This window comes from Trachurus japonicus, chromosome 22 (assembly GCF_045865225.1).
Source record: "Trachurus japonicus isolate A0001 chromosome 22, Traja_1.0".
NCBI lineage: Eukaryota > Metazoa > Chordata > Actinopteri > Carangiformes > Carangidae > Trachurus > Trachurus japonicus.
Genome location: NC_140928.1, coordinates 12217416 through 12359357, shown reverse-complemented (window position 1 = coordinate 12359357; position 141942 = coordinate 12217416). Strand labels below are relative to the sequence as shown.

Sequence of the window (141942 nt, the reverse complement as noted above, 5' to 3'; positions counted from 1 at the left end):
GAAATAACCAACAAAGGAATCAATCAGGAAAAAAGTTTCAGTTGCAGTCTTCCATTGCTTCTCGAGATGAATTATGTTACACTAAAGACAAAAAGGCCCTGTTGTTGCTAGCCAAAACAAGTAAACTGTGATTTTGAGTGACAGTTGTTAGGGATTTGGTCATTCTCACCCTTTCTCAACTTTTCTTTAAACTGGTGTAGTGTAAGTGTGTGTGTGTGTGTGTCTTTACGTGCTTGCCTTCACATGCACGTTTAAGTACATGTGCTCAGTCACAAATCTGCAGTTGCTCGCTCCGTTCAGGCTGTTAACACCCCTGGTGTCTGTCAGTGGTGTTAGAAGAAAAACAATGAAGGCCTCTCAAAGAAAGCTTAATAACAGTAATTGCTGCCTGAGTGATTAGAAAGAGTATCAGATATTTCCATCTTGACAACTGTTCCCAACGTGTACAGGAATGGAGGGTCGGGGGTATGGAGTGTGTGTGTGTGTGTGTGTGTGTGTGTGTGTGTAGTGGGGTTACACACTGACTATGTGATTAAATCCCTTCGAAAGTCGTTTCTCTCACCAAGCGTCGGGACTGGAGTGGAAATTTCCACTTGTCGGAGAAACAACCTGTGGGTTTAAAATTTGGTGTCAAGTGCCAGTGTCGCTGTGTGGACGGAATGCTTCTTTTGTGGGCGAGTCTCTGGTGTAATTTTGGGCAGGGCAGGGTGTCCCTGCAGTAGTCCTTTCTTCCTCGGGCCCTGTGCAGTTTCATTAGATACGGCTAATGAAAAGATGGCTGCTGGACGGCCCGGCCCCCCGACGCTCCTCTGGCCTGTATTTAGAGCCCCCGCCTCGCATCTCCCACTGAACAGGTGTGCTGGCCGGCCCTCCAGCGCTACACACCAACTCACTGAAAACACTTTTCATCCTCATCTCGCCTTTAACGGGCCACAGAGCATTATTTTCACAAGTTCATTTTACAACATTAGTTTTATTACAAAGCAGCTTCTTTACTCCTGTTAAACCTTTTTCCTTTTATAACTTTGTTTACACAACACAGGTGCCTGCTTCTTATTTTGTTCCTCATATCGATACCAAGACATCCCGGCTGGTGATATGAAATGAAACAGGTTTGTTTATGTATAGCTTCCTTTTGATAACACTTATGCCGAAAATATGATGTATACCTGGAGCTTTTGGGGTTTTCTCAACAGTTTTTGTATTTTTGTCCTGCACAATATTCAAATGCTGCCTTTCATGGAGCTTCCTATTTATTTCTTTTGCAATTTCTTATGTATATATCCTTATACTCCCACTCTGAAAGACTATTCTGTATACCACTTGAACGTATTCAGTCATTTTAAGCTGTTTATCACTTTGAGCTGTTTGGATAAATCACCATCCCTCTGCATATTGGTAAGTACGACAAAACATGATCTTATTTAATTCAGTTTGTGCTTTTGGAGTCAGTGTGAAGCCAAGAGTGTAAGCATTTACTTTTCCATGATGCCTGCATATACACAACCTACTTATACAAAGTTGAGGATAAATTGAAATTTCTGGAAGTTTGTTTTATGTGTGAACAGTTATTGCCCTGCAGCCAGTTTGTATTTTTTGTTTTTGCCTTGTTGTAAAAACAAGTGGCAACATAAAGTGTCACATATTCTTCTCACATCCTCGTCTTTATTTAAACACATGGCAGGAAATTAAAGACAGCAAGTGGAGCGAGTATCACTCAGTTCATTTAACAATCTCCACTGCTCTGAAGCTTCTGGCAAACTGAGACGTTGTAAAAAAAAAGAAAAAGAAAAAAGCCTCCTGTAATTAGACAAAGCTGTTTATGCACAACTGCTCCATCCCATTCTGCCCCATTCCCTCCCCTATGAAGCACAAATTTGCCTTTCAGCGCAATAATAGCGGACTATACAGTATGGTGTCGTCTGGTGAAAGCCCATTGTTTTGCCTTGGTTAGTTACAGAAGCCTGTTTCGGCTACTGGCTGCGTCTCCCTTTCAGGTGCATATTTATCTGCGAGGAGAACTGGTGTTTGGCTGGAGAGTGGCCGGAGTTAGATCTCAGTGTTTATTTGCTAACAGACTCTCTCTGTGTTCATACGCTGACCCTTTGTGCGGCTCACTGAGAGGCAGGTGGATTGTGCCTCGGGGTTTGTGAGCTACAGTTTGAAAGCAACAACGTGAAACCGGAGATGTAACACGACCCTGAGGCAATTAGGCCCACAATGAGGACGTTTTTTTCGCATTCGCCCCTTTTGTGTTGCTAAATACTATTTAAGAGCGAATAAAATGAGGAACCTTGGGTGTTTTGGCAGAGAGGCAGAGGAAAATTTACAATCAGGTAGCAAATAAGCAACAGCACAAGTTATTGTGTCTGAACGATAGCTGCTTGTTGTACATTAGTTGTGGGAGTTGCTCTTACGCTGCCTTTCCTTTGAAGTTGCCCTTACTTGTTGTCCTGCATTTCTTTTTTTGAAGTGAGTGTATATAGGCAGGGAGGGGATTTGGGTGGGGTGGAGGACTCCATTTTGGGGCAGATTTTAGACCTTTTCCAGCACGGGGAAGGTGCAAGGAGGAGGGTTGGAGCAGCAAGACCCTGCAGCTCTTTCCCTCTTCCCTCCCCCCCCCCTCCCTCCCGTTGCTATATACCCTTCCCTGAATGGAGTGTGTCTACCGGATCTGCCCAGGATGAAATGTCATATCTTGGACTGATCCTTATCTCTTAATCGCTTCCTTTGTCTCCCATGATTCCCCAGACCCTCCCTGACTTCCCTCCTCGGACACGGCCCTTTGATGTGTCAGCCGCAGTTAGGGACGCTGGGGGTGGGATATTTGTGGTGTGTGCATACATGTGTGTGTGTGTGTGTGTGTGTGTGTTTTAAAGTGGCTGTCTGGTTCTGCTCCGAGCTAACGAGGGCCTCAGAGGTTATCTAGATTCGATGGTGGAGGAGACTGGTGGAAAGGCTTGGTGCTGGTGGTGCTCTGTGTCTCTTGTGGCTTTACAAAGTTAGATGCAAAGTGATGGGGTGTGTGTCATTGTATGCATTTGTGCATGTTTGCGGAGGTTTCTGTGTGTGTCTGTTTGTGTGACTCTACCCGGGCTAAAATTCGATGATGACACGTCAGCCTCACAAACTTTCTCTGGGGCTACCAGCAGATGTTTGCATGGTTCACAGACAGTCAAATGTGAAACAAATGTTGGAATTATCACAGAAAGAGGGTACAAAGAATGAGAAACATCAAAACAGGCACACGGGGCAAATCGGAAAAAAAAGAGAAAAAGCTCAGACCTGGTATCATACAGACTAGTGGAAAATGTGCATGAGCTACATACATATATATCTACCGAGTCAGTTCACAGCGCTGCTATCCAGGTGTCTTGGTCCTGGCAGGATTCAACAGTGATCTAGCCTGTGAACATTAAAGCTTTTAAACAGAAGAGACACACCAGATAATGTCAAGATGTCACCAGATGAGCTGATCTCAACACAGAAAAAGTTCCTGAAAACAAACTTAGACCAGGTCCAGGAGTTGTTTTGTGCCGTGGTTATCATTAGCCGTAAGCTAACACCACTCCTGTTTTTGCTTTAATGTCAGATGTGTTGGCTGTGGCCTTGTTAACTCTCTTCAATTAGTCTACAGTATATTCGCCTTCAGCGAGCAGCAGCAAGAATTTAAAATAGGGATGCTGCTGATTGCACGGATACAGATGGTTTCCTATTTTTTCACTGCTTCAAGTTTGCCTGCAACATATTCACTGCAGTGATGAAGCTCCTATATTTATATGCAGCTTTAAATAATTTAACAAAAGACAAGCTGGAGTGGCCAGAGGTTTGATCTAACACACAGACAGTTGGTGTAATATCCCTGCATCCACCACAATAATGAATTTTCCACATTCATGTAAACTGATCTGTAATAGTTAAAGCTCTGCAGTATTTTTGTAAACTCAAAGTACACAGAAACGAGCGAGAGGAGGGGAAGATTAAAGGAAAATTACACATATAAGATATTTCTAATTATGCAGTACAGTTGTGTGTCACTTGTATAGAGAGGCACTTAAGAAATGTATCCAACTTGCAACTCCCATAAAAGATCAAACATTTGTGCGTTAAATTTAAAACACTTTGTAATCTTGCAATTATTTGTGCACTGCACATTTTCATGCTGCTCAGCTTGAATCAGCCAAATGTGTTGAATGTAAATAAAAAAGGAATGGTGGAATGAAGTGGAAAAACTTCGGCTCAGACCTTTTGGGTTGCATTTGGAGGATGGCTGCTTGTTCATCATCAAAAATGTGTGTGTGCGCATGTGTGTGTGTGTGTGTGAGCAAACTAGACGGACTGTGAGAAAGAGAGAGGAACACGTGGCTTGCTTGAAAAGCCTCCTATCTCCCAGTGTATCTTCAAACAGATATATGTTGTCATATCTTTGACCATGTGACTGTAGGAGTTGAAAATGTCTGCGTGTATCCCCAACACAGCTCATTGTCGTCTAGTTGGCTCATTTTGCCGATCCAACATCCGGAGGCTCTTTCTTTTGGTCCCTAAAGGAATCTCGGGCTGAAGCCATGAGGGGGTGATGGGGGCACATTGTCTGCACCCTCTGGTGGCAGGATGCAACAGCACAACCTGCCCCTTTGTGTGTGTGTGTATCCGTGTGCACACAAAGGGTGTTTGTGCGTCTGACGTGTTAATCTGGACACAGTAAAGCAACACGCTTCCTCAGGTGAGAGCACAATACTGTATGTTTGTGTGGGGAGGCCACCCAGCATCACTTGCATATCCTGACAAAGATAGGAGACCTGGATTACAATTAGAGGGGTTTTTGCTTCGGCCAAAGGCAACATTGTTCATTTGAGTGAAAGAGCGGGGGCCCTCCATGGGTCCAGAACCACCTGGAGATGGAGGAGGGTGGAGGCAAGTGGAAAGCAGAGGGAAGAATAACAGCATGTCTGACACAAAATGTCACCGTTAGAATATATTCATCAACATGTGACAGTGAGGCCGGTATTATTGCCTTTGTACGCGGGCCTGGCTTTTTCAACCTCTGGTCTGGTTGTCAAATAACGGAGCGGCATTGTTTCAGCCATCGCTGTATCTGTGTGTATTTGCACATCCAAGCTGGTGTAGAAAGAAAATAAAGCCAGCGCTTTCCCCCAGATTTAGGTCGAAGCATGAATAAACTCTGACACTCCCTCCTTTGCCAGTGATTGTCAAGAGGCTGTTTGTTGCTCTTGGCACGAACATACACAACTGTATTAGCTGTGGACGTCGGGGCATTCAGGAGTGAGATCATTAACATATGGCCAAGGCAGTTAAAGCCTGCAGCCATAAGCCCTGGGGGATAGCCTGGCTGTGTAAGTGAATACTGATCATATACTTCAGATATTATTACCTCTCCCTGTGTGGAAAAATCTCGTTCACTAAGTATTTAAACCAGAAACTGAGCTGGTGATAGACAAGCAAACAAACCAGGCAGTGTGCATTTGTATTATTAGGAGTTTTTCCTGAGAATAAAAAGATTTTTCGGGCTCGATTCCAAAGACCAAAACTTCTGATTGTTGCTTTAATGATTAGATTCCAGTGCCTGGATTTCTGCTGATATGAAGGACTTTGGCCATAATGACTTTTATCCACACTGTATCTGTCTTTGATCATAAACTCATAAACATATCATGAAATGTTGCAAGTATGCCTTCTCTAGTTCTCCACAGTTCCTCTTGTGTAGCATTTTGTCACTCGGTGAGTGACTGGCTGAGCCTGGTAAAGACATGGTGGGGAGGAAAAACTGTGAAAATGTTCAATTAAACATTTCAGCCAGCAATAAAACAGGAGAGGAAGAGTCACGGCAAACAAACAGAGCTGTTGCCTTGGTAATGGACAAAGCCCCTGCTGAGGTGATGGACGCGCAGTCGGAAGAAGAGTATCAAAACGAGCTATAAATAAACGACCACTAGAGGAATGAGTCGTGGTTACTTGACAGACGTGAACTGTACTGAGAGGAAACCTTCTTTTTGTTTTGGTTGCTGTGTCCTGCAAAAGGACGAGGAAGAGGTGAAAGAAGAAAAGCCTCCTAATGAAGACCAGAGAAAGGTCTGTTCTGTTGGATACAGTGAGGGGGTTTCCAAAACACTTGAATCAATTTGTCCTTTACGTTTGGGAGAGGAGGATGCACACACTACACATGGTGCCTGAGGTTCACACATGTGACTCCTGCCACATGTTTGCCTTCGTGCTAGCTGCATCGCTAGCTAGCCGAGATCGTTTGATCATAAGAGAAGGTGGAGACGGCAGACGGAGGTTTCAGGTGATACGGTGAGTTTGTCCTCAAAGGGACAGGTACAAAACATGGGGACAGGATAATGACAGTATAAAGACAGATACATGACTAAGGCACTTTGACTGGTCAACACGTGGTGTGTGTGTATGTCTGTATTTGTGTGTGTGTGTGAGGCTCGCGGCCACAGCCGTGCCCGGAAAGGCTTGGAGCACAACCAGTCATTAGGAAGTCAGGCCGTCTGGAGTGCATTATGGGCTGGGTACTGTAACTCTTACAAGCACAGGCTGCTATCAAATCAGGGATGAGTGCAAGAAGAGGGGAATGAAAGACTAAGACAAAAAAGACGGAAAAAATCATACTATCTGTGACAAATAGCAGGTATATGTGACAGTGACAGCTTGCTTTAGCTCATGCAAAAGTGAACATTTTGCAAATTACAGAAAAGTAAATGATTGTGGTAAGGAAAAACGGCCCTGCATGCTGCAGGTACTCAAACCAGGATGAAACTCATTTAAAGAGCTGCATGTGGCTGCAAGGAAGAAACGAATGTAATGGATGATGAGTTAATGGAAGCTGGTAGGAAAAAACGGAGGGAAGCTGAAGAGCAGGGAGCCCGATGTAAGACAGATATCCGCAAAAAAGGGGGGCACATGGATGAACAGCTGGAGAGTGATTGATGTATAGATGACCGGATGGATGATAGGATGTTGCTTCAGCAGGAGGACAGAGAGACAATACCCAGGATGAATCAGTGCTGTCATATTAGCCACAGCTGGAGTTTTGACTGCAGCTCTCAACAAAGTGACAGGCTTCGGTACTTTATGTCAAATTAGTGTTTGCAGCGGTTCTGTATAGCTTTCATCAGCTGGACGGGAAAAAAGGAAAAGGAGAAGAAAAGGACGCATGATGTACCATACGGGCTAAAGACGGTGAGGTTAAGTGAAAGGAATGAAAGACATAAGGAAGGAAGACCTGAGTGAGACGGTTTCGCTGACATAAACTCAAGTAAATACTGCAGGCTTTGTTGGAAGGACCAGCCGGCAACCTCAAAATTAGTGCTAACCAAAGGTCTTGGCTAAGTTGATAAACAGTACTCAACAAGCCAACCAGTAAATATATGCACAGGGCCGACCTGCAGTCAGGCTTTTCTTATTCAATGGCTGTACGAAGACACATTGTAATGCATGATCACAGTGCATAGCAAGGATAGCCTTCTGCTAGTCTGAGTAGTTTGCCTTTCTTGCACCAAATAACTATTTGGCAGCTGTTTCTAAATCACAGCTTGTCATGTCTTTATCACAATAAGACATTACGTATATAAGAGGAACTTAATTATCACTGATATCAGTGGTGGAAATTACGGCTTACTGATTAATCTAATTTTCATCGCAATGTCAACATGAACTATAAACACTTCACAAAGGTTGCCTGAAATGCAATGAGCAAGTTTTATATACAGGCACCATGCCATCACACTCATATACTTCATACCTGTAACCTGAGCTACACTGCTAGACGTAACATAATGTAACAACACGCTAGACTTACGTCGAGTCCCTTTGGATACCACCCCTGAAACGCGTCCATGTGGCATCGATATTGGTCCTGGCACAACGTTTTCGGAAAAAGACAGGAACTGTATGGTTAATATGCACACCTGAATATCAAGTCATATTGTGATATTGATATTGAACAGTGTCATTGCACATCGCTAAGGGTTAGGGTTACGTCTACGTGTTCCCACACTACACATCGATCGATCCGCAGACCACTCACGTGCCGATCTGAGCGATGCGAACGGATCACAGTGCACCACTACACATCGCATATTGATATTTTGCTGATATCATGCAGGCCTAGTGGAAATGCAACTTTAGACTGCGTGCCGATGGGTGGGCTTTGTACATGTATATAGGGGCAGGAGGCTGTGGTAGAAAGTCCAGTGGGGTCAGCTGCACAAGTTGAGGTAGTGACCATTAACAAATCCTGCAGTTACAGAGAGTAAAGTAAAGTTGCCAGGATAATATCTATTGTTTTAGCTCCATTTTTGGTTTCCACCAACTCCTGAGGGAATCATCTGGCTCTTTATCTGCTAAACACTCCACTATGTTCACCAGTTAGTTGCTAACTATATCTGTCTGCTACACAAAAACTCAAATAGCCTAACGCAAATAGTGTAGATACAGAGACAGTTTTTCTACAAAGATTTGAGATCATACTACGTCCATGGAAATATGTAGATGAGTTGGTAATGTGCAGAAGCTATAACCAGCCAAAAAGACTAGCTGGGAACTGCTGCTTTCAAACTCAAAGGGCGATTTAGAGAAGGCACAATGGATATGCAACACAGCGGACTTGTTTCCAAACTGAATGAATCCATATAAAAGACTGCGTCATACTTATTCATCCAACACAAGAAGTAAACTTCCAAACACCACAGCTGGGAGGTCACAGTTCAAAACCATGGCCATCCCACTAGGCAAACCTTTTTCAGATCAACCTTTGTGTCCTTTCTTCATTGGTCTCTGTCCACAGTTAAAATAGTGTTGCTTTTTGGGTCTGAAAAAAGTCATATGAGTCATCGCTGTGCATCATTCAACCACAAAAATACAAACAGATTTTGTTGCTCGGTGAGTTTGGTGAGGAGGCGGTGAGGAGATTTGCAGAGATCCAAGGCCTTGCAGAAGGGTAGCCAATTGTCAGATTGTGTTGTAGCTACTTAGTTCAAAGAGCACTTTTGATTTATAAATTCAATCTTTGCATTTCTACTCCGTAGTTAAAACTTATGAGACAATAAGAGCTGGAGGCTGCCATTTAAGGCATTGTCTTTGAAATCTTAACTTCATCCTGCTCTTCTGTTTTTTGATTTAGAGGCCGAAGAGGAAAGAAATTGCCTGGCAAACGTCTGGCCTTCATGTTACAGCAGTCGACATATTGAAACACCTGTTTTGATTTATTGTGTTTGGGTAGTTGGCAGTGGATGGATTCCAGCACCCAGCTTCTTGCACATGCACTGCCAGGAAGACACACACACACACATCACACACAATACACACACACATCTACAACACGATTCTGCCTTATGCACTCACACAGTTGCACAAATTCAGTCACACACATGCAAATAAACATCAAGAGTACATATTTGTACGCCCTGACACACACATGCACATATACATACACACGCACACACACCGTACTCTGTACAAGTTTTACAAATGACTTGGTTGAAAGATCAATCATGAGAGCAGACTTTCTGGAAGTCTGTGTTAATGCCTTTCGTTTCTGAACCTCCCCCCGCTGTGCACAGGTGCACTGGCACACAGAAGAAGAAACAAGAGAGCAAGATGGGAGGGAGGGAACAGCGCAGTCCAGCAGGGAAAAGAATAGTGGAAGGGAGAGAACCATACGTCAGTCTGCCCTGAGTTCACCTTTGACACGGTCCCACCTGTCAGCATGGGCCCGGATCGAGCCCCCTTTCCTCTGTTCTCCAGTGCATAAAACGCAGACGGCAGCAAATTCACTGCGCAGCCCTTTTCGTGCTGTGCCAAAGCTCCTCTCTCCGCCAGCCTGCATCTTTCTATCTGGTGTACAGACTAGAGCTAAAGAGGAGCAAATAGATACGCCATCTGGCAGTTGTCTGGCCTTAGCTGTCTGTGGGACACATGATGGATTCTATCGGGAAAAGACGCCAAAACACAAAATGGCTGAGGTCAGTAAGTTTAGGAAATCCCAAAAGTGCGAAACGGCTGCAGATTTTTGTTGTTTAAATGTTAGAGAAAGTTCTTGTGATGTGGATTTGGATGTTATACAAGTTGGTATTTCATATTACATTGGTAGTATCACGTTTCTTGTTTTTCCCGTAGCCTTTGATTGCAGCTCCACCAGCTGGTATCAGCTCCGCCCGTTCTGGCGGTTCAGGGTTGTCGTCACGTTGACGCATGTATACGCTGCTCTAATTAGACGGTTGGGGGACCCAGACGGCCATTCGCCAAGGCCAGACGGGGCTCTTCCCTTTCCTGTGTGTCAGAGTATGACATCACAGTCTGGGTGCCAGGACACCGTATCATTGACATGATCAGGCAGGGACCTGCTGTGTTTGGGGAGTGACTGGGCCGACCTCAGAGTCCTGTCACAGCCCCGGTCCACCACGCAGACCGGGCTGAGGAGGAAGGAGCCCATGTGCCAAGGAAGCGTGGGCTGTGCCACTTCAATCCTGGAATTCTTATCATGTTGACTTTTCAAAAGGGATGCACCACACTGCGGTTCAGTCTGCAGCTGGGACAACAAAGTGATGAATGGAGTGGCTAGTGAGGAAGGGATATGCCCACACACTCACCTCCTCCCTCTCTCTCTTTCCCTTTACGCCCTCAATCAATTCACACACACACACACACACACACACACATATGTACATACACTGGCCTCAAAGCTGTGGGGCTCTGCAGAGCCACTCTCCAGGGCCGTGGCCATAAAACAAAAGCACTTGTAACATGAAAGAATTCCTGCAATTTACAAGAGGAAGTGGAACATCTGAGAGACGATGTTTGAATTCTCAGTGTGCTCTTCTGGGCGAAGTGTCAAAGCTGGGGTGGTTGATGCTGCGTCTGCTGCTGCTGCCTGTTTCCCCCTCTCTTCCACCTCGACCATAGCCGCCACCCCACAAGCCAAACCACCCTCTGCTCTGCTCTATCCCACCACCCTTGTGCACGTCTTTCAAATGGTGAATGTACTTCCTGGTCCCCATTACGCCGCCATGTCTCAGTGACCAGTGAGACCTCAGTAAAACATGTCCACCCTCCGTGCAGGCACCCACTGCGCGCTGCTCAGGGGCCATCAAGGGCCTCGCTTTGAACCTGGCAGCTCCGGGGGAATATTCCTGCCTTGAAAGGTTTATTTGGTTATCTCTCCAAATGTCCTGAGGTGAAATATACTGTTAAGTAAACCTGGCTGATACAAACCAGTTGTAGGCATGCAATAGTAAACAGATTGTAACCGCTCATGAAATGGTGGCTGCCTGCATCGGAGCAGTGTGCTGCACACTGTCGGCCTCCACCCTGCAACGTCAGAAACAGCAGGTTTTTCTCATAATGCACAAGAACTTTAGATTAGCTTTTGCCTCGAGGCAACATGAGGTTTGAACTTTTGCAGGTTTTTGTGTCATATTACTTTCCCCTGCTTCATTGTACTTTTATAGCTGGAGTTAATAGATATTGCACAATTCCTTAAATTTTATAGAAACAAGGGATTTGTTCATGAAACACGTGCAAAGGTACCACCATTCTTTGCAAAACAGAGTGTAATGAGTGTGACCTGCATGTGTACGTGTGTATGCGTGTGTTTGTGTGTGTGTTTGCAGTTTTCCAGAATTTGGTCTGCATTCATGTGGATAATTATAACTTTATGGAGATTTTTTTCCCTCCCTTCCTTACGACCACATCTGCAGCAGAGGCAAATAGTAGAGGAAGGGTGGAGGCCAAACTTTCTGGTTCTCCCTCTTTCTCCTCTCTCTGTCTCTTTCTCTTTCTCTCTGCCTCCGCTTTCTCCCTCTCTTTCTCCTTTTTTTTTCTCTTCCCCTCCTTCCTTCTGTCGCTCATCTTCCTCCCTGGCCCGGACCACCTACGTTAGGAGCCTTGGGTGGACCCAGAACCATTGCTATCAGCGCAAGTGTACTCAAACGTCCCATAATGACTTCCACTTAGAGCCAGTCCATAAACACTCTCAGATGCACAGAGACACACTCTCAAGGCTCGGGCAGGCCGGCTGCATGCTTTTCTCCTCCGCAGAGGCTGCAGTCACTTAGCTAGTTTCCTTAATTCCTTTCTTAATAGGAATCTGTTTGTTTGTTTATGCATTGGTTCAGTGCTGTTTATTTGGCTGCCCGTTTTATGAGATTTAGCAAAGTCTTTCGAGCCACCCTAGGAGCTGTGCTAACCTCGTGTGTGTGGCAACATTCACATATTAAACTTGAAGCTTTTTACTGTAACTCCTTGAGTTTTCCGGCAGTGGTTAGACCTGCGGTGAGGATACCTCCATGAAGATTTGCCCATCGGAACGACTTCATGAGTTTTGTACGATCTCCAAAGCTACGAGTCCCACGCCCGTGGGTGATGATGTCACGCAATGTTGTGGAATTATGTTTTGCGTTATGCTAAATACCATAAAACTCATGTACACTGCGAGGGTGGAGCTGACATATTCCTTTAACTCATTGAATGACCTCAAGCTAATTTAAGACTGTGATTGGTTAAGTGCATCCCTGAAGAGGATTTTGTGTGATTACAAATGTCAGTTTGTTCTGCGTTATTTGTTTGTGTTCTCACTGATGTCACTTTTAATCTGAGGGAACATTGAAACGAAATATGACAAGGAGATTGACAAACACGTTTTGACAACATGGAACCAGCACTTCAACAACGAGTCGCTTCTTTGACAGGGCGATAAAAAGGTTGTTCTGGCCCAATTAAACGCTGAGATCTCAGATGTCCAGACGATATCCCCCCCAAAAACAACTGACGGCCTCTATTGCCTATCTGTAATTTTCATGGTAAACTTAAAATGAAGTTATGGGTTTACACAGACTTAAAGTCAGTAGCAGTAAATGTGAAGAGAAAAGAGCGCTCAGCAAGTCAGGTCACAGATCGACGTGCTGCTTCAACGTTGACCGACACTGTTTGCCATAATTGTGCACTTAGTGTTGAGGAGTTGTCAGTGGATGGATTCCAGGGTTCTTGCACGATTAACCGTCAGGTACGTTTTCTTGTTGGTCTGTTGTAACTCTCTCTGCTTTTTTCTTTTTTTCTTTTCTTTTTTTTTACAACCCCTGATTAAACAATGTCATAAATCTGAGAGATGAAGGCCAAATGAGGAAAACTTGATGCAACTCATATTAAACCAGAAATATACGAGAGCTATATTTTTTGTTATTGACAATAAATAGTACTATGAAAAGACCAAAAACAACAATGTGTGTGTCCGTGTCTGTGTTGTCAGACTTCCTATGACGATAAGTGGCTCTGGTTCAAACTGAAGACATCAATCCTAAGAAACTAAACAGTGTAATAGTTCATTTGTTACTTTCAACAGCAAAGTCATTATTTACAAAGTATTTACAGCAGCAAGACGATGTATAGGGTCCATGTTTGAGGGGATCAGGTGCAGCTTATTATTGTTACTTTGCCTATGCACAATCACCTTTTTTGCCTAGTATGTATACACATAGTACGTACATGGAATTTGACTTTCTTGTTCCAAGAGCAATTTTCATGAAAGATGGAAAGACATATAAACAAGGGCAGCGAAGCAGATTGGAGATATAACATAAAACTAAACATCCGACTGTATAGATGTATATAACAAGGACAACAATATAAAATATCTACATCCAAGTCAAGCTGTTTGTTTAAAATGTAAACAAGAGTAGTGCAAGACTGCAGAGTTTAAATAGTCCTGGAATAAATACTGAAAATATATTAACATGGATGTAATAGATCACTTTATAAAGCATTAGGCAGTTTTAAACAACATGCATGTGTGTCTATGTACAATATAGATTTGTTTTTGATAGTTGTAATTATGATATGTAGGCTACATGTTAAGGCAGCATGTATATTTAAAATATTTGTCATCATTTACGGGTATAATAATAATTCAGTGTTGCAGGATCAAAGGTTATAGGAAATACAGAAGAACTTTGGTTTGGTTTTGTAAAACGATTCATCTCCAATATGAAATATATAGAACATCAGCAGACACATCCTTCAGTCCGTTACCACTTCAGCAAACAAAATCTCTGATCATGACAGAGGAATGTCAAGAAAGTCCAGTGACACCATCTGTATCGCAACACCTGGAGTTTATCTACCTGCGAGATAAACACAAATACTCACACATCCTTCTGCACAAAACTCCTAAACACATCACACACTCCCCGTTGTCAGAGATTAGGCGGACTATCTCCTGCCTGCTCTGACAGGATAAGAGAGATAGGGCTTTGGAAATGACATTTTTGCCAGCAGACTGTAAAGACCTTTACGTGACAACAGAGCATCTCCTGAAGGTTGGAGAGCGAGGGCGGCAGAGAAAGGAGAAGATTGAGATCAGACTCACAGCTGCTCTGCTCCCATCTTCTATCAATGTTGACATTTCAGTGTGTTTTATATCATGTCAGAATGTGGTTTTGAAAATGTGCCACTGACATTGTGGTCCTGAAGTTGAGCTGTGGAAAACAGATCTGAATGTTTTTTTTGGCTGTTTAGGATTTCCAAACCAAACATGAATAGACCCTGATATTCTATATAAATGACAAGCATGTGCATGCGCTCATGTTCACACACAAATCCAGAAACGAATCAAAGACAGTAAGATAAAAACATCCAACAGCTTCTTTCATCTGGTTTGTTTAGAATTTTTCCATCTCGTGTTTATCCCTTCAGCAAAACTATGCATCTTGTTTTGCAATCAGCTTTTGCCTTTAATCTGTTTGGGACATTGTCTCCCCTTCTATCAGTACACAGGTGAGTTATCGCAGCAGCCCTGCATCCTGCCAAGCGTGGGGTTTCACAGCTCAAGGGCCACTATCTGGACTCGTACTGAACAGCTATCTTCACATGTGGGCCAGAGGGCGGACATGTCCACAGCTCACAAGATCAGACGCAGCACTGAGCCGTGCCTTGATATGCCTCCTCTAAGGCGATGTTGCAAACCTCAAGAGATTACAGATGGGCAGATTCTAGATATCAAACATGCAATGAGGCAGGTGGGCATTACTTTGAGTTCGAGGCGACAGGGAGGGAGGGAAAATGAAAATGAGATGTTTTGCTTTGAAGCAGATCTTTATTTGGGTTTTCAAACACCTTGGTTTTTTCTCAGTAACTGAGAAGATGCTGTTGCTTAATGCCCTGTTTAAACCTCCAAACTAGGAATTCAAAAAATCTTGTGGAGACCAAACACTAACAGATAAAATCACTGAACTTGAGCATGTTAATCGGAAAATTACAAGCCAGGTTTAAGTGTTTAACAAACAGTAAATATAACAAACTGTGTGGTTTGATATGTCAGCGTACTTTCCCTCTTTCACCATGTTTTCCGTCTCTTTTTACCGTCAACTGCCAACATGACAAAAACTAAATGGAGACACTGACCTTGACAGTCCACTTCTCTAATGTTGGTCTTAGGCCTTCAGCTACACCTTGAGGCCTTCTCCAGTTTGCCATGGAGATGGTTACTTATAACATGGGATGTCAGTCATCTGATTAGAAATCCAACCTCTGTCTTCTGAGGAAGTCGAGGAGATATGACTGAAAACTTATTCACAAACCAAGTAATTTGGGTCATGAGATGGCATTTTCCTTTTATCAAAATGGGAGTGAGTTTTCTCTCAATGGATTGCTTCTCACACTGACTCTGGATCTGTTTTAATCCAATGAATGTGTCATGGATCCGGCATGATATTTACAAAAACCTGTCTTCGTTTAAAAACAGCTTGCTCCCGTGACACCGGTTACTACACTGGCTTGTAGCAGTAGTTTCCCTCTTCGGGTCATGCAGAGTTCCTCACAAGGTGAGTCAATTACAATTGTGAGTTTGTGACTCATGTTATGGGTCCTTTTTCTCTGTGAGTCACCTACAACAGCCACTGCATTTCCCGCAACACAAAACGACTTTCTTGTGTGTTTTTTTTTTTCTACATAGGCCTAACCACTGTTTGGACAGAATAGCTCCTTAATTGACCTCTCTTTGATGTTTGTAGTTAAAGGTTTTGTCTGTGTAGTGTCACTCAGCAGGCAACATGAACTAATGACAATCCCTCTCTCTCTCAGTGCTCATGAGGTGAAGCCACAGGCACAAAGTCACAACATTAATTGGAGAACTCCACGGCCTGCGAGTTAGTAAGCCAAGTGAGTAAGTAAACAGTCATTCAGGCCACATCCACACCGAGGTCGATAAATCTGGGAACCTCGTTTTCATTGAGAAAATTATCTCCCTCCAAACCAGTATTTTCGAGTTGGGTTTTTTTAAGACGTTCTTTGAACTACTTGAATGGCTGAATTCTTTTTTTTTTTTTACTGTGGGTTCAATCAAGGAAAGCACTGCAGCCATTGTGGTTCTGTCAGACAGCAAGTGGTTAACAATGTGTCTGCAGCATGGCAACACAGACATGGTGCTCTGTTTGTACGCAGCTTCACCAGCTCACAGCTCCATCTGATCTGATCTTCCTCACAGCTGCCTTAACTCTGTATCATCTGCTACAGGTTGCTACAACATACCTACTCTAATCTGACAAAGTATAATAATAGCAATATGATACGAGTCGCCTAGAAAGTTTCATTGTTAATCCATCCAGATGGGATGACTCTTGCATCGCAGCTATTTTTGTATAATTCAGGCGACTCAGATACCAATAAAATTCGCAGTGGCTACATGAAACGAGTTAAACCATCATCAGCTCAGACAGAAGCAAAAAATAGCATGATAAATTTAGTATAGCCGCAGTGGGTGGTTTCTGGACCTGCTGCTATTATTACATCGGAAACAAGTGGTGGACAAGTGAGTTAAAAACTATGATAGCAGAAAAATAATGTTACATTTCTTGTTACTTTTACTTTTATTGAGCTGCTATCTCTAATGAAAGTAGCTTATAACTCCACATCCAAGAAGCAGGCACACTGAAATGAGTGTCACATCCTAGCTTAGCCTTGGTGACGACAGAAGTCCTAACCTCAGAAGCATTATTACACATCCCCCCACTCTACCAAAAGATTTGCGTCCTGCATGTGTGTGCATCCTTGGTGCGAGCATTTGCCATATCTGCCAGCCAAGGACACACAACATTTAAATTAGACATATTTTTGAGTCACATTTCTTGTGTTATCAGGCACGTTGCTATGGACAGACATTATATCTGATACAGAGCTAAAACGTTGGTCCCTAGAGGAGATTATAAGAACAGTTTTAAAATAAAAAAAACAACATTCTGCAGCAACAGTGGCCACACATTGACTGAATGAAAGCACCTTTATCTGGACAGGAGCAGAATGACATGGAGCATTCATGCTGTTTGGTGTCAGCAGATTACAAATCACCTGATAAACCACTTCTTTGTTTCACTATTGCATAATACAGTTTACGTGTTCTCACTGACATATCTTTCAGCTGATTAAGCACAAAATAGTAATGCGATCTCCGCTACAGAGGAGCACAGTGTACCTCCTCGCTGGTGTTGCAGAAAGTCTTGTGTATTGGGTGTGAAAATGGAAAATATGACTTATTAATTATCAGCCAGGTTACAGAGGACATGGCCTGAGTCATTCATACTCGTACCCTCACACTCTCATTGCAGCTCTATCTCTCGGGTGCTGAGAGCAGAGGTTTTGGTTCCATCATCACAGGCTGAGTGGCTGCAGACAGGAAGAACCGGCCCATCTGCTCAAGTAGTTTTGCTGCTGGTGCTGACTACGGAGGATGGGAGTGTTTTTGAGTACTGTTTTTGTTATTTAACATTAATAGCAGACCTATTTTCAATTCAGTGCAGGTCGGTGTGTGCTTTATTGACATGATAAAATGGACAATGCAACACACACACTCATACACACACACCGGGGGTGGACACAAAATCACGACCACCTGTACAATAATGCATTCCACCACAATGACCCCCTCTGTGAAGCTTATGATGTTGATACTCGGTCTCTATGGTAACTTTTGAGGCCCACGTCTGCTGTTGTAGTGGATTATAAAATATGTATATTCTTTATGCGTGTACACAGATCTGTATGATATGTGTGTGTAGTAGCTCCAAAGCCTCCCTAAACTCAATACAGTAATCATAAATGCATCTGAGTAGAATACACTCACTCAAGAAAAGTATATTTCAGAGCAGCCACGCTACATACCCCAGCACCACAATGGACACACATACACACTCAACACACATACATAAACTTCAAAGGAAGCAGAAATTATAGCCTGCATACTAACTGGGGCCTGGCATACTCTCCTTGGCTCTCTCCTTGGCTCTCCTTCATCTGAAATAAATACACCCGCAAATACAAAACAGGCAAATACAAAAAACCAATGAAACACATGTTTTTCTTGCAGTCCAAAGCCATTGTTTTTCCTTTCATTTCTGAGGCACAGGGTTGTATTTTTAAAGATTCAGGTGAATTCTCGGTCCGACTGTTGCACACACGATCCCTTTATCTAATGAGAACGCCAGCTTCATGAATACACACTTCTTGTGTTTTTTATTTACGAGGGTAGCGATGTTGCGCACATAAAAATATTCACGCTCGTATATCATTCAGATTCATTAATGTTGTGCTTGGATAAATGCTAAGATACCCACATGTGTGGATGAGAAGATGTCCTTTCCTCACGTTTTATTTTCCTGGAGCTTAACCATCTGAGATTAGCGACACGCACAGTGCCAGTCCTGCATGTAGGAGCCCAGATAACAGCCTGTGAAAGTTCAAAATGTTAACAGCTCCGCTCTCAGCCTGTATTCCCATCACTCTGCTACAAGCCGTTACAATCTCGTTTCGGTTCTTAAAATTTGATGGAGTGATGGTTTCACTGTGGGTCTTCTCAGATAGGAGGCAAATATGGGCATCATATTTCCAAGGACTGTCACAATATATTTCTCCCTGGAGGCAAAGTTAAACAAAACCATTCCAGAGATTCTTGGGCTCTGAGTATTATCTGCTGCTTGGACCACCGTCCATGAGTGCAAAAAAAAAGAAAGAAAAGGAGGCAACCTGCAATCTTTTAAAGATGGGGTCTGAACATTTGAGCATTTGGAGCTGCACAAAATGTTTTTGACGTGTCAAGCAAAAGCCCTTAACAACTTAGAGTACGGTATGTTTTTTAGTGCCGCGGCTTTATAAAGTACATCTGCTTTCTTTGTTTAGAGAGAAATGTTCTCTCTCATCTTTTTCTTCCGCTATAAATCAGAGACCACAATGGCACAGTGAATAAAAGTCAGGGACAGCGCAGCTCTGTTGTACATCTCGCTGGCAAAAAGCAGCGTCTGTGTTTATGCTTTCATACATTTGTTTGTGCTGACTGCCTTGTCTGTCTGTCCGTCTGTCTGTCAGCGTCAGCTATTCATCATGTAAGATGTCTTTATTTTCAAAACACTTGGCATGCGTGTTTCAGGAAGTACACACTGAAGAGGGATGAAGGGGGAATAGCATGCCCTTGTTAGTATAAATGATTAAAATCATCCTGCTTGTTAACTAAATGTTTTAGGGAAATTGTGGTGGATATCATCAATTTACCCTCCGTCATTCTTCCTCTCTGACTTTGAACACTTTGCCCGTTGCCTGATTGGTATTAAAACTGTGGAAAGATTGGGTAAGCTATTATTTTGATAGTCCCCCCCTCCTCTCTCCCTCTCTCTCTCTCACACACACACACATGCATACACAATGCTGTTTTCAGTATAGTTTCTCTTACAACTATTTTCAATAACCAAGTCTGTTCCAAACACACACACATACGCACACAAAGAGCCAGCTGGATGAGGCCCACCCCGCAGCCTGATCTTGTTAGTGGTGCGGTGCAGAGTGCAGCCACACCTCAGAAAGAAACAGAACGAAAAGATGGGACAGAGGGAAAGAAAGCAGCGCTCTGGGTTCGACCCCTCGTCTCTCTCATATTATATTGAGGCGTGGACCGTGGCTCTGCGGTCGTTTCGCCTGCCTGATGCCCCCCCTCCCCTCTCCCCTCGCCTCCCCTCATTCATTCTGCCATGTGTGTGGGCACAAACAGAAGTACGCTTGGACGCGTCTAGGTTGCTGGCCGATCATATCATGTCTTAATCGGTCAACGCAGGCTATCCATAGATGGCCCCAGAGCAGTCTCCTATCCTACCTATTAAATAGCTTGTTTGCTGCTTTTCCAAGACAATACGAATGTTTTCTGATGCAGCAGCGCTATCGGAAGGACGTCACAACAAAAGCAGTTTATATAACTGGTGCACTAAGTATTTATAAAGAGCCTTTTCTGATCTGCCACTCCTATGGTCATGGTTTGATGACAGAAAAATCAGGCACACGATTAAAAGAAACTGACATGAACCACGATGTCTTCAGCATCATAAACATAATGTGCGCTGTTGGCACATGATGCATCTTTTAGCACTGTGTCTTTCAAGGAGGGCCACACAATGCTTTCATCTTGTGTCAGCATATTATAGGCCACCATCCTATGAAGAAGCAGCTCTATCAGACTGTTTCATAAAGTCTAACATCCCAGCCACCGTACATTGACCTCCTCTGTCTGTGTGGCCAGTCCAGCGCCTGAGCTACAGGTGTTCAGTGACTCACTGACTCTGATGCAATGTTTCACTGCGGCATGTGTTGTTTCAACAGACACATGCCATTGGACACCTGTAGCACTTAAAGCTTTTACAATCTGGGTTTTATATTTTGTAACTCTGGATATTACTTCTGTTATGATAACACTATAGTCACCAAAGTAATTGCTTGGATCTCAAAGCTAAGAATATATCAAACAGGGTGCAGCGCAAGTGCACAGAACACTATCCATGAGTGTTTTTTTTTCATCTTCACACAGGATCTGGAGCTCGGATAGACTGACCATCAGGGTCTTGGTCACCTCTGTTGCCAAGGCCCTTCTTCCCCCTGCTGCTCAGCTTGGCCAGGCAGCCAGCTCTTGGAGAGTCCGGGTTTTTTCCAAAATGTAAGAATTATGGAGGCCACTGCGCTCTGTGCCTCCCCATAATCCTGTCTCTGAGCTATGCAGGCAGCGAAACGCATCATCACCTGTGAGACTGTATGAAGACAGGTGTGTGGCTTTCCAAATCATGTCCAATCAGTTAGACATGATCTCTTTAATTTACAAACATTCCCAAAATCCTGTCTTCATGAGATAGCAAGTATACACTGATGATGGAATAAATGTTTTTTTGTTTTTTTTTGTATAAGGTTGCAACATAACAAATTGTGAAAATATTGAAGGGGCCTGAACACTTTGTGAGTGCATGGTAAGTGCTTGGGGAAAAAAACAACAAATGCTTTTTCTGGAGAGGACAGTCTCAAGGCACACGTGTAACTACAATTTACAGAAATCTGATTTAGATTAGGCTGCACTAATGCATGCAGGTTACAGTGGAACGGAGCAGAGCAACATATTGCCTGGGAGGGGGTAGAGAGTAATAGAGGTAGTGTGTGTGTGCATGTGTGTGTGTGTGTGTGTGTGTGTAGGGGGGTGGGGGTGGGCTGAGCTCACAGCTGGGAGAATGGTGTGCTAACCCTGCCAAAGCCTCAGCACATGACTCCCACCACTTGTCAAAATCACCATGTGTGCAATAATGTGATTACAGTCTGGTTACTATTATGATTTAAAACAACAGCTTGTGCGGAATGGAAGAAACGCACTGCCCCGCAGAATGTGTGTGTGTGTGTGTGTGTGTGTGTGTGTGTGTGTGTGTGTGTGTGTGTGTGTGTGTGTGTGTGTGTGTGAGGGTAAGAGAGGGGCTGGAGGGAGGGAGGGAGAGGGGGTAACAAGAGTAGGGAGGGAGCGTGTTGGATTCGTGCCCCGGCTTTCTCCCTTCTTTCTCCCATCTATGCCCTGCAGGGGGACGCTGGGTGGGGGTTTCAGGGTGACTGTCTGGGTCTTGTCATGGATTTACAAGTTGGGGGAACACTTTATGTCATTTTCTCCCCCTATGCAGCCCCTTACACCATCCACAGCCCCCCTCCTTTCTTTCATTCCAGGTTACACAATCACTGCACTGCACACAAGGGGTTGTCATCACAGGTGCAGCCGAGATTGGCCAGGATAAAGGAACGCTTCCAGCTCAAGATGTTTTTCCCCTCTCTTTTCTTTTTTCCTTCAACCAGCTCCTTCCCTCTCCTTTCTTGTTTTCCCCTTTCTTCTAATATCCTCTAATTCCATGTTTTACTCATATTTGTTGCCCACTTTTTCACTTGTTTCCACCACACTGACCCATTTCCTCCCAAACACATCTTGTCAAGGCAGGCTCTTTTCTTTTTAAAAGGGGGGAAAACAAGTCACTATTACCACCACACCACACAGGGTTTGTCTTTTGCCTTGATGAACGCAGGATCCCATCCTTCTCCGACTGCCCAGTCCAGCCAGGAACCCAGCCCAGTCTCTCACTCATACATGCCTCTCGTCGGTGCCTGCCCTTTGGCTCACTCCTGAGGAGCGGTTAGGCGGCCAGCAAAGCAAAGGTGTGAGATCACCAATTTGCCAATATTCTGAATATGTGTCTGTTTGTAATTACGCAGGAAGGGTCTTTCAGCTTCTCAGCCACAGAGAATGGTGAACCTCCTTTTTGGTGGTACAGCCTTGGCCGCAGGGCCGAATGGAAAAGAGAGAGGGAGGGATGGAGGAAGGGAGGCTCCGAGGGAGGAGTGTAAACTGTAACCAGGCAGCCCAGCATGTTAGAAGCTGGACCCGATCCACACAATGCCAGCCGGGCATGAAGGCAGCTCTAACGATTCCCTCCTAGGCATCTGGAAGTGGGAGAGAGGGAGAGAATGAGTGAGGCCCACAATGCCACCCATCTCGGAGCTCAGCTAAGGAAAACAAACGCCAGCGGTCACAGAGAGGGGATTTCCGGTTAGAGTCACCTAATACCTCCCTGGAATCTCAGTGGTTTGGAGTCCAGAGCTGTGGAAGAGCTCAGGCTGGTATAAGCCACACAGCAGAGATGTAATTCTACTTTTAAGTTTCACCTCTCTGTGTTAAACTCTGATGGCTTAGCATCAGGCTCCACATCACTCTGTCTGCCGGCTTAGCTCAGATGAAGGAAATAACAGTGGATTTCACTGACAAGAATAGAAAGATCAAGTGAAGTTATCCAGTTTTACAAACCAGCAAAATCCCCAACCATATGACTTCCCCCACTGCTCGCTTTAATTCATATTTTTCCCATGATTGATCTTCATTTATAACAAGTTTGGGCTTTCATTTCTTTTATAAACTTAAAGCCGGACACAAGAATTTAAAGCAGGCACTTGGCACAGCCTCTGCTCCTGAGACTGGGACGTGGTGTGAACGAGATCAGGTGCAAGATCTCAGACCTCAACCGCATTGACAGGATGTGTTTGATGTGTGTAACAACCGAGCTAACCAGGTGGCGTAAGCAGAACTGTTCAGTAACCCTGGTAGCGAGGCCCCTTATCCAAGGCCTTGCCTTAATTCTTTCACCAAGTCCTTTCTCACAACAGATGTTATTAGACAGACAAAACCCAGACTCCTAATAGAAATAGTTTCAAAAACTCCCTGATGGCTTTTTAGGAGGAGAACCGATTGTGAGGCATGTGTAAGGTCGTGTGTGCTATGGGTTTTGGTCCAATCGGTTTTATGGCCTCTTTTGTGTCTTGCGATGAAACATCTGTGCACATTTGTGGACAGGCTACACAGTTGAGAGCACTGGGTGCATACATGTCTCATGTGTACTAGGTGCGGCCCAAGCTGTTTACATCTTGGACGCAGTCTGTGCTTTCACCAGAGTGGTACATGTCCTATGAGCTCTCCAGCCTCTCTAGTTTCTCCAAGCACTTCAGTCAGGGGTTTATGTGTTCCAGGGACCCTGTGATGAGACAGCTGTACGAGAGAGAGTGTGGACATTTACAAAAAAAAAAAAAGTGCACGTATGGGCAGGCCGCCTTGGAGCAGCTCATAGCCCACGTGACCCTTTGCCCCGACGCTGCAGGACGGTGTGAATGAGTAAGGTCACCATACGCTGCAGCCTGATGGGAGTTGAGGCATCTGTCTGAGCCGTGATGAATTGCAAGCACCTGCACTACTCACGAAAACCACTGAGATTGAGAGATGGAGAGAGGAGGGGAAAGAGAATGAGTGTCCAGCTCTGAAATTGGCAACAAGAGACCTCACCTGCTACAAGGCAAGGAACAATACAATACAAAAAAAACACAAACCTTCCCTCCTGCCTCAACTCCCCCCAAACAACAACTATCGCACACACAAACACACATGAAAACACACACTCATACACACACATTCTAGCTCAACCTGCTGTATTTGAGATGTTTGTCTTGCTAATGTGCAGTACCTCGGGGAGAATCAGACTTAATGCAAGGAGACCGCAAACTCTGCGCTCTGTGGTCTTAATAAGGACTAACCACTTGCCGAGCTTGGCCGGAGCTGCGTCGGGAGTCAGAGGGGAGAAAACCAGAGAGAGGGAGAGAGAGGGAGAGTGTGAATGAGTGATGATGAAGAGAGAGAGCAAAGCGTGCAGGACGGAGGAAGAGAGAGTATGAGATGGAGGGAGAGAGAGTAAGGTCGGGGATTGTTTTACAAACAGAATTCCTTTAATTAATCACCCTGTTTGAACAGCTGGCCTACTCAAGACAGGTCGTAACGGGATCTCTACATGGAAGTGCGGATTACAGACGCGGATTCGGCAGAAAAATATTAGCTGTCAAACGCTGCAGCCGAGAGGTGCAGAAGAAGGCCCCTGTTTCCTGGTGCTGAGAGAGCCGCGGACGGAGGGGGTTGCTTAACATGGCTCCCCGAGGACCGAGGCTGCACAAGGCAGCGCTGGGGCCTGAGGAGGAGGGGGCGCACCTCGGGCCAGGGGGCAGCCCCAAAGGCCAGCAGCGGTCCCACAGGGCCCGGCCCGGTGCGGCAGTCTGGGAAAAGGGGGTTCAAATTTAGGGTCAGGCTCTGATATGGGACTGGAAACTTGGAGACCCCCATGTTAGCATTCATGTACAGGCTGCACATAAACAAGCGAGAGCAGCTGTCAAGAGAGTATGCAGCGTCCTAGTGGTACGTGTTTATTATCGATGTCCCTGTAGAGGGATTGATATCACGGTTAAGAATGTGGCTGTGAAATAGTTGGCTACCTACTCTTTGTAAATAAATACATTCTCTATGTAGGTCACGTTGGAGGTCATTGGCATTCTGAGGGGAATTACATTTATTCACAAAAATTCATCACTAAAGGTTTTACATCATTTGAGTTTACTGTGGGACTCCGTCATTGCTTCACAGGCCTAAGGGTTCAGTTGCCACAGGATTTATTGCAGCAACATAACAGGCAAAAATCAATTCATCATCGAGAGTCACTAGAACTTTTTTGTTAGCATATGATGTTGAAACAGGTGATTTGTCTGCCAAAATTAATATTGTATGGGAAAAATATGTTCCTCTGTTTAAAGTTAGCATTTTTTGTCACAAATTTGAAAATTTAAGGCTAACGCACAGCCATGGGTGTTTCGGACACAGGGTACGCGGGGGAAACATTTTTAACATCTAAACGCATCACGAGCAGGCGGCGCTAAGGCGGCAAACAAACACCGCTGTCGTGTGTGATCAGAGACGGTTTAGAAAATATTGTATTGACTATCTTTGGGTCAGATCTGGGCAGTGAAACATGTTCTGCAAACCAGCCAAGAGGCAAAAGACTTTAGACAGTTTTTTCCAAACAAACCGTGTAAGTTGAGTAATGCTGTTGAATGTAGATAATGTTTAGCTAAAAGATGATAAATATATGTCAATTTAGTTAGTTGAGCTATAGTTAAGGTAGAGGTGGTAGTAGTAATTAGTTACATTTACTCAGAGTAACATTACTATTTTGGCTACTCTAAGATAGATTACTCACTTCTGGGTAGAAAATAAGTATATAAATGTATTTGTGTTCCTTTCACTGTTATTTTTGTAAAGATATAATTTATTTTGTGGTAGTTAAAGTTTAAAGTAGGCTACATGAATTTGCTGATTAATTTTGGACATCTGTGCTGCCTTAGTTGATGATAAAACAAATGATAAATAAAATAGCTACATCTTAATGTTGATATGTTTACTGGTGTGTCAATTTCACTTGTCACTTCTTGCCATTAAATTAAATTATGTAGCTTATTACCCTGTTACCTTGTCACTTCCATTCAATTTTGCTCAGAGAAGTAAAGTCCAACAGTAGCTTGTCATGGTCAGTCGGCTCCATCGCTCCTCCACCACAAAACTGTCACTACTTGATGTAAATGTAGGCTAAGTTACCTACCGGTAATCAACTTCCACCACAAGTAGGCTACTTCAGCACACATTGATTTCAATTAGTCAACCAGGTAAAACTCCCAAATTCAGGGTCCTTATCAACAATGAAATAAAAACAAAGCCACACACAACCCTATGAAAATAAAATACTATAATAAACAAATACGACATATTAACTGTAGGCTACTGATGTCAAAATACACTGTCCAAGTTATGACTGGCAACTCCAACTCTGTTATCCAACAGTGGGTTTGTGATGTTTAACCTGCTAGTGACCAGCTCACATTTGTGTCATGGGATACCATACAACAAGCACAAAGATGCATTTGTCAATATTGACATGACATAGGCTACTGTTGATTAATTCAGATTCACCAGCATCATAAATCAGCAATTGCTCCTACCTTTGAAGACTTCATGACCTCACAGCCGATGCATTTCTCCATTCGTTAGTCCACCATTAGTTTAGTCCGTGTGGGTCCGACAAAGTCCAAAGGCTTTTTAATGAAAAATATTCCAGGTTATGAACATCTTCTGTGAATTAGGCCAGTGCAGACTGTGGAGCAAAGTCTTTTCCAGCGCACTTCTCTCCATTTCGCTCCGCCATTTCTTCTAATGGCTTTCTTCTAACGTCTCGGCAGATAGTATGCTAGTTTTTCTGCTCCAGTCTAGTTAGGGAAGGTGCACTGGGTCGTTATCTTCATATCCAAACTCGGACTATAGGTGAAATTTGTCACGCCATATTGCCACAACCGTTCGTTTACACACCTGTAGGCTATAAAAAAAAAAAACCGGGAACGAGAGCAGAGCCCGGTGTGTCCTGATTGGTCGATTCGTGGAGGGGGGCTACGGTGGCCCTGAGGGCTCATAAATCTGCGCGTCCTAAGAAAAGGTATGCAAACAGGTAACACTGAGAAACGTAGCCTAACTACCAAAGACGGTTTTATTTTGTAACTACTCAAAACTCAGACTCAGAACTCAGAAATCAAATAGGCTACACAAAAAGTTTCACAAAGATGCACTATTAGTTTGACGTTTTTGATCAAAATGACTAGGTGTAGCCAGAGCGATAGATATAACTATATCTATCGCTCTGGATGTAGCCAATATACTATAGCCTAAAAGGTGCAAAAGAACTATTAAAAAAAACAAAAGATGACACAAATGACTAACTAGAATCTGCATGAGAAATGCAAAGAAGTAATTTAGTGCAGTATATACAATAACCATAAAGAAGAAAGAGTGTTGTACATGAAAGCATTCCCCTGACAACTGTGTTTATTCTTTATGAAAATAGACCATCTCCACCTCCTCTGTTTCTCTGCTTTTTTCTTCTTCTTCTTCAGTATTCCTTCTGTCTTTGTCTCAATATCTCATTCTGTCCACTCAGTCCATGAGGAGAAAAGGGAGTAATGTTGGCTCAGGTGCTCGATTGTCAGAACACTCATTTAGACCGTAGCTATTTACGTGTAGGATAGGGAGAAAAGAAATGTTCACCGACCACACACACACACACAAACCACACATATGCACATAACCAAGAAGTATCACCCTAATTGTGTAAACAGCAATATTGCTCACAGACCTTCCACCACTCCTCCACTCCCCTTTCTCTCATGGCCATGATGTAATTACCAAGGCACTTAATTAGTCATTGAGAGACTTGGAGAGGACAACGCTACAAAATGACATTTACCACTTCACGAGGCTTCACCAGAATTTTATCTGCTCTTATTTAATGGCCACCAATCATAACCACAATCATTATCGAAAACCACAGCCAAAGTCATTTGGAAATACTATAGCATTTGACTGTAAGGCAGTTCACTGAGCTACACACCCGAAACCTGCCTGGACAGTGATGTTAGGGAGGAAAAAAAGCGTCTTTAAACATCTGTTGGGCTTTCCTTTGAGAGCCCCATAAAGTTTCACCTCAGAGTTTTGTGGTGATTTTCTGGGTTTCTCTGTGTATCCCTATAGGGAGGCGGCAGCTTGTTCAGTGAACCGTGTTCAGTTCAAAGCAAAGAGAGGAGTTTGAGGAGTGTTGAGGACGATGATGTATAGCAGACTGGACCACCGGGGTCATGGCTTTGGTGTACCCCTTCTTTCTCTCTCTTTCTCCGCTTCTGTGTGTGTGTGAGTGTGTTAATGTGTGTGTGTATAGCATCAGCAAACCCCTCAAAACTGACATACATACATTCTTATCTCACCAGCAGTTGACTCCCAGACCACGATTTCTGGTCCTATAGAAAAAGTTAACCTTGGATTTGACAAGTGCACGTTTATGCACAGCCAGGTGTGTTAGTGCAAGTGCACACACAATAGGCCTACTTAACCTGAACTTAATGTGCTCCATTTGTGTGTGTGTGTGTGTGTGTGTGTGTGTGTGTGTGTGTGTGTGTGTGTGTGTGTGTGTGTGTGTGAGAGAGAGAGAGAGAGAGAAAGGGCACATCTTCTCATAACTCAAAACAATCATTAATGGTGTTACGTAGTGGTGGAATTGGCTTTTGTATCAGCCTGGTCATTATTTCAGTTGTTGTATTATACTTTAATTGTGGCAATACTAATAACACAGTCATGTGGATAATCTGAAAAATGTTATTATTGTACAATAAGACAAAATAAGCGGACACAAATCTTATTACAATATTGATGACATCCACCATGACATCATATTTGTTGTAAATATTGAGTGAGAAAAACAGGAGCATGTTTGACAAAACAGGGTTAACAGACAATAAGGAGATCATGGAAGAAAACTGAAACTAATGACATCATGGGCCATGGGGGTTATTTTTTTTTTGACTTGGAAACTCCCCTCTGTCACATAAGATATTATTCACCTGTTTTCACTGGCTGAGTAATACTCCTCATGACTAGTAAACTGAAGTTGATGTGTACAATTGGCAGAGAGCCTCTTTCAGGAAGCTGTACTTCAACTTGACCAAAACAGAAACTTGGTGTCATGTGAAACTTTGTGTATACTCACTGTGGCTTTGTTCATTTATTTACACTGTGCACCAATGGGGATGCATTAAGATTAAAGAGACTAGGGTAATGTACTGGAAAAAAGCAGCGACCAAAACTCAGAGCGGAACAACAACACAGAGTGAGAAAAGATCAGATTCAGGATGTGAGGTCTGTCAACTTAAATCAAAGCAGGACATAAGACTCTTTATTTATCACGGGATGTTTGCACAAAGATGCACCAAAAGAGGAATAGATATGCTGTTTTTCTGTGAAGTTGAAAACCACTGCAGCATTTCGAGTTTTCTCAGTTCCAAATGTGTCTTTTTTTTGGTGCTTTGCAGCAAGTAAACAACCATTTGGAGGAATATTAACCTTGCGGTAAGATCTCAATGCAATTGCAACATCATCACACTCAATTCCTGCGATGCTTTCATGAGATGTGGTGCTTTTGTTGTGCCGTCCTCTATGTGCAGAGTCTTGTGTCTGCTTGTTCTCATGTTTTGTGACTACGTAAGTTATTGACTTGTTTGCATACTGTTGGAGCAGGGCCTATTTTCCCATATGAGAAAGAGTCAGGTCATGTATCCACATCTGTCGACCGTCCACTATGTGCTCATCACACAGGCACTCGGATGATACTCTGTGTTTTTGTGTTCATATTTGTATTATATTTTGTGGATTAGCAAAGTTTCTGGGTGTGTTTGTATCCATCACTCAGAGAGTATGTGTGTTGAACGTATTTGCGCATCTGTAAACTTCCCCACCCTATTCCTTTCTTTCTCCTTCTAAGCGGTTGTTTGTGTGTGTCTGCTCTTAATGAATACAGCCACAGGATAAACAGCCGCATGATAAAACAATTACAGTGGGGCACATATGTGATGCATAGGGGAGAGAAGAAGCAGTGGAGTGGGGAGAGAAGAAAGAGACTGAGAAAGTGCAGAAGAGAAATAAACAAAGCGATGGGAAAAGAGAGGACCAGAGAGTAAAAAGGTGTGAGAAAAAGCTGAGATTGGGGAGGGAGATGCAGGTCACTTCAGTGGCTTGTCCGGGAGACTCAAGCGCTCCCACGTCCCTCTGCTCTCTCCTTTGGACGACCCTGCTCCCCTCTGTCTGCATTGGGAGAAAGGAAACGGACGAAGGATTTACTGTTGGGTCCTGACTTGTACACATTCCTGGTGTTGTTTTTCTCCCCTCGGCCCCTCGGCCATACCAAAGGCCTCTAAAACAACAGGCTGTCAGGTTGTGACAGCTGGCTTCAAACAGCTCCTACAGCAGCCCTGCACCCAGGTTCCCAGCCTCACCGTAGAGCTGTGTGTGTGTTTGTATCTGTGTGTGTGTGTCCGGATGGTTATATGCATGTGTGTGTGTGTGTGTGTGTGTGTGTGTGTGTGTGTGTGGAAGGGGGTGTGGCTAAATGTTTGTTTGGTCTGTACATGTGGATGTATAGCTGCTTGTGTCGGTGTCTGTGTATCTATCACTTTGAGATAAGTAGGACTTCAGTCGCTGAGACTTAACATTTAAACCCTTTGGTGTGTGCGTGTGAGTGTCACATCCTCAGACACACACACACACACACACACACACACACACACACACACCCCTCCTTATTCGCAGCAATGAGCACAGGTGGCAGAGTGGCTTTGAAGCGCTGCAAGCCTTCTTATAATTCCCCTGGCCATCCAGGTGTGTGTGGGCTGGCCCGTCTGTCTCAGCCAGAGAAGGCCCTTTTTGTCTGAGCTTTGTCAACCAGAAGAGCACCATTGATCCCCACGACTCCCCCCTACACCTCCACCCACCCCACCACCCCACACTCGTCCTCAGAGTGCTACCACACCTCTCCGAGATACTCCCCAGCTTTCAGATGTGGGAGCTGCGAGAAACCGAAGCTGTCTGGAGAATGGAGGGAGTTTGTGAAGGAGGGTTGATGGCGTGGTGCAGGAGGTCTCTGGGCGGGGATAAGGGCTCCTGTAGGTGAGCGGGAGCAGCCCCTCTTAGCACTAATGGGATAATTGTTTGCACTCCACAGGTGCTCACCATCCAAATGAGGTCACAGCTCAAGTGTGGCTCTTCAGAAGTGGAGGAAGGTTGGAATTTTTTCGTCTGAGGACTGGAAAACGAGAAAATACAAACACACACATGCAACCAAGCTCAAACAATGGACTGACAGTGATGATCAGACCAACTAACAAAAAGATGCAACCAGCATCTTTAGAAACTAGATTTCAAACTTGACATAAAACTTTAAGCTGGCTAAACTTTAATAGAGATGAGATCAGGTGATAAGCAGCTATTACTTTCACAATTTGGTCTTTCTCTCAAATCTTGAGATAATGTATTTCATTATTTGGAGAAATAAAATTTAATTAAACTGAAAGCCTTGATAAACACACATTTTACAATACAACTACTGTATTTGTGTGGATGGACACCTACTGTACAGTGTGTTCTGGCAATGCCAATACAAGCCACATAGATACACAAAAACACAGATGACAGACAAGAACATCACAAGATAAACCCCCTCCACTGGTGTTATTGTTCTGGACCTTTTATGGGCTCATGCAGGTATTTTCTTTACGATATTTCCTGTGCTTTTGATTCATTGTGTCCAACTTCCACTGAGTCCTGAGGGAAGTTCCTTGGTATCGCTTTCTTCCCATCCAGGTATTAGTCACATCTTTCTGTTTCTTTTACTCAACATAAGGGTTTAAATAAAGGTTTTAAAGAAAAGAGGGCTGGTCGACCACAGCAATTCCCAGAAGGGTTGTTTTTCTGAACACACCGGATGTTTGCTTTTCCCATCTTAATCAATTCTTCATCAGTAGGAGGTAGTTCCAATGAAAACCTCTGTCACAATGAAATTTGGGAACACCACAGATAGAGACCAAGTGTTCACTGTACACTGTAAATCTCAGAGACAGCTCACATAAAAGCAAAACTACATGTAACGTTAAATGCCACTGTTTTGTTTAGTCACCAGGAACCAACCCTCTATTCACAAAAAGTTTCAGGGAGGAACCTACTTGATTGAGAACAGTCAATTTTGACTGGAGCTTTCAACTGCATCAGATGGTCTTCGTTATGAAAACTTTCCATTATTAAAGCTGGATGAATCTTAGAGGTGTTTCTTTTTATGTCTTTATATTCTTTTAAGGGGTGGGTTGGATCATTTCAAAGTTTAGCCAGAGCCAGTCTATTGACTCAATATTAGAAATTCTCTGGTTTAGCTAACTCATGCTGGTATCTACAAGATTAAGCACCCCAGCTTAAAATCGTCCAGAATGAATTATTACAGTAAAGTCAGGATTAAATTACTTAATTCTTAAAAGTTTTCAGAATAATTGTCAGTTCAACAACTGAGGAAACTCTACCTGGTGATAAAGCCCATCTGATTTCATCAAAAGCACAAAAAAACAACATGTCAGTGGTATCTGAGTAGAGTATTATCAGTCCAAAAAAGCAACATTTATAAGATTTTTTTTCCATCTTAAAATACTCAGGATTTTTCCTGTCCAAACCGTACTTGTTCTCACTGTCCCTCTGACCCCAGGGTTTGTCTGTGTGCGTCCACCTTATGTGCTTTCAGGTTTGTCTCTTACTGGCCATTAAGCTGTGAGTGATTTTATGGCTGTTTTGCACTACTCTGTTCTCACAAAGGAAAATCATATATTAACTTTCTCTCCATGTCTGTAGGGAGGTTGAAGTCCCAGGTCGGCCACAGATCAACGTTGCCCAGAGCGGGATGGGATTTTGTGTCACTCTCATCGACACTCCAGCGGGGCAGTTAAAGTTAACACAGGAAAATCCACCTCTTAAGTGTTTTTTGCAGTGATTGTACATTAAATTGTGTTTATAGCACTGGAGTGCACTTTGGAAACTATAATGTGGAATTTAAAACAATCCTCTGGGCCCGTCTCTTGTCCGCACAGTGCTTTAGGCTCGATGCCACAGTGCAGACTGAAGTCACAATGGGAGACATCACAAAGTCATGGCCTGTAAATGTTAGCTTTAGTTTCTTTTACATCAACAGTTTACCCATCTCTAATTGGAACATGGCCCCCCTCCCTCCCCTTTCTATCTAAACACACAGACCTGCACGCGCGCGCACACATTCGGATGTACTCACACGGCCAGGCATGCACGTACACATCCAGTGGAATTATGGGAACATCTGGAGGAGCTCATCCAATGCACAGACAAACGTTTCCTGGAGAGCACCAAAAGAACCATCAGAGCGGCTTCAAACAGCCCGCCACTTCTAACACAAACACCCACACACATACACACACACACACGCATACACATCGCTTGGCTGCAGAGGTAAAGGCAAGATCAGTTGAGCGGAGGGAACAAAGAGCGTCTTTTTGCACTCAATGGTATTGCATCACTTAGGGTTAACTCTCCGAGCACAAGGGCTGGCTTTCTTCTTCTCCACCAGTGTCTCGTCCACACATCCTCATCTATGTGCCGCACTGCCAGGGTCCCAGGTCCATCAGGACACAGAGAAAGCCAAAGGGGCAGAGGGGAGCTTCTCGTGGAACAATTTCAGCATGTTGGGGTCAGGCTGTCTGGCCTCTGACAAGCTCATACTACACCCAGGGCGCAGTGGGCAGGGAAACACCTACACTGCATGTGGACGTGTGATTCACATTATAGATGAGATGATGTGGGTGTTTCAAAGTCCTGCAGACGCAGCTAGCTACTGGCAAATCTACAGAGGGAGAAGAAAAAGAAAAGAATTTCAAAACAACAGTGAAAAAACATTGATGAATGACACGACAACTTAAGATGTAGACAATGTCCATGCTAATGGAGACAAATCTGAAATCTGTTGTTTTCGGACCACCAAAAGCGCCGTCCACAGTGAAGGAATTTGAAAATGTCACCAGAAAAAAAAAAAAAAAGCTTTTAAAAACTTTTTTTGTGAGATAAATGTTCCAAAAACACAGATGTTTTGTACTTTTCTACTTCACTCTTGCACAGCACAGGTGTTGTTTTTCACTTATTTTTTCGATGTCTGTTTTTTATTTGATTTAAGGATTAAATTGAGATTTGAAATGTCAAGTTTGTTTTTTTAGCTGAAATTTTAGCAATGTTTGTACATTCAGCACCACTTAAACTGCCATTAAAGTACTTAAATCAAGTCACTATGAGTCATTAATAAGGTTCAAGGGAATTGTCTGGAAATTTAAGTTTTGACTCTTCATAAATCTTAAATTGCCTTTAAGAATCTGGTTGAAACATGTGATTTTATCTGGTCTATGCTATATTTTAAAAAATCATTTCTTAATAATAAGGTGACTTTTAACAGCTAATTGTGCCTTTCTACTCTTCTTCCTCCATCTCGGTTTCTCTGTCAGACACTGCAGAAAAACACAGTTTATCATTATCACCCCCTCTCACCTGAGACCTCACCTCTTGCCTCCCCTCTCGCTCTACTTCCTGACACCCCCTCCCTCCCGCCCTCCCGGCCTTTTCACCCTTCCTCTCCCCTGCCACTACCCATCCCTTCACACATTCTCTCCTCCCCTCCCTCCCCCTCCTCACCTACCTACCACCTAGTGAGCACATTTCCTTACTCCCTCCCTGCCAACAAAGGGGAAAAAAAGCTTTTACTCATTAGTGGATGACCCTTGCCCCTAGGCCACATTTTAAGAGGCTCTACTTGACTCCTGACATGGCCGTCAGCAATCAAAACATGTGCGTTCAGTGCATATAGACCTGGAAAAGCAGAGGGTGAGGCGGGGGGAGGCGGTGTGTATTGATGCTTGGGCTCGATGTGTGTGTGACAGCAGTCTGACAGGAGACAGACAGGTTCACTAACTACTGCACAACCTCTGTGGTGGTTCCTCTGTGTCCTCGGTGATGGTTACCCGCTACGGAGAAGATGGATCGCTCGCTCTCCGTCTCTCTCTCACTTCTCATGTGGCTCATTTGCAGGAGCCCCATTAGCTTCATCACCAATGTGTTTGTTTACTCATAGGAGAAGGTGAAGGGTTTAGGCATGGCATGTCAAGAGTCCATGTGTAATGGCGTTGATGCTTTTCTAATTGCTCGCAGAGGTTGGATGTGGTAAGCTTGTTTAAGATCTAATGTGTTTGTGTTTCTAATTTCACAGACACGCATGCGCTTTTTATCTCACTCTTGGCATCTCTCCCCTCACCACATACACATGCACACATCCTGCTTGAAATTAAATAAAATATATAGAGTTACAATTACCTATTGATTATCTTTTAAAAAACAACAACAACAACAACAACAGAAAAACAGCAACAGTTTCGACCTGAATTTGTGAGCTAACCCCAGGCTCTCTCCCAGGTCAGTCTTTTAATGAGAAAGCTGACAGCATATTCCCTAAGGCAGGGTGCTGCTACTGTAGTAATAGCCCTTCATTGCTGACAGATTCATGCACACTTCTCTTTTGATGTGGCTCTCTCCTTCTGCCTCGACCTCGGCTCGTCTGCTTTTGGAAAGTTTGAGCCGAGCTTTTCAAAGGACAGCAACCAAGCAATTAAGTTCCTCTTTAACCTGTTTTACTGTGTGGTAATGTGACATACCTCTGGGTGTCTCTGACACTAATATAGACATGTCTGCTCCCGACTTGTCTGCCATTGTTGCTGTTGCAAGAAACATATAGTGTCATCAATGAGTCCATCTTTTATATTTGAAGCGGACACACAAAGAGAACAAAAAAATAACAACTGACACGGCCTGAGGGGCTGTGGAAAAATTATGAGGGGAGGACAGGGAGTGAAAGGGGAGGGCTCCTTCTTTTTGTGGCTGCAATAATTGTTTGTGTAGCAGCTCTTTATTCAGGATTATGTTGTGTTTCCTATAAATATATATTACTGCTGTCAAAGGTCTAAAGAAAATACTAAACTTAAGTATATAAAGAGGCTTTTTCCAAAATGAAACACAAGCCTTCAGTCATTTTCATACAGTCCCTCAGCTGGCTGGGGTTGGAAGCTGGGAGTCAGGGCTGAAGGTCAGGGTCGCTGTTCGGCCCTGATGGGACCAAAGCTGGATCAGAAGAGGGGTGGGGGGTGGGTGGGGTTGTCTGGCCTGGGGCCTGTCTTCACCAGTCCACCACCCAACCCCTTGTATTTGGACAGGGCTTATTTTCAGCCTCTGCATCGATGTTTAGCACGAAAGCCTGCAGTATCCAAGCACCGAACGGCAACTGTGACATGTGGCCACCAGACCCCGTTAGACCTTTTTCTTCCTCCCTCCTCCTTTGTAACCCCCCCCCCAACCCAACCACCCACCCTCTCCCCTTCCACTGCTCCTGCTGTTCCTCTGAAAACATTGTGTCCCATGGCATGAGCAAACATGTTTGGCCATCTTTCCTGTGAACCTGTAGAATGGCAGGACCCCCCTCTCTGCAAAGCCCATAAGACATCCCCACCGCCTCTCAGTGTAACTCAGAACTGGTGAGACAACAAACCTTGAAGTTGGCTTTCTGTGACCTTTTAAAGGTATTTTAATGGCCCTATCTCCCCACTATTGAAATATTTGGTGGGGCAGGGTAATTTTATCTCTGTGAAGTGGAAAACAGCTAATCCTGCTTGAGCAGGCTACCCTCTAGTGTTTAAAGTCATTATGGCTTTGAAAGCCTCCCCTGCTCACTAACAAGGATTAATCAGGGCCTAATCATAGAGCTGTGTTTTCACACCAAAGCTGTATCTCGGAAATGACTTTCTGAACATTGCAACCTGCTGAAAACCACAAATGATTCAATTATCAAACAGTTTCTCCAATGGCCATTTCTGCTTGCAGTTACGGGTATTAATTAACCGCACATTAATTTGGTTTTTATGAAGTCTTTCAGATCCAGATGCAGAGACATAGATGAGGCCACAGCTGCACAACTTTAGCTATTCCTATTTAGGAGGTCTGTGCATGAGCTTCAGTTCTCTTTCATCCTCCAACTGGGTGCAAAAATGTTGGCCAGATGATTGCTTTCAAAACATGGCTATTTACTTAGATCCAAAATAGCCATCTTGCAGAGACTGAGCTGCTATTGCGAAATGATTTTTTTTTTTTTATGGAGATGACCACTTTCGCCTTTGCCCCAGAGTCAGTGCAGAGAGGGGTATGTATGTATGATGTAGTGAATAATCTGAGGGAGTAAAGTTCATGCACAACATCAACATCATGTATGTACACCATATACTTTATATATAAGCTGACAAAAAAGAAATGAGAAGTCAAAGAAAGTAGAATGTGATGGCTCATAAAAGAGATTAAAAAACTCACATTTTGAGTGTAATTAAGGGAAACTGATGCTTTTTGGGTTAGGGTTTGAGGTTTCAGTTCTGCAGATGAAAAAGCTGTAAATTTGACATAAAGGTATTTCTTATGGTGAGGAACCCACACAGGCTGACTTGTGAATTAATTAACGCTTCACAGTTTCCCTCTGCTCGGCACAGTTTGTTATCCAGAATCTCCAAATCCACTCTTTTCCTTCTAGTTGCTGCAGCTTAGTGGTATACTGGTGGCTGTGGTGAAACACTGAGCAGCTAAAACCAGATATTGTGTTTTGTTTTGTTTTGTTTTTGTCCTTGGATTTGTTGGAAAGTTACCACATCAGAAAAGATAGGGAATACTCCCCTCTCCATGCCTGATGTTTGAGTAAATAAACAGCTTTTTGCCACCATCACAACTTCATAAAGTGATATGAGATCATTATGACGTGTTTTCAGTTTGTTCTGCTTCCATCAAATGACCAAAATAAAAATAAAAAAGGCGGTGTCTGTAGAGAATGAAATGTCATAAGGAGAAATCGGCCTGTTCGCTGCTTTGTGTTTGCCTTGGTCACTCTCCCATGGACACTGGATGGTTGTGTCACACCATCAAGCTTCCACTCTCAAACCAGGTGATGACAGCATTATTGTAGCAGGGTCCCTGTAGGTTTAAGGTCAGTGTGTTAAAACATTATATAGGCCCTTACGGTCGAGATGTGAGTAACAACTCTTTTCACCTGCCCCGCTCGCTCGCCACAGTCTCTGGAACAAGCAAGACTCCCATGGATGTGTGAGGTCTTTTGTCAAGCTCTTCATTTGTCTCCCTCGCCGCTGATAGTGGAATACAGTAAATATTTGAGAGAGTTATTGCCCGGATTGGATTAATTACATGCAGTCTTGAGTTTCTGCAATGCATCTTTTGTTCCCGGAGAAGTCACACAACATTAACAAGCTGTCAAACTGTGAACTGACATGGTTTGTCTCAGTGACTTGTTGTTGGTTTGCCTGAGATTCTGTGTGTGTGCGTGTGTGTGTGTGAATGTGCCTCCGTGGAAGCAACATTCAAAACACTCACACTCTCAAACCTGTGAATTTGCAGAAAGCTGTGCATGTATGTGTCTAAGGTAAGGTGGAATAAGCGAGGGAGAAGGTGACAGGTAAACAGCATGAGAGAAAGCAAAGGGGGAGTAATGGAGCTTGACTAAACCAAGCGCTTATACATAAATTGACATGTGCAATTAGGGAGATGTACACAGTCCCCCTGGTCTGTTTAAGATCTGGAATAGTTTGCTAACAGCTTCAAGATGCCCTGTTTTGGCTTTGGTTTCAAATCTAAATCGGGTTTGACCTTGTTGAATAATGGTGCTGGTGAAATTCTCTCTGTACTCTTTGGCCGAGCTCCAGATCCACACCATACATGACGGCGAACACTGAACAAGGTTCGGCCTCACTGGAATCTGATGAATTGTGACCTGAACTTGAATTCCTCACGCTGGATTTTGCAAGGCGGTCAAAAAACACTTTTGGTTTTGGTTTCCTGTTTATATGGTGTATAACTGTGGAGGGGGGGGGGGCATTAAAACTGGAGGAGCTGAGGGTTTAGCTGGCATACTAGACCTGGAACCTGTCAGAATGAAATGCTTTGGTTAGTTCTTGCTTTTTTCCCTCCACTTTATTTTTTCTTTCTGCTTTTTGTTTTGACTTGTGACCTCTGCGTCCACTGAGCCGATATAGACACCGTCCAATCTTTATTAGTGGCTTTTAGCACTTTACACAGTGAGGATTGGCAGACGGCACCTACAAAGTGGCATCCAACGGGTTAAAGACAGCTGCCAACATCTGTAGCTGTGGTTAGCTTTTAATTGTGAGGCCCAGCAAGTAAGCAAGCAGCATGGTGGAGAGGGGGCTGGCAGGGCCGCATATTTCAGCCCAGCGTTCACAGAGCAGCTTTCCGGCCTGGCCATGTGGACTCAATGATGGCGTCCAGGGGTGTGCTGTGCTCCTATGAAATATTAAATCTGCTCGGCCCCCAAGTGCAGACAGACCACCTGCAAGCAAGCGTGGCGTGCGGCGAGCCCGGAGATCAGATGTCCCTCAGAACACACATGCACAAACACACACATGTATGCACCAGAAAAAACACATAATCGCCAATGTCCCCATGCAGGATAAACCTGTAGGCCTGCACATGCTTACACTAATGGACATAAACACATACAGCGAAAAAACACTGTGAACATGGAAACACTCAAACTGATGTGGGAGGGGAAACCTGTGCAAGAAAAATGCATTTCCTGCTTGTTCTACAGAGCATTTCTGCAGACTGCAGAGTGATTTTCACCCAACATGTTTTTGTCTGCAGTTCCTCTCTGATACATGTTATACTCCTTCTTGAAACAATCAGCAAAAGCAGAGAGAAGCTACGATGAAGAGGAGGAACAAAAGAAAGAAAGAAGGAAAAAAAAAGTTCACAGAAGAAAGAGCCACCAGTCCAAAAAGAAACTTTAGCCTCCTTCGAAAAGGAGCCAAGAGGACAACGGGTGCTTGTCGACTGCCGTCCCCTTCAGGGCCTCGTTCATTTACACGTTGTGCAGTCGATCCTCGGCCTCCCCTCTGCTCCCCTGAGGCATCCCTGCCTGCCCAGATGTGCAGCTGTTTATGTGGAGCAGCAATATAAGCAGCTGGCCTGCACATCTGCAGAGTGAACAGATGGGGTCGCCATTTTCTGGATTCAAGATAATTCCATTTCAGCCACAACAGGTTCACTTTATTTACTTAATGTCTCAGTGTTTGACCATTTAAATGACACTGTACGTAATTATGATGGTATCATGATTGTTTTGTGGTGTAAGTGGTGTTTTTCAGGATGTTTTTTGGGAGACGTTGTGGGCTCTTTGGATTTTTTGATGAACCTCTGTTTGTGATGTTGTGGGGAATATATGTAAATAAACCACAAAACAGAATAAACTTTGTACATTCAATGTCATTTCAGGCAGGAAAACAAAAAGATCCATACATTGCATTCAATCAGAGAGATCAACAGGCTCCATTTACATTAGAAATACACAATGTAACACAAGTCAAATTTGTTAATTTAGCGATAGTTAAAGAAAATACTATCAAATAATTGTAGTTTAAATTGGTTAATGTCTCCATAAATGTTAGTCTAACAAGCTCATGTAGAGCCCTGTGCGTCTCATGGCCATTATAAAGACACGAGTGACATCCTGTGGTCGTTTTGTGTCAATGATTCTTTCAAAAATAAATGTTTCTTGCTTTCTTCCCTGTTATTTGTTCAGTCCTTGTTAGGGGGTGCCAAACTCTGGCACAACTGCACATGAGATTTACAAGGTTGCAGTAAAAATATAGAATAGAATACAGAATAAAGATATTTATATGTCCCTCAGGTTTTTATCATGAGAAACGTCTCTGTTATTTTTTTATTTTTTATTTTTTACATATTATGGACCAGTAGTAGCAGTTCATGCCATGTTGACAAGTTCTTCCAAAACAGCAGCAGCTCGTGACATCACCACGTCATGATGTGACGATGGCACTGGCTGAGTCACATCCAGTGCTGCTCCACAACAAAACACCTCTGACACATCATGCATACATATTATCAGTGCTCCTGCAGAAAACAACCTCCAACTTTGTATGATATACTGCTAAATACTACTGATTTCAGCCCCTGAACACCAACAACTGAGTGAAGCATTCACATCCAACGTCAGCAGAGACACATTTTGTTGCAGAGTGGGAAGTGCGGGCTCTCAGTCTCTTTATATTTGAACACGAGGATGAGTTTTAATACACTGGCTCATCAGCTGTCTGCTGCTGGTTAAGAGGGTTTATGGAAACTCTGTGTGGATTATTTCAGAATCAGACACACGGCATGTTTATTTCCTCACTGCTCTATGCCAGGCATGATGTGCGCCATCTGTTCTCACCAACAGCTTCTAATACATTTATTTATCTGATTCACAGAGGCAGTCAGCTGCGTTGTGAAGCGTTGTTAAAGCCACAAAGAGAGTGGTAGAGAGTGGAGAGTGGTAGAGAGGTAAAAAAATACCTTGTTTGCAAAATGATATATATTCAGATGTCTGTCCATTGTTGTGAGTGAGACAAAAAGCACTCATCCTCAGTGAGTCACAAGGTGGCAGCAGAGGCCTTCTAGCATTTTTACCATTCACCTTAAACTGCAGAGCACCCTGAGCACCTGCTTACTCTGAGCCAAATGAGCAGTGCACCCTGTTCAGGGGGAAAAAGACAACTGGGCACTTTATAAAGCTTGAAGGTCAACTTTATGCTAGAAGTGCTGATTATAATATATAAACATGGTCAAGTCATGGAAAAAACAGTATTGAGGACACAAAATTTGACATTGATGAAACAATTTGGTGTTGCAGATGTGTATTGTGTATGCTTTGTTTTATGTGGTGTATCAAAGAAACAAAAATCCTGCAGAAAAACCATTCTTTATTTCTGAAACATGCAGACATTGACTTGTCCTTGGAATTTATTTGTGAATGAGCCCAAGTCTCCTCCTCCCTCTCCTCATTTGGATAAATGTCACGGATTACCTAACGGGCGAATCAGGGCGGTTTTTGTCATTCAAGAGGAGGTAAGACTGTCACTTAGTTGCCTTGGAGACTACAAATCAATAGCATCATGCAGTATCTTCTTGTCCATTCCCAATGAGAAGGGGGTGAGGGGAGGTTGAGGGGGGTGCGTTCAGTCACTGCTGGCGTCATCAGGAGAAGGTGGAAGGGGGGGGAGGAGGGTCGAGTCACCTGTGCTCTGATTGGCTCCTGACGATAAATGAGCTGCCATTGAGGATTTCTGGCCCGGTCAGAGAGGGGGTGTGTCTCTCGGCTGCACAAGCACACGCCCTCCCGCATAAATACCCAACACGAGCCGTGGTGCTGATCAGACAGACGCACCAATTTAAAGAGCTGCGCGCTTTCTTTTTTTTTCTCCCCCCTCCTGTTGTTACCTCCCCGGGTGTCAAGACTTGTCAGAGTTACTTTCGTTTTGCATTTGCGTCCCGTGCTGCTTTGGAGAGTCGAAGCGAGCAAAAAGAAAAAGAAAGACAGACAGAAAGAAAGAAACAAGAGGAAAAAGTAGAGAGAAGTCAGTGGCTGTAATCAGTTTCCCTAATCAGCAGAAATTGGCAGCAGGTGTGAATTCATGTCTGTATTTTCCCCGCAGATATATTGGTGAGTACTGCATCTCTCCCACATGTCTTTACGCTTCTCTTTGTCTGTGCTGATCTCGATTGATAGAAAAGACTCAAATCAAGTATCAAACAGTAGCTCGGGTGTGTTGGCTTTCCATCTGACAGGTAAGAACAGTAGAGGTTATATACTTGTGGTATGTTTTTGTTTGGTGATTTGGTGATTTCCCCCACTCTGAAGCAGACACCTTTTTTTTTTTTTTTGGGTTGCTGCACCCACTCATGTTTCCTTTGAGATTTTCTATGGGGTGTTGCCCCTGAAATTGGAAATGTCACAGCACACTGATTGGAAAAAAAGAGAATTTCTGGGTCTCACCTGTTTTTTGTTTTTTTTCCATTTTAGATTTGTTGTCAAGCACCAGCCTGATAAATGTTTTATGCTTGTGCCAATGCTGAAAGGTCACAGTGGTCACACGGCTTTCAGCCTATTTCTATTTAGGGATGAAATGTGCTTTATTCCTTTTTTCAGGATCCCCTTTTTTACACTTACTTTGCTGGGTCCTTAAACATTTAGAGTGACACACTGTCTTCATCCTACAGTCTTTTATGCTGCAGGTGCGGTACAACTAGAGGAGGATGGATGCACTCTGCTTCTATCTTTTGCTGTAGTGTCATTTATAACAGGAATAGTGGGGTGCACCTTTTTGTTTATTTGGACCCTTTCTCAAGAATTGTTTTCCTGTCTGTAGAGACTAGAGAGGATATGCAACTCGTTTTGAAACATTGTTTTTGTGCTCAGTTCAAACCTCAGCAGGCTCTACCAGGAAGTTAAGAATCGACCTCTTTACTGTAACCACACTGCCTCCTGTTCTTACTTACACCAGACCTATGCTTCTCCCTTCTGTAAAGCTGACTTCTGAGAGAGCCAAAAATAGGGTCTCACTTTTTTCCTTAGTGTAATTCTTTCAGTGTTCATTTCCAAGGCGTGATTAGAGTTTTGCTAGGTTTGGAGCTGCATGCTGCAAGTTTTGCTTATATCTTCCACTTTGCTGTAGCTACTGTGACTTGTGTATCTGTGCAAACAGGAAGACATTTTTCTCACAACAACTGGAACTCACCCAACATGGCTGCATATCTTCCATACACTATGTAGATAAGGACGTTTGCAAAAAACTTTTTATTGTTCGACATGTAAAGTCAATTCGATTTTCACTCTTGTGCACTTGGATTACCTTAAAGCACCAGAGTGGTAACTGATCCATGATGTGTTTCAGTGGCAGACTCAAACCAGAGGAATCTGGATACAACTCATTCATTCCTGCTCGCTCCGGGGAGGGTTTCTTCTCAGCCCCCCCCCCCCCCACCTCCCCTCCTCTCTTTCCCCACTACCACCACCCACATACCTGCAGAGCTGTGTGACTCGGCTGGTGGAAAGCTCAGCGCTGGCACTGGAACGTCGGCAGCTTTGCCCTGTCGCCACGCAGCCTGAGATTTATGATAGTAGTAGTAAGAACAGCGGGGTGGCAGAGGGGGAAACAATGTTGATAATGCAAGGTGCAGATTCCCCTGTTGTGCAGTGAGACTGACTGTTGCAGAGACCACCTCGGGGTCTTGGGGTCCTGTCAGCACCACTGCAGCTCAGACGCACAAGGAGATTGCATGGCCTTTATCTTAACCTCTGGAGACAGCTGGAAGAACCAGGTGTCAGTCTGAGGTCATGTCTTCAGAGTCTGGACATTTCTAACAGAGATATTTTGACTGTCTTAGGCAAAGCTGATGTGGCCGAAGGCTTTTAATTATGAAACGGCTGCAGCATAAAGTCATTAGGAATATGGCACTACATTTAATGAGGTCAGGAAGGTGTTCAGACTGAACTGGAGACTCTCAAACATGGCAAACCCCTCCAATTTATATCTGCTCGCCAATTGGTCACTGGGTCAGTACATTTGTCTGGAACTCCAGAGCTTGTTGTGCAAGGGTGATTTCAGAAATGGACTCGAAAGAGCCTCCAAGATGAACTTAGTCGTCTTTCATCCAATTGTAGCGCAGCAGCTTTTCTGAAACTCTGCCCATAGCCATCTCTCAAAGCCCAGTGTGATGCAGTCCAATACCCAAAAATATACAATTATGTACAGCATTATTATTATTATTTTTTTTAAAAGATCATTGACATTTGAAAACGAGAACTAAGAAGCTTCAGCCATTGAATTCAAATGTTTTTTTTAAAGATAAACTTAAAGGACAGATCACTTCTAAAATTGTTGCTGATGAATCTTGTTGACCTAACCCATTAAATGACAATTGGTTTGAGCTCTAAAGCTTTAGTTCAGATACGTAATGTACTTTGGACACCTAATACATGACTGTCTTGTGTCGTTACCTGTCGTTCTTCTGTGCCCTGGCTGGACATGGCATTAGGAAGCTGACCCGACCAGGTATATGCATTATGTTGACTGGGTCAAGAGGTAAAGAGGTTTATGGCCATCTGCCACACCAGCCTCATTTTAATCAACCAGGGCCACTTGCTTTAAGGTGTGTGTCGCCGACAGAATCAAGTAAGCTGGCCATTGGAAGTGTTTAAGTATTGTGTGCAGCTCATTCATACATGACTGCTACATGTGTGTCCTTGACCATAAACGCTAGTTAACTGTGCTCCATTCTGATTTAATGTAATCTATTTACAAGTTTGTCACTTATAGAGCTCTTTAACATGCCATCTCTAGGAATCCACTTTGAGAGAGGGACATGTTGAACCCAGCTTGACACTTGAAGCAGTAATAGATGTGACTGTGGTCTGTGTATGTTTGTTTCCTCCCTCGCAGGTCGACTTGTTACTTGTGCACCCCCACTTCCTCCTCATTGTGCCCCCTTTATGTTTTATTAGGCCAATGTTCTGTTATTCTTAGCCTAGCAGGATGTTTATACGATCCCCGAACAGAAATATGACTGGCAAGGCCCGAGTGTTTATCTTTCTTTCCCTTCCCCTCCCTCTCTCCCCCTCTCCTCCTCTGCACAGGTCTTCACTGTCACTGTTCATCCCTCTGTCCCCTCCTCTGCTGCTTTTTTTGCATGCCTGCCTCACCCTCCTCCTCTGCACCCCCACTCAAGGATGAAATAAGTTCAAGAGCCGCCTCGGCTGACATGATTTTTTCCATGTTAAATCTTGCGTATCCTTTGAGCCCTCCTCAATCTTTTTTTTATTTTTATTTTTGGATATCCCACTATTGTTTTGGCCTTGTGGACTGAATGGTGGAGTAAAGGTTAACTTTACTTTGCAGAGAAAAGCCAGAAGCTTTTCAATTCTCACTTGTTTAGAGTCACCCTACACCCTGTTGTGATGTCAGTGTTTCCCCCTGAAAACCACAAAGGGTGTATATGTGAATTTAGGGATGGAAAAACTGATAAATTGCCTATGCTTCAGGGGTTAATGATCTCCTGGTATTGAGTGACTCATGCCACTCAATTCTCCCTTAAGGAAGAATATGCATTAATACAGCAGAGATTACTGAAAGACTGGCCATGTGGTGCATTTGAATAGGAAAGTTAAACTAGAAACAGCAGTGACTTGATTGACAGGGCTTCAGAAGACTAAGGGAGAGTTTATTATCTGGGCCCTGATTGGGCTATACAAGTGACAGGATAACGCTTAATGCTAAAATGTAGTTTCTATGTGGCGCAACAATAGCCTCAAGTCTGGAAAACTACAACATGGCAACATCTATGTAAAGTTTTCTAATGTTAGTCACCATAAGCTATATCAGGTTAAGTAAGGCTGCAGCAGGAAAACCCCCTGAGCGCACTGATCTGAACAGAGCACAGGTTATTGTTCCTGAATTAGACATTAATTTCAAAGAAGAATGTGTTCAGGTTGTTATTTCTTCTGCAAAGTTTGCCAGGATTGAAGATTGAATTTCCATGTGAAGTCTCAGATTACCAGATTAAATGTGAACAATAAATATTTTCTTAACTTGCTGTTAAGTAATTCATGTTCCAGTAAATAGAGATGAATAGATTTCTGTAGCGAGCATTCTGGGTGTGCTGAGTTTTGTATGAGTCATACATGGGTACGGTAAGACAGCTCTGCGCTTTATTTACTGTAGAAATTCCACCGAATTTTTTTCATGTTGTTGGTGAAAGATGATTTATTTTTTAAAGGGACTTCTGTGTGTGTAATTTATCAAACGCTTGAATTAGTCTGAACGTTCATGTTTTTTGCTGTTATGTGATTGATTTTTGAAGCAAAAGTGTTAATTCACTGAATTTCTATCAGTGCTCATTTGAACCATGTTGTAATTGCTGTTGGTGTATGATTTTTCCTCATTTTTCTATATCCAAAACACTTTTATTCAAGCTTTAAAGTAGTAGGTCAAGCGACGCCACACACAGGTCTGTTGAATCGGATAATGTGTGGATGTGAGTTAGCTTCTTGCCGTGTTCTGTTTTCTTTGTCCTATATAGCCAGTGACCACACAAACCACAAGCCTTTGGCCACTGACCACAAGGCACCAGGCTTTAAATAGAGAGCGTGAGAAGGCCGCTCAGCATCTTGTCTCAAGGCGGCATCTATGTCAGTCCTGGGACCTGCTTCAAGTCATTTTGTTAAAAAAAACAAAACTTTACTACAACAAAGTTGGATAGTGATTGCACTGAGCATGGATAAACAAGCGCTTGTTACTTTATCTAAAATGGAAAGTTTGGCCAAGCTTTTATGGACCTGAGTGCATCGAGTTCCACCCCAGTCAAATACCACAGCACGCCCCCAGCACACTCTCACAATGACTGTGTTCTCTGGTTGCTAGTGCAAGAGCACATCATCCTGTATTTAGAGGTGGCCACCGTATGAAAGCCGCAGAATGAGCCGTGCAGCTTTGCAGTGCATAAGCAGAGCAGAGCATGGACTGGATGCCTGTTGTGTTGTGGTCAAGATGTGCCGATTATAAACAAACCCAGCGCACAACCAGAGCATCAATGGCTTTCAGACTCGTATGTTGGTTTATTACATGCAATCTCTGAAGATTTTTAATCCCTTTCAATCACTTGCAAATAGGCCATGATCTTCACTGTCTAAATACATGGCTTCTTCTGTCAACCCTGCAGCCCAGTGTTTGTGCCCAGCCGAGAGATGACTGAGGTGATGATCAACAGCACCCCCATGGAGGACATGAGGCTCAGCCCCAGCAAGGACAGACTCTCCTTCCAGGTATGACACACACACTCACACATGCACAATAATGAAACACAGGTTTCGTCCCAATTCCCCACCTGTACTTTTTAATGTGTCACAGCCATTTTACACCTGTCTTCATCCATCCATTATCATGAGTTGAACTGACGTCAGCATGGACCAGAGGGAGCTGCTGCTTCTGCATTTCATGTAGGAACAGCAGCTTCCTTCAGTATAGGAGGGTGGGAGCGACATTATACACACAAATGTCACGCACAGTTTAACCACCTTACATTTTTAAGTCAATGAAATGTAATAGAATAAAGATGATTTTTCCAGATCTCTCTCAGTGGTTGTACGCCCATCTGCTACTTGATATAGAATTACAATTCTAAGAAAACATTAGCGCAAAATTCACCCTCCTATTTTTACCCTGTGAAACATTGGCGGTCATGGTTGGTCATAAATTTAAACATACAGGGGAAATGTATGTAGTGGAAATTGTCGGTAATCTACCGTGCCCGGTCACTAAAATAAACCCTGCAGATTCAGAGAGATGAGAGAAGCAGCCATCAGGTGGTCGTGACAAGTTGCTGCCTGCAGCTTTGTTTCACTGTCAGCTCAACAGGGCCATCTTGGAAACAAAACTACTTAAACACACAGCTGCTTGCTTGTTCAGTGTCACATTTGTGCCAAGGATGGAAAACGTATCAAAGGGCCCCATGTTGAGGCTTACTTTTCATCATCTTTCACAGCAAAATAGTTTAAGACGAAAACATTTAATTTGGCAAAGGTTGGTCGGAGGGATCAAATGATTCTATTAGTCACTGAGGCCACCTGCTGAGACTGGTACCACCCTCCTGTGGGAAGATCATCTTATATAAGACTGACATAATTTAAGCAATTTGTCTATAGATGCACACTGCAAAATGTATAAATCCTAATGGTTTGATAATGCCAAGCTGTATTCAGACTTTGACTGAGGATGTAGACTGACCCAAAAGGAAAAGGCTAGCTTCCTCCACACAGTTCACACCCCAGCTGTGAGTCTGTCTGAGAGGATGAGAGGAGCGGATGAGGAAGGGGGGGAGGGGGAGAAAAGGAGGATGCCAATGTGCCACTTTTCTGTGCTTTCCATCCCCACTTTGTATTTCCTCCCCTTAAATCACTTGCCCAAGGTCCCGGCCACTCCTAAGATGCACATTATGATGGAATGACGATACACCCGTCACTTCCTCCATCGTGAGTGCTGGGGCTCTGACACATTGTGTGATCATTAAATTCCAGCTGCACCTATTAAAGGTATTGAAATGGTTGTGACCTCACGAGTGGAAAAGGATGAGTAAACGGCAAACTGTTTGCTGAATTATCATCTCAAAAGGCAATGTCATGATTCAGGCATATAGTGTGCACATCCAAACCCAACCACACACCCCAGAAGATCCTAAAATAGCTGGCATTGTGCCTGGCTGATGTGTCGTCGCTTCCTGCCACTGGAAGTGAAACAAGTTATGACATGTGTTAGCGGAGGGTCCAAAGGCAAGGTCACTCACTGCCTAACTCCCCCGGTGCTGACGCACAGTGAGGATTGGCGATACAGGCCAGGAAATGCAGATGCACGCAGGCATTAGACATGAACACAGGCATGCTCGTACATGTAATTACACACATATAATCGCACCTCTTGGCGTGGCTCTGTACGCAGCTGTTTTCAGAGAATGTTGATGCGTACATGCTTTCATAACTTGACAAATTCTCACATTCACAAGATGCATTTATAGCTTCTTTTTTTTTTTGTCTTTTTCCTCCCTTCTCATCTGTCTCTTATGGAATTCATGGAGACTTGGACACAGCTGGATCCCCTCTATCTCTTCTTGTCTCAGTCTCTCTCCTGCTTCATCTAATGCTTTCTTTCCACTCGGCTCTTTGCCCAGACAGCGACATTGCCCCCCCCCCATCCCCACTCCCCCCAATGTCTTGGAGTGAAATATGCAGGTCTAAAAATATTCATCCACTTTATCCAAACAACAGCAAAAAATGCTGTTCTTGGACCAGGAGTGGCAGGGCTTTTTTCCCCTGGGCCTTTTCTCTGGGTTCCTGAGAACAGAGAAAGTCAGAGGTTGATGTCCAATCTTGCCAGGATAGGGAATGCGTGTAATCTCTCTTGTCAGAACGTCTCTCATGCCCTTCAGTTTAGATCCAAACATTTGAGAGTGGCACGCTGTGTTTATAAGCAGACGTATCAGTCTGAGTAACTCAGCCGATTTCACAATCTTTTTTTTTTGTTGTTTTTCCATCTCGGCAGGAATATGAAGTATTCAACACTAAATGCTGCCTGTAATATATAGGGATGGGTGTTCTATTTATAAACAATCCATGCTCCAATAAACCTTTCACCTTTTTTTTTAAATGTTTTTTTACCTTAGCAATTTGAAATGCAGTGATTACACTCTTGTATAATCTTCTTCGTGGTGGGTGATGTGGCACTGGATGAGTTCATAAGCAGCTACAAGCAGCTTGGCACAACGCCTTCCAAAGCATTTAGATTAAACATGATGCAGCATTTACCGCAAGTCCTGCTAGACATGCCTCATTTTACCCATACACAGCCACTGATGTAACCTCTTCCTGGTGCAGATTATATGGGTATTGAGTGAGCACCTACGTATGGGAAAAGCAAGCTCGGCTGCTATGGGAATATGGGATGGGCAGGCGCAGGTATGCCACTGGGATTTTGTGCGACCATTTCCCATGACAGATGTTTAGTCTTCACATCACTTCCTTCACAGTTGTTTAGCCTTGTGCTGGTGCCTGCAACACTTCTGCAAGTTCTGTTGTCCCAGAGCGTACCGCACGCTTTGTACAAATCAGAAATATGCTCACAAATAATTTCTGGGGATGGCCATGTATTAACTCCTGAGGTTAATGAAAGGTTCCTAACCAGTGTTATCCCCCCCCCCCCCCTCATCTCATTTTTAGATATTCCCCGACCCATCAGACTTTGACCGCTGCTGTAAGCTCAAAGATCGCCTGCCGTCCATCGTGGTCGAGCCGACGGAGGGAGAAGTGGAGAGTGGAGAGCTTCGCTGGCCACCAGAGGAGTTCCTTGTCAGTGAAGAGGACGACGACGACGAAGAAGAGGAGGAGGAGCACAATAACGGCAGCATCCAAAATGGACAGCCCACACAGAATTCTCAGCACTAGAGGCCGTGCTGCAGCAGCCATACCCTTCCTGTTCTGGTTCTTTCTAAATCGACTCTCCCTCTCACACACTGGTTACACCTCCACTTCAGCACTCCAGATTCGACCGGCGGACACAAGCTCGGTGTCTTGCGATGCCATCTTGTTGCCCTCAACACCAAAAGAAGCAATACACACATGTGTACACACACACACACACACACACACTTTCTCACACAATAATTTATCCTCCTGGACTTCACATCCAACCAAGCGGACTTGAAAAGACCAGACACGCACACACGTCTAACCTGCACCCACTTCCTACCATGCCTACCACTGTGTGTGTCTGGGCCAAGGACGGATGTCCGGTTGGACAGCGGCAGCTCAGTGCTCCATGGACAGGTCTCACACTGCAGGGGGTGACTACTGCTTTCTACTCTACTCCAAAATGGCTGGCATCATGACCCCAGAGGCTTTATACATGCATACAGAACTATTGTGGTACCCGTGGGGAATTCTGTCCACAGCACACTGTCCACACCTGTGTTTCAGTTTCTGGATTGATATGTTGATTATTGTGATTGCCACTGCTGTCCATAGATTTGTCTGTTTGTGGGAATTGAATGTTTTGTGATTTTTGTCTGTTTTCTGAGAAGTGGGTGTTTTGTGCAAAACGTTACTGGGAATTTTTTGTTTTCTTTCCGTCACAGGATTTGTCTAAATTATATTTTTGAGATATTAACATTTACAAGAGAAAAAAAAAGGAAACATGGAATTGTTTTAGAGAAGTGAGAAGAAAGTGAAGGGGGGGGTGGGGGGACAATCCTGCCATGGTAAATATAGTCAAGCTATGATCCTCATCATGTTGGTCTCCTGTAAACATTGTGACAAACTGTAAATGACAAAGCAAGCAGGGTATTGTTCAAAAGGAGAGTTGAATAAGAATGGGAAATTGTGTACAGCCCCAATGAAGGATATGTAAATAGTTTATTTTTCTTTATGTTTAGACAGAAGCAGATGGAGAGTCGCTCTGAGCTGTACACACCTGAACTGAAGGCTGTCTTTCCTAGTGTTCCTGTTCTTTTCAAAAACAGCCATACATTTGACATTACAAAGTTCAGGTCACGGGGAATTCACACTGCAGAAAAAAGTTCACAAACAAGGATACAGGCAAAGTCTGAAATCGTATTACTCTGCACTCCACTTACAACTTAAATCATAGTCATGTTTGCCAAAAGCTGTTAACGGGAAATCATATTTGCTCTCTAGTTGTACTGTCATTTAACTCGCCTGTTTTGCAGTTTAAAAGTCTGTTTTCTTTTTGTTTTGTGTTTACTCCTTTTTCAAATGGCAAGTTATTTGTTGGTTCAAAAAAAAAAGTTTTGTCTGTGGAAAAGATTACAGTGCACAGAATCTGAAATACTGTTGTACAAGCATGGCAGATGTACTATGTCTCTGTTCTTGTTATTTCTCATTTAAGTGGCATTAGGGCTGTGTACAGAACATCTCTCTTTCCTCCTGTCACCCACAGGTCCCACATTGTTTTTGTAAAGCTCAGGGAGATTAGCCGCCATCTTTCTGTTTATTGTGTTTTTTTTTGTATTTAGACCACTTTTCTCTGTGACGATTACAGAGGCTGTAAATAAACATTTGAATTTGCTATCCAGCTGTGACTGCTGTGAGAATAATTGACTATGAAGAGTTACTGCCATTTTTATGGCGAAGTGAGATGAAGTAAATGAGTCTTTTACAAGGGTGATCCTCCAGTGCATTTTAAATTTGTGTTTCCAAGAGACTTTGCTTTTGTGTTTACTTTCATTTTCCTTCATGTAAACCCCCTCCTCCACATACAGCTCCTTTCCCCACTCATTTCACCTGCAGTGGTTAGAGAAAAAAACAGTATTACTTCCTGCACAGCAACTCTCACACAGAATCTCTCTACGAATGCAGATGCATGTATCAAAAACGTGTATATATAGAAGCGAGAGCAGGCCACATGCAACTTCCTGTCTTCAACTCACACAAATGGAGCACAGTCTCGCTTGTTGTTGCAACAAAATCTTATTACTTCACTGAGCAGCTTTAATTTCTACATACTTAAGAATGCATCTTTAAAATATTAAATGAAGCCATTCAGCAATATATAGAGCAGTGGTTTCACCTACCACTCTTTTAGAGCCTTTACAATTACAGAAGTATTAATTAAAGATAGTAGTGGGTATAAAAGGCTGTGGAAGCAGCTCCTCACGCTCTACCCATAAACACTCACCACAGTGATGCAAGACTAATAAAATGTGGTTGAGTGGAAAAGCTCTAATGGGGAATTGAGGGATTTTACAGGAATAAACAGAAAGCTTTCTGATCACTGTTACAATGGTAACCTCTCAGGTGATTTGCTGCTACGCACTATGACCCACCAGGTCAAGTTTGATTGCCCAGTGCCGAGAATAGTGCATCAGAGTTGCTGTGGAAGGGCCTTTGAGGGCCAAGGGCCCCATAGATTGGCCAAGGTGGTACTTTCATGGGCCTTATGGTCACTTCCTGGAAGGAGAACAATGAACTGACATTCTATCCTGCTTCCTTCTTCCTGGAAAAACTGGAGCATGAAAAGTTATTAATACCACCCCCCCACCCCCCAGCTGATAATGGTGGTCAGCAGCGGTGAGTGAACATGGCCCGGGGAGCTTGTGGCCTCTTCTGAACAGGCTAGAAAATGAATGTCTTTTGTCCCTTTCTTAACAACTGTCCCCTTGATCTGAGTGGAAAAAGTTGTGAGATCATGGAAAGAAGAACTCAGAAGAAGTTAGGAAAGGACAGATTACAGTCCTTAGAGAGACTGACCAAACTCACATCCAGCTACGCAATAATGTGACGTCAGCCTGAAACCTCTGAACTCTGTTTCATATTTCAAATATTGCAGGAGGAAGCAATATACTTCAGTTTTAATAAAGAAAAGCCCTGTATTTTTTAGGCCAACGGAATTATGACAGGAAGTCCCGGAGCAACATCTCTTGGCATTTAGACATTTTAAGCAGCTTGTATATTCCGCTCTTCTTCCTCAGCTAATTCTCAGCCTTCGACTTTTGGACAGAAACCACTAGTTAAAATGAATGTAAAATGTTCACAAGAATTCAACATGTTTTTATATCCATAAAACAATTAGGTTTCACCAGTATTATCTATAACTTTTTAGACCTGTACAATTATCAGGTCATGTTTAGGGATTTTCTAGCTATAACATTCACTTTAAAGGCCCTGAAAAAATAGTTTTCTCAGTAACCCTCTTTCTATTCATAATGGGATTTGATTTGATCTTGATATTATAATCCGAAAATCAACCAAACAGTCCTGGTACAACAGGTTGGCTGAGTTTTTGAGTGTTGTTTTCTTAACGAGAGATAGATGACATGTTTGGTTAGCGCTGCTGTATGAAAACACAGAATTTGTGCTAGCAGCCAGTTGGCTTAGTTTAGCACAAAAGTGGTTAGTGGGAAAACTGCTTGTCAGACTTTATGGGGGGACTAACATGTGACAACATCAATCAAGCGTAACAAAATTCACATCCAAAGCTCACAACACAACTATGTTATCTTGATTGTCTTTACATAAACCACTGAGATCAGATAAGCTAAGCTAACCATGCTCTGGCTCTGGCTTTACATTTACCATATTGGCTCCTTATGTAATTCTCAGCAGGAATGAGAATAAGTATAATTCCCATCATATTTTTTTCTTCATTTGAAATGTGGTTGTTGCTTAAGTTTTAAAGTTTTTTAAAGTCTTACATTGTGTTGACATCACCAAAAAAAGATGTAATCACTTTATCTCATGTGTAAAAGGTGTTTTTGTTTTGCCTTTACACCTGCTAATTAACTGCCCTGCTGGTTGTCAGAAGTGACAGCTTTCATTTTGCAGCCGGCAAAGATGAGTGGGCACTCGGTGACACAGGGAAACGGAGAGCGTCTCGCACACCACCCTTGGCGTGAGACACAGTATCTTTAAATGTGTTGCGAGAGCGTGTGTGCCTCGCCGTGTATTAAAACTGTTGTCAGAGTCCTCTGAGTGAAGTCACTGATAGCTCTTCTAGCTCATTCTTGGAATTCTTTCCAATGGAAACAATCCCATCGCTGATCCCAGTGTGTCGGTAGAGTCTGACCTGCCAACCCCTGAATTCTCCCTGACTCCCAACTATAGTCCACATTAACACTGTTTCTCTGTCACTCCTCCACACATAAACTCACACCAACCCCTTCATGTACCCATAACATAACCCCTCCCCCTCCTGTCTTGTCTGTCAAGAGGAGAAAAATAATGCTTATCCGATGAACTCTTTTTCCACTCCCTCCCCTCCTTTTACTTTTTGCTCCAACATAGTTGTTTTCTTGTTCTTTCTATTTTTCGCCGTCCCAGACTTTTATCCCATTCTGTTGTTTCAGCAAGTTTCCCATACTTACATGACAGTAGAAATGTACTCTGCATTCCCACAGAGCAGGTTATGTAATTTAAGTTAACATTTTATTACAAACAGTGCCCCTGCTCCTATAACCTTGCTATTTAAGCACTACAACCTTACTGTATAAGCCACCAAGGTTTACCCTGTGTGTGCATGCATAACTGTCTGTCTGTGTGTTTGTGCAAAGCGTGCAAACGAGTGTGTGTGCTTGGAGGTTTTATGTATAACCGTATCTGTTATTATGAGTGCCATGTGCGTAAGGGAAAGATTCTTTTCCCATGGTTCCTCAAGTGTGAGAAGAAAGTAGAGCTCTCAGGACATGAAGCAAAAACCCTGCTAGTTATTTATAACCTGTCTGGAGACGGCCCACCAACCGTAGACACATATCTGGCACTGTCAACAAGAGAAGAGCTAGAATAAGACATGCTGAGAGACATACAACAAGGAGGGAGGATTAAAAGGTGAAGGAGTCAGGAAAGGAAAAATTAGGATGTTGAGGTGGTAGAGCGCAAAGAACACCTTCGATGTAACATTAAACAGAAGTTGTCTCCCTTGGTGGCCAACTTAGATAAGCATTGGTGAGATGAGGTTAAAATGCAACCATAGCAAAAATGACAGTCTGGAACTTGCTTGGTGTCACCATGCCCTCATAATGTTCTTTTCCGAATGACATTACAAACAACATGCATGGAAAAAGTTGCATGACACCTCTGGAAGTCAGCGAGGCAAATCATTTTGTTGTACGATGTCCTTTCCCTGAATATATTTGACATTTGAAAACCCCACAGCGCCTTGTGATACATGGGTCCAGAAAAGAGGACCACAGAGTAGCGATTGCTATTCAAAACAAAGCCTCCACAGCTTCACAATTAATCAGCGCCAAGCACACTTGACGCTCTGCCAAACTGCTCTCTGTACCTGCACGTCTGCACACCAGCCTTTGAACACATAATGCAACTGTTGGACTCACAACTAATAGCACATATTTGGATGGATGAGTCTGAGCACCCTGGGACTCATTCTCTATTTAACAGGGTGATGTAAGGTGCGTCACCATCTCATCCTCGAGCTTTTATAGCTTTGATCAATACAAGTATTCAGGCGTCTGCTTTATACTGTACTTTTGTGTGTTAATGTGCTAAGCCACAGGCTGCTGCTCTTCCATAGGCTGTTGTTGATATAAATAGACAGCCTATGGCCCCGCTGCTCTACCCCTCATTGCCTTGAGATGAGGGTGGAAAAAGGGAAGAAACAGAGAGGGCGGTTGGGATCAGAGACACAGATGGAGATAAATTAGGAGATTAGGATGCAAAACTGGAGTTAGCAGCAGAAAAAAAAGAAGACAGGAATGTCATGTGCTGTAACAAGTGTGAGGGTGAGACAGGTCATCAACGTGAAGAGGAAGTGAAGTGAAAGAGAAGAAGACTCAAGCTAAATCATCCATGCCCCCTCTTTGAACTACCAAAAAAGCACACAAGGTCATTAGAGGCAAGAATGTTTAAAAAAGCAAACTAGATGAGTTCTTTTTTTTCCAATAAAGCCTTGTTAGAGTGCTATCAATAGACCCTATTCAAAATAAACCAAAACACAGTGTACAATGCCCGAAAAAAGTCACTCGCTAAAATGGACTTACATAAGTGGAACGGCATGTCTAACATGAATTAATGTCTCCGTGGTCTCTACGTTTATCTGGTAAATTGATCCAAACCTTCGTTGTAAAACAAGTTGCATTTAACTTGGCGTACCTCCCGTGTCGTCTTTGTCAAGAAAACATGAACATTAAAATGACTGTGATTCTTAGCAGAGGGCTTTAGATATTTGGAATTCTTAAAGGGAATATGATTAGGAGTACCCGATCATATTGCCTCTGTTAAATTAGCTTGGACAGGCGTCATTAATCATGTGGATATGCTTCTCTTTTGAAGGTGAGTTGGCACCAAACTGTAAAAAAAAAAAAAAAAAAAAAATTGAAAACTTGTTTCAAAGCAAAGTTTTTCCATTCGCCTCTGAAGTGATGCGTTGACCCTTGAGAAGTTTATACTGATAAAGCTATATAGTTCACTCAGTGTCTCAGATAAAGTGCATGCCATAGGGAGCAGGTCATGGAAAAGTCTTGAGTTTGACTAAGTGCACTCTCTCTTTTACCCTGTCTGTCACTCCTTCTCTACCTCACCCGCCACACACACACACACACACACACACACACATGCATACACACACACACACACAAGAGAGTACATGCTTGGATACACTCAGACACATTGACCAATCTACGCACTCACACATCACTGAATGCTGAGGTAATTTGTAACAGTAGAACAGCTCATAACTGTGGGTAAAAGAAACAAATGACACATGCTAGGATTTACACTACTTTAAAAGGCTATGTTGGGGGACTCAAGTCAAGAAGTTTATCATCAATACCATGCTTGAGATTTGAATGAGTTCTGACATATTATTAACACAGCGTAGGAACACTGCAACTTGAACAAAACCTCTCCAGAGGACAAATGAGCACAAAAGTAGTATTGTAATGAATCTATAGGTATGTATACCTGTCAGCGTTTACAGATATTCAGGCGACTAAAATGGGTAAACTTCCTGAAATGAAGTGGCTAGAGTCTGTTGACACAATGTGAAGCCAGCTGCTTATTCACTCTTTAAACCAAAGGGTATAATTGATGAACTTCTTCTCAGTGGAGGGTCCCAGACTTGTCTTGTTCATTGTTAACGTGCTGGTTAAAGGGATAGTGTTTTATTAGTCAATTGGATAAATTACTAAAATTCTAAAAGTTAATCTAAATAATAATGCTTTAAATTCTACTTGTCTATTACTACATACCTTATTATTATTCTGTTTTAGGATAAATAGTACTGCCTTTTAATTCACTGCATTTATCCGACAAATAGTTGCAGTTTACTCATAGAATTTCATGAATTATTAAAGATTTAACTTCCCGGCATTGTAAAGTTGTTGAAAGCTGTAGCAGCACCATCTCCAACAGCCATTAATGCAACTGTCATATCAATAATCAAATAATATGATGTAGGCTATAAAACTGAAATGATCCATGCCTTTTCCCCCAGTTGTCTACCCCTCTCCCTTTGCACTATCCTCCTAAACTTAATGTATATTTTGACTGCTTTTGGTATAATGAATATTAAAACACACACACTTCAGCATGTGAAATCCACATAAAACTCAGCGTGAAGGCACATCTCTGCACCATGGATCCATACATCCATGCTCTACACTCACAATGGCTAATGCTTTCAGTTTGCACAAACAGCGCCTCCTGCTGGCGTCTGGAGGAAATGGCATCAGGTGAGAGGTTGACTGTGTTAGCTGCCAAACGACAAGGCGGCTACACACTTTTTGCTGCAGTTTAAATGCCAAGTAAATGCGTCTAAAGAAAACTAAATTTGCCGCGGCTAACTCGGCTGATATCTCGCGCAAGGCCGTCGATGTGAGGCAACAACGTCTGGTGACGTTTGGTGACGTCAGTTGTTGATAAGCTTCGGTAGTTATCTGACGTTAGCTGTTAGCTGCTAGTTAGCTTGACCAGTTGCTATTATGTCGCAACCGAGTATTTGGACTCACCGGAGCTAACGCAGCTAGCTCATCTCAAACAAACTTTGATTCCGGAGGAGGAAAAAAAAAAAAACGCAAAAGGTGGGTATGTTGTCATGTCAACAGTGTAAAGTAACGGGTGCTCGGTGCTTTAGCAATATGAGCAAAAATAACGTCGGCTAACATGTGCTAACGTTACACTTGTGTTGTATGTTAACCTCAGATGTGGCTTTCCGAGATTAGCATTCACGTTGTTGTTTGTGTCAGCCTGGTTGTTTCTGTATTAATATAACATGCACTGCACCGACAGTAAACAGCTTTGCGCGGGTCATTTTTTGCATAAAGGGCAAACGTTATTTGCCGCCTGCACAACTTTATGGCTGAGTGATGCAAAGTTTTCAAGTTACAGTATAGGAGTGAAAATCGTTTATTAATGTCGCTTTGAGCTGGCCATGATCGATGAAACTGGGTGGATACTCATAACGTTAGGACATGTTGTCTTATCATTAGCCTCGCATGCTGCCATGCAGTCGTATCTCACCGTTATATTTTTAGGGCAGTCACTTATTTGCATTCAAGTAATTATTTACGAAGCAACATGCAAACCGAAGGGATGATTATTGACAGACAGGATGTGGTATGTCTCGTTTTAAGGCCTGTTTGTGTAACGACTTAGTTTAAAGTTAAACTTTGGCTAACCCTTGTCGACTCGCTGGTTAAAGTCCTTCATCTTTCTTTGCTCCACCTGCATAATGGAAAATGAGTGTAGGGTGAATAATTGTAGTATATAGATACTTCTTGATGAGATTGCATCCGTGAGGCGTGGTCCATTCAGTCATCATTGAATTCATTGACCTAGTAGACTGTGAGGGTGCATGATGCATTCACTGTTGGTGTGCACCTTGATCCCAAACTCACTGCTCAGCCAACTATGGCTTTAGGGGCCACTTCAGACACATGCACTTAGATAATGCAAGAATGTATGTCACAGAGTATGTGATCTACTTTTTCACTGATAAAGTGTGTCCAAGCAAATTTCCTTCAGTACGATAAATAGCAATTTCTGACAGTTAGCCTAAATTAAATCCAACCTTTATTCACTGTACAGCCTACCCATGGCACAATACATACTTTTAGTGATGGGGCCATTCAATAATATTATGCATTCTTCTTCTATGTTAAATATATCATGAAATTATACCGATGGGAAATTAGCTTGAACACACTTTATGATACAAAGACTTGTTTAGACTGCATTAATGTCAGTACATATTCTGAAATATTGCAATATGTTGGAATACTGTAAGTGATATATTACAGCATTATTATTAATGATATAGCGGTACACGGTTGATGCAACATCCAAGATAACACTATTTGTGCAATCTGAAAAAAGGGTTTATCATTGGTTTGGGGCTCCAAAACATAAAACTACTGCCACCACCAAAAGCTCTATTGTTACATCACTTGAATCAATACAGTCTCATGCCGTAAAATATTTATCTATATTTTCTTACACCCCTTGGAATTTAGGTTATTTTCATGATTTATTAATTGGTTCACTGTGTTTCTTAATCATTCTTATAGTGCCACAATTTGTGTATTCAAGCAGAAATATCAAAGGATATCAAATCCTCCAAAGTTTTTAACCAGCTTTAGAAATAATGCTTATAACACCTATAACAATGTGTTGATTATCAAAAGTAGCTGTGGATTAAGATTAACCTACCAACTGAGGTATTATTGCAGCTTTTGATATGTCAAGAAGATTCAAGAAATTGAATCGGTTTGCGAATGTTGGGTTATAACAGGTTGGTTAGTTCTGTTCTGGAGGAGATTGTGGTCACTCTCCGTTGCCAACAAATAGGTACACCTGAACTTGCAGTTTAATCATCTATTTCATCCCTCCTCTCCCTCCATTCGTCTTTAGCACACACGTACACAAACACACCACTTAAGCACACTGTTTAGCCTAGACATGCTTGACCTCTTCGCTCTGCTTTTCTCTGTTGGGATGTCTGGTCTTGGCTTAAAGCGAGGAATGCGAAACGATTGCCAGAGAATTCAGACTTGGACAATGAGGAGTATGCTGTGCATTGCCTGTGGTGGTGGTGTGTTTGGGGAAGTGCTTTCAGGATCATTACTATGGTGATTAAATAAATGTTAAACCAGCCCAGATGGAGGGGACTAAATCAAACTCACAAGGGGTACAAGCCTCGGAGTTTGAAAACAAAAGCGTTTCTGTGGATGCCTGACATAATTAGCGGTAGGTCCCTCGTGCCCTCGTCAAGCAGGAAACAAACATGTTTATTTAACATTTTAATGTTCATAATTCCATTCACTTCTCACGGCTCTTCCTCCAGGTGCGTCGTGTCTCTGCGTTGCATGTGTGAATCGGCTTGCTTGATTGTTCCAGCAGCCACCCAAGGGTGTGTGTGTGTTTTTTTTTTTTTTTTTACTGTGTGTGGGGACATAGCCTAATTGTGGCAACTGTGCTGAGCAAGCCTGTTTCCTCACCTCTGTTGTGCCTCACATTTTCCGTTGTTAAAGCCAGTAACCCTTAAACCCTTATTGCCAGCGTAATCATGCACGCAAACACACTTGCATTTTTTAAATGCACCTTCAGCCACTTTCCCCTCCGCCGCCGTGAGATTTGCTGCGTCATGGTGCCGCAGAGGTTGTCAACGAGTGCGAGATGATAGGTGTGTTGTTGGGGGCAGGTAGTCCAAACCAAAGGCCTGTGCAAACATAATAGTAATTGAGGTGGAAAGGTGTGAACCACAGTTCATATCAGAGAAGAAAACACCTGTTGGAAGAAATGACTCCTTGCAGCATCAGCTCAGACTCTGCGTCAGCAAGGCCAGGGTGTAATTAGATCAAGACTCACTGCACTTCCCCTTTTAACCTTCACCTCTTGTAATCAACTGGTTCTTTATTAGTGAATCACATTTTTCTGAACGTGTATTTAATTTCTTTTATATTCATATATACACTAGATCCAGATGCAACTTACATAAATAGACGTGGTCACTGTTTTTCAGAGAGAGTCAGTTCAAGTGTATTTAACATTGACATTTAATTGACTTGCTCAAGGGCACTTTAACCACTAAGAGATTGTTATTCATCCCTTGCAGCAGAATTTATTGTTGTGCTTTGACTACAATGTATTTGGACTTTGCTCAGTGTCTGTATGGATACTTTTTAAAGGCCCCGCACTAGGGACTATATGGGGTCACCAGAGTCTGTGAACTAATGCACAACAAAGCAGGTGCAATAAGATTAGCAGGACAGTTGGGGAGATGTCAGTCAAGCACACAGTAAGTTGCAACACCACTGTCAAGCACACCGCAGTTATGTAGGGATTTTCACCAGACACATATTCCACGCGTGTTACATTACCATTGGAGGCTGAAGTGGTGATGTCACTGAAATGACAAGGCATCCTCATTGCTATGTCCAGATGAGCCCCTTTAAACTGATCGGATATGTCATGGACAATTGAAGGTCCTGTTACGTGGTTTTCAGTTTCAGGAGTATTACAGGATGACTTCACTTCCCTTATAGATCTAATAACCAGGAGTTATTTCTGCTATGTCGCAGCTACTGTTACACAACCTGCTTAAGCAATGTGCTGTCTATTTAAATGTTTTCCATTGACTGTAGTAATTATATCTGTGGTTGTCTGAGTTGGTGTGTATTCTTACTCAAAATCAGTAGTTGCTTCAACATTTTTTATATTGCTTAGTCATGCTTACAACAGTGTGAGTGATAAGTGGTTTACAGGCTTGTAATCAATCATTGGGGTAATGATCTAACTAAGATTCTATCAGATATCTCTATCACAGCACAGTAAAGTTCATGAGTTCAGTTGTACCTTCATAAGTGTATCATGTAATTTTTAGTTTCACTCCTAATGACAGGGTTGCTGGCACGCAGAGATAGCTGCTATAGTTTTGAGTATTCTTCCACCACATAAATAAATCCCTCATGGAGGTTTTGTTATATTTTTGCATTTATTTTAACTTATCAAGCCAAGCAAAAGCCCAGTTTTTATTTAAATGACCACAACTAATTAGAAAAGCTTGTTGCATTGCAAGTGTGCATTCTGAGTTAGTCTATAAAGATACTTCCTGGACTCTTGACCAATGGGATTGATGAATTTGGATGAAACCCTCTATCCCAGTAATAGTGCAGGATAATGAATTATTGAAATGGCAATGTGGCCAAGTGTAATGTCAAATTTGCAATTTACATAAATTGTCACATTGTAGATTTTATGGAAAATCTAAACATTATGGAGGAGAGATAGAAGCTGTTGCTGGCAAAACGCTAGAGTACAAGTGTACATGATAAACACTGACAGTCACAACACTTAATAAGAAATGTGTACACTTTCATTTACACCTTGATTCTCACCTTGCATTGTGTGAATAAAGATTTGTAGCTTTTAGTGGATGTACTTGTGATATTTTATTACCGTGTTTTCTGTCAAAGACGTCAGAAATGTGATTAAAAGTTTACGCCAGTGTACAGACTGTACGCTCAGTAAATCATTTCAAAGCCACAGCCACAGCCACACTTGATTTAGTGACCGTGCACCCACGATTTGTTACCCACAGTCAGAAAGGTTGTATTTACATTCCACACCAGGAATGTCTGCCCTGGATTTTCCACTGTTTGTGGGAAAATATGTCAGAAGAACAACAGAACAGCAGGCTTTGCTATTGATGAGAGTGTCGATAATCCTGTTTGTTTCATGTTACAGAGTTGCTCCACTTCAGCTCCTTTCCATAGTGGAGATACAAGTCAGGAGTAAATTCCATAAACATCATCAGTTTTTCCCCTTCTCTTAATACAACAGCTTCAGCTCGGGCCTTGACGGCTTTAGCCAGTTTAATTTATCAAGTCGTGACTTATTTTCAGGCTGATCTTGTCTCATTCATCTCTCCACAGATGGCTGTGTCGGTGCGTGGCCTGTACTTCATGATTACCCTGTTTTTGGGTAGTTTCTTTGGAAGCATCTTCATGCTGGGTCCAGTTTTGCCCCTGATGCTGCTGTCTCCCGCCTGGTACCGCTGGATCACCGACCGCATCGTCGCCACCTGGCTCACCCTGCCTGTGGTCTGTACACCAGCCTAGCCTTTACTTAGCCTATCTGTGTGCGTGCCAGATGGTCTTAAATTACCTGTGTTTAACACGGTCACGATAATCTGCGTCACCGCCGGCGTCTTATTTATGCCTCCCTATTTAATCAGATTTTATTTTTGTCAGAAGTACACTTGATTTTTCCAGATGCCCTTGAGCTCAATAACGCAGATCTTGTTTATAGTGACCCCCAACAACTGATTGCGTTATTTATTTATTTATTTATTTTTGTCTGACTCTTTTCTCTCTCTCTCTCCTAAATTTCCCTCACCGCCTTTCCTCTTCCCAGTCCCTCCTCTCTCCCTCTACATCCATTTTTAAATTCTCATTCTTTTCTCCCCTTGATCACGCACCTTCCGACTTATATCCTCAATCTCTCACCCTCGCTATTCTTTCCATCCCGTCTCTTGCACTTTGTCTCTTATCCTCCATCCATCCCCACATCTCTCCTCTCTGTAGTCCTTGCTGGAGCTGGTGTTTGGGGTGAAGGTGGTAATAACAGGTGATGGGTTCATTCCCGGGGAGCGCAGTGTGATCATCATGAACCACCGTACGCGTCTGGACTGGATGTTCCTTTGGTGTTGCCTGCTCAGGTACAGCTACCTTCGTCTGGAGAAGATCTGCCTCAAGGCTGCCCTCAAGGCCGTGCCCGGCTTCGGTGGGTATTATACAGGAGGTGGCGTACCTGTACACTCTGTCAAACTTGCACACCTCTGCATACTAAGGTGCTTGGCGCAGCTTTTCCTCAAAAGCATTAGTGCAAAGCAGAGTACTTTTTTTAAGAGCAGGAGGAGGATTTCCAGAAGCAGATTATTGCAGAACATAGGTACGCTAATGCAAAAGGCCCAGTCGCAGGTCTCATGAGGACGTTTCCTGAGAAACTTTTTTTTCCCTGACTGCTTTGAAAACTCTTGCAGAATCAGTTGCACATGAGAAAGTAATCGATTACACATGTGAAGACTTTGAATGTATTTTCCAGGCTGGGCGATGCAGGTGGCCTGCTTTGTCTTCATCCAGCGCCGTTGGGAGAGTGACAAGAAACACTTGGAGAACATGCTGGACTACTTCTGTGACATCAGAGAGCCTCTGCAGCTGCTGCTGTTCCCAGAGGGCACAGACCTCACCGGTGAGAAGTAAAGAAGGCATCACTCCATCCACGGAGAAAACAAATCGCCCACATATCAGTTGTTTGCAGAATGCATTGCCCACCGACCGGTTTCTCCGGCTCAGTATGACCCTACACCTGTCTGACGCCTTTGCGCTGACACTGTTACGCAAACACAATTTCAAAGTGATAAAGTGTAGCCAAATCACTTGCCACACACCTGGCACAGTCATTTGTGCAAGAATGCTCTGATCTCTCAATCCAAGCGATGGTGACACCAGTGTCCAAAGCTCTTTTGGATCACAATTAAGCCAATCAAAGTCCCGAGTAGCTGTTCTCAGAGAGGCTTAACTTCTCTTTACATATTATGATGTCATGGTGGGGGTCTAGAGTAGTTACATCATAATTGGCCTGAAGCTTTAGTGCATTAAAAACCCTTTCACTATAGATATTGTGTGTTTGCATGCACACACGTCTGCATTTAATCCTCTTAAACCCTCGCAGCCTAATTTGACGCAAGAAACAAGGAATGTGTACTGTACGTTGTGATGTCTTATATGGAACTTATCCTGCTCCCTTATTTATCCCTTATTCAAGAAACACACACGCATGCCTCCATGTACAGGATCAGGTTCTGTGTGCGCTTAAGACCCTTTTGAAATGAAACCCCTCTGAGGCTTGTGTGCATTGACTGGGAGGTTGTATAATAATCACAACTTAGAGGTCCGTCCATGGTTCTGTGCAACTGCCAAGTCTGTCCGAAGGAGCTCCTTGTTGCATAATGTGACTGATGAGTCATGATGTAGTTTACACATTCCTGAGGAATTAGTCGGTTAATAAACACTCATCTTTCCTGTGTTTATGTGCTCCTGTGGTTTATACAAAATGTGTAAGCGTTTGTCACAGGAGGATGTATTTCATAAATGTAGTCATATCCCGTAACCAACGTGGCTGTTGTTGTTGTTATCATTATCGTTACTACTGTTGGTTAGGGTTAGGTCATGCTACTGTTATTTTTGCTACATTTCTAACATCATCTCTAATAGTTTATTTGGTGACTGTAGCAACCAGGCATTTCACTGCCGAATCTCTGTCTTCTGCAGAAAATACAAGAGCGAGGAGTGATACCTTTGCTGCTCAGAACAACCTGCCAAAACTGGAGTACGTGCTCCATCCCCGAACCACTGGATTCACCTTTATTGTGGACAGACTACGTAAAGGTGAGCTGTTTCTCAAATCATGAAATGTCTATATTGACCAAAACAATGGTCCACAAAATCTGCTGAAGATGTTATTGGTTGGCAGCCAAACAGGCAGATACGTCTATGTGCTCATTATTCTCTAATAATTAGTATGATTTGGTTGTGAGTGGGACACAAAGCCTGTCATCATTAAGAAAGTGTTTTATCAGCGTAACCAAGTGACAGTTAAAAGCCAACTTAATGCCTGTAGTTTTTCCACTGATACTGTTTGTAGAAGAGGGATCATGGCTGCTATTTTTCCCCGTGTCAGACGTATGTTTCATCCTACTGCCAGCCATTACAGCACCCTTCAGATTCTCAGGTTTCCCTATGAGCTAATTCTGGCAGCCCTCCAGAGCTTCTTAAATACCACCTCTGGCCCTGTTGTCTCTAAGCCCACCGGTCCACGATGCTGAGCATGGCACTAACTCTTCCAAGCAGGTGTTGTGAATCAGTGTGATGTCATCAGTCTTAACTAATTCTCCCCTCTCTGCACCACTGACAGACATGCTGTGTATGTTGCCTTTTGTTCAAGTCCACGGTGCCCCTCTGAGCTCTATTTTTACCGTCATGGAGCTGAGCTGTGCAGGAGCAGGCGCTGGCAGGTGTCATCCTGTCCACTTGATACCTCATTGAATTCTCCCCGTGTGTTGTAAGGGCACTGTGGTTAACTGAGGATGGTATAGAGCTCATATTATAGTTCTGAAGGCAGAGAGGGGATGAAGCCCTAAGGCCCTGGATAATTAGAGATACGTGTGTATTTGACTTAAGAGCTGTGCTTTTTAGGTGTTATTCACCGTGTGATTAACCGGTGTGGTTGTTGAAATAATTAGCGTGTTGTGTCATGTCTGGAACTGCACACTTGGTTTAGAGTAAGTTGAGGAAACCTGTTGTTTTGTTGAATCTTGATATCCTGATTGAGTATTATGCATTTTTTAAGTTGGTAGTTTTGGAGTCTAAATTAGCTTCTACTTTTCCAAACTAGATTGTATTGTGTCTTTTGATGACTCACGAATTGTGTCCTTTCTATAGGAGACAACCTTGATGCCGTCCATGACATCACAGTGGCCTATCCCAAGAACATCCCTCAGACAGAACGCCATCTCATCATGGGGCTTTTCCCCCGTGAGATCCACTTTCACGTCCGCCGCTACCCAGTGGCTTCGCTGCCCTCCTCATCCTCAGACCTCGAGTCCTGGTGCCGAGAACGCTGGGCTGAGAAGGAGATCCGTCTCCGTGACTTCTACTCAGGTCAGCCCCGCGGCTTCGACAGGGACGGCGTTGCACGAGTGCCACCTTGTAAGTCAGAGCTGCGAGTGGCTCTGATCAAAGCCGCCTCGCTCCTCTACTGGAGCGTCTTCATTGCGTTTTGCTTCACCGGCCTGTGGATGTGGCCGTCATTCAGGCTTTATTTCCTGGTCATGGTCGGAGTGTTTATGGCCCAGCAGAAGCTGGTCGGAGGGCTGGAGCTGCTGGAGCTGTCCTGCCATCGATACTGGAAGTCCATGGCTGCCGACGTGGGAGAGAAGAACAAGGTGCTGGATGGGAAGATGCAGTGAAGGTGAAGAGACGGCTCACGGGACAATGACATATTTCCACCTGTTCTCAGCAAGGACAGTGAGGATTGCGTTGTCTTTGGTCTGCTCAGTCCAGAGGGCTGGAGGATCCCTCAGAGGGACCCAGTGCTCCATGCCTTAGAAAGGGAGTAGTAAATGCACCTCCTATGCATGGCTTCAGCGGAGAGAGCTTACCTTTCTGTTGAAGAAGAAAAAAAAGAGGAATGTTATGTGCATTTATATCTGTGTTGGGTTCCAGGAATTCATCGTACATTTACGTGTCAACTGCCCTGTGTTTCTCTTTGTGTATAATCACTGTTAATTAGCTTGCTTCTGTTTTATGTTGTCGGTGGTAGGGTCGTTTGTTGAGATCATCACTGTGGACATGTGTCATGAAACAATACTGTTGGTATTTTTTTTTTTATACTGTAGCCATGTCCTTGAAATTGGTTTTATTGTATGTTATGTTGCCCTTTGTTTTATATCAGTGTCATAAATTATGGAGCAGAGCCATAGTACAGACCACCTGTACATATGATGACTTGACTCTAACCAGTTTTCAAATCAGCACTGTAGTTAGCTGGATAATTGTAGTTGGCTGGGTTGGACAAATGGAATTAGTTTAATGAATCAGTTTCCATTGATAGTCTCCAGCAAGGAAAAGAAAAGACAAATATAATTCCAAGAGAATTATTGAGGAGTATACAGGTATATATGTACCACTGTTTACCTTTAATGGGTATAATTACCCTTTTATACAAACCGGGGAACAAACTTTCCCACTTAGTCCTTTTGAGATAACTTGTGCGATGCTGTTTATTACTGTAAACATACATTATGTTATTCTGCTTGTTTGCTCAAGTAGCTTTTGCACATAAAAGCCAAAGGTGAGAAAAGCAGACGTGATGTAAAATAGGGTAACCAACCAAAACCGAATGTAGTCCGTTTTGTCAGGAAAGGGGCAGCTTCACCAACCATAACCGAGGTTTCTCTGCAGCTACGTGGAGACGACACTCGTAATCATCAACTCATCAAGGTCAAAGATCTTCTCTTTGGATAACTGTAGAAGCAGATGAGCTTTGTGCCCTTTATGGCAATGGAGGGATGCCTCGCAGAGAGGCAGGATGTGGGTGGTGCAGAGGTGGAAGAATGTCCTGTTGGGACAACATTACCCTTCGATGTGCAGGGTGGCACAGAGGCCCAGACTTGGAGTGGAAAACTGGCGCTGGACTCGACCTAATCCAAAAAAGCCCTGTAATGCCCACCTCTGCCTGTGTCACTCTAGAGGACTGGCATTGATGCGCCTGCTAAACTCAATTAGCAAGTGACAGCTGAGAAAGCTTCTCCAATTGTGCCAAAAAAGGACAGAAATGGAAACGAGATTGGAGTGGCGCTTCATTCAGCCGCTCTTTTAGTCACTGTCTCTCTTCACCACTGAGCTCAATGCCATTTCAAACCAACAAGTTAATTCTGGGAGTCAGGGAATATTTGTGTCTTTTGGACAATCTCTAGCAGTTTCAGTAACACTGTGCAGTGCGTGATCTAGCTGTCCACCTCAAACCCCGTTCTGTAAGATAAATGTCTTTCATGGTCAACTACACGGTAGTAAGGTGGCTGTAGCATTTTTCTTGTTTATACGAATCTGCAGCTCCTGTAGTTAAAAGTGTAGAAGGGGCTGTTTCCAGTCACTGTGATCAGCTGTGTTAACAATCTTATCATCAGCATGTTGTAGTTTACAAAACCTGATAACTATCTCCATTTTCCTCAATCAAATCCCCATCGGAAACCCCTGAACCAGCTACAATCTCCATGTTTTACTTGTTCAGTCGTGCTGTTTTTCTGTTGCTCATTTTACAATCACTTGCCGATGCTGGACCTCTTAAAAGTCACTGTCCTCAGGTAAACACAGTGGACACTGTTACAAGTCAGTCTCTTAAAGGAAGAAATATATATCTGAATAAATATACTATATCAACTCCTTCATGTTTCCAGATGTTGTTCTTTCAAGGCGAATGGTTAAACGACCTCTTTGCCCTTTGGAGGTAAAGGTTTTCATTAGACTTGACAGTGTCATCATCGGTTTGAAATGTTACTCACCCGGCCGATACGAGTGTGACGTTATTCCATTACATAGAATATGTGACAGGTTTTTCTTGTTTGATTTCATTCATCATTCCACTCACGTACCGTAGAGCAACACCCCCGTTACTTCGTGATATGTTTTCACACTGACATTTTTAGTTGCTGCAGGGTGTCTTGTGCGTTGTCTCGGCAGTGCTTTAATCTAAAATGCACTGTAACAATCAGCACACTGCAGTGAATGAGTCAACAAGACCTTCAATGCTCGTGTTACACAACACTGAGGCTATAGTTTGCCTTGTCTGTTTTGTACACACACACACACACACACACACATACGTTCTAGTCTACCATAGACAACTAAAAAGGTCAGGAGCTTTGAAGGTGAAGTGCAGTCGCCATAGTAACTAATGTTGACTCCCCTGTCTCCTAGCAACCGGATGTGGAGTGATGTCAATGGAAAGCATGCTATTTTCTCCTGCTGACAGAATGATGTCACTCCTTTGTGTGTGTGTGAGAGAGGGAGAGAGAAAGAGAGAGATGGAGTGGTGGAAAGAAGTTTATTTCTATATTCTATATCGCTTCACTCCTGAGGGGATAGAGAGAGGGGGGTGATGCTGCTGACATCCCGCGGAATAAAAGAAAGACAAAAGGCAAGGATAAACTAAAATAACTGTCCTGGGATGATGAATCATGGGCCAATTAAGGGTGCAATTATACTCCCTGTTCTTTTTTTGCCCCCCCCCCCCCTCCTCAAATCATCTTCTGGGTATGAATTTAACTTCAAATTTGTCCTGATAGGCTTGTGACAGTGGGTGGATGGAAGATGGATGATACACACAGACTCTGTATGAGACACAGGAGAGCATCAATTCACTAGTGCGTATTTTTTTCTCCCCACTCATTATTAGATTTTCCTACAACACTGACGGTCTCAGTAACAGAGTGTAAAGGAGCCTGAGGTTAAAGTCTTTAGAGAACCTCAGTGTTGTCCCAGGTCCTGCCTTAAAGCACTGTAGGAGTCTCTGAGGGCTAGTGGAAGAAATAGCTCTTGCTGTGAACACACATACACACACATCTCACATAAAGACTATGTCACATTTAGATTTGCACCATGTCTTTTCCAATTGCATGCATGCAGACTAATAGGATCAACAAGGCGGTGTAATTATCCTTATCTAGCCAGATGGCTTTTTCAATAAAGACAGCAGACAATCCTGAGGTTACGCAGGGACAAAGTCAAAGACGACCATGAATTATAAAGCAGCACAGTCAGTTCTCTGGAGATGGAGCCTCCTTTTTGCCTCTAGTCATGTCCAGCATTTAAATGGCAATAGGTATACTCATAAAAACATCAGTCCTCTCAATCCATTAATGCTTTAGATGCCCTTAGAAGAAAAGGAGAAAACAAAAACAACTGCAGTGGATACAAAAATAGACCAGGACAGTTTGTTGTGTTCATCGACCTTAATTAATATTTGTGCCGGGTGAAGTTTAGTGCTGCTGTGTGTTCGGTGCAGGACACCTCCAGGAGCGGCCGCAGGAAAGCAGACCTGTTGTTGATTCCACCACAGTGACACAGACTCGCACAGATATACCAACAAGGAAGCCCTCCAATGGGATCAGAGCTATAAATAACTCTACAGCAGCACTGCAACATTAGTGGGTGGATTAGGGCTGAATCGTCACTGCCTATTTATAAACCAAAATGCAGTCAAACCTCTGCATCGTGGATGATTCACAGTGAGTGCTGGATAGGTGGGATGAAACAGGATTTAGAGTGTGGATGTGGTATGCTGCTGGTCACAAATGTTTGCTTTTTTTTTCTCCCTTCACACTTTCTCTCCTGACAGCTCATTCAGCATTTGCCTATTTTGGGCATATATTTGACTTTAAATAATTCAGAGGATTTCATTCATTTTCTCTGTTCCAGGGAGTGACATGGTGTATTTCTAGCCTGCAGTGAAGCTCCACAGACCATGCCAAGCAGGCTCATGTCATAGGAGACTCATCCTGTTACTCAGCGTGCTGCTGACACCTAGAGGACGTTATCCTCCCTTCTTCCTGCACGAACATCTCAATATCCAAATACTGATCTTATTTGCCTTGAGTCACCCTAACTGGAAAAAAAAGAAAGAAAATATCTTATTATGCTTTTAGAGAAGAAAAAATATATACTTTGGCATGTGTTCAAACACTTCTTGATAAAAATGACATACAAAGCTACAAAACAAGCACAATCACCACTGAATTATTTAACCCAGCAAGACTATATCTTTATTTAGAAATCACATCAGAGAAAATCTTTCTGTGACCAATACAAGAAAACATTTTATTCAAACCTCCAATCAGGAAATATACAATAAGATAAATGTCAAAAGTCAATAAAATAACAATAATAATAGAGAAAAGCAAATAATAAAAACAGTTGGCCTATCAATAAAATGCTAAAAGTGAACAATATATGATAACTATATTCTGTCATGGCCATTGACTACGCTGCACTGACCTGGGAATATGGATGGTGTCAGTGTCCTGAATATATTAAAATTATTATTATTTTTTTTCTAGAAATAACAACTTGCATGTCTGTCTCACATGACCTTGTGAAGGCACGCAAAAACATTGACAGCGTTGCTTGTGAAGGCTGGACCATTCTGGTAACGCCTGCAGGCATCATTCACCCGCTGAAATGGCACAATGTTACACCAGGGCCATGAATCTGGGCAACAACCCAATCCAAAAATAACCTCAAATGTCATGAAAACTGAGATTTTGCTTTTCTTTTAAACATTTTTTACATTTTGAAATTTTCACTGACAATATAAAATAATGGCTCTGGCTTAGTCAGAGTCAGCCTTGACTTTGAAGACATATTACTCAATCAAAGCTTGTTCGGCTTTGCATCGTAATGAACAAGTCATCTTATGACCAAATGTGCACTAAGCCCAGGATTATAGAGAGAGAAAGGGTCACTATCCCAGGAGTTATTTGACCCTAGGGGTCAGCCTCAGCATTCAACTACTGGAATGAATTTACATGTGAAACAATTCAAAAAATCAGATTCAAGCTTGACTGAAACATATTTTTTGGTTTGTTGTCCTTTTCCAACATTGTGCTGCGTTATAAAAAAAATGTCTGTTTGCTGTATCTGTTTTGCTGTGGTTGAAGTTACTCCTTCGGGGGCTCTGTTAGTTTGTCACCCAGCTCATTTTGAATGCTTGTATTGACCCATCCTCTCATAATCCTGTCCTTAAGCCAGCAGGCAGCCAGAGAATGTCTCCATCATGCCTCAGACACATTCCTCCTCTGTCACATGGCTGGAAGGTACATGCTCCTGATAGATCACCGAAGTGACATGTTGCTCTTCACACGGCACACACACACACACAGGCACACGATCCATGGTATCAGATGCAGATTGGTAGAACTCAATAAAACTCTAGGAGTAATTCTACAATTTTCTTCTGTACAGGAGCTTGCTTCCATACTATGAACTGCAAGAATGGGACATTAAAGCCACCCTCTGTACATTTCAAAAAAATGTCATGTCAATCAAAATAAATGTGAGCCAAATCTAAAGAAAACTGCTACTATCATCATCATCGTCATCATCATCATCATCATCAAACACAACAATGAATACTTAAAATATGACATCAATCTGTGCGGTTCTTACGGTATCATTTGGATGAGAGCAGAGAGTTGAAACACAACTACATTCATTACACTTCTAGCAAATAAACAGTAACTGATACAGAAATAACAACTATTATTGTCTTAATTGTGTCCAGGGCTCACGACATGACAAAATACATCGAGACCAAGTTCACAACACAGAAGCACAAGCCCCAAGAAAGAAACATTTAGAGTGACGCTTCCACCGGTTCACTTGACACTGCAGTGTAGACTGGGCCGGTTGCTTTGCCCATGTGTGGATAATGAACAGACTCAACTCTACTGTCTCCAGTTATCTAAATAAACAAAACAACCAGGTGCTTTTTCTTTCTTTCTTTTTTTTTAAAAATGTGATTGACCATGTCTATTATCATGCATGTATTTAACTACCATACAAAAATGTGTGGAGCATGCCGTGTGTAGTGGTGATGAAAACTGTGTGTGACCGTGCATGAACACTTAAACACGTGAAGTTACAACTCCTAACATTGTAACAGTGTCCCCAGCTGTTCTGGGGAAGGGAAAAGAAGGAGGTGGGGGGTGGGAGTCTGAGGGCTGTACCCTGTGGTGACACATATACCAGGGAGTATTTTAGGGGGAAGGCTATTCAGCAGGAATAGATCCAGCAAACCAATCTTCTAATCAGCAGAGGTCTAGGGTCGTAGGCCAGAGACAGGGTGGGGGGTGTGTGGCGACGTGAAGGCAGACAGAGCTTCACTGACCACTGAGTCTGCAGGTGGTTTGTGTGCAGCACAGAGGCAAAAGGGATAAAGGAGAGGGAAAGGAGGACACAGGAGTGAGCCTTCCCACATGAATTAATCCAATGTTACGGGCTCATGAGTTGTCTGAAGGGACATGCTCCTCAAAGCCCTCACTCTCCCTAACCAGCGCCCTCTCCAGGATGACGCGTCCCTCCTTGTAGCGCTGACTGTCCTCGGTGGCAAACTCATAGATCCAGCCCAGCTTGCTGTTGCAGTTCTTGCAGCTGACGTCTCTCACCATGTGCCTGCCGGTGAGCATCACTCTGTCCTGAACCTCGCTGTACTGCAGGTTCACCACCTGCACAGTTGAGACAAGCATGCACACGTTTTCAAGCAGGGAATGAGATTCTGAATTTGTGCATCCTATCTTGATTAAGGAGACCACACCCCTCTCTTGCTTCTGTGGCTTTCTACCGTACCTTATTGAAGAGGAAAGCTCTGCCTGTGGCTCCAGTGAAACGTGTTGAGATGAGCTCCGACCGATTAGTCAGGATGGTGTCACAGTTGGCACAGGAGAAGAGGCGTGTTCCACCAATGTGGTCCAAGAAGATTCGTCCCATTGTCAAATCTCTCTCTGGGAGTGACTCAACTACGGCTAATGTAGGAGAAAACAGGACAGACAAACTATTTATTACTGCAAGTGAACTAAAAGCAGAACTCAAAAATAAACTGTGGATAAGCAATGGACAACACTATACCCTAGAGCCCTAGAGACTTTTCAGTCATTAGGATGCAAGAGGTGCTGCTTGGTTCCTTTCTTTTGCACTTTGCACATTATAGGTACATTTGTAATGTATATTTACATCAAAATGGAGTAGCTTGATACACCAAAACATTTGATAGCCAATTGCCAAACCTGATATTCTCGTTGGGTTGTTTTTATCAGTCTACATTTTCTCCCCAATTGATTTTCCAAAAACAAAGTTACAATCATGATGAATATCAACATTGCCATATATAAAACTACCCATGCACATGCAATACTTCATCTGTATTACTCCTTACCTACAAAAATACCACTGATATATTAGATATTTCAGTAACATTTGATTCTATTTTTCATGAAAACGTCAAGTAAAAGTCCTGTTTTACACTCAAATATTGTACAGACTGATTATTTAGTACTGTTCCTGTCTTACAAATGACATTTTTATCAGTGAATAGTGATGTTACACATGATTTCATGGCTGTTTTAGTCAGCCACAAATGCAGCAGTACTTTAAATGCCAAGCAGTCCAATTTGCACAATACCGACATTTTGAAGTGTTATCTCAATAAAACAAACACTGGGAGCTCAGGTTGGTATTTCCTGACTTGTATTCTGGGGTGTTGTTGTTACCTGGCTGTCGCTGCCACAGCTGCTCTGATTGCAACAAGTACTTTGTTTCTAGTGTCTGGTGGTTTGTCCTGAGTGCTGTTGACTACAGCAGCTTTGAATGGTGCTTAAAATAAAAAAGCCATTGTGACGAATACAGTCTGTTTTTGAAAAAAAAGGCTAGCGCTTTCTGATTCTGATTGACACAAAGAAACGCATTAGCTGGCTTTAATTGTGGTTGGGTGTAATTTGGCAGAGTGTCGTCGCTGTGACTTATGTGGAAGAAGAAAAGAGGAAGCTAACGTCAGGTTAGCCGCCGAGCTAACAGCGATAATGACAACTGGCTAGGAAGAGGAGAACAACAACACAACGGGACAGTTCAGCTCTGCTCCGACTGACGCCTTCCTACCGTCTCACTGTCGTTCAAGTGGCACGAAATGTCTCCACCAGCGACGATGTCACCGATATTAGAGGGATATTTTAGACACACATCTGTTGTTTTGTGCCCGTTGCAGTCGTCGTCGTCGTCGTGGCTTTGTTGTTCTTTTTCAGCTGTTCCTGTCTGCGCTGTGGCTCACACCGACTGTCAACATCCGGTCCAGGCGGTGCGTCCGCAAGCCACCAGGTGTCAGCAGAGCCGAGCTAAACCGGGCTAAAGATACAGTTTATAAAGAGGTCAAATACACCAACCAACTATGAGTATCTTTGATGACAGGTAAGGTGATCAGCCCTCGGCTCCACCATACTGTTACCTTACATTACACATCCTCCTGACTAATAATAATACAAAACACAGTAGGAGCACTACTTTTAACATATTCATTATAAGAAAATAAGCTTTTCTTCGACAGATCTCAATGTTGACCTTATAGTTAACCTAAATGGGACCTTACCCACACACCCATCAATCCAAATGTAGGCCTATTGCCTTTCCAGCTCTACCACAGTAGCTTACACCTTAGCCTACACATTAAATTTAAAAAGAAAGAAAGAAAGAAAGAAAGAATGAATAAGAAAGAAAATAAATAAATCATAACATGCCTAATGTGACCTATAATGTCCTGCCTTGTGTAGGACAGCACAGTTAATCCTTTGTCCCATGTCACACATATTGAAATGCCTCCTACATTTTGATTAGCTCATGGTTTGTTTTCTTTTCTTTTCTTTTTCTTTTTAATTAGCTCTAGCTCTGGACACCACTGCAAGACTTTTTATGTAATCTCACTAACTCTTTGTATGTGTCTTTTTGCAATGGTGAGTGTGTTTTGTATTGATTCAGTAAGGGACAGTGCATTTTATTTTTCAATATGAGATGAACGTTCTGGTACAGGACGGCTGGTAAGTGGCAAGTAGCTGGCTAGCCCAGCCTGTAAAGCTAGCAAGCTCTTGATGTTAATGTCTCACCCTTCTTTGGAAAAAAAAAACCCAAAGAGATTTAGCCTATGGTTTGTTGTTTCAGCTAGCACTATACCTGTCTGTCCTACATTAGCCAATAACTGTCTCAAGAGGGGATTATTGCTTGGAAAATAAATAGATTTCATGAATATTGCATGTTTTGGGGCTTTCTGTTGATGCTGATGCAACATTAGGATGAGTAGCCTAATGGTCATGGATATATTTAGAATATAAGGCCACTGGAGGTTTTTGTGGGCCCTACTGGGCTGTGGGCCCCCTGAACTGCCATCACCTTTCTCCCCTGTGCAACGGCCCTGGCTAAAAGTAAATTCATTGCATCAGTTGCACTTTAATTAGATGACAGAGAGAGCAGTCCCCTGTGACCAAACCCCTATTCTTGTGGTGTTAAGTCTGTTAATAATATAATCACAATAAGATGTTGGGTCACCAGAACACAGATGATGGAATGCATGAAAATGTCATAAACCCTTTAAAAACACATAAATTTAATCTGATAACTGAACCAGATCTAGATAAGTTGTTTACTCGTTGTACTTGTTTGATTCCAAGGGTCAGACTATCTGCAAAGCTGATCTAAGGACAAACCCATAAAGTAGGCTAGCCTATGTATTTAGCAAGCATAACACATCTCCAAAACCAATCCTGTTAGTCCAGTAATTTTAGGCCAAAAAAGAGCTCAACGTTAAACAAATTGCTGATTGATTTTGTATCCTCAACATGTCCTGAGTGAGGGAAAAAAACCCCCCCGAAGAATCCCATTAGGGGAAAGTTTCGAAAAACACCCAAACATATCCCATTTATATGCATATAAAAAAGATTTTTCACATGAATAGGGTAAAATTTTTAACCTTTAGATATCTCCATGAAAATTACTGAGTTGATTACTTACATTAAGACAAACAAAAAATGTATTACAAGTTTTTTGAAATTCTTTGTTAACATGAGCAAATTTGCATAAATCTGCATACATTTGCATAAATTGCACCGTTTTGATGGCACATGTATATGAAGTTGCTGTTGTGGTACCGGCATGAAAATTGGAATGAGTTGACTCCATCAGTCAACCGACAAGTTGACCACTTTAAATTTCAAGATGACTGCAATTTTTCAAGACAGCCACATCCTTAGTAGAGCAGGTATGACATGCTCCGTCTCTATTAATGCTCATGGGTAGCCTAAATTGGTTCCATTCCTTAAGTTTTTTAACTGTAATATGTTAACAAGATTGAACAAGACATTTTCACCTGCTCTACCCAATGTTTAGATCAGGTGCTGTATGTATGCAAATTAGCCATACGTAATTGGATTATGCACTGTTGGCTCATGTCATACCTGCTCTACTAAGGATGTGGCTGTCTTGAAAAATCAACCAAAACCCGGCCATAGCAGCGTATTTCAGTTTGTGCGAATCAGGGGATTTTACAGTCAACTTGAAATTTAAAGTGGTCAACTTGTTGGTTGACCGATGGAGTCAACTCATTCCAATTTCCATGCATGCATACCACCACAGCAACTTCATACATGTGCTGTCAAAACGGTGCGGTTTATGCAAATATATGCAGATTTATGCAAATTTGCTCATGTTAAAGAATTTCAAAAAAATTGTAATACATTTTTTGTTTGTCTTAATGTAAGTTTCATGGAGATATCTATAGGTTAAAAATTTTACCCTATTCATGTGAAAAAAAAAGTTTTATATGCGTATAAATGGGATATGTTTGGGTGTTTTTCGAAACTTTCCCCTAATGGGATTCTTCGGGGCTTTTTTTCCCTCACTCAGGACATGCTGAGGATACAAAATCAGTTGAGTTTGCTTCTGTTGCAATTTGTTTAACCTTTTCTCATAAAATGACTGGACTATGTCCAGTTTAACTGAATTGATGGTCGTTACCGTAATTCTTATGTAACCCTGGTGAAGGGTTAGCTGTTACATTCATCATCAGAGGTCTTCAATAAGGCACCTTCTCTAAATTAGAGAGCAGCACAGTAAACGGGACGAGTGCGTCAGTGCATGCAATGTTATTATTGCTAGTCTGATTAAGAGGGAGGGTATTTATGATTGTTTGAACATTTACACCCAAATGAGTTTTATTATGAAACAGAAATGTGCTCATTTCCCTGGAAAGTCACTTTGGCTACTATCACTGTGTCCACAAACTCTGTCCTTCTCCTTAATGATGGAACAGCAGCTTCAACATAAGTCAAATCTCACAGTTTTATCCCTTTTGGTTAAATATTAACGTGATATTTATGGTCAAAACCTAATTTTGATACTATGTTTTATACACAAACAATATGGAAGACAAACTAAAAACTGAAAATCTGGGGAACTGATCTCAACTGTATTGAAACAGTGTTAAAACTAAGATGTTAATTACTGATACACAGTGACATTTGGTTGTGTTTTTATATCTTGGGTATTATAAAGTGTTCTTACCTAATAGGCTATTGTTAAAATTCATAAACCAAAAGGTGAATTATGGATGATTCAGAGATACTGTGGTCCTGGCCATAAATGTGATTTAACATTTCGCTGACCTTGGTGTCCACCCTGTGCCTTGTTATGTATGACCTGTCATTTGGTTGATTGTTATCCAGATAAACTGATAAAATGAAGATATGTCTGAGAATAAAAGACAGAGTGAAAAAATATCAGAAGTGACCATTGTTTTTCCTCCTCCTCCTCCTTGCCTCTTCTTTTTTTTTCCTTTATAACTTTGCACTGTCATGAACTCTTTTCTTCCTCCACACCATTCACAGGTGCAGTGCATTCACAGTCACTGAGAGGTGGCGTCACTCTCTCTTTGAGGCTGAGGTGAAAAAAAAGAAGATTACACTCAAAGCTGTCAGTGAGGAAGACACTCAGAGTCTCACCACATCATGACGACTGGATCTGCTCTCCTGATTCTGCTGGCCCTGGTTGGGTCCTGCACTCTGCTCACAGGTAGATAATATAGAAGGATTTATTCACAATTTGTTGGACATATTGAAGTACAATGCAAAGCCTGTCTGTTTCTTTATAGGTTTGTCATGGTCATGGTCACACTGTTCATTGCCAGCACTTTACTTCAACAATATAATAGCAATTTTAAGCAGGATGCATGCAAATATTTTATAAATTTTTCATAGCATTCTAAAATGTTGTAAATGTCACTTAAATACATTTCTAAATGTTGATTAATGCATATTATTTGTCAATCTTTTGGAAACAATTTACATTAACACAACTGAGATGTTTATGAATGCTATTAAATAAATAAAGAGGGGTTTTTTTCTGTTGATGTACACAGCACATAGAGAATGTAAAGTGTCTGCACCACTGTGCTCAGAGGACTTTGGGCTGCAAATACAAAAAGAGCAAACTACAATGAACATTTATGACACCACAGTTTATTACACAGATTCCTGCAGTTAACAATAAGTGAAAGTGAATTCTTCACAATTCTGTTATTGTTTAACAAAACAACAGAATGAGCTGTTCCACTATTACTATTATTTTGAAAAGTGGAAAATGTCCCTTCTGTGAGACTATTTTGGTGCTGAGTTGATTTCTTTTGTTTGTTTCTTATATCATATTCAGATGCTGTCAACGTTGGCATAAAAGAACATGAACAGCCAAGTGAAGAATCAAATGAGGTACTGAGTATTCTTTGGTGTTTATTTAAATAAGAGTATGCATACATACTATGACAATGACAGTATGAGGTTTTGTATTTTTTTCACAGGCAGAAAACTACATGGCAGTACTTTGCTCGCCAATACCTGGCCCCTCGTCTCTGTCCACCTCAGGTAGGCAGATCTGCTCCTCTGACTCATTTGTTGGATTAACTTTATTAATCAAATTATTTAAACCAAATTATCTTAAGAAATATTGTCCAGTGTTGTATCATAACATTGTTGAACACTGATTTCCCTTGTTTTTCTACCATTAGTTGATGCTCTCAGACCTGCTGATATCTCAGCTGTTTACACTCTGGGGATGCCACTGTCACACAGGTAAGAACTGAGGATAACATGCATCAACAACACATGCAGCGAACTGTCTCTAATTACATGTGTGTCTTCATTATCAGGGATGAAACATCCAGAGTGGCCAGTAGGCTGACTGGTAGGTCTATGAATTCTGCACTCACTCACCCGTCAGTCTTTCTATGGTCAAGTTGCTAGAATAAGTAGTATAATCTAAAATACCCTAAAATAGCTTCTACTCTTCCTTCTTCTTGTTGTATTGTTGCAGGGTTATTAGATAGAAGATGAAGTCTCATCCTTTTAGGAAGATTTGTTGAAAAGCAGAGAAATTGAGCACTTTTGCTGAATTTTGTTTTCTAATTTCATCCTCAGGCTCAGTCATTGGTTTTCTTGTTTGATGGCTCTGTTGCTTATTAACTCTGAGAGGATTTCGGTTAAAATTCAAGCCCATGTCACAGTAAACACCAGATAAAGCGGACAAAGCACAACGGTGAATAAGTTCTGTTAGCAATTATCTCATAGTTTAGTCAGGTTTATCTCCAAGGATATGACAGTGGGCCATAAACATACAGGTTGTTAACCCTCATCTCAGACAAAATTAAGCAAACCATCTTTTGTACAACACCGATGAACTCATAATGTAAGAAAATCCCACTGTGTGGTTGTGTTGTATCCGGTAATAATGTTTGTTAAAATTGTGCCTGTGTGTCTGTAATAGAGTTACTGTCCATGTTCAATCCCAACGTGATTGCTCATCATGTGGACCAGACCTCAATGCAGCCCAGGTAAAACACACACACAGAGATACATGTGACACACACATGTACAATCCCACATGCGTATTGAGATTGTCTTACTTGTGTTAAATGAGAATGTGTGTGTTGCAGGAGTCTGTTGGAGGAAGCCGAGGCCCTGTCTCTGTCTGTGTCTCAGGTGCATTAACCCTCTCAATGTTTTATCAGAAATGACGTTGATATGAGTGATATATTGACAGACCTTTACAGCTCTGTCAATATTTGTGAAGAAGTGTCTTCAACCAGCATTTCCTCAATTTTAGCTCCACAAAAAACATATGCCTTGTCATTCCTAGGCCAAACAAGATGGTGGTAGTGACAGATAAACAGTAATCTGATATTTGTCTGTTGTCATCATCTGTTCTTTTAGGTCTCTGACTGGAAGTTTGTGCTGCTGCTTGTCCCAACAGACTCAATGTGTGCCTGCTCACCGCATGTAAGATTTCCTCATAATTGTCCTATTACACATGCTGAGTTTAGCAAAGGATGATAAGAGTATGTCACTGTTACTTTATGTTTCAGGTCGCTGCAGATGTTACAGCTGTTGTCCAGGATGTGGAAGCAGCTCTGAAGATATTACAGAAAGGGGTAGGTACTGTACATTTTATCAATTAGAATTTAAATGAATAAAATGGGAAAGAATACTAATCCTCTCAGTTTGTATTTACAGTTGCATCGTGTCTTAGTCCACGTCACAGTGTGGAGCACACATCATCAGCAGGAAAAGTGAGTGTGTTCATTTGTATCCTGTTGTGTTATGGTGTTGCTGGTTGTAAAATGCACATGATGTCCCTTTTACACAGTGATGTGCTTCACTTTTATTTTCTCTACTAGGTGTGGGTGCATGAGAGATGGAGGCATAAACCAACGCCTACATAAAGCAACTCTGCTAAAAACACTGCAGGTAAAAAAAGAAAAGAAAAAAAAGAGGTTATTTTTGTGCTCGTAGCTCATGTGCATCTGAACTACATTTGGTTGTTTACATTATCTTTCAACTATACATTGATGGTGTCTTCAGGACTCTCTGAGTCAAGTGCTGGAAAATCCAAGATGGCACAGCGAAAGTGCAGACTTCTCTGCCATGCTCCAACCGGCCCCAGTTATCCTTGAACCCAACACAGACTCTGTGAGTAAAAAAAAGCAACTTCCACATTCCATTACGCAACAATTGTGTAGCAAACAACTGTAAAATATGCCTTCTCTTCCTTCCAGTGAAATTGCATAAAAGTCCCATAAATGGCTAATGTGTAACTACCCTGTGTTTCTTTATTTTTTTAAGGATAATTCACAATCAGAATTAAACCAACTGGCTGTTCAGCTATGGACAAACATGGTATGTTCATTTTGCACGTGTTTGCTGTAGACAGCGTTGATCTACTTTCTGCTTTGACACTGAAGTTGAACTTGTGTTGGAGTTGTAAAATGAGCCAACAGGGAGTCACCATGATCCCTCAAAATAAAATCTGAGATGGAACAACGATTACAGTGGACGTTTGTAACTCTGACAAGAGACTAGATAAGAGTAATGTAAAGATTATCTTGATGGTATTATCTGTGTGATGGCTTTCTCCAGCGTGGTTCACTCTGCATGTATGAACTCACGCGTTGTGCAATCAGTACTGTTAGCTGGCACCTGGCAGTATGATTATTGGCTGTGTAGAATGGCCCCATGTGAACCCTAAAATCTTGACCAATCATCAATTTTCCTCCTCCAGCTTCAACCAATTACAGGTCAGACAAAGGTCATGGACAACGATGTCATTGCCATTCCTTGCCCTACCCAGGTGAGGCTTGCTCTTATGCAGAGTCATGATAGTATAATGAGTTGTCTTCTAACCTTGATGCAAAAAAGTCAAAAATACAAATTAACTACATATTCTGCAGCAGAACTCATTTTACAAGACTCCAAATAACAATGAAGACATTACATATAAGATTTAAATCTGATACTGATACTATCTTTAACACTGTGATTTGCTTCTTTTCCACTCTTATCTCAGGAACAACCCTTCTTACGTACACAGAGAAATTCCCCCACCGTCAGAGAAAAGACAGTTTACAGTGAAGCCTCTGCACTCACAGAATCTGTAAGTCTTTCAGCACAGCTTCAATGACATTACAACATGTACAGTAAAACCTACTGAAGTGTACTATGTGTGTATGTGTTGTCAGGTTACGGGCACCGAGATACCTTGCACAGACCGCAGTCCATCTCCCGCTCCACCAACATCTGGTAAAAAAGAAAAAGAAAAAAAAAATTTTTTTTGGTCCTTCAATTTCTGCTCATATGTATTTCTGAAAAGTATTGCCATTGACTTTACTCTATTTCCTGCGTAGTTCATGAGCTCAGACCTGGCGACATTAAGGTGGTGGCAGCAGTAGGTGACTCTCTGACAGTGAGTGTTTCCATCGTCCTCCTCTATTTACAAATACAATTTACACCACTTCTGAAAAGTTATATTTCTCAATCTCTGTAAAAATACAGATATGTAGAAAGACATTTATGCACACTATTTACAGTCTAAAGAACAGGACAGCAGGATCAGGGGTCAGATGCTCATTGGGGCCTAGGACGTCTGGATTAGAGCCTCTATATGCAGTGACATGTTTCATGTTGGACATTCAAACTACTCAAAGAAATTATAAATGACAAGGAAAAAAATACATAGAGATACAAATTGGCACAACTATGCAAACTGACTATAGATAAGAACAACAAGTAATTGTTTGTCTTGTGTGATAATCAATAATTATAAGGGGCTTTAAACTTGAGTTTTACACAATTCTTTTTCACAAAATAACTCCTGCTGTTCACGTGTTGCCAGTGTCATACGACTGATGTTTTCTGCAGGCAGGCAATGGTGTTGGTGCAAAGGCAGATAACCTACTGATGGTGATCACTGAATACAGGGGACTGTCATGGAGGTAAGACATTGAGATGAAGTACACTTCCCACAGGGAATGACTTCCAGAAATATGATTCTGTGAGCTGTATTTTAAACTAACAAGCTCTTTGTGTCATTTTCAGCATTGGTGGTGATGAAAATATCACCACTGTGACCACTCTGCCAAGTATGTGTGACTTTTATGTAATATCAAATCAAGTGACAGTGATCAGAAAACACTTACTTGAGATTTATTTTATGTCCATCTTTGGCCAACGAAGCATTACACTTGATAAACATCTATATTACAGTATCTTATCACTGACATTTAAGGCCTGACTGTCTGGACGAAGGTTAACAGTCTCAGACAACTTTGATCATCATGATTATGGTTTAATCTTTAAAAGATTTTTCGGTAACACTTAATAATAAGTACACACTATTAAGCATTAGTTAAGCATTAATAAATACTGAATTCTTCATTTATAACACATTAATACTCATTAGTATGTAGTTTATAAATACAGTTAGTGCTTATTAAACATGTTTAACTGTGTTTATAAACTACATACTAATGCGTATTCATGTGTTATAAATGATGAATTCAGTATTTAATGCTTAACTAATGATTAATAGTGTGTACCTATTATACAGTGTTAACAACTTATCTCACAGTTATGAGGTAAAATTCACAAATTAACCATAAGCTGTGATGATAACTATAGGAATGGAAAAATCAAGAACATGAGATGAAAAAATGTCCCAAACAACTTGAAGTTCTACTTATTCTGTAAAAAAAAATCTAATTTAATCCTGATTCAAGATTTAGACTTACTGGTGTTTTCCAGGGGACCTAAGATTCATTTAGCATCTATTGATCAACTGATAGTTTGTAAGAATTAGAAAGTGTATGATGCCATCTGTTACAATATATGAACATTGTGCACAGTCTTGTTCATCAGTTCAATCTCTGCTTTAATGTTGCTGACTTTCTCTGTTACTGTGGTTTACAGACATCCTGAAGGAGTTCAACTCCAACCTGACTGGCTTTTCACAGGGAGTAGGTGACGAGAGCAAACCTCAGGCCTTTCTCAACCAGGCTGTAGCAGGAGCTAAGAGTGGGTCAGTGATGCTCTTTACTTATATTACCTTCCTTTGAGTCTTTTCAATAAAACATCAGAATAACTCTGTCAACAAACCTTTTTTCCTCAGAGATATGGTGCGACAGGTGCGCGTCCTAGTGGACAAAATGAAAACTGACGCGGTAAGGCAGTAAACTGCAGTAGAGAGACACAAATAAAATGTGCTTTCATGTAATAAACTAAGCATTTGCCTCTTATCTTCTTTACAGCGCATTGATTTCCATAATGACTGGAAAGTGATCACCATGTTTATTGGAGGAAATGACATCTGTGACTTCTGCACAGACAGCGTGAGCATATTCTTTTTTATCAAGATTTTTTTTTCTTTCCCATGAGTGTTGAAATGTCTCAGATCAGACAAGATCATCCAAAACTGTATAAGCAATTTGTTTTCATTATTAGCTAATCTGCTGATTGTTTCATCAATTAGGTGTTAGGTGTCAATACAGTGTGAGAAAACAGTGACAAACAGCCATGGCAATATCACTATCAATATGAAGCCATATTTATATGCAAATTGGTTGTGTTCTATCAATAGTCCAAAAATATCATCAAAGATTGAAAAAGGTACAAATATTATGTATTTGAGACGCAACAGTAGTGTTATTCCTCACTAACTCAAATGAAAAAAATCAATATCAACAGAGTTGCTGATTGATTTTTTCCTCTCTCAGTCAGCTAATGAATTAATTGACTGATTGTTTGAGCATAGGCTCCATCTCATGCCTTGTTGTCTCATTGAGAAACATTTTTTCAACAGGCTTTCTTCTCGCCCAGGAATGTGGTCGAGCGTATCCGCCAAGCTCTGGACATACTGCACAGTGAGGTGTGTTTTCATCTCCTCGCACCAAGCCCACACAAACACACACAGCCTCACTGCATGTCAGCAATTTCACAGTCATAATTCAAAACACAGGCAGCCTATAAAAGTAGTGTTTTGAATTACCCAGGTCCCTCGTGCCATTGTCAATCTGGTGGAGCTGTTAAACATTGTTCCACTGCGTGGCCTGCACAATGATAAGTCTCTGGGCTGCCCCACCTGGTTTGTGAGGTTCGTCCCTTTTGTATACAACATAAACAGTTTTGTCCAAAAGAAAAAAAATGTAATCAAATCTAATCACCATTTAACAGTTTTGATGTTTGTATTTCAGATTAATTTGCCCCTGCATACTGAAGCCCAGAGAGGGATCCTCTGAACTCCAGAGGGTCAATGACTTCAACAGAGCATATCAGGTACAAAGAAAATAAAGCTAAATTCTTTCAATGAGTGCAGTGCTCAGCTGTTTATCTGTTTACATTTAGTTTTTTGCCTTTTCTTCCAGCGCGCTATGAGACAGCTAATTGACTCTGGCCGTTACGAGACACACAATAACTTCACTGTGGTACTGCAGCCGTTCTTCAGGGAGGTTTTCCTTCCCATGTTGGAGGTGAGAGCTGACACACTTCAAAACATGAAATATTCCCACCCAGTTCCACCTTTGTTTATTTAAGTTTTTCTTTCAAATTTTTTTTTAAATAGGATGGCCGACCTGATCGTTCTTACTTTTCACCGGACTGTTTCCATCTCAGCCAGAGAGCTCACACTCAGATGGCTCGTGCTCTTTGGAACAACATGGTAGGAGGATTAAGTTTATTAAAGAGTCTTTCCAATAACCAGCATACATGGTTTTTATTTATTTTATAATGATATTAAATTAAATACTGATGTCATGATCTCCCAGTTAGAGCCAGTGGGCAACAAGACCTATACACAAGACTTCACAGCAGGCATTGATTTGAAGTGTCCCTCTGAGGTAACTTTATTGATATTATACATTACTATTTATTACAATCATTCTAGTGTATTCAAGTTTATATTTTATTTCATTTCTTTATTAGACCAACCCATTCTTCAGGACCGCTGTCAACAGTAACTACACCTTTTCAGGCCCTCCACCCACCACTGCTCCTGCTACTGTAGGTCATGGAGTTTATGCATGATGCCAATTAGTATATTATGGCAATAAATGCCTAAAATATGCCCCTGTCATTCTTTAGAACTGGGGAAGTGACTTTTCCTGCACTAACACTGCTCCATCCAACTCTGTGCCTACGTCAGGTAAGCACTCTAGGTGCTGCTCAGGCACAGTAAGCCCAAAAATATAGTCAAAAACAGGGGTTAGATGTACAATGTGTTCATGTTTATCTTTTGTCAGCTCACAGGATAAGGCCAGCAGACATCAAGGTAGTGGCTGCTCTGGGAGACTCTATAACTGTAAGTTTGAACACCACAATGTGACCAGATACTCTCATAAAAATATCTTGACTAAAGCCACATTGACCAAAGGCTCCCCCAAGCTCTCAGTTGTTTCTCTCAGAATTCTTTTTGATGGTTGTTGGAGAGCACTGTCTGCAATATCTTAAAGCCAAAATGTTGTCTTTTGCTTTTGCTGTATTCTGGTAGATGTCTTGTAAAGCACTTTTCTGTTTTGTAAAGTGTCAGATAAAGAATGGATTAATTGGCTGTATTATCGTTACATCTTTTTATGCTACTGGCAGGCTAAATATAATTTTCAACATCATTGTAATCTCTTCCAAAGCCAGCATCCATTGATGGATTAACAATGCTATGTTAAATTAATAAAAAAAAGAGAGAGCAACATTTATTCAATGAGAGAGAAACATACGAAATGTGTCGAGCAATGGCTAGATAATATCACCTTTTTCTGCATGCAGGCAGGGTTTGGTGCAAAGGCAAAAAACCTGCTGGAGCTAAGAACTGAGTACAGAGGGGTGTCATGGAGGTGAGAGACTGCGTCTAAAGATTATACACAACAAATGCCATTCATGTTGCATTGTCAACATTCAATTCATTGTATTTTGTCTTTTTAATTAAACAAGCATTGGAGGAGACAAAAACCTTGGGACTGTCACAACATTACCCAGTAAGCCTCAGTTTCTATTATGCACCCTTCTTGAAGTGTAATGCACACTAAGACCACTAGATGTCAGAGTTGCACCATAACAAAACAAATTTCCTCTGTGCAGTGATGATATCCCTACTTGTTTTTCTTTGTACCAGATATCCTTAAGAAGTTCAATCCTAACATTAAAGGAGTGTCAAAGGGACGGGGGAAATGGCAGACTGGCTTCAACATGGCTGTATCAGGGGCTAAAGTTTCGTGAGTTTTAACGTTTCATATCAGGGCTAACAGGATTAAATGGTTTGCGTTCAAGTATTTTGTTAATTCATGAATATGCCTCATTTTGCACAGAGGAATCCCCGGGCAGGTCCGACGTCTGATTGATACCATTAAAAATGACACTGTGAGTTTAAGAAATTGAATGTCAATATATTCCAATGCAATGCAATTTCATGAGCACAAATTCTGTAGAAATATTGTGCATGATAAACAAGAAAATGTTCTTTGTCCCATCTCTCTCTCTCTGTCTCCCTGATTCTTTCTGCATCCATTTCATGGATATAGTCAGTGGATTTCCAGAATGACTGGAAGCTGGTGACCCTCTTCATTGGAGGCAATGACCTGTGTCAGTACTGCAACGACCGGGTGAGCTGCTTTAAGAGGCTGTCACAGGAAATACAGGATGATCCGACGGATGAAGGACACTTTCAAAGCACTCCCTTTAAGTAAATCTCCTAGCACAGGACAGTGGTTAAACATCCTGCAGTGGTTGTGCGATGCCCCGTGTTGTGTAGAGCTGTCTCATGATATCACTCTCCAAATGGGACTAAGCACTGGAGCAGAATAATCAAGCTTTGTGAGCAGCCCTCCCTTAATTGTTTTATTGTTTCAGAGTGAGATGAGAGCAGACATGGTTTCTTTTCAATGAGCACATTCACTGTCACTCTGCCCCCTCCAACACAAAACACCTCCCCCCATCTATCTGAGCCTCTGTCTGCCTTAAACAAGCACACAGGGCACAGTGACAGGCCTTGTTCTCTAAGAGGCATAAACAACACAGAAGTCAACCCAGACTCTCTTCATCCTGTCTCTGTCTCACTCTCTCCTTCTTCTTTCTCATTTTGCCTCCAAACCTCTCCCCTCCGCCTCCTTCTTTTCTTTGCTCTCTCCCTCCATTACTCTGCGTACTCCACTCTTTTAATGTTTTGTGCTTTGAAGCAGAATATCAAAGGCCAACATCAATTTAAGATGAGCCCTGAGACTGATAGTGACAGCTTAGGGTTAGTTGTTGCGTGTGCACTCATACATGTTGCATGACGTCGGCTCTTTTGGATGAAATGTGCTTTTTTTCCCCCCAAATGTGTCTTGATTGCCCTGCTTTTTACTGACCACAACAAAAACAGGCGTAAGTAGGCTTATGCGTACATGTGTTCACTATGAATTAATCAAAAGGTTTGTACATTGTGTTTCCCAAAACTGCAGGCCTCTTTGTCACCTCAGAACTACAGCCATCATATGATGACAAGCCTGGACATGTTGTACAAAGAGGTAAAGAGCTGTAAGCTTAACTTTATCATGCAATAAATACCATATTCCAAGAAATCCTACACTGAAACTGCAGGTTCACGTTTCATCTGTACTGAAAGGGATTAATGCTGAATTGTGAATTCTTTGAAACTCTTTCTTTTGGCAGCTTCCCAGGACGATAGTTAACGTCTTGGAGATCCTGGAGATTGAAGGTCTTCGCAGGATCAAAAGAGATAGTCTTGGGTGCAATGTGTTACAAAAGTACGCTCATTGATCCACTCATGCCAAAGCAATTCCACGTGAAGCGAGAGCACTGACTCACGGACCAATGGTCCTCTGAGTCATCAGCACTGGTCTTGATATTGATCTTATACCTTGTCAATCGAGAAAAGAAATGTGCAGCATTTTACCATTTAAGAAAGGACTGTGCAGTAGGTTGCATTGTGCAACAAGCAGTGATGATTCAAAATTTATGAAAGGATTTTATTCTCAAAAATCAGCTGTTAATCTTCACCTTTGATCCTCAGGTATGTCTGCCCGTGCTTCTTGTTGCCAGGAGAAGATTCCCCAGAGCTGGCTGAAGTGAAACGGATCAATCGAGAACTACAGGTTAATTGACAAAAACAGTGAGCGCTAAATGTGTCGATGACACAGGATCCTCAACGTTAAGCTGCAATAACGTCAGCATGTTGTGTTCTTGCTTTCAGTTGGAGACAGAAAAACTGGTGTATGGCGGCCGCTATGATGACAGAGAGGACTTTGCTGTGGTCGTGCAGCCCTTTTTTCAAAACTCTGTTGTTCCTTTGAATGCTGTAAGTTATCCCCCCCGCAAGCGCCATCACTCTCCACTCTCAGTGTACAGACACATATACTGTATTATTTCCTCTCCAGGATGCCAGACCAGACGCTACCTACTTCTCTGAAGACTGTTTCCACTTCAGTGAACGGGGACATGCTGACATGGCTACAGCTCTGTGGAATAACATGGTGAGTCTGGCGAGGCAGGATGGTGAAAGGCTAATTGACCCGGACAGTGGAAGGTTTTGGGATGGTCTAAATTACCATGTCTCACAGCAGTTTAGTCATGGACTGAGGAAAGATGTATTTCTGTTTTATCTCTAGTTTGAGCCAGTGGGTAAAAAGCAGACGTTCAACAATTTCACAAATGCCAGAAATAACATCAAATGCCCCACTGAGGTAAGAATTCTGCCACAGAGCACCCTTCACGTGCTGCTGCTGACCCAGTTGTGATTTTTGTCTGTACAATTTGTGCATGATGGTTCTGCATGCAAGTGGATTTGACTTAGTTTATTCTATGTTCCAGGAGCATCCATACATCTTCACAAGGGTAAACAGCTTTCCCAGTTCACCCCCCACCACCACCACCACTACCACCACAACCACCACTGCATCCACAGTCCTGCCTCCCACCCCTGGTAGTTCGGACACTGTGCCGGTATGGCTGGCTGCTGTGCTGGCAGTTCTTGGTCTTCTGATTGGCTGGGGTGTCACCTGGCTCCTCCTCTCCTGCAGAGCCAGGAGAAGCAAGAGGACAATGATGGCTGCAGAGGAGATGAATGGCACTACGCTTTAAAGTGCTACTTACTGTACTTTTGTGAAGAACTATTTAAGGAAAAAAAACATAAAACATAATTTAAAACTGTGGAAAGCACATTGTTTGTGGTGATAAGGCAGTTTATTATAATAAGACATGAGACAAGCCCGCCTGCTATGTCTAGACAAGATAATTATTGCCCAAGCACCACAGAAAATATGACTGTATGCAAAGATGGAAAAAGTAACAAGTAAAATGGTAAATAAGATAATTTAATGAAGTCTTCGATTCGATTAAATACAAATGTAATAATTTTTGTTAGTTGTTTTTAGTGCTCAAAGAAGATGTTCCCCTTCACATTTTTATACCACAGTTGCATTAACCTGGAAGGTGTATTTAAATGTTGTAGCTGGTCTAACAACTGACTTAATGAAACAATAGAATCCCCTACCATTATGAATCAACCACCGGAGGCTCTCTGCTGTTTTATATTTAATGTATATATATGATGCAAAATGGAGTAACATACATGAATGAAATATATTTAATACTCTTTAAAGATGTAAATGCAGTACACTTTGAGTAAGTAAGTGTGTTGTAATTTTATACAATGACAAATGAAAAACAAAAACTGTATAATTAAGGATTTTTTTTAAATTTATTTTTCTAATAACCTCAATACCTCTGATTGTATCTTTGTTGTTGTTGTTTTTTGGAATAAATAATTTGCCGTAATGGAACTAAATTGTAGGTTTAGTATGGCTGCTCATATTCAGACAGTCATACATTAACTTGCCCTGGGCTGTTGATCATCAGCATTACAACTTAATAGTATTTATTTTCAGATACATGTGAAAGGCAGAATGTCACCATATTGTGTACTCATGCACAAGTTCCTCTGCTGGGAGCAGAGCACACATCATCTGACATTTATTAACTTTATCAGCACTGATAAAACATTAAAGTGGTTATTTTATGACCTCCTCCCTGTGATGAAAGACACCGATCGCTTCTGATAGTATGAACATACAACAGAGAGAGTCCTACATTTATACCTATTTTCACTTTCTCTTTATAAAACATACGGCAGAGGTACACTTTAAACTAAAATGAGCTCCAATTGGAACAGCTATGAAATTCTTTTACATTTCATTTTACATTTTATGCATTAGTAGCCTAATCTACTTAAAAGCCTACACAGTGGCCATACTAACTACAGCCGTTTATGATGGCTACAATGTTTTGGTTTTCAGAGAGACAGCTATGATTTAGCACTACTGTCACAGTTAGGTTTGAAGTTGTAGACTGCATTAAAAGAGGGGTTTCTATGGGAATGGCTAGTGTGACGTCACGAGTCACTTCTCCTGCTGCTAACGTATACAGCAATGCATGTTCTATGTATTTATTTATTTTAATGTTTATTTTGCAGGGACGATACATACAACATTGCCACAAAGAATGAAAAATGTGATGCATACAAGACGTCTAGCTTCAGCTAATTTGCAGTCTTTGTCCCTGGTCAGGCTAAAGAAGGATAAAAGATACTGAATACCGTTACAATAAGTGCAATAATACAAATACAGTGAATAATACAGTGAATAGTTATCATGAATAAATAAACACAGCTACAAAATTTAGATTAAGAAATTGCACAAATTAATTAAACATTAGTAAAATGCTGTATTGACAGTGACTTGAGAGAAGTTAATGTTCACATTTCTGCTGCTGCTTAAGCCAATGTTTAGCTTTAGCACTAAACATCTTTAATTCTGTTTGGGATTTGATATCTGGTGGTAAAGAATTCCATAGGTGTGTACCCAGCACTGAAAGGGATGATTGACCGAATGTTGTCCTGCATCTTCGAATTTTACAGTTTTGCTTGCTCATGCTCCTTGTCGTTGTCCCACAGTTGTCTGACTTAGTAAAAATCTGTGACATTGCTTGTGGGGCCAGTCCACTGACACACTTAAAAACAACTTTCAAAAAAGAGAATTTTATAAAATTAGAAAAAGATAACAAATTATAGGCTACTTCTCAATGATTTTACAATGGTGCCACTTTTGTGGCTTCTGATCTAAAATTTTTAAAGCTTGTTTGTGGAGTGAGAATAAAGGTCTAGTTGCTGTGTCAGTGGCCTGGCCCCAGGCAGTGATGCAGTAGGACAAATGTGAAAGGACCATAGCATGCAGGTATAAATGAGCTGCCCTGAAAGAGAGACAGGACCTGATGAGTCTGAAACAATTCAGACTAGTTTTTACAGTTTTAGACAGCTTCTTTATATGTGCTTCAAACTTAAGTTGAGGATCTAGAGTTACACCTAAATATTTAAACTCATTTACCATTTCAATTTCTTTATTATCAATAGTGATGTGAAATTTCTCTAAGGCTTTCTTTCTTATTGAGAAGCACATTGATACAGTTTTTTTGTGATTAAGTGTTAAGTGATTAGCCTACCCTACTATTCAAACAAAGTAAATTTGTGGCAGCTGGCTATGTCAGTTTGAAATACAAGAGTCTTTTTCCTTTTCTCTTGGTCTAAAAAGGGCAGTTTAGTGCGGTAACTCTCACACATTGTCGACAACTCTCTTTTGTGGCTACTTTTTCTATTTAATTCTGAATTTTTTGTAAAGGTAGGCTAAAGGTTTTGAATATTTCTCAACAGAAGAAGCAGACAGAATGCAATTGTGCCCGTATTTTAGGGTTTGTTTAAAAAATAACAATGTGTAGCCTACGCCTAATGCAACTGGGATATGTTTATCAACCTAAAGCCAGGAATACACTCTTTTAATCGATATGAAGGTGGTTAATAAAAAGTAAGTGCAATGTGTAGGCCCGGCCTAGCCATTCTTTCTACCACTGTTTCCTTGACAACAGCGCCTCCTGCCGTCAGTGAGATGGAATCGAACCGGCCCACACTGTACAGTACAACATCAGTTTGAAGATGGCGGAGGGTGAATTGAACGTGGACAGCCTCATCTCTCGGCTCCTGGAAGGTGAACAACTTTATCACAGTCTGTAGCGTTTAGCAGAGTTAGCGCTTCGTTGTTTGTTGAGTCTGGCGTCGGATTTATTTTTTAACCGCCGGCGGTTCCCTAGGAAACTGTTAGCTCGCGAGGCTAACGTCAGTCAATCGTAACGGTGGTGTATCCCCGGCTAGCTCTGGTTAACGTTGCTGTTAGCTGCTGGCCGTGTTTATAAACACTGTCAACGGTAAACGCCTACATTGCTCAGTTTTCCCCTGTAATAGCTACGTTACTCCTAGGAAATCATTTTATCGTAAGTTTAGCATGTAATTTAACTTTCTGCTGTGTGGTTTCCCCCGCCGCTGTATTCTGTCTCATTTATTTTCCATATTATCTCCGGTTGGTAATGTGCCGAGGAGGGGCTGGGATGTTTGTCCTGTGCGAAGTAACGTTAACATTAATATAAAATAGAGCTAGGATCACTGGTTACACTATTAACGTTTGCATCGATCACACAGTTAAATGCAAGTCAATGTATTTTTTTTTCTAAAGGCATCAACACTGGTTTCGAGCAGTAGCTACTCATGTCTGTGACACGGTTACATTCTTGCTCCATCCTTGGTGCTGTTGAGAGTTGTTCAGTTTCTGATGATGACCTGGTTAATGTCATATTACTGTGAAAAGGGATTTTGTTTGACAGATAAATCAGCTGTAAAAATAAAAAATAAAAAGACCTACATTTAAGAATAAAACTCAAATTCAAACCTAATCCTTTAATCTAATTCTGAATGTATTAAACATTACATTACACCCTGGACAAATGTGACTTGTAAGATATGCTATGAGGTAATTTTACCCTGGGTTGCTCACTCCTCACAGGGTTTGTAGGTGTGTTTCAGTGGGCAGGTTGCTGCTATTCAGTGCACTCGTGCACACAGGGCCCATGATGCACACACATTCACTGTCAATCTGTTAGCACAGGTGAGTAACAAGGCACAAATGTAGGACACTGCGAAATTAGAAGAAGGAGCACAGTGTGTCTCTCTGACCTGTTCTCAAAAAGGTTCATAGCTACAGGTAAAACTAATCATCCTGCACTGCTGTGTTCACAGTCACGTTATTGCGTGTGTACTTTGTTTTTTGTTGGGGTGTGTGGAGCAGGTTTTTGAATTTGGCAGATAGGGATGAGCAAAAATCCTTTTGTGTTGGCTGTCCACCTGCTATAAAGAAGGCGTCCCCCTTGTGAGATCTCCTTTGAGTCAGACCAGACCACTAAGGCAAATTCAACTGTCCTTGGTTGGCACACTTTCCAGCAGTAACTGTGACTCTGTTAGGGATTTAACACTTTGCCAGCACTCAAATGCTAAAATATGGTATTGAAATTCATTGCTGGAAACATTACAAATTTCAAGAGTTAACATAGCAACATGATATCGTGGCAAAAATAATCGAAAAATAAATAACAGCCTACTGTTTCTTCACATCCTGCAGTCTGCTTCTTGCCCATTTTCCTCTTTTAACTGTGAAACAAAATCATAGCTGCAGCGTTACACAGTAGATTGTCGGCCATTTGAAGGTTTGCGGTAATTGCTTTTTGACAGCTAGTGACTGCAACTTGTGGCCAGCCATTTTTCTCATCTAGAAAGCTTGTCGGTCCTCCACACACTGCGATTCCCTCTGCACTCAGCTCTGCCTGTGGTGACCTGTTGATTGTGTTACTCATATTTCTGATACAAGTTGGACTTGGCATTGGCATCAAGTGGTCAGCTTTGTTGTGATCTTATCGGTGTGAGGCGGTGATAGTCCCTTTTCTTTTATCACGCTAATAAAACAAGTGACCGCACATGACTAATTGATTTAATTCTTATCATACCATAGGCTTCTTATATAATTGTTAGGCTTTGTAGTTTGTAGTGTGAACTTATTAAAGACATACAGTAGAATCAAGCTATGGGTTGTTGCTGTTGTATGGTGAAATGTAATCTAATGAGAAGATCAGTATACAAATGCCAAAGCACATCATGCACCCTAGTTTTCTATGTTGGTTGTCCTATAAAAATTATTGTGGTTAAAGTATTTCTTTGGTTTTGATATTTATTGATTTAATGAGTCTGGATACAAAGGGAAGAAAATCATGCACATCAAGTTGTGTTGGTGCTTGCTTGGTCTAAAAACTTGATTCTCAAAGGTTGAATCTAACCAGGAGGATGCAGCAGAGCTAAAATAATTATCATAACTAACTGACCAGTGTCACAACAGAAAATTAATCAGCAATAAATGATACTAATTGATCTCTTTCAGTTTGAAAGCAAAAATACCAGGCAATCCTTAGCTCCATTTTTTTTGAGTGTGAGACTGCCTGTCTTATCAATGTTTTTTAAAGTCTTGGACTGTTGATTGGATGAAATGAGGTATCCAAGATGTTAACTGTAGCCTTGAATCAGGCATTTTTCAGCATTTTCTGATATTTTACAGACTAAATTATCCATCAGAAAAAAGAAAGGTTTATTGATGCCAGGTTTATTGATTAAAATAATCATCATTAGCTCAAAAATGCACTCCACAGCTTAACTCCGATAAAAAACAGAAATTTGTGGTATATTTCAGTACTGTATCTTACTCTTACTAGTATTGTGATCATTTAACAAAACAGTTATTTTATTGGCTTTTCCAATAAAGTCCTGTCTGTTTTCCATGTGCATAACATAGTTAAAGATGTAACAAAACCTGTTTTGTTGTGAAACATGGTCATAGGTGTTTGTTTTCTGATGCTCAGCACAGATGAACTATGTCAAGAGACTAATAATTCAGCAGTGCAAAATTTCTGAACAGGAACATCTGAAAGGCTTTTAGCCCCCATTCTGCATCCAAACATCACATAATAGCTTACTGTATGTTTAGCTGTGGGAGAAAGTGCAGTCTTGAGGAAAAGCCAAGTGAGTGTGCTTATTCAGTGGAATTAAAACTTATGAAACACTGTGTTGCTTTCCCTGGACACGTGTGCAAACACACAATTGGACACATGCACACGCTAACTCACAAACAGTGACTTGGTTTATGACGGTGACAAATCCTTGTCATTGCTTCATTTTAGCCTTTGCCCCTCAATGTTCTTAAGGACGTAATCTCTTTTAAAAGTGCCAGGCTGCAGAAGTGTGAACAGTGAAAGGTTCAGTGTTAAAGCCAAGCAGGCTAAGCATCCGGGCTTAAATCGCTCTGCTCTGATGAGGCCTGGCCGTTGACTGAAGAGCCCTACTTCTGCAATTTCATGCTTCACAGTTCACACCATGCGCAGCACATGGGTGTGAAGCAGTGCAGCCACAGTAGATGGGTGATAAAGAAAATTGATGGCGTAAAGCAACAGTTAATTAAGGCTGGTGGAGACTGAGAATAGTTTCTGGCTCACAGATTCACCGAGGATCCATATCGCTCTGGTTCACCGTCTTCTCTTAGACATGGTTGGATTACATGACTAATGAAACAACGGCAGTGAGTTTGTAACGTGTGTGTACACGTGTGCACAAATATGCATTTGGGAATTCCTCATCGATATGCCAGCAAATCCATTTGAAACTGCTCCCTGCTTGTCATCCTTCAAGGAAACAAGAAGACAAGGAGGAAAGGGGTTTAGAAAAAAAAAAAACTTAACTAAGACACATTTGTTTCACCCAGCTCATCTATCCTTCAGTGGGCGTCAAGCTTTAAGGCAATACCAAAATGGTTAGTCATTACATAAGTCTGCAGTGAAAGATCTCTTCATCACTTTTGTTTGTATCGTTAAAGGTTCGACTTCATGCTGATGTGACGTCAAACGAGGAATCAAGTTAAAAAAGCTGTAAATGTAGTCCAATTACCATTTACCTAGTGTGTATAATTAAAACAACAGGGACCAATTGATTCATATAATAAGATAATTTTTCAGCCTGTTGCTCATTAATTTGCACGTCGGCTTCTGTTTACCATTAGTTTGTTTTTGTGTTGCTATGATACCTCCTGATATTAGTGCACTCTCATGATACTGTCTTTAAGATTCGTTGCTCCATCCAGACTGTCAGTACATACATCAAATATTTCTGACAAAGGTGTTTTAAACTAAAAGAGGCTTTAACTTGAAGCACATACTCTGGCCTCCAGGTAATACGCTGAGGAAGCAGTTTTTATACATATTCTCACTTTTCATATCTCTTACTATTTCAACTGCTGACTGTGACCAACGTTTGCAATTCTCACTCCTCCTTTCATCGGTATAAGATAAATCTGCACCCAGAGCTGTGGCAGAACCCCAGAAAGTAGGCTTAAGCTAACAGTGCAACTATACAGCCAATAAACCCACACTACTGCTGAAGATGCAAGCTGCTCTCATAGCCTAAGCAGTGGGTTTTTTTTTTAAATATGGCTCAGACTTAGCACCTATAAGCTACAGAGCCATTATGCCCACAGCTCATCAGATTTTAAGATTGCTTTGTGTCCCTGCCACAACAGTTTTTCCCCCTTGGGTGAGGAGTTATTCTATTATGACCTCATACTGATGTTGTGATGTTGTTAGAGGTTTCTGGAGATTCTGCATTAACACTTAATGATGATAAAAAATCGATAGCACTGACATTGCCTTGTCTCCCCTCTCTAGTACGAGGATGTCGTCCAGGGAAGATAGTGCAGATGACCGAGGCAGAGGTGCGGGGCCTCTGCATCAAATCCAGGGAGATCTTCCTCAGTCAGCCCATCCTGCTGGAGCTTGAGGCTCCTCTGAAGATCTGTGGTGAGTGTTATATATTTCTACTCTTGTTTGAGGGCAATTTCTCCCATCCTCAAAATTGATTTTTTTCTCGTTTACTTGCTCATTCATCTTGCTTTCACTTTCTTGTTACCCTCTGTGCTGGGTAACATACTTTGCTAGTGTGGCATTTCCTTTAAAGCACTGATACATTCAACAAGCACAGGGGGAAATAAATTCAAAGCCTAATGGGTAATAATGAAAACAAAAAAACAGTTGCAGTGTGAAAAACAGTGATTTCCACAACACTAGCTGCCTGCCAAAAACCTGATTCCTGAAAATTTGTGCAGTGCCACTGTGCAGTTCCCCTGCTCCTTGAATTGACATGCCGCACTTTAAGTAATTAATCATATGAAAAGTAATGACAGCCCGTGGTGGTGATAAAAAATGGCCATGCCCATAAACTGTCCACCAAACACACAAACGTGTTTGCTTTTTATAAGCATAACAAAATGTCAGCAATTTTCTACTTTTGCTTTGTCTGTGGTCCAGAAATTGATTTTTACAAGTCATGCACACAGCTTGAATATTGGCCTATAAACCTTGACAAATATCAAAACAGCTACATAATCTTAATTTTTGAAGAGTGGCTCAAACAGAAAGCTTGGTTCTGACTCTGAAGGGTCGGGTGCACCAGTGGCAAACTCCCACTCTGCAGAGCACAGCCTGGTTTGCTCAGCCCAGAGCAGCAATCTATTTCTTTGACGCAGAGTTTACTTATGTAACCAGACAGGATAACAGTGCCTCAGCCTGGGCCATATATTAAGCCACTGTTATTCTCTTGACTGGCCTGTGTATATTACAGAAGAATACATGTAAGGAAAATATCTGGAGACTGTGTCCCACTGTCTTACACATCACATAACATAGACAAACCCAAGTAGAGCAAAGACCCTCGCATTTTGCAAGTGAGCTCCTTCTCAGCAGTTGAAATAGCCACCACTATCACTATCTCTAGCTGGCTGCTGCTCATCTCTGCACACTCCCACATGCTTTATCTCTTCCGCCAGTGTAGAGCGGCAACCGCAAACAACTCTGAACACCCTAATATATGTGCCAGTCCTTGAAAATACAGCACGCAAGCACGGGCACATAGTTCAGTTGTGGCTCTCTCCTCACGCCAGTTTCTTCCCACACACATTTACTTTGTCTGATTGTTGTCACGTAGCCCTCATTGTATCACCCTCTAATGGCTGTATTTGTAGTTTAGGGGATAAACATGGTAATAGAAAGCAGTAATTTGATTTTGTTGCAAATTGAATTTTGAGTGTGAGTGATGTTATCCATGTGTCTGACACTACAGTGGTCACAAACAGGTTTTAAAGGCCTGTCTGTGGTGCCTTTATCCCACATGGAACTGACCCTGACACATAACTCTGAAATATGCATGAGTATGAGGTGGTGTAATTTGTCACTGTGTAACATTTCTTTGTCTCTTTTTTTGACTTTCTTTGTTCTGTTGCTGCCGCTTCTAACCCCAGGCTGATTACTCGCCTTTAACCCACAGCTGTGTGTGAGCACCAGCACTGACAATAAAGACCTAACATGTCTTTAATTATTTACTAAGGTCACATGGATCAAGTTCTGCACTTACTCTCTCCTGTGTTGACCTTATAGCCACTGGCACAAATTTGTCAGGATCTTTGTGTCTTTATTTATTTAAACAACATATTACAAATTTGGATTTCCCAGCACACGTTTTTTTTCCGTGTGCAACGATGTGAATAATGCTAATCAAACTGTCAGTGCAAGGACGTTTTAGATTGTAATTTGGCTGCTAAAATAATCTGGACAGATGAAGATGATTAACTGTGCCCTGTAATCACAATCCTCTGCAAAATGACCGGCCAGTTGCATGTTAACCATAATAGGACCTTACTGATTTAGAACAAATGTAATCGATTGGTTGGCCTGTGGAATTAGCCGAAGAAAGACCACAAGGATAGCTGCTCTGTTTTTACTGTTTGTGCGTATCTTTGCATTCTGTGGTAACATTTATCATTTTTACTGTCAGCGGTGTTATTTCGGAGTTAAATTGGATGCCTTTAATTATTGTCTGACTGAAAAGCAGCACAAAGTGTTCGCAGGCAAGAGGAAGCGATGAAAACATTGTAGAATGCACTGTGATGTTTTCACATGCGGGATTTTACGGGAGAGGGTTACAAAGTTCTCTCATGTTGTTGCACGTGAGCAGAAGATACCTGCTTCATCTGATGAACCTCCAACACTGTATGCATCACTTTTATCACTTCATCACTTTTAGAGATCTTTTATCAGCAGCAGTAACAGGTGGATTTATCAAACAGATTTAAACTTTTTATTTTAATGTTTTCCTAAATTCATAGATTTTCTGGATCAAACTAAGCTGTTAGAGAAGCTGAGACTAGATTATTTTCATGCACTGACCATAGTTGGTGCTACAATCGCAGAATTTGACAGTCAGCAACACCGTTTGACCATCCATCCATTCATTCATTAGATATACCGCTTAGCTATTCAGGGTTGCAGGGGGGCTGGAGCCAATCCCAGCTGACAGAGGGCGAGGCTGGGGTACAGCCTGAACTGGTTGCCAGTCTATCAAAGGGCTGACATATAGACAAAAAACCTCAAATGCTTAAATTCCCAACTATGGGCACTTTGGACCCAGAGCTCTCCTGTTGTGAGATGATGGTGCTTATCAGTGCCCACTGTGTTGCCCCCTGGTTAACCAGACAACTAGATCTTATTCTAAGAAAAGGGAGATATATCTTTTCATATGTTTGGTGACAATGAGAAAGTAGATGCACAATGAGTCCAGAGAAATCTCTGACAAACATCCACTGCTGCTCACACTGATGGACGGGGCCACATGTTGTTCCGGTTCTTTCGGGTTTGATGTGTGTGATACGTATCCATGAGTTTAAACTCTTGAAATAAAATGCTGCATATATTATGTTTTCATATTGTACATACTACAGAGTTTCTTTTTGTGTGTCAGTCCATCTAGAACATCACAGACGGACTACGTTACAGTTATGGACTGTCAGCACTTTGTTGTCTTTTTGTGTTTGTTGTTTTCACTTTGAAAAGTGCTCTGAGCTGTGTTATCCAGTGTTCTTCACACTGTCACTGTTGTATTTTAATGTGGGCGCCAGCTGATTATCCGACTACACAAGGTCATGGCACAGCAAGCTTGTTTACAGCCGAGCATTAGGACACTGGTACTTAAGTATCAGTGTCCTAATGCTAATATAATGGCCATTACATTGTGAGGGCATAGGCATTGTTCTGTTTTATTGTTTATCTAATCGCTACTCATTTAATTTACCTATTAGCCCTTTCTTTCACTTCACAATAGCAATGCAGCATGAATCTAAATATCTGATAAATCTTGCCATTAAAATCAATATATATACCACTTATAGGTGGTATAAGATACACTATTATTTTTTTGTTTTTCAAGAGGATAAAATAATTTACGCATACGAAGACAAAACAAAAAATAAATAAATAAAAATGTAAAAAAAAATCTAGGGCTGTGTCATGACCTTGGCTTTTATATCATGCTGTCTTCTGAGACGCATCGGGCTCATTTATAACACTGACCTCAAGTTTGGAGCTCCTTTTTGTTTTTTTTTCCTTTCCGCCTCTTGTTCTGCTTTTTAAACCCTAAATCTCTGTGCTGCTATTCTCGGACTGTTTTGACACTGCAGAGGCAGCGCTGAGTAAATAATTCACTGTCATCCTACAATTCCTTGTGTGAGAGAGGGCAGGCAGGGGGGCTACCCAATAGTGCGCCAGCCTTGGTGAGGCTAACAAATTCATGCACACGGCAATAACTTAGACTGCACCAGTTCATGCAACAACTCTTAGTGTGAAGTCAATGATAGCTGGTCTTGAACAAAGCTCTGGTCTGCTTATCAGAGCCAGACATTCGAATCCTGGCTGCCAAAGTAAGAGTGAGTGAGAAGGAGAAATAACAGCACAATTGATACTCCGAAAATGGCAGCAAAGCTCAGCAATGGTTTGGTATGCCGCAAATAAAAAAGTATTATTTTATAATCCAGTTTATCCAGGTTTTACAACACGACTCAGCTCAAGTTTTAGCTCCGCTCGTACAAAGTTCACTGTCGCTGCAAAGATTACAGTCTATGTTGCCATGTCTCTGTGTTTACCAAATTATCCAAATGTGGCTTTGTTCTTACATTTCCTCTTCTGAGCAAACTGCAGTGTAAATGAGGCTAATTGTTTGTTGCTTCATGTTCATTTCTGTTTTGGTGCAGACAGACACAAGACAAAAATTGTTGTTCTCTGCATGATGTCCTGAGTATTTACTCAGTCCTCTGTATTTAACCAATTTCCTCACTGCCAAGACTCAAATCTCTTGAATGAAGTCGGTGTTTTCGTGTTTTTTATGTGGTGTTTGTAGACCTAGGCAGTTCACAAATGTGTTGTTGCCACATGGGATCCCCACCCACCCTTTCACTCTCCTATTAGTAGGTAAACCTGGATTATGTTGTCGGAGTACTGCATTAATACTTTAAAGCTTGTTTCATTGAGGTATTGATGTTCTATTATTAATATGAGAGACTGTGAAGGTTTTACCATTACCAGTACTTCCATCATCATTCAAGATGGAAAGCTGGAGCTGCGTGACCAGGGGTATGAAAAAAAAAAAGATTGATAGTCAAACACTAAGCACAAGATAAGCACTTAGTCAAGCACTAAGTCAAAACTAGACTTCAAACATTCAAAACTATTCATTTAATCATTCATTTGCACATGAACAGTGTGCTTTTACATGCCATTCTTGAACACAGACAAAAAAAATAAAAAACCAAAGCCTTGTTTGGTGCCAGTTGTGGTTTGTGTTTTGGTGCCTAGATCACTGACAGGCACCATGAAACACAAAAGCCCTGCCAGACATGCTCATGACCCCAGCATAAAGTTGCAATTTTTGCTGGTTATTTTAATCCCAAGGCCAGACAGCTGCGTAGCTTAACAAGGGCTATTTCATTTTAATTTATATTTGGTGCCATCTTGTAAGGAGGAATTGCCATAAAAAGAGTGTGGCACATGAATTAGCTGGCCGCTTTTGGTCACAATAAAACCCGTTATTATTGTCCGAGCCGTTCTGGTGAGGCTCGCTGCAGTCATCTGGTTCTGGAGCACTTAGCCCAAATTAGAGCAGCTCTTAAGTTGGTGCAAGAGGATATAAAAGGAAGCAGGTCTTGGCTAGGTGATGAAGTGAGTCTCCCCTGCAGAGATCCCGTGCTTTGGTGAGAGCACCTCTAGCTCATCACTACCTGACTGATGTCAAAAAAGAGAGGAGAGGGTGACCCTGAATCCTGGGAGAGAAGTTCAAATTAAAGTTAGTTTCTGTGGATGTGTGGTTGTGCATCCTTTATTTCTGCGATTAGCCTGGATTGAAGTGTTCTTCTTTTCCTTGCTTGCTCATTTCCCTTGGGCCATGGCATTGATCTGGCGGCAGCAGCGATGGCTCATTTTGTGTGTGTGCGTCCATTCGCTTTGCCGCTGCAGTCCCAGCAAGGCGTAGTCACAGCCATACATCTCTCCGCAGACCTACATGTCTGTGTGTTCTTAAAATCCAAAATGCTAAAAGATTAAAGTGTTTGTGTGTTTGCTTACATCACAGTGAATATAACAGTTTAATTTAATGTGGAATACATTATTCTACAACTTCTAATGATCTCTTTTTCATTTTATTTCTGTCCTTAGTGTAAACTGTAAAATAAACACCTCGTCTTCCCCCTGACTGTTCTCACATCTTCTCCTCAGGTGACATCCACGGGCAGTACACAGACCTGCTGAGGCTGTTTGAGTATGGTGGTTTCCCTCCAGAGGCAAACTACCTATTCCTGGGGGACTACGTGGACAGAGGGAAGCAGTCCCTGGAAACCATCTGTCTCCTGCTGGCCTACAAGATCAAATATCCAGAGAACTTTTTCCTGCTCAGGGGCAACCATGAGTGTGCCTCTATCAACCGCATCTATGGCTTCTACGATGAGTGTGGGTGGAAGTGAACTCATCCTTCACACAAACATCCTCGATCCTATATGTAATCATTCTGTTAGAACAACGTATCTTTGTGTGCGCCAACAGGTAAGCGCAGGTTCAACATCAAGTTGTGGAAGACATTCACCGACTGCTTCAACTGCCTCCCCATCGCTGCTATTATTGATGAGAAAATCTTCTGCTGCCATGGAGGTAAGAGATCCAGTGGTGGCATTCAATTCATTCGTCTTCTCCTAAATCCAAGCAGTGGCTCTTTGATAGCGGAAAAAAAATGTATGTTGATTATACTATCAAAAATAACCTCTCAAATTTCTGTCTCAGGTCTATCGCCTGATCTACAGTCAATGGAGCAGATTCGCAGGATCATGAGGCCAACAGATGTGCCCGATACAGGTATTGTGTGCGCGCGAGTGTATGCTCATCCCCGAAATTGAACATGTTCACTTGCTCTGTAGTTACATCTTGGAATTTAAGTTTACCTTAATGAAAACACCCAGCATGTCTCTTCCTGAACTGTTACATCAGTCTATCTTCATTCTTACATCAGCAAAATCAGCTGGATCTGTCTATACTCTCTTTCCAGCTCCTTCATGGATTATGTGCCCCTTTTTCCTCTCATATCTCCTCTTCCCCCCATGTGTGTCTCTCAGGCCTGCTGTGCGACCTGTTGTGGTCAGACCCAGATAAGGATGTACAAGGCTGGGGAGAGAACGACCGTGGGGTCTCCTTCACCTTCGGGGCTGATGTGGTCAGCAAGTTCCTCAACCGCCATGACCTGGACCTCATCTGCAGAGCTCACCAGGTAATTACAATGGGAATTAAGGAAGAGAGCCAGGATATGGAGTAAAAGTACACAGCAAGCAAATGGAGTTTGAACGGATTTTTTTTTTCTTGGGGGCCTTGAAATCAGCTGACCATGCACTTTAGTAAGAGCTCATTTCTGTGAGATTGTGTCTCTTTGGAACAAGTAATTACTGTGACTGATACAAAGACGGACCCCAGAGCTCAACCACATATTAATAGACCGAGAGCAACAGTGTAGCCCACAATTTCCTGCTCCTATTTTATCTATTTTTCTCTCTGTATCATTTAGTCTAATTTTGTTTAGCACTCATCTTTTTCAGCTTTTTAAAAATGGGAATAAAGGAAAGCTATGGTTCTCACTTTTAACACAATACATCAGGTGGATTAACCCTGATAAACGACCAAATATGGAAACCAAACCAAAGACCAAACATAATTGATTATCAGAAGTGGAATTTATAACTTTTCCTGTAATTGATTAAACGACTCATCTAGCATTAAACACTGGCCGCAGCTATTCTGGCTCTTCATTGGGCGTTTTATATTGATTCAAGTGTAGGTGGGTTTGAACACTCAACCTTGATAGCATAGTTGGATTCTGAAACTAGCCGAAGATCTGTTTCTTAGCATTGATCGCCGTAGGCGTTGGACTAACGCCATGCATCTTCTAACAGGTTGTGGAGGATGGATACGAGTTCTTTGCCAAACGCCAACTGGTCACACTTTTCTCCGCTCCAAACTACTGCGGGGAGTTTGACAATGCAGGCGGCATGATGAGCGTCGATGAATCCCTCATGTGCTCCTTCCAGGTAGCGTGAAAAAACATTTACAGTTATGTTAACTGCCTTCTGATATTGCACAAAATCGCAGAAACACTCATGCATGCCGTGTATCTTTCTTCTGTTTGTGTCCTGAAGATCCTAAAGCCCTCAGAGAAGAAGGCAAAGTACCAGTACGGTGGGGTAAATTCTGGTCGGCCTGTCACCCCACCCCGCACCACCCAAGCCCCCAAGAAGAGGTGAACATACAGCCTTGGCTCTCCCCCCCTCCTCTGTACCCTGTCCGTCCTTGGTCTGCCACCACGGCAACCCCTGTAACTCCCCTGTATAGCCAAGATACAGGGCTTATCTAATTGCCCAAATCTTTCTCCTCTTTCTTCCCCACTCACCCACCTCCCCCCAACTCCACTGACAGCTCTTTTCTTAATGTGTATGTGTACATAAATTTGCTGTGACCAATCTGTTTTATTTTTTTGCCTGTTTGTTGGTATTTTTGATATTATTAACAAATAATCTTTTTTGGTGGTTTTACTTCCAATTCCATTTGAGGTTTTCTGAGGTTCTGTGTCGTGTAAGGAAATGCCTTCTCTTTGTAGAGGGGCAACATGACCGAGTTCGAGGAATTCTTTTTCAGTTTAAGAAAAACAAAATGGAGATTGAAAAATAGTTTTGCCTTGACCTCTCGAAAAGTAGAGAGAATCCTTCCAGTGTATTTCAGTGATGCAGTGCTAAATCTGCAGACACAAACAGCATCTCTTGTATTCCAGCTTAACCGTTCAGACTCATGAGAGCTTGTGCAGTGCACTTTGCGGTTGCTGTGCACAAGCATATTTTGTATAACTAACCAGTGAAAAAGTGCACCTCCCTATGTGTAGCAAAGAATGTGAAGAGGTCGGCTTGAATGAAACTTAGAGGTCAAATCAGATGCTGCTGGCAGTGGACATGCTCTAACCAAACATAACGCCTTGTGGTTATCAATTCCTCCACTCTGTTATGTCTCCCTGTGCCTCAAACCCACACCCACACCCACACAAAAGCATCCCGCCTCTCACACCGAGCTGATATCGATGCTCCCCAGGGTCTATTTATCATTTGTGCTCATCAAGAAAATTTCTCTCATATAGATTTACAGTGAAGAATCCCAGCCACCCTCCTCTCCCATCACCCAAAAATGTCAGGCACAGAATAGGAAACCTGGTGGAGTTGGGAGTGGGTGGCAGGACAAGCCGGTTTTGTTGTGTGATAGTGATGCCACCTGGTGTGCAAATACAGTATTACAGTGCAAAGTAGCACACATCTGATGTTGTATTTCTGCGATTTCAAACTTAGACAGCTCAAGACGGGCTTTGCATTACAATTCCAGTGCAAGATGTTGGCAGTACTTCCATTGTCTATTTGGCTGACCAGCAATTAGCCTGGTTCGCACTTCAGCTTCAGTCTACTGTAAATGAGATGCAGTTGACTTTTTGTGGAAAACAGTTGCCTCTGTCTTTTCTTTTTCTTTCTTTTTGCTCTTTGTGGTATTCTTCTTTCTGTTGTATTTCTATGTTCTCTTTTCACATTGTTTACTTTTTATTCACTTAATTTATTTCCTAATAATAATAATAAGAAGAAAACAATGAGGTGTTACCAAAAGCTGTTTTGCAATTTGTACAAGTTTGTTTGAAAGTCTATAAATTCAATAAAATGGATGGAAACTAAAGTGGTCTTCTTTGTTTTTTTCCCCCTCACATCAGTGTTTGCCTTTAAACTGTCAGGAAACTCCAAATACTGAAAAGTTTCTCAATGTACAGTGACATTGCAAATTCATATATAGCCATTACATCATACCCAGGAAGACAGTGGATGGATGATAACCCAGTTCCAAATCTTCTTCACAGAATAAGCAGTATATGGTATCTGGTTCATACCAGGCTTGTCTAAACATCTCTGTGAGGCAGTGCCTTGTCTCATCTGACATATAACCACTGCTTCAGCTTCATCACAGCAGTGTTGCCTCTTCCACAGTAATGTAAGTCTGCCCTGAAGAAGTAAAACAAAATTCAACCATTATGTTAACTTGTGGTAGTATTTGATCTTGTCATCTTTATATTTGTAATGTCTGCAGTCTGCTTCACTCATCTTCAAAAAGTTACACAGTTCATGTATTTTCAGCTTTTGATGTTACCACATTGATTCAGTCACAGCTTCAGTCAGAAATTTCTTCTTTTCTTTTCTTGGACATAATTGAGATAGTACAAATACTAATATTTGAAGACATCTGTTGCACCTTGTACTTTGGCCTTGGTGTCTCGCACTCTCTGTGTGTTTCCACAGATCTCTCCGGAGCTCCAGATCTGCACCAACCGCCGCCTGCATCACCTCCTTTCCCCTGCTGTTAAACCAGCCTGCTCTCCCTGCTCATGAACCAGTCTGCCATCCAGGGCTTCCATTGGCCTGCTCTGCCTGCCTTTCCTGCCCAACAGAAGCTGCTGCCTTCATCAGCTCTTGTTAACCATTTCCATATTTTCCCACATTGCTCACCCTGAGGTTTCTCCATTTTTTTCCCCCTGTTAAGGGTTTCCTTGTGAGTTTTCCCTCAGTCGATGTGAGGGTCTAAGGGCAGAGGATGTTGTTATGATGCTGTGTAAAGCCTGTTGAGACTAACTGTTTGTAAAAACGGGCGGGCTATACAAATTGCTTTGCCTTCTCATCTTTGGGCTGTAGATTTTCTACTATTTTATATAGCATATGATATCACAATATTTCATTAACTAGAAAATCTCCATGGGGAAATTTTGAGAGGTGCTGCTGAGGTGTGATCTACATGGGAATCAAACCCACAAATTTCAGTTAACGCTCCAAGGCACTAATTACAGCTAAATGCAGCATTACTAACACGACATAAATACCTTTTAAATTTGAATTGAATTTAAAGTACTTTATTAATCCCAGAGAGGGGAAATTAGGTTAATGTCACCATATAAGCCTACAGGATATCCAACACGCAACATGACACCTTCAAATCTCAGGCAATATAAAAATGAGTGTAATGCAATAGCCTACAATACAAATACAGTAAGTGCAATGCAAAGCAGAGCATAGCACACATCAACAACAATGTTCATTAAAATTTCTAAATCTTTCTGAGGAGCACTTTGGCATCAGTAGTCTGTCACTAAAGGAACTGTTCAGTTCACGGAAGACACCACACTGGTCCTTATTGTGCAGGATGCTCCTGAGTTTCCTACATTTTTTGTGAGCCTTTTTTTTTTTTTTTTTCATCTTTGTGTGTTTGTAATGTACCTTCCCGAACGAAGGGAGGCGACATCTGTCACTGTGATTCATTTTAACTGCTTCCGTGACTGTAGTGAGGACAGGACGCGGGGCGTGACATCAGCCTCGTATACAACATGGATGGATCTCAGTCGCAGCAAAGGAGCCATGCGCAGCGTTTACAGATCTGCTCCGTTGGACGGACAGGAGCACTGCTGCCGAACCAGAAGTGCAGGTTGTGTCCCGTTATCCGCATCACATACAGGGTAAATAATTCATGAGGAGTCGGTCGAGGGACCAAAGCTGCTGTGGTCAATTGTCATGCATCGTGTTTTAATAGACATTGGGTCGATGCTGGAGGCGATCGGAATGTGCGGCTGTCTGGGGGTGAAACTAATGTCGTGTTGTGACACCAGTTATTCGTGGCTGCTGTTTACAAGTCCAAAGTTCATAAACGCAGGTAGAGCTGAAGGTGCTGATGTTGTTGCCGTGTTAACTGTGTCTGTATGTATCGCTAGCAGAGGCTAATGTAGATGGTAAAACAAAATGAGCACATTATAAATGACTGTTACTGCTGGTACTTCCGCGTATTGTAGCTGTCTAGATCTCAGGGCTGGATTAACCTCATAGGGGGGCACTGGGCACTGGTTTCTCATTGGGCCCCCATCCACCCACTCATACTTTATGAGACGGTTTCATTCCCAGGCACCAATTGGTACTGACAATTAATTTACAGAAATTTAACTACGTTTGATGAGAACTCTAAGGCTGTTGAAGCCTACCTATTTCTGACTTTTAAAACAAACACTATATTAAATATCAGATGTATTGATAATGAAAATAATTACTGGTTACAGCCTAACCATACAGATAAAAAAAAAAAAATGTTTCTTTCATTTTTCTTTGTCATTGTGTTTTGCTGGTCTTTCTTGTGTGCCATGAACACAAAGGATGGACAGAAAGCTTGGCCTGTATATTGATCTAGTGTAGAGCTTAGATACTACCTTACGTTAGTCATGGTTTTCATACTGAGTTTATCTGTAAAAAAAAAATAGGTCTTAAAAACTGCATTTAAAGTAAAGTGATCATCATCTGATTTTCTTTTTATTATAAACCAAGTGTTTGGATGAATCAGTTAAAAATGAACAGATTAATTGATGTATTTCCTTTGTTTCTTCAAACTTTCAGGCTCAACAGAAACTCCTTGAAAGAACTTCCATGGCATCCTCTCCAGCAACAGCCCTTCACTGCTGCCTCAACAATGACGTGTGGGAAGCTTCAAGCACAGAGTAAAGAATGGCAAGGTTCAGGCGTAAAGCTTTAATTACGTTGTTTGCTTTGTTGTTGATTGTGCTCATCATAGTGGTCTCAAAAGTGCTCTTACCAGATGACTCTCCGTTCAGCAACGCTGTGGGCGCCAAGCTGTTTCCTGATAAAGAGAATGACAATCAGATACCGAGAGAAAATGGCAATAAACCTGATCAAATCAAAATGAATGACTCTCCTAAGTCAGATAGAGATGAAGAACTGGAGGCTACACTGAGGAGGTTTCCCCCTCCAAACTACTACGTCCATACCTTCTACTACACCTGGTATGGGAACCCCAAATATGATGGTAAATACATCCACTGGGACCATCCACAGTTGCCACACTGGGACGCTAAGGTGGCTCAGGGGTATCCACAAGGGAGACACAGCCCACCTGATGACATCGGATCCAACTTCTATCCCTCTCTTGGAGCTTACAGTTCCCGAGACCCCTCTGTTATAGAGGCTCATATGCAGCAGCTTCGTACAGCAGCGATTGGTAAGAGAAGAATTCATGTGAATTTCACTCCAGGGATTGACAGTAATTAGATATTATTTGGGTTTTTTATAGTTGAACTAAATTGTGATGAAATCATGATACTCTGATAGCAGGAAGGACTTGAGGAGGCAATATGGCATATTGCATCCTGATTGACTGGACAGGGTATTCATTTGACCATGCCACATTAAACACTGTGTCATCATTAACATCATTTTAAATTTAGCATTTTTGCAATGGGAATACACTGACTCAGTTACAGCAAACCACCAACAAGAGCAGGGGCATTTCCTTGTCTTATGTTACACCACACCACAACCTCAAACTACAAGAACCAATGGGATGGACACGGTTACATTAATCAGGAAAAGAGACAGCACTGGTATTAGATATGTATTTTATATTGGTAGATGAGTTGAGGAATCAGAATCAGTGTAGAGGGGTAGAAAGTGTTGTATGAATTAAATCTGTATCACATTATTATTATTATTAAGAATATTTTCCTGTACAATACTAGATGTTACAATATTCTACGTGTATGTAAATCATAGGTAAAATAATAACTTAATGATAGTAGTAAAGTATTAATAGTGCCTCACGGTAATTCAGTCATCATAATCAGCAAATTGCTTTTAAAACTTTGAATTTCACACTTTTTTCTTTTGCTTTTGTTGGTGTTTTTTTTTTGACATCGCACTTTGTAGAAGTCAAATCATCAGAAAAAATATTTTATCAGCATTGTTTTTATTGAAATAGACGACAATTGAATGCATGATTCTAACAATATATTGGCATATGTTGATATCTGAAACCCCTAATGATAACTCACTTCCATGGCGTCACCCCTACTGTATTAATTCAACTGTACATTGAATATCCCCTCAATATCTTACCAGTATTTGTATATTTATGAGCAATTAACCTGAGTGTTTGACTTGTAGCTGTGTTTATTCACAGGTGTCATTGCGGTTTCCTGGTATCCTCCTAATACAAAGGATGACAATGGTGAGCCAACAGATGACATTGTGCCTTTACTGCTGGAAGTGGCACAGAAATACCACATAAAGGTCTGTATGAAGACAGCATAATGACATTTTTTGTAAACAGTAGCGAACTTTATGTTTTATGTTTGAAAACAAAAATTCAAAAAAACCTAATAGTAATGTTTGTGCTGTCAATTTTAATGTTGCTCTAATTTCTGTGTTTACAGGTAGCTTTTCACATTGAACCATACAAAGGGAGAGATGAAGTCAATATGTTCTCTAATGTCAAGTACATCATAGAGAAGTGAGTAGTGCTGAGTTTCATCTCTGTTTCATTATCTCGCACTCACTCCATTATGACTCACACCGTTTGCAAATATTGTGTTTGCACCAGTCTGTGATATTTTTTATCTCTTTAGTTATTTAATCTGATACCTCTTCCCCTCAGATATGGAGAGCACCCTGCTTTCTTCAGATACCGGACAAACACTGGCAAGCTCCTTCCACTCTTCTACGTTTATGACTCATATCTGATGAACTCTGAGCAGTGGGCCAAGCTGCTGAAACACACAGAGAGTAACAGCATCAGGGACACCCCATATGACGCCATCTTCATTGCCCTTCTAGTAGAGCAGAAAGATAAACGGGATATCCTTACAGCAGGTTTTGATGGTATTTACACCTACTTTGCTACTAATGGGTTCTCCTATGGGTCTACCCAACGCAACTGGGATTCAATTAAAGCGTTCTGCGAAGATAACAACCTGCTATTCATCCCAAGTGTGGGCCCAGGTTATATTGACACAAGTGTTCGACCTTGGAACTTCCAAAACACTCGAAACCGTGTCAATGGCAAATACTATGAAACCTCACTGAAAGCTGCGTTAGAGGCCAGGCCGGATTTTATCTCTATAACGTCTTTTAACGAGTGGCACGAGGGGACTCAGATTGAAATGGCAATCCCCAAAACAAGCCAGACAGTGTATCTGGACTACCTGCCTAACAAACCCCCAATTTACCTGGAGATAACTCTGAAGTGGGCTGCGATATTTGGCAGTGAGCGACGGAAGTGGCAAGAATGATCTGACTAAGAGCCGTAGCAAATGTTTATTCATGGCTGTTTAAAATAATTAGATGAAAACTAAATGAAGTTCTCGTTGCAGAATGGACAACAAAATGCAAATGATGAATAATTGTATGAAAAAAGCCAAATGATTTGCAAATCCACTGGCAAGTGAAGTACTTCATTATTCTCATTTTGGCTGCAATGATGTATGTTTTTTTTTTTTTTTTTTTTTACACGTGGGTGAATTATTATTAATTTAACTGATGCACTATTATTTCTTGTTTACACAGCTTTTGCACAGAGGTTCACAACATTATCAGTGTGTTTTATCACGGTCTCCAACGTATCCAGCTGAAACTGTGTGGGTAGGCATGATTTGCATCCCTGTAATCTGTGACTATATTAAACCTCAGTAGAAATAAATAAAAGTGCACCTTGGAAAGGATCGGAAAGACACAAGTAAACAAAGCCGTCTGGTGGTATAAAGCTGTTGCCTCACTCTGCTTCCAGTTCTCCAAAAACATGAAAATAAAAAGCACTACATGCATCTTGATTTTTCAAAGGCGTGTCAAGATTAGTCTTAAAATGAATCACAGTGATGCGAACGGCAGAGGGTTGGCAGGACAGCACTTCACTTATTGAAACATGCAGTGCCAGAGTGAAAGGTAGAAATCAAGATAATTTTCATCCCTGGAATACTTCACTTTTTCTCTTTATGGTCTGTCTTCACTTATACTGTACATATGGTACATGTTGTCATGGTTTCTCAGTAATTTAAAGCAGATTGCCCCACTGATTATACGTTTTCAATCCATTTAGTGAGAAAAATTTGGGTTCTTGTCGCTATTAAGAGATTAAGATGAGGTTCATGTAAGTGCCACTTAAACTGGTTTATTTAAAGAGCAAGTCATTGATGTTTCACATCAAGACCAGGGTGCTTTCATCATGGTTTGTACTAAACGCAGCCTGTGAAAATGGTTGAAGCTTTCTTAAATGTGTCCTGTGGAGGAAACAAAAGATTTATGTTCACTGTTACCCACCACTTACACGGTGCCATGTACAGTATATCATTAATGCCAAATGATGAATTTATTGCTTTTCTTAAAACATTTGTGGAGATAATTTTTTTACATTCATGGCTGCTAGCTTGCAATCTTCTTCACTACCTTTGTTTGCGAATGGCTGTGTCTCCTAGCACATTACTGATGATCAGTGAAGCAGCTAACAGGAGTGAGTATAATGTCACCTGTGCACATGTGGAGATTTGCTTAAATAAAAATGCCACTCAGTGATGCTACAAGAGGTTTAAGACTTTAAGACTCTGGGTACCTGTAAAGCTGTTATGTAGGTTTTCTTTGCCACTGAATGTTGTTTCTTGCGGGTGGTGGTAATTGTCGCTTGTCGAGAGCTTAATTTATTGTATTTATAAGACAAGAGGTTAGATGTCCTCAAAGCAGATTGGAGGCCACATGGAGTTGCAATTGGAAAATGATGAGACGGTTATTTGGTTTAGCATGCTACCTTTAGTGGAGGATTAGATGTGATAGACATGTAGGTGTTGTTTCCCTCAGAGGCAGCTCTGAATGAATCAAGTTTGACAACCTCTTTTTTCCAACAGCCGTTAATGCTCTCGTTGGCTACGTAGCAGTAAACTTACTAATAGTTTCTGTACATCTAGGAAAGAACTCTGATGATATGGGGTGATGCAAGTTTTTCTTTCTGATACTGTAATAGCCTGCAACATCATGTGGAATCATAGTGTGAAAAATCAATACTGTCATCATTGTGGTGGACAACAAGAAAGCTCATATTTTGACTGTTTACCTCATAACCACTGAGACAACGGATGAATAACTTCTCAGAAGTACTGAAATCCCGTCTCGTAACATTAGAAAAATTGCACAGTGCTCCAGCATCTGATAACCCTTCAAACCCACACTGCACTTTGTTGATATTACTTAATATCTCACATGTACCTGAAGCAACAAACCCCCTCAACAACACAATCCTATTTCCACACAGGGCTTTTTCCAGTATGCCCGATAATGAAAGATTGTTAAAATTGTTTTAGAGTCAGGACATCTCAGCCTCTCTAGCTGCTGTGATTTAAAACATCACCCCCTTATTCTCTTTATGGAAGAACAATAAATCACTAGAGTGGCCCTTTAAATTATTAAGCTAATGAATGAGTTAATACATTATTCTGGTGTTTAATGGTGCAAATGATCTCATTTTAAGCCTTGGTCTGTAGATTCTTTATGGAGGCTGATGCCTTGTTTATTGAAGCCTATCAAGCTGAGGCTGTGCAATGCCCTTTAATAGGAATTTGCATAAACGCCTCTTTTGAGCTGGTGTTTCATTTAGTTAGTGGCGTTGGTGCATTATCAGCACTAACTGTCGGTCATAGTTCAACCACTGGTTTAACGCTACATCACTAGGCAGCCACCTTGGTTTTGAAAGGTGCTATAGAAATAAAGTGTATTATTATTATTAGCCTACTGTAGGCTCCCGCACAAACCTCCCGTCATTTGGTTCTGTGGATGTTTAGTGTGTGTGTGTGTGTGTGTGTGTGTGTGTGTGTGTGTGTGTGTGTGTGTGTGTGTGTGTGTGTGTGTGTGTGTGTGTGCGTGGCTTCTCCTCTCCCGTCAATGTTGGTGCCTGAGGGGGGGGTTGGGGTTGTTTCTTTTTGTTTTTTGTTTTGTCCTCTTTCTTTTCCTCTGTGAGGCAATTTGTGTTGCTTTTAGCATGAAAGGTGCCATATCAATATATAAAATTTGATTTGAATTTAAATTTGTGTGTGCGTGTGTGAGTGTGTTGGAGGGGGGGGGCCTTGTGATCCGCGCTCCTTCGCAGCAAAAATGATTCACCTGTTTATTCAAATGACAACCTTAAGCTGATGATTAAAGTGTAATATGCTCTAACGCGGAATCTCAGCATCCCACACTCACATGCTTACACATAGGGCCTACACACACACACACACACACACACACACACACACACACTGGAGCTCCGCCACAGCCTGCAGCTGCATTGACGGTAAACAGAGCAAGGTAGCGCATGGGCAGCCAGCAGGGAATTATTCCACATCGCATCACATCCCTGAGCATACATGGCGTCCTCACACACCGAGCCATGAATTCAGTTTGCAGGCTGACGGGGTAGCCGCCAATTTTTTTTTTCTCCCCCCTCTCCTTTTTATTTTTTTTATTTATTTTTTTTATTTTTTTTGCAGCCATCATTCTCTGCGTCGGTGTGCAGCAGCGGAGAAGATTCAGCACACATTGCAAACGATAGGTATCATCTTTTTTTTCTTTTTCTTTTTTTTTTTTGCGGGATCAAGACGATGGATGTGGGTTCATTCGGATCTATTCCTCCAAATACGGCGGACGGACGCGATTCTTTCCCTTTTTTATATTGTTTCATTGCAGGCGCATCCACATCTCCCATGTGCTGCTGTAAGGTGTCTTTGAGAACGCTACGGACCATCCGGAGGAAATGAGAGGAAAGGTCTATTTTGACTCAAGCCTTGTCGAGATGGTGAGTGAAATGCATGGCTGTTTTTGCTCACTGCGCTCCATGGCCGAGCACCAGTACCTGGGTTTGACGGCAAATCCTCGCCAGCTAATTAGAAATGATCTCCACCGAAAAATGACACTGACAGGTGCATTTCCATTTTCCTTGAAGCGTTTATATCTACGTGCATTTCAAATGCACATGGGCAGTATATACTAAAGGGGAATATAAAGGGGACTTCCTCTAAATATGTGATTTGTATTAGATTGCACTCTTGTGTGTTTGCAGCTGAAACCCCTCTACATGTTTTTTTTTTTCCAGCATCATCCTCCACGCTATTAGATATTCTGCGCGTTTCTGGTGCGCAAAAGAGGGGGGGGGGGGTGTTGTGTTAGGAAACACATACAATATTCCAGTTATTCCCATCAACTTCAGTGCTGTTTCACCCATTGAAAAGGGAAACCATTTTAAACAGTGGTCCCACTATAGCATCGTGTTTTAAAATGACCTTCAGTGCTCGGTGGCAGGGAATTAATTCTCACCTGGGATGGAGTGTCCTTTTACAATCAGTGTTGTGGCCTTCCTAACAGAATACACATGAACCAAAGTGTCTAAAAATATATATATATCCCATATGATGTGCTCTTCTTTTGCCCTTTATCCTACCTGTTACGGAAACCACATCATTGATTTGATGCCTTTAGTGTGAGTGATGCTTCCCAAATCTGTGGCTGCGTTTTCCTGCCTCTCTCCAGCGTAGCCTTGCTGCAGACTACTCACCCATGCTGTACTCTTTCCGTGTCCCAATTACATCACAATGCATTTGACAAAAAGCTATGTTATTTAAAATGTGAATGAACGCTGGAGCCGTGCACGTGCCTCACTCTTGTCTCGTTTGTTAGACCATAGGAAGTAGGGGGAAAAAACAGTGTGCAGCCATATCATCCTATCATATTATATACTCTGACCTCAGCATCATCACCATGGAGACTATTACTTTACCACACTGCATATTTAATAGGATTGATCTTGATCCCTTCACTACAGTATATTGTGCAGCCTCTCTGAATATATACTGTGTTTTACATCCCTGACACCAACATATGAAGGTATGCATGAGCTGTGAGAGCTTATCACTGCTGCTTACAGAAAGCATGGTTCAGTGGTGTAAGAGGATTTGCCTACATGAAAATGTATTGATACCGTAAGCCTTTAAAAGGAGTTATATTCATCTGGGTACAAGTTCATTTGGCCGTAGGGGTCTAGATCTCACAGATAATGGTGTGGATGGACCAGTATCATACGGCATATTGGACAGATGGTGTGAAGACTATCCGAGTTTGAGCTTCTATTTCTGATGTAAATGTGTTTCAGTGATGCATGGAACAAACAAAAATCATCTCTAGAGGGTGATTTCTGCACTCAAACTGCTTGTATGGCTTCTTTATGCAACATGCAGGTGTGCTGAGCCCCTGACAGCTGGAGAGTCCGGGGGTCTTTCTGCTCTCCTCAGCCTTAAGATGGCAGCATTCTCTTACAATACACGGTGTACTATGCAAAATCTAATAATGACTGGAAGTTAAATCCATGCTTAACTGGCACATTTGAAACAACAACCATGATTAACTGGTAAATTTGTAATAACTTCAGTGTTTTTATTTTATTTTCCTGCTTATCTGGAAGATTTGATTGTGGCGATAAAGTTTTTGTCCTGCATGCTGCGGTGCTTTTTGTTTGTGTGGAGATGGTTTGTTTCGTCATCTTTTCTTAGTCTTAACTGATTCTCTCTCTGATTCTCTCTCATACTCTCAAGGAGACATCATTAAGAAGACCTGTAAGTTCAAGATCAAACACACCTCATTAGATCATTAAGGATCACAATCATTCTGCATAAGAGCCAGGAGGCCTCTCTTTGCCGTGACCTATGATGTTTCCTTTTTCTATGAGCGCTGAATCACAGCGAGGATTGATCCCACCCACCGTTGACCCGATGTAGGACCTGCTCCCTCCGTTTCCCACAACCTCTATTCTTGCTTGGATTCCAGCATTCAGTCAAATCCACCAGGTTTGTATTATAATGTGCCCTGGGGAGGCCATTTAATTGTCTATATGATTATCGATCTCACTTATTAATAGTTTGTTGCAACAAGAGATCCACTATATTCTTGATCGAGCCATAAATGGTGTTCAGAGACAATGATCCATTACAATAGATATTATAGATACATGTGCAAGACCATTAGATGATCAGGGGAGTAATCTGGATGTTGATCATGACTCTTTTTTCCTTCGCCCTTCTTAGGACAGAGTATGCCATCTGCACCTTTTCACAGAATCCTACGACCCCTTCTGCTCGGCACGTTCATCCTGGGATGCTTTGTGACTCTGTTTTTGATGTATTTTAAACCATCCACCAGCTGGTTATCAGGTCCTGTAGAGTCAACAGTATCCACAGATCGGGTCAAGAGCCTCTTCTCCACCAAGAGCGATAAAAACGTGACCACCGTATTGATCTGGCTCTGGCCTTTCGGACAAACCTATGACTTGAGCGTCTGCAACTCTCTCTTCAACATCGAGGGCTGTTTCATCACAGCAGATAGAAACCTTTACAATAAGTCAGATGGGGTCATCATCCATCATCGAGACATCTGCACCGACCTGTCCAACCTGCCACCGCTCCAGCGACCATCCTTCCAGAAGTGGGTATGGATGAACTTGGAGTCGCCGTCACACTCCTCCCAGCTGCCTGGGATCGAGAACATGTTCAATCTTACTCTCAATTATCGTCAGGATGCTGACATTGAAGTGCCTTATGGGTCCATCGTAGCAGCGGAGGGCGAGGAGGACTTCGTCCCACCCAGCAAAAACAAGCTGATCTGCTGGATCGTGAGCAACTGGAACCAGGATCACGTGCGGGTGAAGTACTACAATGAGCTGTACAAACACATCGAGGTTCACGCGTATGGACAAGCCTTCGGGGAGTACATCTCTGACCAAGACTACTTCCCCACCATCGCCAGCTGTAAGTTCTACCTGGCTTTTGAGAACTCCATCCACAAGGACTACATTACTGAGAAACTGTACAACCCGCTCTCTGTGGGCACAGTGCCAGTGGTTCTCGGCCCACCTCGGCAGAACTACGAGAACTTTATCCAGGGAGACGCCTTCATCCATGTGGACGACTTCACCTCGCCCAAGGAGCTCGCTGATTACCTGCTACTCCTGGACAAGAATGAGGAAATGTACCTCAGGTACTTTGAGTGGCGGCGGCACTTTAAAGTAAAGAAGGCCTATTTCTGGGCAGAGCACACATGCCTGGCTTGTGATTACCTGCGTAGACACAAGGAGTATAAGGCATTCAATAACCTTGACAAGTGGTACTGGGGTGGATAGTGCTTTGAAGGGCTATGCAGTGCTTGTTTGTTGTTGAAGGCAGTGCTTTAAGATTTTTGTCCTTCGGTTGACATGAAGGTTTATTACTGTTCTGTCCAGAGCTCCCAAAAGATGTTTTTCTATTGGTTCAGTGGCCCAGTGAGATGTCTATCATATTTTGATTTTTTTTGTTTTTAAATTTGCAAGCCAATTTTTCTAAGCCTTATTTTGCCTTTTGCGTTATTCAGTTATTGTATTTATGTTTTATGAATTACAAATGCACTACAACTTTAATTATTTCAACCCATGATTTGCTTAACATGACATTTGCTGCTATTTTTATGTTTTTGTTCTATTATTAGTACAAATGCTTGATTGTATGAATGTTTCTGTTCAACAGATAATATTCATGATGCAAAATTGTCATTTTTTCTTTGAATATCATCTTCTCATGAAGTGGCACATAGTGGACCTTGCTGCAGAAGGAGACTGACGTAAAAGTGAAAATATTTATGTAATATTTATTCAAGTGAGGCATTATATGATAAAAAAACAAAACAATCTCATCTGTGCTAGTGATGCAGTCACCTATGCAGTGTTTACTGAACTCAAATGTGAAAGTAGGTCAATTGTGTCATGTACATATTGTGTACTTTTGGAATTATGTAGCTGTCATTTTTTCATATTTTTGTAAGTTTGCATTTGCACTTCTACTTCAACCTATCTTTACATATGTACAGTAAGACAGTCATCGTAGTATGTGGATGTTGATCGCATATGGTGAACATTACTCCTCTGATCTCCGACAGCAGATGTGACTCTGCTCAGTGAGAGGGAGGTTACTATTTTAATCATGTTGTGAATTGTTCATTGTCATATGTAATGTGTCACAGTGTGGTTGGCTCCCATGTGGATGATGATAGTACAGTACAGAGCCATTGTACTGCAATGTGAAACTCCCACACAGCCTGTTATTTAAAAATCTGATTTGATCTACAAAGGTATGTCGTTTCTTACTGAACACAGTGACCAGAAAGAGCACAACTTACACAGAGCTGAATGATTTTATTAGGTTATTTTTCCATGTGTACTGTACTCGCATTTTATGATTACTGTAATAAGGAAACTGGTATTTTCAACTACTTACAGAAGATGTTACCATGTGTAAATTAGACCATGTGAGATTCGCCCACATGTTTGGGGCTGTTGGAGAAAAATGGGAGATATACACAATTACTGCAGGATTATCCATGTTTCTGTCTTTGAATCATCACACCACACTGTCGCCTGCTGAGTTGTCGGTTGCATGCGAAAGCTATTCTTCTGGGTTTTCCCTTTTTTTTTTTTTACAATCATGTTTACAGCACTATACACCACTTAAGATCACACCACAAAAAGACAGCTCTTTATCTGTTGATATCACACCACTTATAAATGTTGTCAGCTATTTCACCGAACAATGCATCTCAACAGCACTCAGCAGCTATTGACACAATGGTTAAGCTTTTACTTAAGAACTGTGCAAAACCATGTCAACATTTTATGCAAGATAAACCGGTGGCTTCTTGGTCAAAATACTCAAACATGTGTCAAGTTATTATCATTTTGATATTTCTTCACTGTTAAAGGGACCATTGATGTAAATTATGATGAAGTCAATTATTTTTCTTAATATATATGGCTCTGAATGCCATTATGAAACTGTATATAAACCTTGTTGTAAAACTAAATCATCATCTGGATCTAAAGAGCCCACTAACATTGATCAATCCTGTTTGTTAACCTGAACCAGACTGAGGGAGCTCCTGCAAGGATTGCATTCATGGAAAAAAGATATAGTGTGTTGTATATATTTTTAATGTTCAAATCTCTTCGAAACATGAGAGTGTTGTCAGGCGGTGAATGTGATTTCGCTGTATCTTTGTAAGTAAAGCTCATACTTCAGACTGTGAATCGAGACGAAAGGAGAGAGACACTTGAAAAGGATAACCAGCATCAGAGACAATGGTTTTTGTGTCGTAAGGTGGACGATTTCATCAGGCAATTTTACACTGAAGAAGTTTTTTTTTTTCTTTTTCGATTAGGCGGTAATCCTGTTGGCATGGCCGAATTGAAAAAGTCGTGCGAAAATGCAGCAGAGATATAGCACTTTTATTCATGTGGAGTTGTGTGACTCACTGTGCTGGTGGCTGTCTTAGATGGAGCTATTGTGAGTTCAGAAACTGTCATCCAAGACCTCGGCCTGTCCCACAGATTAACTATGAAACTGCCACTCATGGTTTCATATTGTACAGTCCAATCTCAAGTATGAAAACAAAGGTTTCTTGTCCAATGTGGTTGGTGACTTTAAGAAACAAAAGTACTTGTTTTTCTGCGTGTTGTCAGTCTCTTTCATCTTCTCAACCTCTCTTTTTTCTTTTTTTTGCACAAAAATAACAAAAAGGAGCTGTGGCTTCTCAGCAAGCCCCCACCCCCACCCCACCCCACCCCACCCCTGTCTGAGTCTGTGAGTGTGTTACAGCACCAGAGAGTGAATCAGTATGTCTCTGGACACTGTCTGACCTGGCACTGATATTGCTGGAGTCCTTACTTAAAAAACACTGTATACCGAGTGGGATGAAATCTTCATGTGTGGTCGAACATGAAGATTTCTCCGAAAATGCTCATTCTCTGCCAGTTCACTGAAATGATCAGTGAGTCAATCAGTACAAGTTTTTTTGCCAAATCAATGTATTTTGCCAAATGTTGTGTTTTAACTGTAGATGTCTGATAGTGTCATAAAAAAATAAAGATATGGATAAATGAGCAAACACGAATTAAGTATTCAGAACTTGTTTTTGTAAGGAGACAGCTTGTGATGATAACAATTTGAAATAATTTGATACTGAAACTTTTCAACAAAAAAACTGATTGTATTGTTGGTCACTTTCCTATATATCACTTTTAAAGTAATTATTTGATATATTTGGAAAAACACTTCTTTCCTTATACTCGCCAAGAGTTAGCTGAGAAGATGAAATGCCACTCTCACGTTGGTGTGTGGTAAAAACAGCAAGATCCAAAGGCCAACTAGCTTAGATTGCACAACTAGCTGATTGGTTGTATTACTTTTAAAGCACACAAAAACAAACTCACTGTTTTACAGGAAGCTTCACAAAGCCAGGCTACTGTAGTTGCTTCTCCCGTTTCAAGTATTAATGCTAAGCTAAGGGAACAATGTTATCGTTTGCTACAATGTGATTGATCTTCTCATGTAACTCTTGGCAAGAAAGAGCTGCTAGGCATATTTTCCAAAATTGTCACACTATTTCTTTAAATTGGAAAATTTCATCAAACCTTTGAGTTTTTCAGGTTCGACAAAGTTTGTTGGTCTAGACACATTTTACGTGATGCCATCCAATACAGTGTTCTTGCATCACACTTAATTTCCACAGTTGATGCCCACACTTCTACGGTGCCATGTAATACAGGCGGAGGTATAAATAGCGATCCAAAAGCCTTGATAAGTGATTGATGAGAGCAAGAAGAGTGTGTTGTGGTGGTTACGCCTCGATCCTCCGGCTGTTGTTAGTTACCCCATATCCTCGCTAGCACTCTGGTATTTGCAGTCGTCTACTCCAGCACAAACTGCTTTCACTCAGCACTGCAGGTCAAAGAGTGTGATAAGTGTTTGTGTTGCCAGGATCAGTGGCACAAATAATACCCTGATGTCAGTCACGGATTACTGTAAAAGTTCAGGTGGAGGAGTGCGTGTGTGAGTGATTGTCCGTCCAGTTTTCAATACACAAGACGGTGCTATAGATGAGGTCTCTGTCCTCCGCAGTGGATTTTGCAATGGTTGGTTAAATTACATTACAGCACTTTATTCTATAATCTATTGTTCTGCCGGAAATAATCTTAGATTTTGGGAAGTAATCTTATTTGCTTTGCTGCTAACTGTAAGACAAGATGATGTAAATATTTTGACTTGGCACATGGGAAACTGCTTCCCTGGCTAATATAACACAGCACAATAACAGCAAAATGGTTGTTTTTTGTATGGGTCAGAGTCAGACAAAATAGATATTACCAAGCAGCTTTTCTCTGCAAAATAATCTGGTTAATCCACTCAATACTAGCTGCCCTGCAGGTGAAGAAGGTCACATAGTATTACATCCAAGAACGCCAGCGGTTGGTACAGACCGAAAACAAGTTAAACGAGAGCATAATTTGGCTTAGGTGGCCAAAGAAACATGACTCCAAATGAATGTAACTGTTATATGTGGTATGCGTGACATTTGTTTCTATAACAGATTCACATAAAAGACAATTTGACAACACTTCACGACTTCCCTGTCATTTAAATTCCACATTTTGAATTCTGGTTGACAATTTAGAAAATGGTCATGGTGTTAGATTCCCACACACTGATGATGACCACTAGGCTTTTTGAATCATGTAAGAATCTGGAGCAATTTCAGTAAACTTGAGCCTGTTTATTTGTACTGCAGAGTTGGTGTAATGGAAAGTGTCTCAGCATGAGGCACTGAGGCAGAAGTTAATATTCCTGGACAGTGTTCTTGAGAGCTGAAGAAAAAAGGAAGTCTTCTTTTTGGGATCTGCTGCTGCATGAAGACTGTGACTTTTTCCTGTCACAGGTAAGTTAGCATTTGAGTGTTTTTCTTTTCAATGCAATATTTGCTTTGAATAATGGATCATTGTCTGACTGAATAGGCACTGATTACAAATTCTAGGTGTAAATTACATATTAAGGGCATATCTTTTGGTATGTTTTGTGCTCTGACTTGCTGCTGCTGGCACCAAAAGGTAATCAGCAGCTTCACCTACGCACTTAACCAAACTCTATTAAACCTGTGGGCTAGCACAGGAGGCAAGGGAAGAACATTTTAATGGGCTGTGCATTCCTCGGAGTAGACAACTTTCTCTCCTCTTTAGCAGCGGAGATCATATGTCTGGCTCTGCGACAGGTCTTGTCACCCACGCATACCATGACTCACTTTGGTGAGAACTGGGGAGGGTGGGGGCAGAGTTAGTGGAGGCATTACCCAAGGCCTCCCTGAAGGGGTGTAAGGTTTTGAGAGATTGTAGACTTAGTAGATTGTATCTCCTTGGCCCCCCAGCAACCCCCTATGTGGCTATCCTGTTCAGGCCAAAGCGCTGCATTGAAAGGGAGCTCTGCAAGTCGCAGAAGACAGCAGAGGCTGGCTCAAAGGGCCAGGTTTGTGTGAGTCCTCTCATTAACGACCAGAGCTGCCCCTCCTCTCAACCTAATGGATCCCACTTATGCTGTCATCACCATGCCAACCGGCTGTCAACTCTGGTGTGGAGAGGCTTTTGTGCTTCAGAGAAATGTAACTGTGCTGTGTTGATCTGTCCGAGGCTATAACAAGTCACCACCTCAAAGGAGCCACCAAAGTAAATGCTTCTCTTCTTCTCTGAGATCATTTGATTCAGAGGGAGGGTGGGGGGCCGCCACTGACACCTTATTGTAAAGCTTGAATACATTAAGATAAGAGGACATTCGAGTCCGGGTCAAATAAAGGCCTTTTTATTGGGGCTAGACAGGCCGCATACGAAATCTGTTGGCAGCTGTTCACTAGTTGACTTCAGAGGATTAAGCAGGCAAAAGGAATATGCAAGATCAGCAAGCTTTTTGCTCTGCAGCGTTGGCACTGCCTAGTGTAGATGTTAATAATCCAAGAGACAAAGACCAGCACCTGTTATCTATCCGGTAGGAATCAGAGGGGTTATAATAAAGTTACAATCACGCGTGAAAGCAAACAGATTCAACAATCTTTAAAGCTTTAATATTTAGAGAATAACAGCGCTGGTTGACATGCAATGATTTACATACAGTATTATACTAGCTCACTATGAAAGATGAGAGTTTTCTGTTTGCTGGTGAATATGGGTCACCTCCGCCCCTGGCCTGATGTCACATGATGACAGATATACTGTGCAGTAATGCAACAAAGATTAAAGACCTTTGAGATGCATTGACTATATTTGAACTACAGTTGGTTGTGGGTTATTTAGGGTCTGCAATGCACTGCTTTGTGATTTGCAGCCACTGATCTGGACACCAGCAGGGAGCAAGGATACAATACAGTGGCAATTTAATCCAGAGCGGGCAGATAATTTAGTGTAATCTGGTGGATCCACCTACTTAGTAATAAGACGAACCTGAAGGATGGAATGGCTTCAAATCAGAAACCTTTCCTACACCCGGGTTCCTGCATGATATGGTTATTTTGTGCTGAAAGGCTTACATAACATACATCTTGTAGGTCAAAAATAACATAGCCCTCCGTAATTCCTTGGAGGTCTATTATACCACCCACATACACTGTGGAGCAATGTTCTAACATCATCTGTTGATCCAAAAATGGTTTGCACCTATATATTTATTAGTAAAGTGTAATTCAAGATAAGTTGTGTTAGAGGGAGTGGTACTGAAACAAATGGAGGGAGAAGACAGAGGGGAAGAGAGTTCATCGAGACAGAGTTGCATTCCTCTCAGCCTCATCCCTGTCACTGACCTTCCTGTGTGTGTATACGAGGGATTAGGCCTGTGGGCTGGGCTGGTGGTCTTCCCAGGCTATTTTTATGAAGATGTCCGCCCCCTGATCCTTTTGGAAAAACGATATGAGCACATGTTCCAAGATTCGAAAGCAATTAGTCGACTGTCAGTCAAAGATGCAGAAGAATTCGGATTATCATTCAGGTGGAAAAATGAGGCTCTGTGGTGTTTCCCGGCTGCGTCTTTGACACCTATTACTGACCTCTCGCCTAGAATACATGAATCATCAATTGTGTACTAATGATATGGGTAGGGCACCATAGTTGGAAGTCTTTATACAACAGCATCACACTAACAGTCGGTCTTTAATGAGGTTACAAGAGTATCACTATCAACAAGATGGTCACCATTAAGCTGCCATTTCTGCTCCTCCTCCTTTATTTAGCCGTGGATGGATTGAACATCTACACGCCGGCAGCTTTCCCCTTCTGAGGTTCTGCCAAGACACTCTCAATAGCCACTGAGAGGTCCTGGCAATATAGTTCAGTACCTGGCAACCACAAAGCTGCTGGCGCCTACCTCTCATAAGCCATCTGCAACTGCTTGTGTGTGTAGCAGGCACCGACAAAGGCCACAAGTGTGTCCAGACACGTCACAGCATCCAAATGGTCCACTATCTCCGCCGTGGCACCAATATCCAAAGAGACAGTGTTTGAAAATGAAAAGATTTCGCATCTTAAAGCTTAAATATAATCTTTTACTGATGTGTGTTCGGTGTTGGCATTAGTTGCATTGAAGACTCTCATGCTGACCAACAATAATCTATCTTCTGGTCATCAGACCACATCCGCATCATCGCCTTTTCTCGTGTTTTTAAGATGAAGCAACAATGATTAAATCAGTTCAAAGGCTTAGTGATCTGTGCACCATCAGCTCCCTTAAAAGGTGCAGCAGGATGCGGTGGAGCATGTCCATTCTCCCCAGAGATTACTGCTAATAAGAGGGCCAGTATTTATAGGACGTCCCCCCCAGTGGATACCCCTAATCCTGCCTCACCCCCTTTCATCCCTGCCCTCTCGCTGTGCCTGGACCGCTCTCTCTGCAAACCCCCAGCTTCAGCCTCACCCTCGTCCCATTACAGCTGAGGTCGAGACTTCCTTCCTACAATACTGCTTTTTTCAGATTCTTTGGAAAGAAGAGGAAAAAAATTGCTTGGCCTATTTAGTTAGTTGATGAGCAGGACAGGAGATTGCCTGGACTATTAAAAAACCTTCTTTTTTTTCTCCATCTCTCCATTTCCGTCCTTATTGTCCAGTCTTACTCCCCCTGCTCTCTTTGACCTGCAGCTAAGAAAGGCAAATAACAATGTCCACCAGTGAGCGTTTCGACTGCCATTACTGCAAAGACTCCCTGCTGGGGAAGAAGTACATAATGAAAGAGGACACGCAGTACTGCACTAAGTGCTATGAGAACCTGTTCGCTAACTGCTGTGAGGGATGCTCGTCACCAATTGGCTGTAATTGCAAGGTAAGGAAGCATCATCAGTGTTGCCCTGAGAGCAGCAGCTCTGACGTGACCAGTGTGAACAATAAGAACATTGTGTTGTTGATCTAAGGGTGACGGACATTTGATAAATTGACTTGACATTTTTTGAGCACATTTTGGCTAATATTGACAGTGCTCATCTTGTTATTCCTACACACTTATGTTCTAATTTGATATTTTACATGTCAGAATAATAAATGATGTGTTAAATACCCGCAGGATTTGTCCTATAAGGATCGCCACTGGCATGAGCAGTGCTTCAAGTGTGCCAAGTGCAGCCGCTCTCTGGTGGAGAAGGCCTTTGCCGCCAAGGATGATTTGTTGCTGTGCAATGAATGCTACGCCAATGATTACTCCTCCAAGTGTAACACCTGCAAGAAAACCGTCATGCCAGGTAGACAAACTGTCACGTCTATTTAATGTCATTCTAACCCAGTGTTGAGTCTTGACCTTTGAAATGTTAGCTCGCAAAACTATCTCACCTTTTAGTAGCTGCCCCAGAGCCTTCAGTCATTCATTCTGTTTCTGTTTCCAATTCAACACTGGTCTTTCACACTAAACCAAATTGAAATGTAAGCTTCTACAGCTCTATGGTAGCCTGAGCCAACAGAGGAAGACTGATGATACAAGTGAAAGCTCCAGAACAGCTTTGAAATAACTAAACAAACGTTTCACATATTCTCTCTCCTGTAATGAGTTATATAGGGAATTGATGCCCGTTTCATATGTAAATATGAGGTTAGCGCCAGCTGCTGTTAGCTTAGCATAAAGACACAGAGAGTGCTTTAACTGTAGTTGAAGTGTTGAAGAACGGAATAAAGAAACAACCTGGTTTCTGCCATTATCACTTCTCATTTCATCTGCATTTTTAAGATTGAATGATTTTGAATATCCACAAAACCATGACAAATTGGCTAAGTCCATCTGCTAGGGTTTACTGTGGTGAATGCTCCACAACAGTTACCAAAGAGACCTGGGGGTTGGGCTGTTTCCAGCAGCTCCAAGGATGAACTTTATATCTCAACTTTTAAGTAAACATGGATGAGAAGAAATGCTCAGAAAATAGAAAGTTGAGGACTTGCAGCATCACGATCACTAGGTATCATACAATTGCAATCACAATTGCTGTGAAAGCTCATAGCCGCTCCATAATTACATGGACCTCTATACTAAGAGTAGCCTATATGCAATGCAGTTTCCTTCACTGTCAAGTCTTTCTAAGATTATTAAGACAGCATCGTCCCCTCTCTTCAGATACAGCAGGACTATTTCGGGCCACAGTGTTTTTGTTGTCATGGAGGTACCATATGCTGACTAAGCTGCTCTCGTCCCCTGTGCCAGGTTCCCGCAAAATGGAATACAAGGGGAACAGCTGGCATGAGACCTGCTTCCTGTGCCACCGCTGCCAGCAGCCAATAGGAACCAAGTCCTTCATCCCCAAAGACACCGGCTACTTCTGTGTGCCCTGCTTCGAGAAGCAGTTTGCCTACCAGTGCTGCACTTGTAAGAAGGTAGTGTTACAGCGGAGTGTCTCTCTGGGTGTGTTACAGTCAATGCCCCCCCCCCCCCCCGTCTCTGGTGCTTCAACTTTACTCACACTGTGACTGTGTAGCGAAGGGAAGCAGATTTAGAGGAATGGCATTGCGTGACTTTGTGTATGTCTGTGTATGTGTTACCTTTAGGCCATCACAACAGGTGGAGTGACCTATCAAGATAAGCCATGGCACCGTGAGTGCTTCCTATGCATCAGCTGTAGGAAGCAGCTGTCGGGTCAGCGCTTCACCTCCAGGGAGAACTACCCGTATTGCCTCGAATGCTTCAGCAACCTATATGCAAAGAAGTGTGTGGGCTGCACCAAGCCCATCACCAGTGAGTCACCGACTGTGTGCTCATGTTTTCATTCACTCTGACACCGCTCATGCATTTCTACCGCTCATACTGAATGCCCTAATTTGCATTTGTGGAGGAACTTGTCAGATAAACAAGGTGAAGATCTTGCATTAACCTGTGCATTATGTAAACACTTGTGTTTGATGTGTGCAGGTCTGGCAGGGGCCAAGTACATCTCTTTCGAGGAGCGCCAGTGGCACAGTGAATGCTTCACCTGCGTGCAGTGTGCCGTGTCGCTGGTGGGTCGCGGCTTCCTCACCCAGCGCGACAACATCTTGTGCACCGACTGTGGCAGGGAGAAGTGACCTTTCCGAGAGGGGTCACTGCTTAATCCAAATAACAACAGGGGTTCATATTCAGATACAGATACCGTAGACTCATTAATATTTCTTCCTAGTGTGTGTGATGCATAAACAAACTCTGAATGTCAAATGCTTATTCCTTACTATAAGTCCTGTCAAGCTGCAACACTAGTATATTTACAGTTAGGGCATATGTGGCATTATGGATGAACGCTTGCTTGGCTTCTTTTTTTTCCCTCATAGGCCTATGTAACTACTTTTGACATTTTAAAGCTTACAGTGCCTCGTTGAGTCATGGGTTGGTGAAATGAAAGAAAATTAAATTTACTTTTATACTTCATTAATTGTTTTTCAAGTAAAAGCTCTAAATACTTGGTATCAGCTTATCTGGAGATGGATATTGCTTTTCTTTTATAACAGCAAAAAATATAACAGCTTTAATTTTTGATCAAATAAAATAAACAATCTGAGGATGTCACTACTACTATTTTCTAGAGGGATTTAATGGATGATTTATGCTTCGCTCATGTGAAATACTTAATATCCTACCAGCTGTTCTAATAAAGACCTTTCTGTATACATCATGCTGAGATGGATATCATTTTACTAACTGCTGTTGCTTATCCTAATGTTTTTTTTCACTCCAATGATGCCATCCAGAGGAGCAAAGTGCATATGGCTCTTTATATGAAATTCTTTCAGACAGAGGGACGGAAGACAAGTTCAGAAAAACAAATATAATTGTGATGGTAGGTTTAAAATCCAGATTGTTTTATGACTGTATTGTCCACTGTCATTCACCCTTTAAACAGCCATTGCCATAAAACAAACCTCTGTGTTTCTGTTGCCTCTTGACCTCATCGCACCCAGCTCATGCCCATTGTAAACAAACTAAGAGCGACCATATATGGTTTGATCAGCAGATCACTTGCTCCTCTACTTGTCCATTATCCACTGACCAAAGCCACCACTTTGGTCCGTGCACAAGCCAGGAATACAAGTGACCGTAACTGTGGGCACCTCAAAATATCCGTCCTCTTCGGCATACCTAATGTTTTGATTCTTGTAAAAGTTGGTTTTCTTGGTGAGGCGGCTGGATGAGTTGTGTAAGTGTCCTCACATGGCAGGATGAGCGCTGTAAATTGCTGACATAGATTTCCTGTCAGGATACAGTCACATGGGGAGGTGAAACTACTTTACACTTCATAAAGCCGTGGAGAAATCAAAGGGGAAGGGGGAGCAGCAGAGAGGTAGGGACGTCTTATTTTACATATTTTACTGAAGTAGAGCTGTGGCTTTGATTTAAGCAGATACCTTATGTGAGGACTTTTCACAGAGAAAAGAGTTACTCGTGAGGAAGTTCTTCTCTGCTTGCTGGTGAGCTATTACTTAACTGACGCTTGGTGTGAGTTGCACAACCAGAGTCAAACATTAATGCATCTCTGCAATGGCTTTTAAAGCATTCACACAAACACATGTCTATGGAAGACAAGAAGCCCCTAAAGAAAAGGACAAATCCAGCATTGAATGCCTTGAGTGCTATGATCGAAATGTGTATATAGGGACCAAACATGCAACAGTCCAGCACCTTGTCCTACAAATCAGCTCAAATGGAGATCTGAGTCCTGGACAGAGCAAAACCAGAGAAGGTCGGACAAGAAAATTAGGATCAAGCAACCCAGTGGTCCAGCTGAGGGTAGTACCACTTTTCAACCATTTGCTGGTCCTGTGGGATCGGAGCATCACTGCCCTCAACATGTTCTCCTTGGAGCCCATTCCTGCTCTGAAGAAAATCCAGCATGTGTCTTTGTTTGAGGTGTGCGCTTCACCGCTCACAGATCAAACAGGAATTGTGGAGATGGTGAGTTCCTCCAGTCGCAGGAAGATGATCCGTATTCACGCGGTGGGAGTGGACAGGTGGGATGTTGTGAAGGAAGTGCCTCTGCTTCAGGATCCCGTGGCCTTATCAGTAGATGGCACCTGTCTGTGTGTAGCCACCTGTGATAGGTATCTCCTCTGTGATATGGAGACTGGGAACACAGAGGAGCTTTTTCCCCACAATCACAACAAGCAGCGTGTTGTTGTGACCTCAGTGGGCCGAGGGGAGTTCCTCCTGAATGGGCCTGAATCTTTAGGTAAGAGCAGCCAAAATGTTTTTGGTACATGTTGTTCTACAGGCTGTTTAGCACAGACATATCCATGTGTCATATATGGTTCCCTTCCAACGCTGCTATACAGTTAATCATCTCATATCACTCCCCCATATATTCATCTAGCCACAGGATATTTGTTTTGCCAAGATATCACTTCTCCATGCTCATCGCTACAGGCATGTTTGTGATGAAGACGGGGATTTGCCAGCGCCCTCCCCTGCAGTGGCCTCTGGAGGTGTTGGCAGTCGGAGTTTGTTTCCCTTACATCCTTACCCTGCAGCCCCAAGTGTTGTCTGTCTACAGTATGTTGGATCAGCAGTGCAAACAGACTGTGAGTCTTCATGGAGCGAAGGGTCTTCTCTCCACGTCAGGTAAACCAGAATCACCACTTGTGCTTTTTTTTTTTTTTTTAAAGTCTGTCCCAGTTTGCACTTTTTTCATTCCATCATTCTTGCACCTACTGTTTCTCATACACTGAGTGTTATTCTTGAGACCAACAAACAAAATCTCCCCTCAGATGGCGTGTTAGTGTTCACACAGAGAGACATTTTCAGCCTGAGTCTGGTGCCATTTAAAGAGCAGATCCAGGCCCTTGTGGGACATGAGCGGATCGAGGAGGCCTTAATGCTGCTGGATGGAGTTCAAAGCCGTTATCCACTTGACTCATACAAGGTGAACTGAAATGTGTAGACAATATACAGCATGACAAACATGTCCCTGCTCGGAAATCCATATCTAAATAATATGTTCTTCATTTCAAAGCTTACAAAACCACATTTTAGGGGTAACTAGATGAAAACAGATATTTTTTTTATTTCTCAGTTCAAATCAGAGGTTTTAGTTAGATGTAATTGAAGGTGAAACACCTCACTAATATAATAACAGGAAACCTTATGAGATTTTGCTTCACTCATTTCCAGAGTAAACAGAGGTCACATTACTAGCATAGAGCATTGCATGGCATGCTTTGAAGCAAATGCTCAATTGCATGCCAACATAGTGTCAATAACAATGCTATGATGTTAAAGGGGTTTAATGTCGACCAGTGTCCCTGTATTAGATCAACATGTTTACTGCATCACTGCTAATTACCAAATGTTAGCAGGCTAATATTTGCTAAATACACCCTAGCTGTTGAACAGTTGCTGCTCTATGTATGTGTATGTATTCAATTCAAACCTTTATTTAAGCCTCGGAAAATCATTGTGGTTTACCTCATTTGCAATGATGTCGAGGTACAACAACATAAAAATACAAATCAAACAGAGAGAGAGACAAAGTTAAAACATTCTGAGACATGTATGTAAGTTTATCTATCTATCTATCTATCTATCTATCTATCTATCTATCTATCTATCTATCTATCTATCTATCTATCTATCTATCTATCTATCTATCTATCTATCTATCTATCTATCTATCTATCTATCTATCTATCTATCTATCTATCTATCCATCCTTTATATGCACTACTCGGCCCCAGCTGACACTGTGTTGTAGTGCTGGAATTCAATATTTCCCAGTGACAGATTGATTGCACCAGGACATCGAGGCGTGGACCGGCTCGGGCAACATTACTCTGCGCTGCTTCTCTCTGTGTATTGCAGTTGGATGAATGCAACTGAGGACAGCAGATGGTGTCTGAGATTTAGTGTAATCTGTGCCATATCTCAGGTTACAGTTTAGAGGTGAACATGTTAGAATTAACATGCTGATGAGCCAGCAGTCATTTACTATTGTTAGTCAGGTTGTGCACAATTTGACGTGCCCTTGAGATTTAAAAGGTGGTTATACAGTCCTCTGCCTGCATAAATATGATTCATCGTCATGTAGGCTTTAGTTTTTTTTTTTTTGTACTGTTGACAGGAGCTGCAGAAGGCCATCACTTGCTTGGCTGGATTTGTTCATTTTTACCAGGAGGGTTTTTCCGAGGCCAGAGATCTATTCATGTGAGCAAAAACCCTCTACCACTGAAAAATGTTTTAAAAAAGACAAATGAATAACAGCAAACTGTGCCATGTGAACTTTGTCTAACACAAATCAATACTCATCATCCACTTGAACAGTAAAGGTGAGCTGGACCCCAGAGAAATCATTCGCCTCTACCCTGATATGCAGCCCTGTCTCAGCGAGGACTTTCAGCCCCAGTTTGACCAAGCGAACAAGGGCAGAGATCTCCACGTGCTTTGGCAAGAGGACAGAGACACATTTCATCATTACCTGGCCTTCCTGGGAGATTTTCTCAGAGCGGTCAGAGGCACCGAGCAGGACCTGAAGTATGCTGTGGAGGTGGACTGCGCCCTCCTGAGGCTGTACACAGAACTGGGGAACACTGAAAATCTGCAGCAGCTTGTGACATTTCCCAATGAGTGCAGGCTGGATCATTGTGTTCCCATTCTGGAGCAACACAACAGGTGAAAATGAATAAAGATCATTGGTCACATACATGAGTTGAACAATTATTAATCAGGATAATTTACAAAATAATTTCTAATTTGCTGCTCCTTCTTTTTTTCCTTCAGATTTTTTGCTTTAGGTTCCCTCTATCAAAGCCATGGGAAGCAAACTGATGCACTAAAGGTATCATTCCCCCAAACTCCACATTTGTACACTAAGTACCTGTAGAAATGCCTTCCTAGTTTGTTTTATTCTTCCAGACTTGGGTGAAGATTGACGATGGCTCCCTCACAGACCCCTCTTGCTCTGATGTATATGGCCATATAGTGCGGACTCTGAGTCAGCTGGAAATCAGGGATACTGTGTGGACATTTGTCGACTGGACCCTGCAAAGAAACCAAGAGGTGCCTTCTTCATTTTCTATGCGTTCAACTCGGCAGCAGAGGGCAGAGTTGCACAATGCAATTATGTGTTTAACATAGGCGATATAAACACCCTGGAAAGTGCAACCCACTCCACCATATTAACTCAATTGCCTTGATTATGGGAAAAGTGTTGCTAATTAAATCTCCAATAACAAGTTTTGCTTTATTTGAAAAAGACAGGTGTGCAGATTTTCACTAAGCGCCCACCAGATGATCGACTGGAGGCACAAGACGTCCTTGTTCGCTTGGAGAAGTATCCACTGGCCCTGATTTTGTATCTTGAGTTCTTAATCCAAGATTTGAGCAGTGAGGTGGGCGCAGCAGCAGCAGCGACATAATCTAATAGCCTGACTCCTTTATTAAATACACTGAGCCATGATTGGTGTAATCTGCCCTCAGGAGGAGAGACATCACAGCCGTCTGGCCTTGGCATATGTTACCAAGGCTCTTCAAGAAGAAGAGGAAACAGATTTGAAGCTGACCAGAGGAAAACTGCAACAGCTGCTCTGGGAATCCAAGTTCTATGACGTCTCCACTGTCTATGGTGTGTGGAGGCCTTATGGGAACATAAATAGAGTCATCAGCAAATTACGCTAAATGTCTTGTTTTTTTCTCATTGCAGAGAACATCAAGTCAGCAACTCTGTACACAGAGAAAGCCATTCTCCTCGGGAGGACGGGCGAACACTCCCAAGCTCTGCAGGTGCTCGTTCACCAGGAGCGAGACCTCGAGGCTGCGGAGGCCTACTGCTGCAGGGCCGCCCATGGCCAAGGCACTCAGTTCAGCCATTCCCTGCTGCTCACCTTGCTCAAAATCTACCTGACCTCCAAGGATCTCATTAACAGTGCAGTGGATCTGCTCAACAACAACCCACAGGTCTTCACAGCGGAGAAGGTCCTCCAGCTCCTGCCCGACTCCTGGTCTGTTCAATTAGTTTCCCAGTTCTTAGTTGGATCGGTCAGGGAGGCCTTCCACCAGAGGCGGATGGCGATGCTGCAAAAGGCGCTGGCCCAGGCAGAGCTCATGAGGCACAAGGTCACTTGGGTGAGTTTAATAACATATTCCATATTTTGTACTGCAGTGAACATTGTGTGTTTTCTTGTTTCCCGTCTTCTGAACCCTGTTGCCCTTTCACTCGCTCCTCCACAGATGCAGGCCTCCAAAACAAAGGTCAGACTGGACAAGCAGCAGAAGTGTAAGGTTTGCCAGAGAGAGCTCACAGAGCCACAGTTTGCCCGTGCCCTGCATGGCGAGGTGATGCACACCACCTGCACTGAATAGAAAAGACCCTGATAAACCAGTCTGTTGTGGCACCTCTGCTTGACTCTTGACAATCACATTCATTTCTAGTCAGATAAGTTTGTTTGCTTTCTACCTGATCATCCAGACTGTGTCATCTAGGAAAACTCTTGACAAGGATTCAATTCATGGACCTTGGAGCAGACACATTCCCTAATTAGAAAAAAGAAAAAACATTGTGTAAATAACTGGTTTCCAACTGCAAAGGAGCTTGCAGTGCACTTTTTCAGGGCGGCATGTCTGAGTTATTTCCTCGAGACACTGTAGACGGCAATAGCTATAAAGTGAATTGGGATATATATTCACTGATCAGACAGTGGTGTTTTATGGGAAACCACCCGTGGTCACCCCAATGACCAGAGAGAATGTGACCATCCTCCCCTGCTGTATACTATATGCATCCCCACCATCATGGTTTCCACTGGCTGTGTAAATTTGTCTGCATACAGCTGGAAATAGAAAGTCAACATGCTGCACGTGAGAGAGGTTTTGAATTCATACTGTGAATTAATTCACATTTATGACCAACAAACAAAATTAAACTGAACAGAAAGGAAAATCACAATTATAGGTTTAAAAGAATGAAAAGCAAGCAGGTCAAGAAAGTGCAAAGCAGTGGGGTCATTTCTGTTATAAACTAATTTTACAAGCAACCAAATGACATGTCTGTGTTTAGTATGGGAAATGAAATCAGAGGCAGTTTTAACCAACATTATCCCTATATCATTAGGGAACATCACAGACATGTGCTTCAAATAATAACACACAAACTCCAGTGTGTCCGCATGTACAGTATGGAAATCTTGTGAATAAACTTAAACACATATCATTAAGTCGGATCACACCGGAGTCAAGATATATTTGTCTATTTCTGTTAGAATTTAGTCATTAAGGCTAACCATAACTGCAAGTGTTTCTTTATCCTGATGCATTTTGGGACACGAGTGAAGGAGACGCCTAAGGGGGCTGGAACAGTCACTTGGCTGTGCTGCTTCTAAGTTTTTGGCCTGGGGTGAGTGACTAATTGCAGTGTAGATAAATAGTGAATTATGAACATGTTGGATGGGATTATCTCTTTGTGATACCCTTGCCAAGATTTCTTGCATTTTTCCCTCCTAATGAGGCCTTTGTGGGAGATTCCCATCGTTCTCTCTGAGGGTCTAGAAGGCAAAGGAAAGTTGTGCGCATTTAATGTTTTACTGCGTGGGTGTTACGAAGCCTTCGGGGAGTGCAACTAGGATTAAGGGCTACACTTGACTTTGGTATTTCTCACTCTGATAGTATACATTTTACCTCTGATTCCTAGAAATAGACTGAATCATAGGTCAGAAAACCTCATGACGCTTTATTTCTAGCGTTTTCTCTTTCATGCGGTTGCAGGAAAATTGCCACGTCCACTCTTCCATAAAAGCTCCTTGTAATTTTGATAAAGTAAGCATTTAATTTCACTCTCCTGTTCAGGCATTGTGACCATGGCTGGATAAACAGGTATCAGTGCAAAGAAAATCAAGAAGCATCAAGTCATTTTTTTTGTTTACTTGTTTTGAGATGTGAAGGGAGCCTCTCACAGTTCATGTGAATGGGCCTGAGGGCTGCTGCTCTGGGATTGGCTGAGCTCTGGGCTGTGCCTGATGACCAGTGACCACTGGGTGGACCAAGGGGCCAAGATTATGTCCACTCCTTCCCTGTTTCGGACATCCTCAGGGAACATTAATGTTGTTTTGAACACTTGAGGTTTTGTTGTGCCTCAAAAACGTTTTTCTCATCTTTGATGTTGACCAAGAGCCACAAGAAAACCAACAGATTAAAAATAAGCATGCACAAGTGCAAATACACCTTCCTCTACCTAAACAATTTAGTGTATTAATTTACTTCTCTCATCTGATGGGTCTCTCATTGAGTGTGATAAGGTGAAATCAGCCCTTTGCAGTCTGTAGTTCAGGGCCTATGTAGGTCTGGACTCTGGGTCTCTGTGAGGTTCCCTGAGGTGCCCTGTGGTGCTGGAGCCAGATGGTCATTTTACACATGAGGGGAAGGGAATGGATGCAAAACTCAACGGTTATAGAGGAAAGTATGGTGGGCATCCAGACTTTAGTCTCCCATTATAAATAACCAATGCCACAGAGTCAGAGCTAGGAGGAAAACAAGAACATTTTCTTCTTGTGCTTTTCTAAATTTAAGGGAAAAAATGGCGTCTGTCTGGAGTGTAGGATGTAATTGTTTACATGATAACATAGTTTATATGGATGGTGATGCGGTTCGGTTGGGAACAGTATGTACAGTAGTATAGGACATTTTTGCCTATACAGTATGTCATTGAGGTCTTCTGCTCTGTCTTGTACAGAGTTTAGTGTATATTTTCTGACATGAACATTGATTATGGTATTGATTTTGAAGAGGCTTTCAGTTCAGAAGTCTCCTACAGAGAACTACCTCCATTAAGTTAATTTGGCCGTGATCACATGGTTTGATTTAAGTACTTCTTATGGTCTATATGTGTGAATGTTATAAGAGGTCTAATAGAGACAGAGACCTTTCTTGAATCAAGACCTTTCTTGAATCTAAATGAAGGGTCATTGCGAAGAATTTTTTTTTCCTGTAAACAATGTTTTGTCAACCAAGATGAATACTTGAATATGTACATGATGTCCCATGTAAGATAGAAATGAAATATGTCTTCATTTGGTGTAATAAAAGTGCTTTATAATCTTTTCTCTATTTCTATTCATCTTCATCAAGTGCTTAAACTCAATGTATTGGCTTTGTGGAGAGGGTTACCACCTTGGTGCTTTTCTACATATAGAGTTTTGAGAGAATCAGAAGACGATAAAGAGACGCCGAAAGGTTGATTTTGCAGTTATATAACACAAGGAAGATAATGTTTACAGATTACAAGGGTTAAAATATGCATTTTTTATATTTAGTGCCTTAAAGTCAATTATCTTTACTCATATCATAAAGTTATGTAAAGACGTAGCTTCCACTGTTTGGCAGCAGCTCAAAATAGTCCATGAAGGAAATGCTGTCTCAGGATTAAGAAAACTGCAGCAGGTACCTTGCTAAATAAAGCCCATGGGAAAAATGAATACACAATGCTCCCCTGTGCATCGTGCATCATATTTATAGTCAAAGCCACAAATTACTGTATCATGTCGCTTATGACGCATTTTTCAGTCTGTCAGTGGTTGGCGAAAGACAAGGAGAATCTTAATTTGCAACCCTTCTGGTAGCAATAATGGTAAGGTAGCAGAAAACCTAAATGATTGAACTTTAATTCCCACCCTCCCCGGCAATACTAATTCTGTAGATGTAGCAGAACAAGTATGGGAATCAGTAGCCAAAGAGGATGATCAAAACACATCTTTTTTTAACTCCTAAGGCAACGCTCTCATTTTCATGACTTGCTACCTTGGGGTTTGGAAAAATGCCACTGGGAGAAATGTGTAGGGTGGCCCACTGGAGACACACAGGGCAGAGACAGAGACCACAGACACCCACCCTGCCCTGCTCCAGGCGTGGGTTATATACATCATCGCTACTGTATGGTATAGACAGTCACACCACGGCTCCAGGGATAATATTGTTCACTGTTGGTCTCTTTCAGTGCTCAAAATGGTTTGTTGACTGGATATAATATGTACTGACACTTTTAGAATAAATAGGCAATGATTACTGTCAAGAACATCATTTATTTTCCTACAGAGAATTAGTTTACAGAAGAAGTAAATTATATTACGACAAATATGGGTAAAGTGCTTAGAGATTGTATGACAATTATTCTGAGAGAAGGTGGAGGGAAAAGGGGAGGGGGTATTATTTTTTACTGATGGTAAAACATTACAGCTTTCTGAGAGGTATAGGAAGAGCTTGTTTTTTCCTTCCCAATTCTTGCATTTTCATTCAGCAGCATGATATGTCTGTTTACAGTTTACATTGTTGACTACATTAAA

The 141942-nt window shown here is 42.0% G+C and overlaps 9 protein-coding genes across 12 annotated transcripts; 8 read left to right on the top strand and 1 right to left on the bottom strand.

The window, feature by feature from the left end:
• The first annotated feature begins 42433 nt into the window (after window positions 1-42433).
• lbh (LBH regulator of WNT signaling pathway) lies at window positions 42434-52698 on the top strand. Of its 2 annotated transcripts, none has more exons than XM_085767253.1 (3): window positions 42434-42728; window positions 47783-47885; window positions 50829-52698. In XM_085767253.1, exons 1-3 carry the CDS (start codon window positions 42700-42702, stop codon window positions 51051-51053), a joined length of 357 nt encoding a protein of 118 aa, XP_085623379.1. In that variant the 5' UTR covers window positions 42434-42699; the 3' UTR covers window positions 51054-52698. The 2 variants fall into 2 exon arrangements, with proteins under 2 accessions (XP_085623379.1, XP_085623380.1); XM_085767254.1 differs by lacking the exon at window positions 42434-42728 and adding an exon at window positions 42755-42853.
• A 6113-nt stretch (window positions 52699-58811) lies between these two features.
• On the top strand, window positions 58812-70081 carry lclat1 (lysocardiolipin acyltransferase 1). Its single transcript, XM_085768485.1, has 6 exons — window positions 58812-59158; window positions 64010-64177; window positions 64661-64859; window positions 65181-65327; window positions 66410-66526; window positions 67580-70081. The coding sequence occupies exons 2-6, from the start codon at window positions 64010-64012 to the stop codon at window positions 68104-68106; spliced, it is 1158 nt and encodes a 385-aa protein (XP_085624611.1). The 5' UTR covers window positions 58812-59158; the 3' UTR covers window positions 68107-70081.
• A 2352-nt stretch (window positions 70082-72433) lies between these two features.
• LOC146963635 (protein yippee-like 5) lies at window positions 72434-76496 on the bottom strand. The gene is made up of 3 exons (XM_085768486.1): window positions 76346-76496; window positions 75041-75216; window positions 72434-74919 (listed from the first exon to the last, which is right to left on the bottom strand). Exons 2-3 carry the CDS (start codon window positions 75179-75181, stop codon window positions 74695-74697), a joined length of 366 nt encoding a protein of 121 aa, XP_085624612.1. The 5' UTR covers window positions 75182-75216; window positions 76346-76496; the 3' UTR covers window positions 72434-74694.
• A 3736-nt stretch (window positions 76497-80232) lies between these two features.
• On the top strand, window positions 80233-93378 carry LOC146963634 (phospholipase B1, membrane-associated-like). Its single transcript, XM_085768017.1, has 43 exons — window positions 80233-80296; window positions 80933-80988; window positions 81078-81141; window positions 81285-81348; window positions 81426-81460; window positions 82040-82106; window positions 82209-82254; window positions 82486-82551; window positions 82638-82703; window positions 82786-82841; window positions 82950-83019; window positions 83134-83241; window positions 83395-83448; window positions 83831-83899; window positions 84116-84202; window positions 84288-84348; window positions 84453-84511; window positions 84967-85040; window positions 85144-85187; window positions 86014-86122; window positions 86213-86264; window positions 86352-86432; window positions 86903-86968; window positions 87093-87193; window positions 87294-87375; window positions 87465-87569; window positions 87662-87757; window positions 87864-87935; window positions 88021-88098; window positions 88180-88240; window positions 88338-88396; window positions 88858-88925; window positions 89023-89066; window positions 89204-89303; window positions 89397-89448; window positions 89610-89690; window positions 90528-90593; window positions 90739-90833; window positions 91100-91181; window positions 91280-91384; window positions 91464-91559; window positions 91695-91769; window positions 91897-93378. Exons 1-43 carry the CDS (start codon window positions 80233-80235, stop codon window positions 92164-92166), a joined length of 3306 nt encoding a protein of 1101 aa, XP_085624143.1. The 3' UTR covers window positions 92167-93378.
• A 1681-nt stretch (window positions 93379-95059) lies between these two features.
• Window positions 95060-109164, top strand: LOC146963633 (serine/threonine-protein phosphatase PP1-beta catalytic subunit-like). Its single transcript, XM_085768301.1, has 8 exons — window positions 95060-95120; window positions 99718-99849; window positions 105643-105873; window positions 105967-106071; window positions 106201-106272; window positions 106530-106681; window positions 107358-107492; window positions 107601-109164. The coding sequence occupies exons 1-8, from the start codon at window positions 95069-95071 to the stop codon at window positions 107703-107705; spliced, it is 984 nt and encodes a 327-aa protein (XP_085624427.1). The 5' UTR covers window positions 95060-95068; the 3' UTR covers window positions 107706-109164.
• A 1624-nt stretch (window positions 109165-110788) lies between these two features.
• On the top strand, window positions 110789-115468 carry manea (mannosidase, endo-alpha). 3 transcript variants are annotated; one of them, XM_085766604.1, is made up of 5 exons: window positions 110789-110952; window positions 111906-112524; window positions 113482-113591; window positions 113735-113811; window positions 113956-115468. In XM_085766604.1, the coding sequence occupies exons 2-5, from the start codon at window positions 112014-112016 to the stop codon at window positions 114587-114589; spliced, it is 1332 nt and encodes a 443-aa protein (XP_085622730.1). In that variant the 5' UTR covers window positions 110789-110952; window positions 111906-112013; the 3' UTR covers window positions 114590-115468. The 3 variants fall into 3 exon arrangements, with proteins under 3 accessions (XP_085622730.1, XP_085622729.1, XP_085622728.1); XM_085766603.1 differs by having other exon boundaries at window positions 110924-110983; XM_085766602.1 differs by having other exon boundaries at window positions 110924-111177.
• A 2088-nt stretch (window positions 115469-117556) lies between these two features.
• Window positions 117557-124277, top strand: fut9a (fucosyltransferase 9a). The gene is made up of 3 exons (XM_085766605.1): window positions 117557-118113; window positions 119903-120154; window positions 120392-124277. Exon 3 carries the CDS (start codon window positions 120400-120402, stop codon window positions 121480-121482), a length of 1083 nt encoding a protein of 360 aa, XP_085622731.1. The 5' UTR covers window positions 117557-118113; window positions 119903-120154; window positions 120392-120399; the 3' UTR covers window positions 121483-124277.
• Window positions 124278-129106: 4829 nt separating this feature from the next.
• fhl5 (four and a half LIM domains 5) lies at window positions 129107-132198 on the top strand. Its single transcript, XM_085766673.1, has 5 exons — window positions 129107-129508; window positions 129746-129920; window positions 130868-131037; window positions 131209-131395; window positions 131570-132198. The coding sequence occupies exons 1-5, from the start codon at window positions 129347-129349 to the stop codon at window positions 131719-131721; spliced, it is 846 nt and encodes a 281-aa protein (XP_085622799.1). The 5' UTR covers window positions 129107-129346; the 3' UTR covers window positions 131722-132198.
• Window positions 132199-132916: 718 nt separating this feature from the next.
• Window positions 132917-139242, top strand: LOC146963629 (transforming growth factor-beta receptor-associated protein 1). The gene is made up of 11 exons (XM_085766671.1): window positions 132917-133853; window positions 134048-134242; window positions 134389-134543; window positions 135738-135820; window positions 135938-136285; window positions 136394-136451; window positions 136529-136672; window positions 136870-137004; window positions 137093-137237; window positions 137316-137737; window positions 137843-139242. The coding sequence occupies exons 1-11, from the start codon at window positions 133166-133168 to the stop codon at window positions 137972-137974; spliced, it is 2505 nt and encodes an 834-aa protein (XP_085622797.1). The 5' UTR covers window positions 132917-133165; the 3' UTR covers window positions 137975-139242.
• Window positions 139243-141942: the final 2700 nt, after the last annotated feature.

Bases quoted from the DNA above. Each gene is read 5' to 3' on its own strand.
- manea (XM_085766604.1), top strand. From the start codon at position 112,014: ATGGCAAGGTTCAGGCGTAAAGCTTTAATTACGTTGTTTGCTTTGTTG. The intron at 113,592-113,734 runs GTCTGTATGAAG...CTGTGTTTACAG, and splicing joins CACAGAAATACCACATAAAG to GTAGCTTTTCACATTGAACC. The intron at 113,812-113,955 runs GTGAGTAGTGCT...TCTTCCCCTCAG, and splicing joins GTCAAGTACATCATAGAGAA to ATATGGAGAGCACCCTGCTT.
- LOC146963633 (XM_085768301.1), top strand. From the start codon at position 95,069: ATGGCGGAGGGTGAATTGAACGTGGACAGCCTCATCTCTCGGCTCCTG. The intron at 99,850-105,642 runs GTGAGTGTTATA...TCTTCTCCTCAG, and splicing joins GGCTCCTCTGAAGATCTGTG to GTGACATCCACGGGCAGTAC. The intron at 105,874-105,966 runs GTGGGTGGAAGT...GTGCGCCAACAG, and splicing joins CTATGGCTTCTACGATGAGT to GTAAGCGCAGGTTCAACATC.
- LOC146963629 (XM_085766671.1), top strand. From the start codon at position 133,166: ATGGCTTTTAAAGCATTCACACAAACACATGTCTATGGAAGACAAGAA. The intron at 135,821-135,937 runs GTGAGCAAAAAC...CCACTTGAACAG, and splicing joins GAGGCCAGAGATCTATTCAT to TAAAGGTGAGCTGGACCCCA. The intron at 137,238-137,315 runs GTGTGTGGAGGC...TTCTCATTGCAG, and splicing joins TGACGTCTCCACTGTCTATG to AGAACATCAAGTCAGCAACT.
- fut9a (XM_085766605.1), top strand. From the start codon at position 120,400: ATGCCATCTGCACCTTTTCACAGAATCCTACGACCCCTTCTGCTCGGC.
- lclat1 (XM_085768485.1), top strand. From the start codon at position 64,010: ATGGCTGTGTCGGTGCGTGGCCTGTACTTCATGATTACCCTGTTTTTG. The intron at 65,328-66,409 runs GTGAGAAGTAAA...TGTCTTCTGCAG, and splicing joins AGAGGGCACAGACCTCACCG to AAAATACAAGAGCGAGGAGT. The intron at 66,527-67,579 runs GTGAGCTGTTTC...TCCTTTCTATAG, and splicing joins TGTGGACAGACTACGTAAAG to GAGACAACCTTGATGCCGTC.
- LOC146963634 (XM_085768017.1), top strand. From the start codon at position 80,233: ATGACGACTGGATCTGCTCTCCTGATTCTGCTGGCCCTGGTTGGGTCC. The intron at 88,099-88,179 runs GTAGGTCATGGA...GTCATTCTTTAG, and splicing joins CCACCACTGCTCCTGCTACT to AACTGGGGAAGTGACTTTTC. The intron at 88,926-89,022 runs GTGAGAGACTGC...TAATTAAACAAG, and splicing joins TACAGAGGGGTGTCATGGAG to CATTGGAGGAGACAAAAACC.
- lbh (XM_085767253.1), top strand. From the start codon at position 42,700: ATGTCTGTATTTTCCCCGCAGATATATTG. The intron at 42,729-47,782 runs GTGAGTACTGCA...TCAACCCTGCAG, and splicing joins TTTTCCCCGCAGATATATTG to CCCAGTGTTTGTGCCCAGCC. The intron at 47,886-50,828 runs GTATGACACACA...TCTCATTTTTAG, and splicing joins AGGACAGACTCTCCTTCCAG to ATATTCCCCGACCCATCAGA.
- fhl5 (XM_085766673.1), top strand. From the start codon at position 129,347: ATGTCCACCAGTGAGCGTTTCGACTGCCATTACTGCAAAGACTCCCTG. The intron at 131,038-131,208 runs GTAGTGTTACAG...TGTTACCTTTAG, and splicing joins AGTGCTGCACTTGTAAGAAG to GCCATCACAACAGGTGGAGT. The intron at 131,396-131,569 runs GTGAGTCACCGA...TGATGTGTGCAG, and splicing joins CTGCACCAAGCCCATCACCA to GTCTGGCAGGGGCCAAGTAC.
- LOC146963635 (XM_085768486.1), bottom strand. From the start codon at position 75,181: ATGGGACGAATCTTCTTGGACCACATTGGTGGAACACGCCTCTTCTCC. The intron at 74,920-75,040 runs GTACGGTAGAAA...TCAACTGTGCAG, and splicing joins GAGCTTTCCTCTTCAATAAG to GTGGTGAACCTGCAGTACAG.